This window comes from Lutra lutra, chromosome 12 (genome assembly GCF_902655055.1).
Source record: "Lutra lutra chromosome 12, mLutLut1.2, whole genome shotgun sequence".
In the NCBI taxonomy this organism is placed as follows: domain Eukaryota; kingdom Metazoa; phylum Chordata; class Mammalia; order Carnivora; family Mustelidae; genus Lutra; species Lutra lutra.
In genome coordinates, this window is record NC_062289.1 from 27,813,640 (window position 1) to 27,927,175 (window position 113,536).

Consider the following 113,536-nt stretch of genomic DNA (forward strand, 5'->3'; position numbering starts at 1 on the left):
GAGCGGAGAGGTTAAATGACTTTTGTCTGCAGACCCACTAGCTAGTCAGGGCACAGCAGGACTCACAGCCAGATGGCTGGTGTCCAGAGCCCAGCTTCCTCAGCACTGGATCACAGTCCCTTTAGAACCTTCTGTGGCACTAGCCACCCCCTCACCCTCCATGTTCCCTTCCAACTCATGTGTGCTCACAGGCCACCACTGCACTGAAGGTTTCTGCCTACATGACACTACCTCCAGGAAGCTCTCTCAAATGCCCACCCCCGTGTGCCCAGGTCCTGGTTAGGGCAGTGGTTCCTCTACTTTGCTGCACATTGGAAACACCTGGGGATCTTTTTAAAAACTTATGCTTCCTGGCTCCCTCTCCCAGACATTGTGGTTAATTGGCAGGGGTGCCCCCAGATGACTCTGAAATGCATAGAAGTCTGGTACCCACTGGCAATCCTTCCCCAATTGGGGGTGCACCAGCACTGACTCTGGATTTCTGATTTTATACGCCTGGGCTAAGGCCCCAAGACTGCCTTTTTTTTTTTTTAATTGAAGATTTTATTTATTTATTTATTTGACAGAGAGAGAGACACAGCGAGAGAGGGAGCACAAGCAGGGGGAATGGAAGAGGGAGAAGCAGGCTTTCCGCTTAGCAGGGAGCCTGATGCAGGGCTTGATCCCAGAGACCTTGAGATCATGACCTGAGCCAAAGGCAGATGCTTAATGGCTGAGCCACACAGGCACCCCAGCTGAGACTGCCTCTCTAACAAGTTTTCAGCTTCTGCTGCTGCTGCCGGCCTGGGGACCATAATTGGAGAGCTGCTGAGCTAAGGAGTCCTCCGGGTACCCATGCACTCCCAGAGGGCACAGCGCTAATCACCGCCCACGCCCTTGTCACATCTGTTGTAATCATCTGTGTGCTTCTCGGCCACCTCTGCCAGGCCTAGAGATTTCTGCTCGGTTATCTTCGGTAACCTGGGCCAACACATGTTGGACGAGGGAGTCCATGAGACACCAGGCAGGCTTAGCATGGCGATCGCAATCTGTAGCAATCCTTGTCTCTGTATGGAAAAGGAGCTGTAACTGTAAGCCAAGCTGTCCTTTTACTGAGCACGGAGGGTGGAGTCCAGGCCACAGAGGGAGAAAGGGCAGAGCTGCGATTCCATGAGGCAGCCTGGCTCCCAGGCCCACACCTTTAACCACTGTACTTCGAGATCCTATCCTAGGTGACCCCAAATCTAACCCCCCCAGCCCCACTCCCCAGGCTTAGTTCCCAGTGGGTTTCAGAGTACAGGTCTCCATCTATTGGTGGGTGTGAGCAGTATTTTTTAAATGACCAAATCTCGGACAGAACTGAACAACCTAGAAATAGATCAGAGTGCACCCATGCAGTAAGGATTTTAAGTATTGCTTAGCAAGATAAACATGTGCAAACCAGTACAGATGTAAAAATGTATGTCCAGCTGTGGGTCATGGTCAAAACAGTATGCCAAGCCCTCCCTTAAAGAGCCTTCACCAGATCTCTGGGAAGCCGGCAGTTCTCCACTGAGCTGGAGACGGAGAAGAGCTAGGCTGCCCCCTGCTGGGAAATTCAGGAATTGCACCAGGAGCCGGAAAACTGCCCCTTGGTAAGAGGGGGTCTGGCCCTGCCTGGGTGTGTGGGGTGGGGGGAAGGCAGTAGCAAATTCCTCATGACCGGTCAAAATACAAAATAATTTTTTTGATGAAATACGAATTCATTTTACTCCAAAATAAACACAGACCTCGTGGCAAGGGACGGTGTGGGTTGACGGACTGACCAGCACCCCAGAAGGAAGTGGTGGAGGACCACCAAACGTTTCGCTAATCATTCCGAGCACCCAGACGAGAATTGTTAAGACTCGCATTTTTTTCCTGGTTGCAGAAGCAGGGGGACTTCACTGTCCTCACCGTACAGGTGGGAACACAGAGGCCGAAGTTCACAAGGCTGACAGGGGAACACGTTCCGGCAGCCAGGCCTCCTGACCTCTAAGCCCGCCCTCTGGAGACAGGAGGGGGTTGGGTGGGTTGTGATCCTTTTCCCACTGGGGCCTCTTGTTCATTCACCTCTAGCCTTGCTCTGCCCTTCACTTCTCTCTACACGGTTCCCGGAAGAGCTGATACCCTGCAAGGCGAGAGTAGATCTCAGAGAGTGGGGGCGGCGGGGGGGGGGTTAGACCGAGCAGCTGCGGTGGGTTTGGGCATGAATCGTCACACCCGGGAGGATGAAGCTGTTGTCTTCCAGAAGGCGCACTTCCATGCGTTTTAACCATGACCACCTTCTTCTGGAGGCTGAACCTAAGAGGAAGCTCTCTTGTCTACTCTGCACCTCGACAGTTTGGGCGGAGCCACAGGGCTGAGGAACTCAGGAGGGCTGAGCAAATCGGGGGAGAAGGATGGGAAGAGGAAAAGCAAGGTGTTCACACAAGGGCTTGAGGGTGAGCGCGGCACGGCCCAGACCAGTCACAAACCGAGCGTTTGGTGTGAGGGGGTTCTGCAAAAGGACAGAAAGGTTTCACCTCCGAGTTTGACTCTGTGGCAGAACAGAGAGCACAGGCAGACCCAGGAACCAGGAGGCAGAGGGGACCCCAAAACCCAAACCCAAGTCCGTGAACCTGTCACGAGAGAACTCTGGATCTCCACAGGCATTCCGCAGAGAAGGAGAGTGTCAGCTGGCGTCTCAGGGGAGACGCTCACACCGGATGCACGCTACAGCCCCTGCACTCTGGAGTATGGTAGCACAGATGCCCAGAGGCCCTGTCTTCCATCAGTCATCCCCGTCCCTAGGTCCCTCGGGTCCTTGATCATCGCGTACACAGGATGTTTGGTCTTTCTGGGATCTTTTCAAACTCATCCTCCTCTCTACTGTTCCTGCTCGCTAGTCCCAGCAGCCCTTCCTGTCCTTCGCCTCCGAGCTCCTGGGAAGGCTCTGTTCTTGTCCTCACTACCTGCCTTCCACTCGTGCCTCCCTCCATACCAAACTGACTTCGGCCCCTCGTGGCTGGCAGAACTGCCTGGGTGAAGGTCTTTGTTGATGAACTAGGCAGGTGGTTATGGGTTCCTTCTTCCCTGGACCGCCAGCAGCACGGACCTGTCTGGCCCTCTGGCCCCGTGAGACTCTGGCTGTCACAGCAGCGCTCTCTCCCGGTTTTCTTCCTTGCCACTTGGGCTGCTCCTTTGCAATCTTCTTAGGACAGTTTCTTACCCTCGGCACTGTTGACATTTGGGGCTGAGTCATTCTTTGTTATAGGGATCCGCCCTGTGCCTTGTAGGATGTTTCCATGCACCAGACGCCAGGAGCAACATCGCACCCCCTCGACCCCTAACCGTCCTCCATTGTGACCACCAAAAATGTCCTCAGGCTGCCTGCCTTCTGTTTCCCAGATGCCTCTTCAGCCTGTCAGATGTAGAGTGACCTCAGACTCCGTCTTCTTGTCTTAGTTTGGATTCTCCCAGAAGCCAAGCCTGAGATGAGGACTGGGTGCAGGCGGTTTAATCGGGAGGTGGTCTCGGGAAACAGGAAAAAACAAAGGAGGAGAAGCCAATGTAAGGTCCAACATCAAAGTCAGAGCTGTGAGCAGTGAGGGCTCACTTCCCCTGGAATCTGGGCTTTCAGCCCCTGGCCAGGGCACCTGAAAGGGGCGGGAGGTGGGGGGACGGACATCTAGCCTGTGGCTCTCACACTTTGTTGTTGAGAGCTGTCCCAGGGAATTAACTCCCCAAACTTCTGGGCTGTGTTGAGCCATGCAAGCCAAACAGACCTCTATGGTTTTGAGGAAGGTGCTAGAATAGACTTGAGAATGACGCATTCTGTGCTTCAATGGGGGGTGCTGTCAACAGGAGCAAAAGTCACCAGCAATGTCTACCATGGCTGCAGCTGAAATCAGAGGGCGACCAAGATGCAGGGCACCCAAAATGATCTACCCCAGTCCTCACCTAGCGCCACTCCAACCCACCTGTGTCTCCCATGAAGTCCATTCCATCCCCGATGGGATCAAGGTGGTGGGCAGCCATAATCTAGTGAAAATAGTGTGTACGGGAGAGTCAGTGGGATGCACCCCAACCCACTCACTGGTGTGTAAGTCAAGGCTGAAACTGCTGATGGTTACTTTCCTTCTGCATGCACCACTTGTTCTAGATGTTTCTGTCAGCTAGTCGAGGTTGTCGCCTGACAGGGTGACTCAGACCCACAACCCTGAGTGCTCTGAGCCCTCAGCAGGAATGGCCTCATCTGGCCATGGCTGTTGCAAGGGGCCCTTCTCTGACATCACCCAGCCTGGAAGCCCTGCCCCCCAGGACCCTCTCATCCGGTGCGAGTGCAGCACAGAGAGTGGCGGAGAGAGGGACCAACCTGCCCTCCACCTGGGACTCCTGGACCCGTGTATTCCCGCAAGTGGGGACACAGCACCATCAACCGGCTGTATTCTGGTGACTGTGCCTGACCTCAGTGTCATCCTCGAGCTGGGACCTTAGTTGAGTTTCGCAAACCGTCCCATCACTCTAGTCGGTCCTGTGATTTTGGTTGTACCCGACCAGCCGATCCCACTGTCCTGCGCCCACGGTTGCACTTCTTTCGTCATAAAATGGGCCTCTGGATCTGAGGTGATGAGTCATCACATGTAAATAAATCAGGCTGTCTGTAAATGCTCCGATTAACACCAGAGTAAGCATCAATCCCCAGAAGGAGGATTAGCGCTCTTTCCGGGAGGGGGTGCGTGGGGGGTGGGAGGGGCGCAAGGTAATCAACTTCTGGCAAGCAGCTGGCCAGTCAAGGGCTCGGGGCCTCTGTGCCCACAGATCAGGCAGCAGTGGCAGTGTCCAGATGGCCTTTGAGAGGGAGCCGGGGCTTTTGGGCCCCTGCCTAGTCTCCGTCCGTCACCATGGCCACCCTGTGCATGAGCTCATCACACAAGCCTGGGCAAGGCTGAAGACAAGGCCGACCCCCACATGGCACCATGCTGTCCAGCTGATTGTCGAGAGGGCGTCCTCTGTGGTGGGTGCACTCTGCCCAGCATGAGCATGACCACAAAGACCCACAAGCTCTGTGTCCACGCCCATAGAACAATACACACGCCCCTACCCCAGACTTCCCTGCTCCCTCTTCTCAGCATTTGCTTTTCAGGCACCTGACCCACCAACCCAACTACTGGCCACCGCACAAGATGCATGTCCTTATAAAACACACACTTCTCCTTCTGAACCGCACTGAATGACCAGTGTAGGCTCCACTCACCACTGTCTTTCAGGGCTACCCTGCCTGGGCTTTAGTGAAAACTGCAGTCTGCTTTGGGCTAACACCAGCACGCTGAACCAGGCCTAGGACCTTTCTTCCTCCACCAGCTCATCACAAGAAAATGCTTGGCACGAACAGAGAATCATCAGTGCTGGGGCGGGGGGCAGGGGCAGGCGCACCTCGGAGGTCTGGGGAAGAAGCTATGTGGCAAGTCTGTTTGTGTGGCTTACATGGGCCCCCTGGCCCTGCTGACACCCGATTCTAGATGTTGCCACTTCCATCTTAGAGTCGACTTAATTTATAAGAAGAATGGTACAAACCCCGCTCATGATGGGAACTCCAAGGTCTTGGCCAACTGATGTCCTGTAGTTAGGGCCCAAGAGCATGCTGGGAGCTGCTTTTCAAATGGGGAATAGAAAGCACAGTCCTCCTCCTGAACCTGGAGAGTCCATGATACCCCTCTCCTGGGGCTTGCCAGACTCCGTGCTCCCTCCTTGCCCACCACGGACACCTCCGGCACTTGCTGGGTCCACAGAAAGCAGCTTGCCTGGCAGCCAAGCTTGCTGCAAAGCCCTTCCTTGCTCCAAGTCACTTGATGAATGGACTGGATTAATATTTCCAGATATGCTACTTTCGTGTCCCAAAAACCAAAAGAAGTCCACCAAGTGCTCTGTCTCCTTTGTAATAGCAGAGGGTACAAAGGGCAGTAACTTGTCCTCATCTTAGAGGAGGGTGACATGAGACTCCCCAAAGCCTCTGCTACATACTCCACACTTGACCCCTTCCTGCATTTCCTCCTCAGTGGGTACAATAACCTGGGAGTCCCTCCCTTCCTCTTTCTTCCTCACTCACATGCTCTGCACTCCGAACCCTCTGTCACCAAGTCCTGAAGATTCTCTCTTATGTTGATTTCTTCAGTCAGAACTCTCCTCCGTTCTCCTTCCCACCACCGTGGTGCAGCCTTCTTCATTTATCTGCTCAATTCCCACAGAAGCTTCCTGATTCAACCCCCCATTTCCAATCTCAAGGCTCTTCTAGTTCATTCACCCATTTTACCACAAGGGAGGGCTGTTTTCTTTCCACCCCTCCTCACAACACCTTAACGCTCCCATCGCTTCAGGGATACACCTAGATCGCACTGCCTTTCACTGTAGGCGGGCTGAGGGTGAGGCACATGTTCCACTAGGGGAGGCCGGCCCCCAGAGTGTCTGTGGGGTGTTAACGAGGCATTCAAGGTCCTTCCCCACAAGGCTCCAAACTAGATCTCTGGCTTCCTCCCCACCACTCACCCCATTTCTCCCAACTGGCAGCGACTCTACTGAGCCAAACTTGCTCTTTCTCACCTTCATGCTTCACCTAAGCTTTGGGCCTGGCACGAAACCCACCACACCCTCCACTCTCTACTTCCTCAGACCCCACAGTCCCTGGCCTGCCGCGAACTTCGCTCGGCCGCCACCTTCTGCAGGCGCTCTTTCCCTATTTGTTCATTCCGCCCCAGCGCTGGCCTAGGCAGCCTTCCTTCGGTTCCCACCGCACAGAGCTCTGTCTCAGCGCCTGTCAGGCTTTGTGACAATGATTTGTTACACCAGACAGAGCAAAGCTACTTGAGAACGAGGACTGGCTTTCCAGTCACCTCGTGTCTCTGGGGACTGGCGCGTGCCCAGCGTAAAGCGAGCATTTACTAAGTGTTTGTGGAACCAGTGAAATTGGCGTGGTACGGGAGCAGCAAACCAGCAGCTTACAGGCTAAGTCAGACCTGCAGGCAAGTTCTCCTTGGCCTACACACCTCCTGGCTGAGTGAGGTCAACTAGGACTAATCCAGGTTACAGGGCTGATGACACGGAATTGGCCTCTGTACCCTTTGGCTGACTGCCTGGCCCACCAGACAGGCACTCCGGCACTGCACCAGACCAAGAACGCAAGTGACCACAGCCCCCTCGGGTGCACTGTCCCTTATAGCAGAGGCTCGCCCGCAGCTTCAGAGGCTCAGCAACGTGAACAGAATAAGGATCGGAGCAGGCACCCCCGGCTCCTTGCTTTTTATCCACCCAGAAGGACAGGGGTGAGGGCAGGGGTGGTGGGAGAGCCGGGGGCGGCACGAGTCCACCTTACTTTTATTTCTTCCTGTACCAACAGATCTACTCAGGTTGTGCCTTCAGCAGGTCTGACCATGGCCACACAAGAAGAACATACACAAACCAGAAATTGGCATTTTTAAAATCCCGATTCCCTTTGTCTTGAAAAAAATCCACAGACCTGGCAACATCAAGCCTGCACTCTCTCATGCCAAGCGATGCAGCCTTGCCCTTAGACAAGGCGCGCTTCTCTCTGCGCCTGGCCACACCCCCACCGGCCTGGCCCACCGACTGCTTCCAGCCCTGCTTGGTTACCATTTGAGTCTGTAACTTCTAAAGGGCTTCGAATCATCCTCTGCTATTTTACGATACTTTTGGATTGCCCCTCCCCACTCCCCCCATCCCGTGGTAGGCTGTGAGTATCCTCCGTTCATGGATGAAGAGGCTGGGATCCAGACAGATGGCTGACAGTAGGCTGTCACACAGCCTGTGAGCAGTGAAGGCAGGACTCAAATCCAGACCTTGGGACTTTTTTTCCCCACCCCATGCCTGTTACACAGACACAAACTGTTGCTTGCCTTCTCAAAAGTACTTGACTTGTTTCAAGAATATTGCAAGGATCTAATGTTGCTGCTAGGAAATTATTAGCAGCCCACCGCCTAGTTTTATTTGATCTACATGCTTCCTGGTTGAGCTAGCCAAATGACTGAAGCAGGGCTGGCACGGCTTGGCCTTCACTCACTCACCCCTCAGGACAAGCCCGTAAGGCGAGTACCATTATCCCCACTTTATGTGTGGCACTGAGAGGTCTGATGAATTCAAGACAGATCATCTTAGATGGGTTCTATCAGTTGTTAAAGTGACAACATCCTTCAACTGCAGCTGGCCGGCTGCCCCTGCCTTGAGCCACCTGTCTTCCCCACTGCCCTAGGCACTTTGTCAGGATCTGCAGGTTACCTGTGACGGGGCGAGTCCCACACCTGCCAGCAGCCTGTGGCAGTCCTACTTCTGGTGCTGACTGGCTCGTGCCTATGCCGACAAGATTTGGACGATTTCATTAGAGGGGGAGGTTCACATCTGCAATGTCACAAACTAAGGTACTCTGTCAAGGGCCCAAAAAGCTGATCGGGAGAATTTTAGTCATCCACTTTGGGGTGTGGGAGCCTATAAATGGATGAAAGAGAACAGGTACTACCCAGCACAGCCTAAAAGCCAAGGTCCCAACACGTTTTCCACCTCAAACCCTCTAGGGAACACTAGACTTGCAGCCGGAACAGTGACAGTGGCTTGGAACCTGTCACAACCACGCGGGATGGGGACCGCTTTGGCAAAATCTCGCAGGGCAGCAGCAGGTACACAGAGTGAAAAACCGCCCCGAGGCCGCCCACTGCGTCTCACTGCCCAAAGATGTGGTGAGGGTCCCTCTGGCAGGCTGTTGGCTATCAGACATGGTGCCCGAAGGTGGCTGCAGACTTTACGGGCCAGGGGCTGGGGGCACGCACTCACAGAGGGGAAGAGTTGGTTTCTGTCACAATAACCTTCACCCCCAGTGGCAAATCTGATCTGCACAGAAACCTCCGCACTTTCCAACTCTTCAGAGGATGGATCCCCTCCTAAAGCTCATCTCGGCGGGCAGGGCAGTCTGTACTAAGGGAGTTGGCCTGCTTGCCTTCACTTCCTGTCACACTGGGCTCCTGCATCCCTTCTCATCGCTGGGTTGTGACTGACCTAAACCCTGTTTCTGCAGAATGTGTGGCACCCATTCACACCGCTTAAAAAAAGACATTAACCACTTAAAAAGTGTGGCCCTCTCGATTCCAAACGATTGGGTATTTTTTCAATTAACAGACATATTGAAATACACATACCATAAAATTCACCCTTTTAAAGTGTAACAATTCAGTGGTTTTTAATATATTCAGAGTGGCGTGCCATCACCACTTTGGAGTTTCAGAGTATTTTCTTCACCTACCCAAAGAGAGGCTTCTTACCCATTAGCAATCACTCCCTATTTCCACTTCCCCTCCAGCCCCTGACAACCACTAACCTACTTTGTTTCTGTAATTTGTCCATTCTGGACATTTCCCATAGATGAAAGAGTATGTGGGGCTGTTGCAACTGGCTTCTTTCATTTAGTATGCCTTCCAGGTTCACCCATGCTCTACCATGTATCTGCACCTCATTCCTACCTCCAGCTGGATACCCAACTACAGCTAGATCACACGCCGCTCACCCCCTCACTGGCTGATGGCCACTCACGTTGTCGCCACCTTCTAGCTACTATGACTAAGGCTGCCATTAACAGTTGGGTCCAAGTTTTTGTGTGAACCTAGGTTTCCATTTCTTTCGGGATTATACTTAGGATAGGAGTGGCTGAGTCGTATGGTAACAGCCAAACCGTTTTCCAAAGTGGCTGCACCACCTCCTATTCCTATCATCAACTTACAAGGCTCCGGGCTTCTCTGCTTCCTCACCGACACGTTGTCTTTTGGCTTCTAGCTATGCTAGTAGTGGTGAAGCGCTAGTTCACTGTGGCTTGGAGGTGCATTTCCCTGACGATCAATGATGTTTAACAACTTTTCATGTGTTACTGACCAAATGTGTATCTCCCTTACATACATCCATTCAGATCTCTTGTCCATTAATTGTTTTGCCTTTTTATTATTGGCTTGGAAGAGCTCCTTATTTATTCTAGATACAAGTCCCTCATCAAAGGTTGCAAATAGTCTCTCCCACTCAGTGAACTGTCTTTTCACTTTCTTGATGGTGTCCTATGAAGCACAAAATTCATTCTGATGAAGTCCAACTTGCCAGTTTTATTTTTTGTTGTGGTTTGTGGTTTTGGTGACACGCACAACAACTGCTGAGGGGGAAAAAGTGTTGAGGACATCTAAAAAGAATCAGCTTCAGATCTTATCCATGCCTGCTAATATCATCTGGGAAGTCATTAAGGAGCTTTTTTGTTCTTTCCTATTTGAAACAGAAAAGAATTTTAATTTTAGGGGCACCGGGGTGGCCCAGTGGGTTAAGCCTCTGCCTTTGGCTCAGGTCATGATCTCAGGGTCCTGGGATTGAGCCCCGCATGGGGCTCTCTGCTCAGCAGGGAGCTTGCTTCCCCCTCTCTCTCTGCCTGCCTCTCTGCCTACTTGTGATCTCTCTGTCAAATAAGTAAATAAAAAATCTTTAAAAATTTTTTATTATGAAATATTTAAGATACATAAAAAAGAACAAATAACAACATACATCTGTGTCCCCACTAACCAACTTAAGAAGTTTCACCCATAAAGTTGAAGTCTCTGTGTCCCCTCCCACCCTACATCCCCCTCTGGAGGCAACCATTACCCTGATCTTGGTGTTTATTATTCTCACGAACTTCTTTATAGTCTTCCTACACATGTGTATGTAACCTTTATCAATATATAGTGTTTTGTTCTTTTAAGCTTCATATCAATTGTATCACGTAACACATAATCTGAAGCTTTCTTTTTCTACACTGAGATTGATCTATGTTGATAAAACTGCTTTAAGTCTATGAATACAGATCTAGTTCATTAATTTCCACAGTGGCTAAACACAGTATAAATACACTAACCATCCTATAAACATCCATGTTGAAACAGACAAGAACTGGAGAAAATGACACCAAATATTTCTGAGCACATGAACTGATTCTCTAGAACCATGGCTTTCCATATCTTGTTAACGGCAACCCATAGTGAAAAAAAAAAACGTGCTTGTATCTTGACCCTCTGCACACACACACATATCCGTGTGCGGTGTGTATCAGCATATAACAAGTTTCATGTAACAATACTGTTTTCTGCTGTGTTGTTCTATTCCCTTAAATAGATAAAGAAAAGATGGTTTACAGACACTTGAACTGAGTTCATGACTTCCCTATATAGGCTACCCCCAAAGTTTAAAACCTGCTCAAGGGTATTATCCTAAGGTGTGGAATTTGTGGGTCATGAGACGCCTTAGTTAGCTCAGGACACCACAGCAAAATATTAAAGAGTGGGTGGCTCTTAGACAATAGAGATCATTTTCTCACAGTTCTGGAGGCTGGACATCCAAGACCAGGGTGACAGCATGGCTGGATTCAGGTTAAGAGCCCTCTTCCTGGGATACAGACAGCCTCCTTCTTACTCTGTCCTCACAGGTGAAGCTCAGGTCTCCTCCTCTTCTTAGAACACTAATCCAGGCGCCTGGGTGTCTCACCTGGTTAAGCGGCTGCCTTCAGCTCAGGTCATGATCCTGAAGTCCTGGAATCAAGTCCCACATTGGGCTCTCTGCTCAGCAGGGAGTCTGCTTCTCCCTCTGAGCCTCCCCTTCACGTGTGCTTGCTCGCTCTCTCGCTCTCTCTTTCTCTCTCTCTCTCAAATAAATACATAATAAAAACTTTAAAGAACACTGATCCTATCACGGGGACTCCCATGTTATCTAAACATAATTACTGCCCAAGGCCCTCCTCCAAATACCATCAGACTGGGGAGTAAGGCTGCAACATATAAACTGGGGGTAGGGTCGGGCGGGGGCGGTGGGGAGACACATTCAGCCCATATATGAGGCATACACATATTCAGCTTTACTAGACAATTTCACTGTTTTCCAAAGTAGTTGTAGCAAATTATCCTCACACAAAAAGACAAGCAAGTTGCCACTGTTCTGCGTCCTGGTTGGATTTAATGTATTCCCGATCCTGCGTGTGTGAAATGGCATCCTGTAAAGTTAAGTATGCGTTTCCATAATTAGTAGTGAGCCCCACCATGCATCTTTCCTATGTTTACTGGCCATCTGTAGTTTCCTGTTCCACAAACTATGAGACAGGGAATCTATCTATGGAAAAAGTTTCCATAGTCACTCCAGAGCCTGCAGGGATGCATACTCAAGCGCCTGGCTCTGATGTTTAAATCTTTGACCACTTACCTAAGAGAAAAGGGAACCAATCAAACATTACTTTCTCAGGAAGACTTCCAATTCTTCTCAGGCCAGAGCAAAGCAGAATCAGCAGCAAAAAGAATGAAGGAAAACCAGGTGCAGAAAAGAGGTTTTGTTTTTCTTAAAGCTAAGAAGTCCCAATTTGGACCACAGAAAAAAATCTGTTCTTGCAAAGTCTAGCCATGCAAATCTGGAAAAGTTGTTATTCTTCTGTTCTCAGTCTTCCAATCTGCAAAATTAGGATAACAATCTGTACCACTTCTTACTCCCATGTGGACATTTTGAAATAAACATTCTTTCAAAACTTTGAAAATAAAGAGATTGTCGAAATTCAAGGTTCTGTAAGTGTTAATCATCCAATGCCTTCCAAAAGCCTAAGTAAAAGGACAGAACTGTAGCCCTTTGAACAGCTCTCCTGGAGTGAGTTGCTCTCCTGAATTCTTGCCTGAAAAAGCCCAACGGCTTTGCAAAACAACAAATGACCCGCTAAAAGAACACAGCCCTTTCAGTGTCAAGAAAGAGATCTAAGAAATTCTTCATTTTACAAGTATAGAAATTTACTCCCTTAGGTGGTCAGATGGTCTTACGAGGGTCTCCTAGTCTCTGGTTCCAGCTTTGTATACACTAGCCACCATACCCTCCCCTCTGGCATAAGACCCCTGGTGCTCCAGGTCCATCCAAGGTCCATGCTAACGTCAGACTTGCTCGCTTCAGACCCCATCACAGGTGTGAGGGCTCAAAAGCTAACAGTACTTCACCCTTCCACTCTTAGGATGGAGTCATCACGGAAAGGAAACAGAAATGACTCCTCTTGGGTGTCATTTACCAAAGCACGAAGGAAAAAGCTGGTATCATATAGATTTTTCACCAAAGAATAAGAAGCAAGATGGATATAATTTACAAGCAAAGAGTATTCCCAACCAGCAGGCCAGATTCTCTGAGGTCACATGGGTTGCTGCTGCCACACCTCCCTTCTGAGGTCTGACTTCACTGTCAGCACTCACGCTGACCCTTCACTCACCCATCCCACCAAATGGGAATCTCAGGGCTAGGCTGAAACAGAGAAACAGTGACTCCTCATCATACAAACGGATCCCTGCCTAAAGCCACCTCCGTCTACAAGGCCTGCACCTGTGCAGAGATGTGCCATGGCAGCCCTGAGCCGAACAGTGCCACAGCCTCTGGAGCAAATGGGTGCTCTTTCTGCAGCTCTGGGATCCGCACAATCATCCTCTGCATCTTTGTCCAAGCTCACTGTCCCTTCCGGTATTTTCTACGGCTTTCTTCTGCTCCAAGCAGATTCTCCCAGCCAAAGCTCTACTGTAGTCCAGGAACTTCCCAGCCTCTGTGACTCAGTGCTCTCAAACATGGAGTCAAGGAAGTAAAGAAAATCATACCTACCAATGACTAGGAAGACCACTCCTTCCTAGATGAGTAATAGAGTTAAAACAACCAAACTTAGGGGCACCTGGGTGGCTCAGTCAGTGAAGCGTCTGTCTTCTGCTCAGGTCATTATCCCAGGGCCCTCGGATCGAGTCTTGCATCGGGCTCCCTGCCAAGAGCCCGCTTCTCCCTCTGCCACTCCCCACATTTGTGCACACTCTCTCTGTGTTAAATAAATAAAATCTTTAAACACAAACACACACACACACACAATCAAACCTAAAAGAGATTCACTGTACTTCAGATGCAAAACTGGAGCCAAAGAGCTATTTATGTATTTGGTCAAGATTTATCTACAATTTTTCTCAGGAGTAAAGTTATAAATAGCTGTCATCTACCGTGAAAAACACACCAATAAGGAAAGGCGAGGCCAAAAGCCAGCCAAGCATACAAGCACAGGAGGAGGAAGGTAGAATGAGATTAAGAACTAGCCACAAATTATTTTACTAACTCATTCTACAAAAGCAGCAGCCAAGGGCAAAAGGGATCAAAAGCAAGGCCTGAAATCCCAAGAAGAGTCTCTCACAGGCACTAATATGTCAAGGTTTCAGATACAAGGTAGTACAATAGAACTGTTTCAGAATGCTAAAAACATGGTTCCCAACTGTTAACGGTGTACTTCCTCATTAACAGACCCCTTTACAGTGCAAGTAGAACTAAGAATTCCTGAGGAACATGAGGAGATCCAGGAGTGGTATTTTAGTAAAGATAGTCTCATTATCCCCAGTTCCTTGTTCCCTTTTACATGAAGGTAAGTGAAAAAGGTCATGGGATATTAATATGGTAGTTCCTATAATTTTTATAGCCAAATAAAACCCCGGAAAATAGAACCAAATTAAAGGAGAAGTTCTTCAGACTGCTTTGAAATCCTCTATATTTGATTCGATGTTCAACCACGTGCAAAGTGCATGCAGTTGGGCATCTGGTGCTGGTTCCTGGGAAGTAACTGTCCACTGAGTTTTCTGCCCAGGAGCAAAGGCACCTAGCACTAGGAAGCTCTGGGCTCTCTCTGAAACCTCACTGGTCCCAGCTGGGAAGGGAGGCAGGGCTACAGGAAAGCCAGTGCAGAGCTACTTTTACCCAGATCTAACACACCAACGGCCACATGCAAAACATCTTGGGAGGAGGATACAGCTGTTGCTTGGAAAAAGTTGGCATACCAGTAAGATCTGTTAACAAAATATAATCCACTTTCACATCCAAAAGCTAACTCAGAAGCTGCTCCAGGCACCATCTAATTAACTGAAGCAGATAGAAAAAAAATCCTCAGAAATTATCATTGTTTAAATACACTCTATTTTATTTTGTCTTAAAATAGTTTAACCTTTATGCTACAGACTTGTTTCAAAAAACAGAAAATCTTATCTTGCACCAAAAAATATATATATAACACTCTGTTTTATTATTTTTTTCTCCAAAGACCATTAAATACTAAATGGAAACAAAAACTAAATAATGAATGTAAAGAAGAACCAAATTTTGTTTTAAAAACTAGAGTTGCACATTTTAAAACATTAATTCTAAGCAATGATTTGTCGTCACTGCATCAAGTCCACGCTCACACTCCAGCAACAGCAGACCTGTTAACCACCAAGTGCATTGGTTCCTAGCCATACAATGGCTAACATTTCATTTTCATGGTAAGAGGAGCAAAAGGCTTCATAGGACCTTTGTACTCTTTAAAAAACAAAACAAAACAACAACAAAAATATTTCCTAGTTATCCAGTGATTTTTCTTTTAAGATCACTACCCTTTAAAATTTGTTAAAAGAATAAGAAGTATGTAGTGTTTTAAATAAAATGAAAAATACAACAGCATTGGACTAAAATACGTGATTATTTTAAACAAACAGTGCACAATCTGAGGAAGTTTGGTTAGGGCGCAATCATTTTTATATGTACATGGAAGTCACATCATACACATACTGGAAAACAGAAATTAGGGGCTCCTTGCATTTAAAAAAAAAAGTTTAAACTAAAAGACAAAATTGTGTCCCAGCTCTTTCAAAAACCTTGTGACACAGTATAAAAAGCAGGCAACAAATTCATTTTTAAGTTACCTATGGTGCTAATCTGCTAAAAGTAACAGTGAACAACTGACTAACTTAGCAAATCAGACGGTTCATATTCACAATTGAGAATAATAAAAGCAGGGTTTATGCAATGCTCAACTGTAATGACCACCGGAGACCATTCCGTCCGGCCCCTTCCATCAGAATGAAAGAGCAGCTGCCGGTGAGCAGCGCGTATGTGTTCTAGGGCAGCCACGGTGGCGCGGTAGCCAGTTCCTGCTCTGTGGTTTCAAACTGGAGGGCAGGGAGGGACTTAACTGAACTCGTGCCACAATCAAATCTGTGACCCAAGTGCACCACTTTAGCAGAGAGATTATGAACAATGTTCTGTGAAGCCTAAAGAAGTATTTATGCTACCAAATGCAACACTTGGGTTAACAACAATCACTTTAAAAGAAATTTCAAATGTCACAGGAGTTGTTTCCCACAGAATTTTATCAGTAAAATACCTTGCCAGAAACCACACCCCAACTCTTCTGGGTCTGGCAATGAAAGAAGAGTTGAAACAGAGTCTCTCTATAGTTAGTAGGTGGAAAAATCCCAACCCTGTAGGGGAAAACAGCTGACTGTCTCTACCATCCCTTCCCCTCCCCCTTTTGCATATTGATTTCTAAATCCCTATTCTGGTGCATCAAGTCAGGTAGTCAGGATGCTGGAACGGGGGCAGGTGTGGGAACGGTGCAACCTGGTATAAGAGTGAAAGGCCACAGAAGAGCCTGGTTATGACTCTGCTCTCTGCCCCCAATCCACAGTGCACACAGCACACCAGAATTCCCTTTAGCGGATGACTCTTAGGGGCTAAAGAAAGTCTGTCATGGGAAATCACCGGCTGTGTGGAACTGGACAAAACACACTATTAACATAAGAACAGGTAATGCGAAAACATTCTTTAAAATGGGGCTCTGCCCTGATGCTGGGGAAAAAGTAAACTGCAAAAACTTCAAGTCATATAATCCACTCTATTCTTTTCCCAATGATTTTCCTGGAAAACACAGACCAGAAATTGTACATTTCTGCTTTGTCTAGCATTTTAATTCAAGTCAAAAACAATGTGTAACAGCAAAATTCAATAAATTAATCCTAAAGTAAAATATGAAGGTCCAAGGATACACCAGTAGTGACTCTGCAGAAGGTCCTATTCGCTCTGGCCTCTGGATCTTTGGTTTTTGTCTAGAATTGTGGCCACGTGAGAGACTTGATATATGAGGTGCTAAAACTGGAGGTTCATGATCTTTTAAAAGCCTGGTCTATTAAAAGTAGATTGACGGGAAAATAAAAAGTTGATGAATAACAGAGGCCAGATCAAATGAGATGTTATCAGAGAAGATCAAAGAACACATGTTTCCATCCACTCCCATGGAAAAGGTACATGGACGAACTAAAGCAGCAGAAGAAGGATAAAGGACTAAATGAGTCTTTAAAAGAAGAAGAAGAGGAAGAAGAGGAGGAGGAGGCCAGGCAGGTGGAGCCAGGCAGACTCTGACGCATGCGCACACAGGGGTGTCCCCATTTGTCTTGGTGGCCCCACCGTACCTACCCTGCATAGTGCCTTATGCAGGACAGACATTGGGACATGTGTGTCCATTGAATGACATCTAAAATGGTAGTTCTCATGCTCTTATAAGGAAGGGCCACCAAGGCATTTGTGGAGGGAAGCAAAGGGCTACAGCAATGTTATATGGCAAATATGGAAACAAACAAACAAAGAAAGCAAACAAAAACCACGGAAAAACAAAAGATGAGGTCTTCTAAGCCAAAAGTACTTCACTCCTCCCTGTGCACAGTACATAGTGTTCTAACTAGGTACTAGGTATTGCTTGTAAAAGAATTCACTAGTAACTACAACATGTTATAGGAAAAAAGGTAGTAACTAATGCCACAGAACTCCAACACTGGCATTTCCTAAATTCCCTGAAGCTCCTACTACCCTTTGCTTAGTTAGAGACTGTAAAACCTACAGTGTCATTTATGTGCTTTGCATCTGGTTTCTTACGGTGCAGTTTGATTTTTCCACTTTTAGATGGTAGAGGAGAAAAATACCCAAATACAGCATCAGGTCTATTTCAGCTCAAGTGTTAAAACAATTGTTGTACCTCCTCTCTGTAGAGACCAGCTGTGAAAGAAGGCACAGTCTTCTCAGACTTGTAAGTGCCCACAGTCTTAGAGGTGAACACAACTTTTCATATTCTACCTAAGTAGTAGGTTTCTGTGTTCTCCCATTATTTGAACAAACCAGGGAAAAAAAGCTGATGGAGAGAGATTTTCCTACTGATCTCTCAATACTCTCCTCACATGCCCAGAAAACCTCATGGTGGGTATCTATCTGAAATGCCTCTGCCCCAAAAGCAGACATTTTCCAAAGAGTTATGAATTATTGCAACTAGGAGACCAACTAAGTCACCTTAGCAGTATTTATAAACACAAAGGGCCATATCAATTATTTGTGTTGTGGGAAGTCAGCCAGGAGCAAAGTCAGGAAAGAAGGCAGAAGACTTAAGCTAAAAGAAAAGTAATACTTCTGTCTTCTATTTTTAAGGACAGGTTTTCAAATGCACATGCCCTACTAGGTGCCAAGAAGGACCTGACTAAATGTGTGCAAATGCCCTAAGGTAGGAGTGCCAATGGGTGGGCTGACAGTGGTCAAGTCTAGATATTAATTTTATTACACAGAAAAATAAATACAAGATTCAAAAACTGAAATCCATTTCACTTAGTAATTAAAATATTATTCTAGGAGGAAGAGTTTCCTAAGATCAAAAGTCACCAAGTAAAATGAAGCTGTCTAATAAATTCATCATTCTCATATTCCTACTGAGGGTAAGAAGAACTTCTTTTCTCTGTGCTAGGTTATTTTCCTAAGTGACTTCTTTTAATTAAAAAAAAAAAAAAAGTGTGGGGGGCAATTTTCCATGAGTTTCGATTATACAAATGCCACAAACAGCTTCTGAGGCTGAAGCTATGACAATGAACTTCCATGTCACAAAGAGGAGGAGGAGGAAGTAGAAGGGAACAGTGCAGAGGAAACACAGTGACATTGTATTACAGTAGGTATTTACGTCTGCTATCCTCATCCAAGGTAAGATCAACAACTTCCGCAGGTGAAGCCCAAGTCTGCTGGGGAGTCACAGCAGTCCATGACTGTGTTTGCCGGGTGCTGACATACTGCGTGCCAGAACCGTGCTTCCATGAGGAGACACTCTGAATCACACCTCCTCGAGGATGAACACACCTGCAATTGAGATGAAAAGCATAAGCATGGTTAATCCCACCACAAGAAAAATAGAAGGGAATATGGCTCTAGCAGCACTGACTGATACTTTCACAAACATAAGCCTACTGCATGAGCTCATGAAACTCACAGCCAATATCCCTCTTTTCTTCCTTCCTCTAGTGTCTCCCTCCTCTCTCAATTTAGCCTTAAAACAGACAAGAGTCTTATCTCAGAAACTCCTGAGTTATGTCTAGATTTGTTACTGAAATGGACAGACAACATAATGTTTCTCTCAACACAATTAAGCTTCTGGGGTCTTCAGGACAGGGCAGAATATAAATCCAGAGCAAGATTAAAATACCTAAACAACCTTAGTCTAACCAAATGAAAACAGGAGGAAATACAGGTACAAGCTATTCTACCAAATAAGTTCTGTGCCATACTGGGAATAATACCTTCCAAGACAGTAGCGGTACTACCCCTTTACAGACTGGATTTCTGGAAGTCTGTAAGTACTATGTCATGCATAAAGGATCAATTTCCCTTATCCTGAAGGTCACAACAGAACACCTGACTCATGCATCTGAACTGCCTATGTGTTTTAGTTGAGGGAAAATAACAAGGCTGAAGTGCTCAGTTAAGGTCCTCTAAAAGTATTTTATCAGAGGGACAGAACTGCCTTGGTGATAAATCTCACCAAGAGTTCAACGGAAGGAAACTAATTCTGAAACATTGACATAATGAATTCCACATTCCAATCAAATGATAGAACTGTGAGCCTCCCGATGAATCACTGAGTGATTCTGGATTCGGATGAGAGGAAGGTAGGCCGCTCAGGCTTTCGCTGCTACTTTTGTCCTCACTCCTAAATAACTGACCAGATTCTATGTGAAAGTGGCAGCTGGCAGGATTCTAGTCACATAAACTATTATAGTGGGTCTTGAGTAGCCGCTCTAACAGGCTGCGTACAATGAGTGGTGCTGGATCACTGGAGAATTCCAGCTTTGACCCACTGCTACCTACACTACCAGACGCAAAAGAACATTAGGGTAACAATGGGCAAGATTTAGTTGAAAAACTGCTGAAGGACTCTTAAGATCCTGCAAAGACTCCTTGCTCCTACAAAGGCAGCCTGAAAATTACTCCCTTACCAAGAGAGGTGCCAAAAAACAGATCCCCCAGGGCCAGAGCAAGGGGCAGAAAGCAGATTTGTTACCATACCAGAAGCCCATTATCTGTACAGAACGGGCTAAGTTGTTATTAACCCAGAGGCTACTATGTTTTCAAAGATTAGTGAGTGAAAAGCACTAAAATGTGAGACATAAAGTCCAAAGGCTAATCCAGATCTGTCTGATCCATTAAGTATACTCAGATGAAGTGATCTTGTAATCACAGAAAATGTCAGCCAAAGGAGTCCATTCAGCATTTACAGAAATGGTTCTGATGACTGATGGCACTAGCATACTGAGTTTCTTAAGCAGTCTCATCTCATTAGACTATCCCAACAAATGTCGAAGTTACTATCCACACTCAACCAAAAGGGAAACTGAGGATTATAGTGATTACATGATTTGCCCAGGGTCACAGTGCTTGAAAGTGGTGGGCCACGGAGCTTCAAGCCAGGTCTGATCCTGAGTCCTGGCTTTTCACATCGGGTTGTTGCTTTACAAATGTGTGTATGAAATTAGGTAAGGCAAACACGGTGAGTACAAAGCAGAGTGCAAAAATAGGCCCAGATTAACAATTTAAAAATACAAAAGTTCTTCAAAAATTCAAAAGCTCATCTGTATAAGTACTAATTAAAGGAGGCTAGAACTTAGCAGAATTCAGAGAATGAATGGCTACAGAGAGAATCAGTGTAATCTTTGGCAGAATTCCCAGAAATATCTCCAAAATAAAAGAGTTATTTAGTCCCAACTGTTACTCTGCACTGCTCCCTAAGTAATCGTACAAGGGAGTAGCTTAAAAAGGATCTGATCCAGGGGCTCCGGGGTGGCTCAGTCGGTTAAGCATCTGACTCTTGGTTTCAGCTCAGGGCATGATCTCAGGGTTGTGAAACTGAGCCCAGGGTCGCGCTCCGATTTCAGAGAGAAGTCTGCTTGAGAGTTTCTCTCTCCCTCTGCCTTTCCCACCCCATGCTTACTTTTGCTCTCTTGAGTGCATTCTCTCACTAAAATAAATAAATGAATCCTTAAAAAATAAAAGGGACTGGATCCATACTGTTCATTTTACTGAAGAGAAAACCAAAGACAAAAGACAACTGCCCAGGGTCTTAAGCAAGTTAAGCACCGAACCCCAAAAAAAGGTCTCCATCAGGGAGTTCATTTTCCACTAAGTACGCCTTCCTCAGACTGCACCTAACGCAGTATACTCCGTCTGATTATAAGGAGCATGGCCCCTGGGAATCACTCAATAAACAGCAAAGCAGATTCTAGAATACACTCAAAGAGTAGGAGAGTGAGAGGTGTAAAGACAATATATACCACTGTGGAATGATGGACACAGAGAGGAGAATAAGGAGGTGAGGCACTTCTTCAACTATCTGAATTAGATCGCTTCTGTAGTTATGTTACAAATGATTCCAGTTACTGGAAACCAATTCAGACTACTTTATTTTTTAATTTTTGTATTTATTTGACACAGAGAGAGAGATCACAAGTAGGTGGAGAGGCAGGCAGAGGGAGAGGGGGAAGCAGTCTCCCTGCTGAGCAGAGAGCCCGATTCAGGGCTCGATTCCCAGGACCCCTGAGATCATGACCTGAGCCGAAGGCAAAGGCTTTAACCCACTGAACCACCCAGGCGCTCCAACTCCGACTACTTTAAGCAAAAAAGCAAATTTGATGGAAAGACACTCAAGCACCTCAAACAACCTAAGGATGATGGAATAACTAGTCTCATTCATTTGACTCAAGCCCCAACCCTCTCAGTCTGTTTCTCTCATTTCAAAATTTTAGATTCTCTGGATTATGTGATGATCCCATCTTCTGTCAAAAGCTTTCTGGGCTCCTCTTTAGCTGCAATGGAAGGTCAATTCCCAAAGAATGGAGAATCACCATGGGAGAAGGTGACTACTCCACCATGTGCAGAGATCTTGAGAACAAGTTTTAGATTTTTTTTTTTTATTCGACAGACAGAGATCACAAGTAGGCAGAGAGAGGGGAAGGGAAATGGGCTCCCCGCTGAGCAGAGAGCCCGATGCGGGGCTCGATCCCAGGACCCTGAGATCATGACCTGAGCTGAAGGCAGAGGCTTTAAACCACTGAGCCATCCAGGCACCCCTGGAGAGAAGTTTTAGATGATCATTACTACACCACAAGTACAGCTTCGGTTACCAAATGGTATAAACTGCCTTTTAAATGTTCAAGCAAGTGCTAGGCTATCTGTCAGGAATATTAAAGAGTACTCTAAGACAACTTCTAAGGTTAGTGTTGACTTTAAGATTTTGAATAATATAGGCAAAACTCTCCTTTTAGAAGTCAGGCTAGTGGTCACAGGGAGGCACAACGGTGGGAAGGTTGTAAATGGAAGATGGCACAGGAGGGACTTCTGTTTCTTGATCAGAGCACTAGTTACCGGTGTAGGCAGTTTGCAAAAACTAAAGTGTACACTTACGACTTTCCTGTGTGTATTATAAGCCAGTAAAACATTCAAGAAATCTGTGATTTAATGACCTCAATCATCTTGAACAAAATGGTAGCTAAGAGATGGATGAGGCCTGAACAAGGCTTTTACCACATCCTTTTTAAGTACAGGGCAAAAAGACTCAAGCTGATAAACAAAAGAGTGCTGGAAAAACCTTTCCACTGTTTTATAAGATGGTATACGTTATAGATCAACTTATACCAGATAGAGAGGGAAAAAAATTCAGGAGGAAAAGGCACCAGTACAATTGTTATCAGCCCTATAGAGAAGGATGTAAGAGGCTCAAATTTCTGGTAAGGCTACAAACATAAAATACAGCTTCATGGATTACCACAAATCCCTTTTCTGTATGATGAAAGACCTGACGTGGAAACACACACAGCTGTTTTTTAACTGCTCCAATCCAATTCTAGTGCGGATATAGGCTATGCTTTCACAAAGCCATTCGATCTGTGTATGATGGGCAACAGGCACAAAACATAACCTAAAGTCATATTTTGAGTACTATATCCAAGAAAATGCTTAGGACTCCCCCCTCCCCCCAAAAAAACCTAGTTTATAAATAATAAGTTTTGACAGAATAATTTCCTGCTCTTCATATACTGAAACCAATAAAGGAGAGACTTCACAGTGGAAAAGAAAAAACACAGAAAGAGGGCAGGCTCTGATGGTCAGCTTTTGATACAGTTAAGTTACTATCCTAAGAAAACAACATTAAACATTAATCATTTTTGCTCTCATTTACAAAGCATGAACGCGACCTCTTAGATAACATTCCTACTTATTTTTCCTAACTGAAGATGAAATGAATCCTTGGCTTCAGGGAAATGCCTATCTGTACAGCTCTCTTGTTTTTTTAAGGTTAATGTTTGCAACTGGTTCTAGGAAGCAGTCAGTCTTAAATGCAGAAGGCTTCTAGCATCAGTTCTTCTGTTGAGGGAGGGATGAACCAACATTAAGACAAATGACCACAGGACCAAAGACTACAGTGAAATGAGTTAAGGGTTTGATTATTCCTCAAAGCTTCATAGGACAGGTACCAAAGAAACTGTTCAACAGTTCCATAACAGAAAGGTCTGTTCTACATGCACTCATCTTCTTAGGGCAATTACCAATGAGGCTAGTAGAAGAAAAGGAAAAAGGACCAAGGACAAAGAAAAATACTGGCAGAGGGCCAGAAATTAAAACTTCTGACAAAATTAAAGGACCAGAGGAACTAGAGTGCTGGAAAAGTCTCTATCTCATTGGCAAAGAACATCTTGTAAAAATGGACTGTCTCAAAATTAACATTTAGAAATGATAACATTTAGGTAACAATAGGAGTTAATCACAGCAACACAAAACAGCCATAAAAGATGCATTCAAACCATTAGTTCAGAAGGCATGCTTTCTAGTCTATGACTAGAAGAAACACAGAAACTAAAAGAACATTTCAAAATCTACATTTAAAGAGCCGGGAAAGATATTAACGTGCAAGAAAAGAAAAACTGTTTAAAAAAAAAAAAAAAAAAAAAAGACACATCGTAAGTAGAACTACTGAGTCCATGTGAAACAAAATGCTTCCAAAATGGAAAAATGGCAATGCAACTCAAGTCAGAGCAACCACAATCCCAAAGAGAATAACTCAAGAACCGAGTCTGAGTTTTTCAAAACTCTCAGAAAGCCCACAGCAAGGTAGAATGTCAAAAGAAAAAAAAAGAAAGGGACAACTAAATCCAAACAAGACATCTATGCATGCAAATCAAATTAGAAAAGATGTGGATCAAAACCTAAAACCTTTTTTCCAAGCGATAACCCTGCCAGAAGCCCATCAATACTTCATAACTGCAACCCTAGACCTGTAAAAGAAATAAATTGCGGATGAGATACAGGAACCAAAGCGGTAACTCTGAAGCAGCCAACAAGAAAGCTTCTCCCCACACCTGCTTCTCAGATTTTTAATTTCAAATGTTTGAAAGATTGTCAGGCTGCCTCTAAAAAAAAGTACTGGAAAAATGTTCAGAAAGACACAGAAGAGCCAGCGAGACTCTATTCAGTCCTAGGCAGAAAAAGCAAAATAAAGGACCCCTCAGAATGACACAGGAGTCAGTTCAAAATACTCCAACAAAACTTGCCAACTGTACATTCTATCAGATGAGCAGTATTCACCATCACTGAGATTTCATAATCAGTTTGTCATTTTTAAGAGAGCATTTCCACCGGATTCAACCCAAAGGATCAGAATAAAACACATACTGATGATTCAGAGCCTGCAAGGAAAAACTCCTTGAAAGTAACATTATGGCATGTTATTTACAATGTAGGCAGTCACTTGACTTAGTTCAAGAGTGGAACAGACAAGTCTATAGAGTAAAATAACAATATGGATAAAAGACCTATTAAGTATGGAGACCAGTGTACTAACATGTGGGGGTAAGTGAGTGTGTGTGTGTGGGGGGTAAGAACTTACTATTTAAATTTCCAAGTTTCAACGGAAATATAAGGATAATTTTAACTCCAAATACCAAAATACTGGTAGAAAAAAAGAAGCTAAAGAGTTTATGATGGAAGAAAAGTTGAACAAAGAAGCCAAGAAGAAAGGTGGCTCACTTTGTAACACTTGTAGGCAGAAGTAAACAGTGAAGAAGGGAGATGTGATAGAAGTTAATAGAGAACGGGGCCAAGTAATATGTCTCAGGGACAAAGAGATCAGGTAAGCAACACAGGTTATTACCTGTTCTTTGCTACTTCAGTAGGAACACATGACTAACAGTGAATTAAAACATGAAATGTAACTCAAGAGGAAGTTGGTGAATAGATAATGTGTTCCTGGGAAAATCGAAAATAATTTACCTCTATCTATTTGTTAATAGGCAAGACAAGGTTTATAGTAGGGATTTAAAAGGATAATCTTCTGTATTTTAAGGAACAACGGTGAAATAAATAATGGCAAATACATGCTAAAGTAAAGGAAAAAATCAAAAGCTCTACCCTGTCATCTGAGGGATAAGTCAGCATGCAGGAACAGGTGAAAAAAGAGAACAGGAAAAAGTTCTGATTAAGGCAAAGAAAAAAGGAAAAAGAAGGAGATTAAGGAAAGAATGAAGAATGAAAACTCTTTCCCACCAGAACATGGGAAACAACCATTAAAAACAGGAAAGGACGGGGCACCTGGGTGGCTCAGTGGGTTAAGGCCTCTGCCTTCGGCTCAGGTCATGATCCCAGGGTCCCGGGATCGAGCCCCGCATCGGGCTCTCTGCTCGGCGGGGAGCCTGCTTCCCCCGTCTCTCTGCCTGCCTCTCTGCCTACTTGTGATCTCTGTCTGTCAAATAAATAAAATCTTTAAAAAAAAAAAAAAAACAGGAAAGGAAAAAGGAAGCAGCCATGCAGACATACTTACGGCATAAACACAGGACAGAAGAAGAAGTGTTTAGGTCTGATAACATCTGAGAACTGGCCATTTTGGGGGAGAAGACATGCTAAACAATGACTTAACTCTACATCCTTAACGTCCCAACAGGTATGACCTGAAAAATGCTCTCAGAAACTAGGATCGGGGCGCCTAGGTGGCTCAGTCAGTCGAGCATTGCCTTTGGCTCAGGTCGTGATCCCAGGGTCCTGGGATGGAGCCCCACATCGGGGTCCCTGCTCAGTGAGGAGTCTGCTTCTCCTCTCCACCCTGCTCCTGCTCTCTCTCCCTATCTCTGTCTCATTCTCAGATAAATACATAAAATCTTTAAAAAAAAAAGAAAGAAAAAAAAAAAAGGAAAGGAAATTAGGATTAGTTCTCATGAAGACAAATGTAGCCTCAATTTACACACATATGTATGTATTTTGCCTGCATTCTCCACTCCTAAGCTGGCCTTTTATATACATGACAGAATAAATCCTGGTGAATGTTTTATTTCTAACCAAAGAGTAAAATCAGATCTAAAAGCCAGGTAATGGGGCACCTGGGTGGCTCAGTGAGTTAAAGCCTCTGCCTTCAGCTCAGGTCATGGTCCCAGGGTCCTGGGATCAAGCCCCGTATTGGGCTCCCTGCTCAGTCGGTAGCCTGCTTCCTCCTCTCTCTCTCTTTCTGCCTGCCTCTCTGCCTACTTGTGATCTCTGTCAAATAAATAAATAAAATCTTTAAAAAGAAAAATAAGTAAAATAAAAGCCAGGTAACATAGATATTCTGTCAATACCTACTTGGGACAATCAGGAAATCATAATAAACTCTTGTAGCCCAGGAGAAAAACTGTTTGCTAATATAGAATACACATTTTTTAAAGTCTAAATTTTTGTTCTTTATGCATATGTGTGTTAAATGTTCCTCAGGGGTACCTCTGAGAGAGCTATAACTAATTCTCAGGAACAGTATCTTAAAGGAAGAGTCAGTACATTTTCCCTACAAAGGAGTAGGTGGTAAATATCTTGGGCTTTGAGGGCTCTAAGGCAGCTGCTGAAATTTACCGACACTGTCAATGGAGCCACAGACAATATGCACATGAACAATATGGCTCCACTCCTATAAAATTTTATTTATGGATAAATGTGTTTTATTTGAATTTCTTTTCATATAATTTCCACATGTCACAAAACATTCTTCTTCTTTTTATCCCCCCTCCTCTGACCCTTAACCATTTATAAATGTAAACCAGTCTTAGCTCAATGTCCATATAAAAACAGGCAGCAGAACAGATTTAACCTATGGGCTACCGTTTGCTCATGAAGAATGATAAATTTCAAAAATTTTCATAATGCTACACAAAATTGATGTCTTCTGGCTTTTTTTAATACTAAAACAGGACTGCTTGAGTCACATGAACATCACTAGAAATCTATTACATTAGGAACAAATTGAAGTAACTCAAGTTTTAAAGAAAGACAAGGAGAGTTGCTTTAGGAAACAAGCAATAGAGGTATGATGTCTGATGTATATTTCCCAATTGCTTGCTCCCAATATATTTCCAGATAAAGTGAACGGCAAGAAAATATGAATGATAGGGGAGAAAGTAGGGTGATACTTATGCCATAAGAGAAAAATCTGTCAAGCTAACTAGACATTTGCTAAAAATAGAGAGGAAAATGAGTTCTAGTTCACATACCTGTATGGTTGAGAAGTTCTTGATAAAACAATATGCAACACATACTGAAGCTCATATCATGTCTAATCAAAAGGCATTTTTTAAGCCAAAGGAAGCTGAGAGATAGTTCCCACCGTTCATGCCAGCCATGCCATGAGGACTACCATTTTCTTCTCACTTGGCTTCAGGTTAAAATCAAATTCACATTTAAAATATCAGAATGCGGGATGCCTGGGTGGCTCAGTGGGTTAAGCCTCTGCCTTTGGCTCAGGTCATGATCTCAGAGTCCTCGGATTGAGCCCTGCATTGGGGGAGGGGGGGTCATCTTTGCGCAGCAGGGAGCCTGCTTCCCCCTCCCTCTCTGCCTACTTGGGATCTGTCAAACAAATAAATAAAATCTTTAAAAAAAAAAAAAAATCAGAATGCAGGGTGCCTGGGTGGCTCAGTTAGGCGTCTGCCTTTGGCTCAGGTCACGATCCCAGGGTCCAGGGATTGAGCCCCACATCAGGCTCCCTCCTCAGCAGAGCCTACTTCTCTCTCTCCCTCTGCCTACTCATGCTATCTCTCTGTTAGATAAATAAATAAAATCTTTTAAAAAAATAAATAAATGAATAAAATATCAGAATGCTCCACTTAACATCCTACCTTGCATGTTCCTGAACTCCCACAATCTCCACTTCACTATCTGAAGAGGCAATATTAATTTCTTCATTGAGAGGTGCATTGCCAGCTGATGTCTTGTCACTTGCTAGGAATCCTGGATCCAAATGACCTGAGAGAGAAGGGGGAAAAAATAAGCTCTACAGTTTGACTTCTCACAAGCAGCATAAACAACTCACTGACAGATTTCCCATCAAGGTTTAATCACAGAAACAGAACTGCTGTATGAGAGAGCTCACCAGAGCAGAACTGTCAAGTCTCTTGCTCTCTATTCCTTAGGAAGAAAAAAAACACAAAAAACAAACTTCAAGTACTTTAGTAAATAGGTATATATAAACCATGATAATACTCTATTATATTTTATTCCACAATGCTTTTTGCATTTAACTTCTGCTTTTAAATAACCTGTGTAACAGGTTTGTCACCACCTAGAGGGCAATGGGGTTCTCTACCGCTTAACGGTGAATTTTAATAGAACAAAATTCTAAACCAGAAATGTTCGAAGGCATAAATGGAATAAATAACAGAAATTCTCATTAATATCATATTTGTACTAGAATGCTTTATGAAGGATTTAACAATTTTATTTAAATTTTTAACAAAATTTTAACAGTCTTTCTCAAAAGGAATGTAGAGTTGACAAAATCTAAACTCAAAACCACATCTAAAAGGAAAGACTAGAGGCAGATCACAGTTTTTGCTTTGAGCAACTGAAACAGAACCTGCACGTTGCCGACAGTTCTTATTAGACAGGAAGAAACCACATACTGTGGGAAAAACACAACAATTTGTGGCACTGGGGCATGTAAGAACTTTTTCCCCAGGGGCTTCACAAAGCATCTATTACATGGTGCAGTAAAACACACTCTCCAACTCACCAAAAACATGAGCTTCAAGGAACTCTCTCTCAGTAAAGGCTAAGAGCACAGCAGCAAAGTACACAGCAATATAAACAATTCTAACAAGAGTTAAAATAATTCAGCCTATGTACCCAGCTCTTAACTGTTCTGGCTTTTATGAAATTTAGAATATCTAGGAAGTTGCAACAGGTACAAATTTTCAATATTCAATTAGAGGGTATTTTATTTAAATATATTGTCATCTGATACATTATGTCTCCACATTAAAAAAAAAATCCTTGGTGACACCTCATATAAACTAAACCACAATCAGTAAGATTTTACACATACAACTCTCCCTTCCCCCTCCCTCACCCCTTCACATCACTCACTCCAATGTTTGTCACTCAGAAACCTTGTACTTTCATATTCCTGCGAACTTTTAGTATAACCCTTTTGGAAAGTTACAGACAGTCCCAAAGCAAAAGACTTCTAATTTTTATACCCTCTGACCCTGTAGTCCCATCTCTGAGAATTTAGCCTAAGGGAAAAAACTTTAAATAAGCAAAATGCAATGATGTCCAAAGACAGTGACTACCACAGAAACTTGAAGAAGTATATGGATAACACACAAAGTGTCACACAGGACACTATCAAAATACTTTGGTGCTGGGTGAAAGCTGGTAAAAAGCAATCAAGCTTGAATACAACTGTGGGTCTTTTTTTTTTTTAAACAATTCTTTTTTTTCTTTAGTTGACTATGATGCATATGAGAAAACAGAAGACCACAAAGCTTAAAATGGCTTCCAGATATAACTGGAGTTCGAGATTATATTACAGTCTGCAAGGGCTTAACTTTCTGTATTAAAGACAGCAGAAATAGGATTCTAAAAATTGGCAGTGGGTAAACAACTTTGAATCCTACAAGCATATGAAAGGAGGCATTCACCAGACAAAACCTAGTTTTGTTAAATCTGGGGTGCTTGCTTAAATGAGGAGTATATATAGTTAAGTCTTGATTTGGTAAACTCAGGTTCTTGCTCTGACCCCAATACTTTGCCTGTGGCCAAGTGCTTTGTCCAATTTCTAGTTCAATGTTGAAGTTACAACTATTATCACACACACTGTTCCTACTGCAGTGCTAGGAAGGACTATAAATTGATAGTCTTTTTTCAAACCTTCAACTTGTCCATATTCAATCCTTTGAGCAGCCTTGCTTTGTGCAACTGTAACAATTTACCTCATCTATTTGTTCCTAAATAAATAAGTACTTGTTTATGAGAGGCTATGCACTAGGTGCTAGGAATATTACAGAGAACAAAGACAGGACATATATAATATCTACCCTCAATGAGCTCACGATACATTCAGGGATCATAAAAAGCAGTCCATTATACTATGGCTTGAAAATTGCTCTGTTATAGGGACACCTGGGTGGCTCAGTCGGTTAGGCAGCTGCCTTTGGCTCGGGTCATGATCCTGAGAGTCCTGGGATCAAGTCCCATATCGGACTTCCTGCTCAGTGGGGAGCCTGCTTCTCTCTCTCTCCTTCCCTCTGCCCCTCCCTCTGCGCATGCTCCTTCTCACATTCTCTGTCTCAAATGAATAAATAAAATCTTTTTTTAAAAAAACTGCTGTTATAGAAGGTGTGTATTTAAAGACACAGAAAAGGGAAATTTCCCAGACTTGGGAATAATTAAGGATGCAGAGGTCTTAGGGAAGAGTAGGTACAGGTGAGGGAAGTAGCAATAAGGAACACTGTGTTGCCCTGTAGGGTATAAGAGTTCAGCGAAATGTGGCGTAATGTAGTAAAAACAGTAATGGGTAATAAAACTGGCAAAGTCAGCAGAACTCAGATGGTAAAGAGTCTGGACTTGACTTTGAGAGGTAGGAAACCACTGGAGAATTTAAGCAGTGACATGATCTGGTTTTCCATTATAAAAAATTTCCTTTTGGAGTATACAAATGGAACTACTATCAGGGAAGGGAATATGAGAGGCAAGAAAACCAGTTAGACTGCTATAGTTTTCTAGGTAAGAAATGACTACGGCTGAACAGTAAAGGAACAAAAGAGGGGGGATACTCCGTATACGTATATATACAGAAGGGCTAGTAATGCTGGGAATCAGGCAAATCAACAAATTTAGTAAAAAAAAAATAATAGCTAGGTTTCTGCTTTAGGTAACTGGATAGAGTCACAGCACCCTTCAGAGCACCAATGAACAGACGAGGGTGGTTGCTCAGGACATGACCATGGCGGGCCTCTCAGATGTCCAACAGGCAGCTGGGGGTACTGTTCTAAAGCTCAGGTCAGAGGTCTAGGGAGGAAATAGAGTCCTCGGCAGTAGGTGGGAAGGTAAAAGGCAGCAGAGGAGCGAAGGGGGCCTAAAACAGAAGCCTGACAAATGCCAGTAATTAAGGATGGGCAGATGAAGGGGAGCTCACCAAGTAAGAGGTAGGAAGAGAATCTTAAAATACGAAGCCAGGACACCATGGAATGAGCATTTCTAGGAAGAGGTGCTTATCAGTGCCCACCAGAGAGGTCCGATGAGGAGCGGGACTAGATACAGTCCACTGGGATCAGCAGTAAGATGACCGCACAGATGCCTTGGCAAGAAGAGCCTCAGAGGAGTGACAGGGCTAAAGCCAACGCAGCAAAGCAAGCTGAAGAATACGGGCAGGGAACGAAGTACAGACGCATTTTAAACAGTTTGGCTATGAAGAAAAAGGCAATACGACAGTACTGAGAAAGGAAAATGGGCTTGAGGGAGAGAGGTGTGTGTGTATGAAGAACTTTAAAAGATGGGAGAAACCCAGCCATATCTGGAAAAAAGGCAGAGAAGAAACAGGCGTGATGGCAGAAGGCTGAGGCGATGTTCATCTGTGAAGAATGCGGCAAGGCCACGTGCAGTGCACAGGTGTGGGTGGGTAGCGGGGTGGGGGTTCAGAAACGTGAAGTAGCCACTATGAAGACAGAACTGCCTAAGGAAGGAGAGGATCTGCCGGGCAGCACTGAGAGCCAGGTGAGGCTGCAGATCAGGAGGCTAACTCAACCCTCAATTCTGCCTAGCGGAATTTGATTTTCTCCAGCTATGCTAAGCAGAGTGATCCAGGTTCCAAGTGTGCGCCCAGGGATCAGACTTTGCCAGCTAGGTCCAACAGGAAAGCCGGCTCTACAGGAGCTGGGGATATGGCCCAGGAGAGCTGGGCTTGAACATGCTGGAGCAGGGAAGAAGAGACACCCGCAAGGGGCTGGGAAAGGGTTGGGTGATGGTCAGTGAGGCAGAAGAACAGTATAAGGGAAGTAACAGCATGAGAGTGTACAGGAGCTCCTGTGGAAAAGGAGAAAGCAATAGGAACAGGTAGGAGGAAAACCAATCATTATGAGAAGTAAAACACTGTAATTCCATCCTCCTGGCCACCCACAAACACAAGCCTCTGGGACCCAGCCACTGCTCTCCCGTCTCGTCCTCCGCTCCAGTGTTACTCTCCTCTGCTCTAGCCACCCACGTCTTACCTTCCTACAACTTTTCCACTGCCCCCTGGAATGTCAGATCCACGGAAAACTGCACTGAACTTTTCACCTCCCTGTGGAAACCTGAATCTCTGGAAAATGCCACCTACCCTGCAGTCCTCGGAAGCTGCTCCTAAACCTCAGTTGGGGGACCAGAATCACTTACAAATATGGCCCTCCATCCTCATGCACACCAGCAGCAGCCGCCCCCCTTCTAGAGCACTTCCAAGTACTAACTACGGGACAGTTTCACCCCTCCATGGAACATTCCTGGCACTGGGCTTAGTTTCTCTCCTTCAAGTCCTGCTACCATGATTCCTTATTACTCTATGAGTGCTCATTATTTATGGGGACATAAATACTCCCTAAGGAGCTGAGCCTCAAGAGGCACTTAACACTCCCTGTAGTAGACTCATAGCAAGGGACTCAGCCCTTACCATCCTAAAAATACACAAGATAACTGAATTAAACCAAACTAAAAAGGCAGATTGTAGGAATCATGGTTGCTATAACTAAACTATTCCTCCTTGACTTCTCGTATCTTTTAAACAGTAATTAGGAAAACATGACAAGACTATGACACCATTAGCTCTTAGTATCTCTGTGCCCAGTTCTATCTCCATTCTATCTCCATAGTTCTAATTTTTTTTATTTTTTTGAGGGCAGCCTGCAGTTCTAATTTATAATTCCAACTTATGAAATGTTCTCAGTCAACAGTATTTCTGAATAACCAATCTTCACTGATTAGGCTCCTTATCCTGACCCTGTCACCTACAGAACCTCATTTCAGATCTGGAAATATCACTTTGCCTTTCTTTGTTTAAAGAAAGGGGAAGAAGAAAAAAATAATAAAGAGGAAGAAATAAAAAGTTACTATGCTACTTTTGCTCACAATTTTACTATCATATCTTAAGAAAAATAAGGTAACTACCATCAATATTTATGATTCTTCTAACTTTAGTCATCCATTATGGATCCAGACACTAATAATTTACATACCACCTTCACATTATTATATCAATTCAAACCATTTTGATAGCACGATTTGGACCATAAAAATTGTAATCCCACGCTGCTGGCATTTACAGAACTTGTGTGATGTTCTAAAACTGCTCACTTAAAATCAGGGTCTGCTCATGTAGCCAGTGTCTTTACTCTTTAGTCTAAAAATCAGTATAAAATGAAATAAGGGACACTGAGGTTAAGTGATGGGGACTAAAGACAAATTTCCCGGTGAATGTTAACTCTAGACCATTGGTTGTGAGAGTTTTGCCACATTTCTTGTCAGAGCCATCGGATAAAATGTGCCACTCAGATAACAAGTCAGCTACAACCCCACCAATTTTATGGGACGCCATGTTCTCTAAGAGACACCAAGGCTTTCTCCATGAGCCAGGAACATATTCCCTCTTCAGTCTATTTCAGAGCCCGAGCAATTAGTCCTTTTCTCTCAAGATAACCCTTTCAGTATGTCATACATTCCTTCGGGGGCTCCTGTGCACAGCTTCACATTCTCTGGCCTTTGTGCCATCCTCCACTGTCATCCCTCCAACCCATGACCTCACAGGAATCCAATGACACAGCAATGGCCAAAGCATACACAAAACTGAGTCTCAAAGATGCTCTGGATTTTTCAAATACTGTCAGTGGCAATAATCTTTCCTGTTCCAGGGCAAGAATAAGCCCTGCAGAAAAAGTGTAAATACCACAATTACCATATAGTAAACTGAAAATAAATCAGAGGACTTATATTTAACTATTGGGGCAGCTGGCTGTCTCTGTGTAGCTCTTTGGAAAGATAACTTCTTTCACTCTCTAAGAACATTCTAAATTTTTGTCCTCCCACTGAACACCTTTTCAATACACAAGTCAGAAAGAAAAGAGCATAAAAAAGTAAACTAAATTATCATGGCACATTTTCTTTTTGTCTTCAAAAGAAATAATGTAGCTACTTTTTAAATCATAAATCTACTGGGTAAGAACTAGTCCAAAGCCGATTTGCACCACATTAAAGGAAATTATTACATATAGGATGTCAGCAATGTTTTAGGCATAAAAAAGTGTAATATCTCAATTCATTATTCATTTAGCTTGAAAACAAGTGAATTATGACCTTGTATTTAGTTTTTTCAGTAAGAATGTGAAAAACAACTTTACAAAGGAGGGGAAGGGAAGGTCAGAAAACTAAAAACCTTATAGTTCATAAGAATCAGGCAAAAACAAGCGAAACCTGACCAAATTTGATCTCCTTCACAGAACTGATACAGACTTCAAAGTGCTATTAATAGAAACATGGCCATTCTGGTCTGATTATAAAAAGCCCTAGGCGAAGAACAGGAAAACCAAGATTTGTTTCTCCGCCCTATAACTAGCGTTCTAGACAAATCAAGATCATCACCCCTATTTTAAGGATGGGAACATGCTCACAGGCTACCTTCTTGACAAGAAGACTGATGGAAAAAACGTGTTTCTCATAAGTTTTAATTTCCTGGAGTGGTAGAGAGACACTATAAATAAATTTAGTTTACCACAATTATAAGCCTTCCTTACCAAAAGTACTTCAGATTCCTGCTTGTCTTAGCCTCATCCACATTTATGTTTACAGTGAGCTACGACTAGCAATAAGTAAAAATTAAGTCATAATCCTATTTACTGATACAGTTTCCTCAAGATGTCCAACACAAGAATTACCCGGGGGTGATTAATAAAAACAGATTTTTCAGACCCCATGCCACATCTACTTACAGAATCCTCAGGGAGAAATTTAGGATTCCGAATTTTTATAAGCACCCTAGGTAATTCTTATGCTCAGGCCAAGTATAGGAAATTCCTATGGTGAGAGCAACTCATTCCAGGACAGAACAGTAAATCAGAAATTCACTGATTAGGTCCATTAATCACTTCCTTACTCAGCCCACTTCAGCATAAATACATTAACATAACACTGGCCAGCATTCCTGAGGTCTTACTTTGTGCTGTATTCTGTACAGTATAGACATTATTTCACCTAACGGGAAGAACAACCTTTTGGGATGGATACTAGTTTTACCCTGGTTTGCAGACAGGAAAAACTGAGGCTTTATGTAATTTACAGAGTTCAGACAGTATGTAAGTGGCTGCTGGCTCAAACCAGGATTTGCTGGCAGCAGGCTACCATCTACCACACTGTCCATCCTAGCAACAAGAAAGGAAAAGCAGAGGCACCTGGATGGCTCAGCAGTTAAGCATCTGCCTTCAGATCAGGATCCCAGGGTCCTAGGATCAACCCTGCCTGCATGAGGCTCCCTGCTTAGTGGAAAGCCTGCTTCTCCCTCTCCCTCTGCTGCTCCCCGCCCCTCGCCCCCTACCACCCCCCACCGCTTATGCTCTGTCTCCCTCTCTGTTAAATAAATAAATAAAATCTTTAAAAAAAAAAAAAAAAGGGAGAAGTAAACACATGGCAAGAGTTAAAATGGAAAGCTTAAGTCTTTTGCTGACCAGTCGCTTTCCAATTTCAATTCTTTTCCTTGGTTAAAACTAAAACTGAAGTGTAAAAACTCTTTTCCATAAACAAACATCATTTAGGGCACCTGGGTGGCTAGTGGGTTAAGCGTCAGCCTTTGGTTCAGGTCATGATCCCAGCATCCTGGTATAGAGCCCCACATCAAGATCCCTGCTCAGGGGCACCTGGGTGGCTCAGTGGGTTAAAGCCTCTGCCTTCAGGTCAGGTCATGGTCCCAGGGTCCTGGGATCGAGCCTCGCATGGGGCTCTCTGCTCGGCAGGGAGCCTGCTTCCTCCTCTCTCTGCCTGCCTCTCTGCCTGCTTGTGATCTCTGTCTGTCAAATAAATAAATAAAATCTTTAAAAAAAAAAAAAAGATCCCTGCTCAGCTAGGAGTCTGCCTTTCTCTCTCCCACCCCCGTTTTCCTTGCTCATTCTCTCTTTCTCTCTCAAATAAATAAAATCTTAAAAAAAAAAAAATTTCATTGTCTAATTGCCTGGAAAAACAGGCAAGGTACTCGGCAAGGTACTCTATCTCCAAAGAATACTTACAGCACCCTAAATGGAGTGGAGCTGCACATCCGGTCTGAGATATTGCTCTTGATTAACCCCTGAATAGTCTGTTCAGTGATCGGGTTCTTACTTTGTTGGGAGAGAGAGTAGAACAACTCAAGATTAACCATTAGAACAGTTATCTTAAGGGGCGCTTGGGTGGCTCAGTCAGTTAAACATCTGCCTTTGGCTCAGGTCCTAATCCAAACACATCAGACTCCCTGCTCAGTGGGGAGCCTGCCTCTCCTTCTCCCTCTGCAGCTCCCCCGACTCATTCTCTCCTCCTCTCCTCCTCTCTCCCCCTGAAATAAATAAAATCTGAAAAATAAAATAAATCTTTTAAAAAATTTATCTTAAACACAAACCGTAAGAATGACCATCTCATTGATGCTACTAGTTCAAATCTCTAAACTATAAACTGGCAAGCAAGCATGAATTCTGTTAACATTTTGTGGCACTGAAAGTATATTCAAAATTTGTGAGATGGGCTCCCACTAAGACAATTAAATCAAGACCAGAGTGTATTAAATTTTATTACTCATATACCTGCACTGTCAGATTTAGAAAAAAAGACTTTAAGCCAATATATGGCTTCATAAGAAACTGAGTTGAGGATATGCTGAACAGTGATGATATCTGAAAAGCTACACACAATACATAACCCAATACACACATATGTTCTCTCTATATTATATCCTAGAGAAATTAATCACATACATGTACCAAGAGACATGTACAATAAATGTTAATGGTGGCATCATCTGGAATAGCATCCTAAATGTCCAATAAAGAGAACGAGTCAATCAACTGCAATATAGTCATAGAGTGAATACTAAATAGCAGTGAAAAATGAATGAACTAGAGCTACACTTAACAAGAACAAAACACAAGGTGTTGAAAAAAGCAGTTACAAATCATTACCTTCAGTATCATATCAATTAGTATTAAAACATGCTTGTTTACAGGTACATAACAAATGCAGTAAAAATATAAAGAAACACACAGGAATACCAAACATCAAATACCCAATTCAAGACAGCTTTGGAATGAAGAGGAGAAAAGGGGAACAGAGTTGAAGCCATGGGTGTTTTCCTTACATATTTTGTAATGTTTCATTTCTTAAGAATGGTGGTTCTTAAGAAGGTACCTGAGTAATATATTCTTTAAAAATTTGTGTGACTGAAATTTAAAAAAAAAAAAATCAAAAATAGAATTAAGTACACAAAGGCTAGTGATGTTTTAAACAATCAAGCTAACAATTACTTGAGTCTTAAAATGTGATACTATCCCCAACACTGGTAACTTTAAGGATACTTTAAAACCCCATAACTTTGCACTATTAGATTGAATTATCTGAAACTGCTGGGTTTGTTATAGGTCAAAAAGTCAAATATTAACAATTTCATATGGCTCAAACTAATATTAAAATTCTTCACATGAAAAACAAAACAAAAAGTAATCATTCATGTTTACCCCCAAGACTTTACTACACAGTGATCTACATTTAACAGCAAGACTAAAAAACAGGGAAATAAAAGGGAAGTAGAATGCATCACTAGTCAACAGGAAGAAAATGAAGATAACCTACCTACCCAGTGTATAGAACAAATCGTGTAACTTAGAAATACACATTGCATAAAATGTGGTCAAACTACTCTCCTTTGATATAAAACATTACTGCCTAATTTTTAAAAGTACTTATACATATTAATAAATCCTTAAAAGATCCTTGTTGGGGGGGCGCCTGGGTGGCTCAGTGGGTTAAAGCCTCTGTCTTCTGCTCAGGTCATGATCCCAGGGTCCTGCTCTGCAGGGAGCCTGCTTCCTCCCCTCTCTCTGCCTACTTGTGATCTCTGCCAAATAAATAAATAAAATCTTAAAAATAAAAAAAAAAAGATCCTTGTTGGGCAAAGCAAGTACTTATACATATAAAAATTGAAGTCCAGAGGAGAAACACCTTGACCAAGGTGAAATAGGCAGTTAGCAGTCAAAACATACTTAAAACTAAAGTCAGGTCCTGCTCCAAAATTAACTACAATCAATTAAGCAGAAACTCAACAAGTAAGAGTCTTTCATTTTGTTCCAATCAAACATTGTGGAAGAATTAAGGGCAATGATCTGTGGAGCTCTGTCTCCTTTTCTATTTCTTAGCAATTTCAATATAAAAAGTTCTAAACCCATTATTATTTTTACAAAACCCATAAACATAGTATTTTAGGTAGTGATTAAATTATAAGAGTAGCTCATAAAAGCCAATGCAATTTATAATTTAACTAGGAAACTATAACCCTTCTGTAATACTAATGTAAGAAAATACACACTAGGGGCGCCTGGGTGGCTCAGTGGGTTGAGCCTCTGCCTTCGGCTCAGGTCATGATCCCAGGGTCCTGGGATCGAGACCCGCATCGGGCTCTCTGCTCAGCAGGAAGCCTGCTTCCCTTCCTCTCTCTCTGCCTGCCTCTCTGCCTACTTGTGATCTCTCTCTGTCAAATAAATAAAATCTTAAAAAAAAAAAAAAAGAAAAAAAGAAAATACACACTAAAGTAGTCTCTCAATCCCCTCCCCCTCTCTTCTCAAACTTAAGTACTAGGACTTTAAGAAAAAGGTTTAAGTGAGAAAGAATGCTGGAAAAGTGTTGAGGAACACAATTATGGAGACTTGGAGGCAGTGGGCAATGTTTTCAAAAGAAATACTTTTTTTTTTTTTTTTTAGTGAATAAGTATCACTCTTCAGAATCATCAGAGAGCCCAGATAAATTATGCAAGACAGGGAGGGAGATTTTCCTGAGATACCAGAAGCAGAAACTGAAAGAAAAGGGTTGGAAGAGATGAACTTGAGAGCTACCGTATAGGAAGTGACAGGGACAGGAACACCCAGAGCAGAAAAAACAGTACAGCCCTGCGCAGCAGCCCCTAGGGGCAGATTAATCAGCTCCCTCCCCAAACTGCAAGGTAAGGTCAGGTACAGAATAAGTGAAGGAAGCCTCTGGAGAAGAGGGGTGGGGCGGAGTATGAAGGCCTTCTGGGTGGTTTTTAACATATGTGAAGCATTTTTATCCCAAGAAATAGGTCTATTGCAATCTACCTATGCCTACCATTATTTCTCATTTTTGCTTCCTTCACATTAGGTAAGATGAATGACATGCCACCCACATCTCCTTTTCAGTTATAAATGGCACCCTGGACAGTCACAGTCATCTAATGCCAGATGTCTAGTTGGCCTGCTCTCAGCGGCAGGGTCTCTACAAGGAAAACAGCTGCTGGGACACATGCACAGTACACCATTAGCGAGGGGGAGGGGAGGAAGACCAACCTGCCTCCGCATTCAGCTCCTCTAGAAGCCCGCTGGTCCTCCAGGTAGCTCCTGTGTCCTGGCCTCCTACAGAATTACTGTGCTCTTGAACTACTGCAGCCGCCAATAAATTGTCCACATTTACCACTTCTGGGTCAGAGTTGGTGTCAGACATATCATAATGAGCTACAACTGGAGGTCCATCTAGGGAGGAAAGAAAATGTATACTTGTATCTAACTTCCGGGGTGAAAAATACTTCTGCAACTAAGATGCAGTTGCCTTTATCTACTTATTCTATCTGGTCAGAAAAGCTGCACTTTATATATCTAGTATTTTGTACATGAGGTGAAAGTGGAAGAGATAACCCAAGCTTATAAAGATGAGGGACATGTTTGAAAAGGAGAAAAGGAGCGTTATGAAGAACGGAGGACAACAGCATACTGAAAAATACATTGAGTTCTTGTCTTAATTCTAAAGAGCAAAAGATTATGAAAAAGGGGAAGACTCCACAGAGTAAAACTGATTTTTTTAAAGGAAAAAAAAAACTGATGCAAACTATTTAAACTCAATTTATAGTTTTTAAGAGAATGAATCTAGTTCTTTCTCTTAATAGCTGATAGTTAAAAGTCACTAATAGGTTCAGAGAAGAAAATCAAATACGTATTTTCCTATTCTAGAGAAATAAGGCTAACAATAAGAGCTCTACTTGACTATGTCCAGTAAAGCCCTTTACAAATATCAGGGATGTTACACATTTTACAACATTCCACAAAAAAGACAATACTCACAAAATCCACATTCAGGATTTTGCTTTGGATGTCTTGTTAGGGATATTTAAATTTTCATTTCCCTGAGAAAGACAACTAGCTCACACTCCAAGCAATGATATTCAACCTTATGGGTTATTTTAGAGACGATATGAAAGTTCTTACTGGCTAATAAGAGATCCCTTTACCTCCAAATCACCCTAACAAGCTGAAAAAGGCAGCAGAGTCCAGAGTAATTAAACTGCAGTGATTCATGCTAAAATAACTCAATATTCATGCTTGTAGAGCAGATACATGCTTTAAAATGCTAATGCTACCTTTTTTCTAATGCAACCCCAAAAAAGCAAAAATACAAATTTCATTCAATTATGAAACACATCCCTTACTCCTATCTCCATTTTAGAAGCAGCATAAATAAAGGAATGCAATTTCTCCCCCAACAGCTATTTATGAAGTGCAGGCAAATTATGTATGTCTATTAAGATTTTTTAAGATCAAGACTATTTAACATTAAGCACACCTATTTTATGAAACATATGCCAATGAATCATTAAAATAGAACACAATGAAGGATTAGTTTTAACACAAACATCCATTGTGTAAATAGTCACTGAACAAAAGATGGAACACATTTGGGGTATTTATCCCTTAAAGCAAAGCTATCAAATCACAGGTTTATGTAGCAACATTCTTAAAATAAAAAATGACCAAATAAAAGCAAATGAGTTGTTAAGAGCCACTGTATAAAGAACAGACATGTCACAATATGAAATTCTGACGATCATGACAATTTCAGTTGACTACTTAAAAATAATTTCCAATTCTCCCAAAAGGGTAAATCAAGTTCATAGAATTCAAGAGTGTGGCCTCAGTATCAGTTGGTAATAGATTTTAGCTCAAATAGCAAAAAACTGGTTGAAGTTTGATATTTTTCTTTTCTAAAAAAGAAAAGAAAGCTCTATCATTTATGGAGTTCTCGTCAGAGTTCAAAATGATTATTATGGAATCAAGATACTGTGGATGTCCAAATATTTGGGTGCAGAAGATATGAGGGTCAAGTACAATATTGACTATTTGACCAAATGTTCTATTTTTAAAAGGGCTTTAGGTAAGTGTTGTTTTTACAAAAAATTAGTGCTTTATTTTAAAATTTGAACACTACTACCATTCACAACCTCCTGCTCACACATTCCCCCCTCCCACAACCACCAAATTGAGGCATGAGGTCAACAGTCAAGTCAAAATTGTACCACTCCTACATGTAGAATCATGCAAAGAGTATAGTTGTATATGTACATGCAGAGTTAACATCACCTACCCAATGCAATAACTTGTCTGAAAGTCTTCATCAGTAGGAAATACAAGCATAAACTTGTTATCTGGCTTCATTCTTGCATCTTCCATATTTCCAAACAGCACACCTTATAGCTTAGTTTAAATTTAGCATTCATCATAAACAAAGACAGTAATATTTTCATATTTTAATTACACTTAAAAGTTAAAATAAATTATCAGTGTCGTTTCTTATTTCCAGTGTATCCAAAATGATGACAATACTATACAAACTTTAAGAAAGGAATGGTTGCCTTTTTATCCTTCTTCCAACACCAAACCACAATTAAGAATCTTGTGTTCCAAGGTCATCTTACACTTATCATTAGCAAATCAAGATTAAATAAGGCATGTTAAAGCACTTAGCACCAGGGCTTGGACTTGAACCCTTAAGTATTAGCTAACTGACAGTGATAATTTGTGATATTCTTTTAAAAGTGATTCTTGCTACACAGCAGAATTAAGAGACAGGTAAGATCCTATGGTAATTTTATCTACCTTTTAAAAGAAAGGCAGGAAAAAGCCACTGAGGAGGAGCTAGGAAAATTCAGAATATTAAAAACAGAAGCAACAACTATGCTCCCAATTTGACTCTAACAATTCACTACAGGATGGAATAAAGGAGGAGATACTGTCCTCCTTCCCACTTGATTATTCTTATATGCTGGTAAAACAAATGCACTGCTACTAAGATTATTTTCCCTTTCAAAAGTATCAAAATAGTCCCCTTCAAGTAGTTACACAGGGAAACAGTTCCAATTTAAAATTTAATCATTAATATAAGCACATTCCATGTTAACAATATTTAAGGATTAGCCAAACTGCACAATCTCCCATCTGCTACCTTGAAGTTTGTCACAATCTTAAAACATAAATTTATAATAAGAACTTATTAGCTTTTCTATAATCATTAAAAGCATATCTCACAAAAAGGTAAATTTAATACAATTAACTAATAATTATTTGGTCTGTGGTTAAAGTGCTGTTTCTCCCCACTGAAATATTTTGAAATTTTTGCTGGTCATTACAATTATAAGGCAAGAAAAAATAATGTTAAGCAATCCACGGCCTTTCTAAGAATATTGTTTTACCCGTTTTATGCTGGAAATAGGTTTGTACCCTCTCACTGACCTCCTAGCTGTAAACACCATTCTAACTTTTCAAATAATAAAATACAGATGTGTCTGTGTCATCACACATTCCTGATACAGTGAAGTTTACACTTTTATGGACCTTAAACCTTCATACTGTTGCCATCGGGTGTTTAATTTCATGAATTTGTTTTCTCAAATATGTTCTTTTTTAAAAATATGTTCTTTTAAACCTCACTGAAAGAATCTGAATCAAAAATAAAAAGAGGCAGAGTGCCTGGGTAGCTCAATGAGTTAAACCTCTGCCTTTGGCTCAGGTCATGGTCTCAGAGTCCTGAGATCAAGCCCTACATCAGGCTCTCTGCTCAGCAGGAAGCCTGCTTCCCCCTCTCTCTCTGCCTACTTGTGCTCTCTCTGTTAAATAAATAAAATTAATCTTTTTTAAAAAATTAAATAAGTAAATAAATAGAGGCAAAGCAAACCCAACATCCTTTACTATGTTTATCCCTGACAAACCCCTTTTCAAATTTGACAACCAAAAGCACAGAATTTTAAAATTATGTAAGGTAATACATAATTTACCATTCTTGTTTTACAGATGACAGACTTAAGTCCTACTTAGATGGGACCAGAATCAATTATATTATAGTTGTTCATTGTTGAGGGAACTGGGAATATACAGGAGACTGACAATGGCACAGGAAACACATAGATCTTTAGAAGCAAATATATAGGTTAAAAGTCCTGCCTATTACTACTAAGCTATAAGACTCAGTTTCTTCACACGGTTATGGTAAGAGTTAAAGATGACATAACAGAGTAATACTGGTCCATTGCCCCATCCTTCCATTATAATTAGCACCTGCCCTACTTTATTATTTGTTTGCTTATCTTTACATGCAAATTCTGCCCTACAGAGCCTGCAAACAAGCAGCTTTGAGAAAACATCACTGCCTAGATTGGTGCCTCGTTCTGGTCATAGATTAACCCAATCTAAGGCAAGCTGGTATAGCCACCATGGAAAACAGTATGGAGGTTCCTCAAAAAGTTGAAAATGGAGCTACCCTATGACCCAGCAATCACACTACTGGGTATTTACCCTAAAGATACAAATGTAGTGATCCAAAGGGGGACGTGCACCCGAATGTTTATAGCAGCAATGTCCACAATAGCCAAACTATGGAAAGAACCTAGATGTCCATCAACAGATGAATGGATAAAGAAGACTTGTATATATATACAATGCAATTACTATGCAGCCATCAAGAGGAATGAAATCTTGCCATTTGCAATGACATGGATGGAACTAGAGGGTTTTATGCTAAGCGAAGTAAGTCAATCAGAGAAAGACAATTACCATATGCTCTCTCTGATATGAAGGGGTTGTAGGGGGTAGGAAGGGAAAAAAATGAAACAAGATGGGATCGGGAGGGAGACAAACCATAAGGGACTCAATCTCACAGAACAAACTGACGGTTGCTGGGGGGTAGGTAGGGAGACAGGGTAGGGTTGCTGGGTTACGGACATTGGAGAGAGTATATGCTATGGTGAGTGCTGTGAAATGTGTAAGCCTGATGATTCACAGACATGTACCCGTGGGGCAAATAATACACTGTATGTTTAAAAGAAAAATTAACCCAACCTGTGAAGTAAATGCTTTGCTAAGATTACTGAGATCACCACAAATGGAGCTTTTGTACATTTATATTTGTCTGAAGTGTCATGTCAGCTTGGGTGTATTCATATGAAAGTGTTTCAAAGCCAAACAGTTCATTTTTGGATTACTTTATATTTTGCACCATCCTTGCCTACAGAGCCCTCTCACTAACACAAGTGTTGTCAGTCTCCCAGTATGAGGTCTGATTAGATCTAGGAGACAGGAATTCCTCTTGTATCCCAGACATCCTAGAATGCCAATTCTCCTTCTCTACAGGTTAAGTGTTAGGCCCAAGGAAAGGTGGGGCAATGGCCCAACAGATGTTTTGCCCCTTCAACTCCCATTTCTATGACTATTAGTAATATATAGTAAAGCCCAGAGAAAATTCCTTCTGTTGTCCGTATTATAGCCAATCTCCTGTACCCCTCATGAGGAGAGGAAAAATCTATCTTGTTACTGCCTAATGATCCCATACAAGCTCTACTGCCCTAGTCATTAAAGGGCCTAGGCCCAGTGCCATTATCTACAACATCAAGACAATGATGGCAATCACACTTGGCCTCAAACCAGATAGTCAGTTTCAAAACAGTTACACCAGAAAGACTTAGAAATTACCTACTCAAGGGGTCTAAGAAGGGAGAGTATGTATGTGTGGTGGCCAGGTGAGGGAATGAGGTGTGGGGGAATAAGGTGTGGATAAGAGGAATCGAGGGAAAGGGGAAACCTCAAGAAGGAATTTGCATGTTAGCAAAACCTACTCAAGAAAAAAGGCTTTTTCATTACATACCAAAATACTTACCAAAGTGAAAATTTGTATTTGCAAATAAGAAAAAATACTTGAGAATACTTATGCTATATTTTTATTACTATCTCTCTCTCTCACACACACACACACACACCCCAATTTGAAGAAACAGAAAGCAATCATTTTCAAAGCAGCTCTTGGAAAAAGACAAATAATTACATCTACCAGAAAAAAACAAAAATCTATTTAGAAAAGTGCTATCTCTAGAAAAACAACTTTAAATACAAAAAACCGTGTGTGTATATATTTTCTGCAGAATACTATCAAAAGCTATTTCGGTGAAAAGAAAAAAGAGAGAACAGGGCTAAATGGAAATGCAATATGCAATATGCACTGAAAATTTATGTTTAGGCAGTAAGTAATTTCTACTTTTTAAATTTTTACTTGTTTTTTAACTAATCTCTACACCCAAAGTGGGGCTCGAACTTAAACTCCAAGATCAAGAGTCACATATTCCACCAATGGAGCCACCAGGCACCTGGCATTAAGTCATTTTCCAAATAAAACTGAATCAATGTCTATTTTGTGCTTTTTCCACTATACTCATCCCAATTATTAAAATTTTTGAGATTATAAAGTTTGCAAGGTGGGAATAAAGTTTTAAACATTATGTCTGTCCTTATATCATACTGGTCAATGACAGGTCACTTTGTCACCCAGAAAAGTTACCTATGATACTGATTAAGAGTTAACTCTGGGGGCGCCTGGGTGGCTCAGTGGGTTGAGGCCTCTGCCTTCAGCTCAGGTCGTGATCTCAGAGTCCTGGGATTGAGCCCCGCATCGGGCTCTCTGCTCAGCGGGGAGCCTGCTTCCTCCTCTCTTTCTCTCTCTCTGCCTGCCTCTCAGACTACTTGTAATCTCTACCAAATGAATAAATAAAATCTTTAAAAAAAAAAAAGTTAATTCTGAAAGGACTAAAGAGATAAAAGCAAATATTGAAGATTATCAGAGTTGTTAGAAAGCTGATCGCAAGAAAGAAAATTTCATTTTAACATTTCACCCTTTAACATTTTAACCATTTCACCATTTAACATTTCATGAGATAAGTCAGGTAATATGTATCTGGATATTCAAAAAAAGACCCTAAAAATACAGAAAACAGGGCACCTGAAGAGGTCACCATCTTTCAATTTTTCTGCCTATTTCAGAAACAAACAACAACCTACTGCTTTAATATTCAGATCTCCAGGGAACAAAACTGAAATATCTGTACTACGTACATGAAGGACATAAAAATTAGGTATGATTTTAGCCACATCTCCATGTCTATCCTCCCTGCTAAAGATACCTTCACTCCTTTCTGATTACTTCTCAAAGTAGTCTACATTCTGCTATTTTCCAAATACTCCTCAATTTTTAGGAGGCTAACTTAACAGGACATGCAAAGAAAAAGAATCTCAACTTTTGTATTAACATTGGAATTTGTTATTACCTTTCTCAATACACCAATTACAAAAAAACCTGAAAATTATCTCAAAAACATTATTCTAACTACAAATTAATACCATCATTACATTATGGAAAAGCAAGTTTCTTGACTTCCAAACACCTAATGTGAATTAACTGGTAGAGAATCACTAATATAACCAATGCTGTCCTCAACATAGCAACAAGAAGCATTTCTTTTTTAAAACTTTTATTTATCTAGATTAGTTATTACATTTCAAATGCAGTTAGGTAAAAGATATAAAGAAAATGCAATAAAATAAAAATCAGTTATTTGATAACATTCTCCCCAAATCTTAAAGTTATAAGATTTCATTACCAAAGAATATATTTCCTCATAGATTATTATTCCTTCAATTTTTAGGATGTCTTCTACTTCATGTTGAGGTAAATTTAACATAAGGTTAAGATCTATTCAATGCTAGAAACTAATTGTTTTCAATCCCACTAACTTTCCTAAAATTCAGAGAAATTAAAAATAAAAACCAAGAAAAAAAGAAGTATAGAAACTCAAGTTATTCATGTTGTGAAGAATTCGTGCTAGACAAATTAAGAAGACAAGTTTCTTATCTGTACAATGATTATGGACACAAACCATTTTTAGAAAGGATCTGAGAATTTTCCTTCAAGAACATTTTTTACTGAACAGAAAAAGAATTTCAAGTTTAATAAATTTGCTGAAAGAGTTCTGATGCTGTATTTTCTAACATGTGACATTCCAGAAGATCTTTTTCATTTTCTCCATCACTGTATCATTTAAATACAAACAGGAGAGAGGGAAATCAGTATAAACTAAAGAAAGGTAACAGGTACACTTACTTTAAAAGGTCACCATCCTTAAGATGCTTATAATCTGTTATTCTAAACAAAAAACAGCAAGAAATCTGTTTGCCATCTTTCCTATGACTTCCACATAGCTGTACCATTAGGCAAATTCAGCTAGACATTAAAAATGAAAATTATCAGCAATACCAACTTGGGTGATTGCTCAAGAAAAAGATCCACTATGGCACTTCTTTTATTAACAAGCAGATTTAATTCATTTTAAATTATTTCATTTCTAATATTCTGACTTGCATACAAATTTTAAGTAATAAACCTCAGGTAAATTGAGATATACCTAGACCCAGAGACCTGGATCTCTGCTGGTAAATCTGTAACAGTAGAGAATGACAAAAGCAATGAAGCAAAATTATTTTTTTACTCAGTCTGCTAGTGAAACAAGAGGCCAAAAACCTTGACAATGAAAAGAATATCCATAAAGTAACACTTTTCTCCAATTTAATCACGCTAACTAAGCTTATATGTGGGCAACTCTTTTTCTTACATACAAGTAAGAAGCAATGAATGGATATTAATGATGTAAATCCAATAAAATCCCTATAAGACTATTACATAGTTATCTGTCTCCAACAACTTGTCAAATAGAACAGAAATTATTTCAGAATTCTGAATGGGCATATGTGTACACACACATGCACAGACACACACATCCTTAAGATGACTCTCATTCCTCTTATTCAGTAACAAACAGGCTTTTTCTTTTGGAGCCCCAAAATGACAGAATCCTTTATTCTAATTCTAAGTTAAAAAGAACACTTCATGCAAAACATTACATCATAAGATTTTAATTTCACTGTGTTGTGTTATAAATTAAAATTTTATTTGGGCTTTGATTACACTCATTTTTAATAATGTGTACAAAATACACATCAATACAATTAAGAGAGTTATTATTATCTAACAAATGGCTCGAATAACCAGATCGTTCTAATCTGCTGGTTAAATATTCTTAAAATGATTAAAAATCTAATGTTTTAGAACACTGAATTAGTAAAAACTAGGCAGGAAGTAGTCTGTAGACAGAGCTTCCGAAAACACATTTACCTTTACTGAGGGGATATGCCCCTTTTTAAAGATCATCACCTAATTCCATATGTACACGTTAGAGAAATGACATGCTCAAATATGGGACTTTATTCTTTAATAAAAAGCATTTCAACCACGTCTATGTTTTAGAGGTTGAAAGAAGTTTCTTCCCAGCAGTAGCCCTTTATATACTACAAAAAGGTCGGAACAGGATACATCTCTTACCCTTTGTAAAATTCTAGGAAAATTAAGGGAATTCAAGAGAAGTTAGGGAGGACCACTAGGCACTTCTAAAACAATACCTACATAAAATGCCACACATGATCCAAAAGTCTTTCCCATTTCTTATTTGTAGTCCCTGTAGTACAACAGTCCCCTTTAGCCGTGGTTTCACTTCCATGGTCTCAGTTAAATTAGTCAACAGTGGTCCAGAAGCAGATGATCCGCCTTCCGACAAATGGTCAGAAGGTCAACAGCAGCCTAACACTACATCATAGCGCATGTGTCGTTCACCTCCCTTCCTCTCATCACCCCATTGTATCACCTCAAATCATCACAAGAAGGGGGAGTATAGTACAATGAGAGATTCTCAGATTACATTTACATACCTTCTATTATAATATATTGTTAGAACTGTTCTATTTCATTACTGTTGTTAATCTCTTACTGTGCCTAGTTAATAAATTAAACTTTATCATAGGTATGTCTGTATAGGAAAAAACAATGTATGTAGAGTTGGTACTACACGTGGTTTCTTTCAGGCATCCACGTGGGTCTTGGGACATAAGCCCCATGGATGAGAGGGTATAAATTTAGGGATGGAGACTTTGACTCGCTAAAGGAGAATTCAATAATCCACAACAGCAATCATATAAAAATAAGTATTAAAACTACTTCAATACTTGATACTTCTTTAAATATACAGAATATAAAATCAAACTTTTTAAAAATAGGTATTTTTAAATTGTGCAATCTGGACAAGGTGTAATCATTTTAAAGCACAACTCATATAAAAACTTACTGTTTTTCAAAACAATATTCCCTAAGAGAGCAACACATTTTCAAGGCACTGTGAGAAACTGAAAATCAGGATAAAATTTGCATGTATGTTTCTGCTTCAAAATTATTCTTAAACACTCCAAACCACAAAGTGTCCAATTTTACTTTAGAATAAATTTTAGTATTTTGGAATATATTCTATGAATGAAATCAATATATCTTGGTGGTCCTTTTCTTTCTACCAAAACCTTTTTTCACCTCTTTACCCAAAATTATGTAGAAAGGCTTCCCAAAATTACTGTTTGACACCTTCCCAAATATCTAAAACCTTGTCCTACCTAGAATGTCAATTAAAACCTATATTTGATAATTCTATTCCACTGAAATTTTTTCATTTTTCTCTTAAATGCAAAAATATATCTGTAGCCTTTTTGTTCATTATCTAGTACCAAAAACTAGAATATATCCAATCAGTACTAGGAATAATTTGTGTTATTCTTAAAAGATGAATTCATATTTTCTATTTTAAAAATAAAAAACAGCAGTACATGCTTAATATATCAAATATTAAATCATGAAACAAAAAAAGAAACCTGCTAAGAGCTTAAAGCAGTTTACACATGCATAGAAAAAAAGTCACATTAACATGCTGAAATTAACTTCATTTTCTTAAGTAGGTTCCATGCCCAATGTGGGGTATGAAGTCATGACTCAGATCAAGAGTTGCATGCTCTACCAGAGCCAGCTAGGCGCCCCCTAAATTAACATTTTTTATGCCTAAAAGTCCATATCTAGTAAAATCTGTGATCCCAGTAAGAAACTGAAGACAGAACAAACTTCCCTGAAAATATCTCAAATTCAAGTAAAGATTACACATGACTTAAAATCTAGTCAGTCATCCCAAACTAGTATGTTCTTCCTGAAATAAACTAAAAAAAGAAAAACACTAGCTGAAGTCATTTACAAATGTTGCATGATCATTTCAAAGAAATCTGTTATAATAAACTCATACAGTTTATGGTAAAAATTCATACTAACATTATGTAAGAGCTTAGCTGATGTTAAATTTATTGCAAGTTGCACTGGTGTTCAAACCTTACCCCTATTTGTCAAATACCAAGTTCAGGAAATCCGACAGTCATTACACAATAAAGAAGAGACTTCCAGTCTTTTTCATCAATTCCTAGCACACATTCTTCAAAAAAGAATGGAGCATATTAACAAGCCTCCCCCAAAGTTAACTCCCAACTCTCATCCATCAGTTTCTAAAAAGAAAAAAAAAAAAAAAAAAAAAAATCACCCAGTTTATTTTTCAAATAATAAAAACTAGAAAAGAAATAAAGTGACTTGTTCTATTACAGTTAATTTAGAAGTAACAAATATTTGGATAAAGAACTAAACAGAAAATGTACTGACAATTTTCTGAGTAAAGTTATTGATAAATTATTAAAGGTCTTCATTGTTATGTAAACCACCCATCCTTCTCTTACAAAACAGAGAATTACAGTTCTCCCAAAGTTGCAACTTCATTAAATGTTAAAATATTACCCTTTTTCATATTGAGAAGTTACAAGTTACAAATTTGAAGGGAAAGACTAATAAATTTTTATTGTAAGTAAATCAAATATAAAGCAAAATCTTAAAAAAAGTGTTAGCAAGGTTACATATTCCTATTAAAAAATTTCATCCTAATTTAGCAGTTTCTCACAATAGTCTTACCAACCCAGAAAAGATAAAATATCAATGTTTCCCAATCCCAGGCTACACATAAAAACAGCTATCATGTTGTAAGACTTTCAATCCTGTGATGTTTTCTCCCCTTTGACATACTCTATGGGCCCTTTAACATGCCAAAGGACCATTTATTTTCTGTCTAGGGATTAAAAACAAAATTAAATCGGTAGTACATTAGCTAATATACTTAGTCACTAGTAACTGAAAAAACCCATTCAATATACACCCTTAACAGAGTGAACATTTCATCTGTTTCCTCTAGAATTACCCTTTACATCAGGGTACCAGACAATTTCACCAAATGTTGTCTGCCAGGTTACTCAGGCACTGAGCTTTAAGTTAATGCCGAAGATAAAAATTCATCTATGTAGCAATGAAAAATTCTCATGCATATAATCATATTCCATTCTATTCTGCTTTCTCTACAATATCTTGCATAGTAGGTAGAGTATACATTTCCTCAAAAGTTAATTCATTTTTCCTACATACATATGTTACTGAAAGTTATAATTTATTAAAGACAAGCAACAGATGCATTCATTAAATGACATACGGAAGAATGATATAAAAATGTTCATGCAGTACATTCATCATTTATGATCTTCAGAGTGGGATTAATTATATGATTTCCTCCGCTGAAAATAGAAGGGAGTCAACAGTGTTTTTAGAGAATAAATGCTAAGAGAGTCTCAAGGAATTAATCACTTAACTATTTGGATTCACTAACATTCCCTATCTTATATCTTATTTATATTTTTGGCACAAAAAAGCATAAAGATGAAGATTGCTCCTATTATCATCTAAATATGGTTCTATGTTCCAATGAAATGTAACGAAACACAAGCTAAAATTTATCCAACTCTGCTGTTTTGAATATCTAATTTTTTAAAAAGAAACTGTTTACTATCATAATTTTTAAAACACCATCAAAAGAAACTTACAATAGGCAAAACTATATTCCTTCTTATACAATCTAAAAACCAGATAGTAAACACAACTGAATTTGTGACAGATTCAAAGGCTGTTCTGTAATATTGCCATTTTTGGCAAAGTTAACTGGAAAACTGTTAAAAGTCTTCGGGAATTCTGTACTGTCAACATTTCGACAAGTCACACAAGAACCAAAGGGCTGCTGTGGTAGTTCTTGGAAATCAGGCATCTGCATATAAGCACCTGACTGGGTGAGAGGGGAAATTCTTTGGCCAACTAGTTGCATTTTAAGTTCCCTGGGTTCCATAGCTGCTTGTTCTCTTCGCCAGTGTCAAGGTGAGTTAACTTTTCCATCCACACGTGAAACTTCTCCTCTGTCTGCCTCTGCATCTCGGAAAAACAGCTCATGGCCTCTTCCAGGACACTGCCTATGCAGTGCCTATCATTCACAGCACCCCTGTCAAGTAATCCTGGCATTTCCCTGGGCGCTCCTTCAGATCCCCCAGCACGACTGAAGTCAGCTTTAAAGACATTGAGGCCATCTGATAAAACATCATTATTCAGAAAATTGTATTTTTTATTAAGACATGCCTATTTAGGAAAATGGCTTAAGCATTACTAAAGAGTCATGTAAAGCACTGATAAGCGAGCACTTAAATTAACAAAAGTAAAGTAACTCCAAGAAAAATTAAGTAACATAACACTACCATTTTTCACAGCTTCAATATTATTCGCCCAGCAACCCGTATTGTGTTACTATACAACTAATTATTAATCTGTAAGTGATTTTCAACCTTTGCTGAACATAAAAACCTGGAGTGGTTTAACAAATATCAAAACCTAGGGCTCCTAGGCACTGAAGGTCACTTTGTTTTAAGCTCCCCAGGTGATATTTTCACTGCTTTAACTTTAAAATTCTAAAAGCAGTTTTCACAGCTGATCCATAATAAATCAGTATACAATTAATTCTCAACTGACTGATTCATATCAAAAGCTCTTATATTAAGTTAAAAAATATTCTTTATGGGAAACTATGTAAAGGATATATACAATCCATGTATATGCCTCTGGGTCAGCTTTTTACAAACCCAGGTCTATGCAAGTGCTAAAAGGTATGCCTTTATTTAAAACAAAACAAAAAAAAAAGGTTTTGTGGTTAAGTTTAGAATATGCTACGAATCATATCCTCTTCCTCTGCAGAGCACATTAATGGCTCTGAGTTGTCCTGCAGTAAAGAAACCTATTTCAACATGGTCCAGCACTTTCCAAATGTGTGAACAGTGTACAGCTATTAATACACAGTAGGAAGTCATCTCATGGGATTCCAGTTCAGGATCTGTTCCTCTAAACATTGTTTTATCCTTAAACTAGGATTTAACCTTGAATTAGGATTTAACCTTGAGCTAGGTGATTATCTTTGATTTGGATTGGACTGGGTCTCCAGTAAAACTAATAATGCCAACCTCTTTTCTTTAGGAAACTATTTAAAAAATGTTGCCTCATCAGACCACTCCTGACTCCAGTACTTTCTAAACTAGCCTTTCTACCCCATTCCTAGTCAATCTTTATCTCTTATATCCTGCTTTATTATTATCCATGATGTATATTCCTGATAGCATCCATCTCCTCAAAAAAAGAGTAAGTTCCATGAGAGCAGAGACTTTTCATTCACTGTTGCACTCACGTGCTACATAGTAGGTGCTCCAATATTTGCTGAATAAATGAGTGATGGAAATCAATCAACCCTGGCCTTAGCCCTTCTACCTATACAAAGAAGTCTTACAAAGAACAGCCACATGAAATGCTCTATTGTATTTATTCCACGGTACTTCTGAAAATACGGTTTACTTTATCTCATAGTCGCTTTTTATGAAGACGCAAAAGAAAAATCACCCAGGTCTCAGTTTTAAGAATAGTAGTGTTGGGGTGCCTGGGTGGCTCAGTCGGTTAAGCGTCTGCCTTCGGCTTGGGTTATGATCCTGGAGTCCTGGGATTAATCCCCACATCAGACTCCCTGCCTCAACAAGGAACCTGCTTCTCCCTCTTCCTCTCCTTCTGCCTGCTGCTCCCCCTGCTTGTACTCTCTCTGTGTGTCAAATAAATAAATAAAATCTTAAAAAAAAAAAAAAAAGACTAGCAGTGTTTCTCCTAGATAATGAGAATTGTTTAATCAGTCATGCCACCTCTTTTCAATGCCTAAATGGCTATGAAACAAATTTTTGGCCCAATTCTACTTAGCAAATAGAGTAAGTTTATTATTCTTTGATATTATTACTTTTCCCCTGACTACTCCATCCTTTGTCCTCATGTTTAAAAAAAATATATGTATCTTGTTCATACAAAAATTTTCTCAAGAACATACCTTTCCCCAAATTTGTGTTTGGCTTATGGAAACACTAAGTGAAATTTAAAGAATATTAAACTTTCTTTAAGCACTTTATCCCCATTACAAGTGCTGGATAAACTTAAGTGTATAGGATAGGTAATTAAGAGGACTACTTTGATCTGTTTCAGATTCTGGTGCTACTCTTTTTCAGCAAACACTGAAAAATGGCTGAATTCAGAAAATGGTGTAAGAATACTTATGCTAGGGATACTGAGATAAGTTGCAGCCTCACAGAGATGACTACATCTCTATGTAGTAATAAACACTGATCAATAAGACATTTTAAAGTATTAAAATCAAGGACCAATTAACTATACATTTGTCAAGACCCACAGAATGTACACCAAGAGTGAACCCTAATATTAACTATGGACTCTGAGTGATAACATAGTCAATGCAGGTTCATCACTATCTTTGGTGGGGGTGCTGATAGTGGGGGAGTTTGTACATATGTCGGGGCAGAAAATATTTGGGAAGTCTCTGTACCTTCTGCTCAATTTTGTTTCAATCCTAAAGCTGCTCTAAAAAATAGTCTATTAAAAAAAAAAAAAAACCCAGTGGGGGGCTCCTGGGTAGCTCAGTGGGTTAAGCCTGTCTTTGGCTCAGGTCATGGTCTCACAGTCCCTGGGATCAAGCCCCACATGGGGCTCTCTGCTGGGCGGGGAGCCTACGTCCCCATCTCTCTCTGTCAAATGAATAAATTAAAACCTTCAAACAAAACAAAACAACAAAACCAGGGGCCATATTCTCACCTTAAACACATGCATGTCCTTTTATTAATGCTAAGATAATCCTACTTTGCAAAAAAGACTTATTGAAAGCAAAGCTTACACTTTTGCTTGTACACAAAGTTAATATAGGCACTCAACTTTGGGAAGTTAGGAAAAGCAGGCCGAAAATAATACCTTAGTGCTTTAACGTAAGAGATTGACCAAAAAATACCCACCAGTAAGACTGTGAAGCTTCCAAATTTGAAGTAATATTATCCAGACATTGTACCACAGAGAAAACCACATTTAAACAATGCATGCTTTGAAAATAATCCCTTAACTGAAGTAAAAGAAAAGAATGCTTATGCTTGTTAAATAATACAAAACTGTGCTGTGGTTTTTATAACTAATATGATTTTTAAAAACTGGGCTCCATTGTTCATAACTTGATGCCTATTAGCAGTAACAGAACTGAATCAGACTACTAGTTTCACAATGATTTTTAGCTATGGGAGACTTAAAACATCACCACTTAACTGACTAGTAGCTCTCAGCCCTGGCGGTTCACGGTAATCACCTGGGGAGCTTTAAAAATGCATGATCTCACATGTAGGTAAAATGTAAAATAAGGGAACTCATACAGTATATATTGTGGATGAATGGGGAGATGGGTAAAAGTGATCAAAGGGTACAAACTTCCAATTATAGGATGAATAAGTTCTTGGGATGTAACGTACAGCATGGTGATTGCAATTAACAATGTACTGTATATCTGAAAGCTGCTGAGAGCAGATCTTAAATGTTCTCAACACACCTATGTGAAGTGACAGATACGTGCACTAAGCCTACTGCAGTAATCATTCTGCAATATACACATATACCAAATTGCCACATTGTACACCTCCAACTTACATAATGTTATGTTTCAACTGTATCTCAAAAAAGCTGGGAAAAAATGCTGATGCCTTGGGTGAGACCCAGAGATCCTGATTGAATTGGTCTGGAGTGGGGCCTGGGCATCATTAGTTTTAAATGCTCCCAAGTGACTCTAACCTACAGTCAGATTGAAAACTGCACAGATTTTACCTGCCTTGATTGCATTTACTAAGCTGAAAATAGGCAGTTTCCACCTGATTACTATGTCTCAGTGTTTTGTTATCAGCGAGTCTCCTAAAATACAGTAAGAATACAAGAGGCTTAAAATGGGAAGGTGGAGCTTTTAGCCACTTGATATTCAATCCAGGAAAAAATCTGTAAGGACTGCTGATCTTGATATTCAATCCAGGAAAAAATTTGTAAGGACTGCTGATGGGGGCTTCGGGTCTTCACCCTTGAGTTCCCACTGCTTAATATAAAAATTTTTCAAGTAATTCAATCCCCAACAGGCTAAGAACACTCACCAATGAGTAAGAAAAACAAATGTTGCAGGAGGAAAATGTGCAAAGAATGTGAATAGAATGTTTACCAAAATAACAAATGGCCAAACATGATTTTTCAGCTTCACTAGTGATCAAAGAAATGCAAATTAACACTAAGATACAATTCTTCCATCAAATCTGCAAGACTTTTTAAAAATATAAATGTTCAACAGTAAGAATATAATGCGACGAACACAAACTCCTGGATGCAATAAACTTAATATATTCTAAAAAGCAGTTTGTGTCAAGAGCCTTAAAGTATTCATAGCCTTTTCTCATAATAGCAAAAACTAAAAACAGCCCAAAGGCCCAACACTGGGGATTTATCTTACAGTCAGCTAAATAATTCAAAATCCACACATTTTAGGGAGAATATTGTGTTTTGTTAAAATGTTCAAAACGCAATGTTAAGAGGAAAGGAAGACAGAAGTATACATAGGGTGTTGAATTTTGTTACATATTATAAAAGGCAACATATTCAAATGTTAACAAAAGCAGAATTGTGGGTGATTTTAATCTTCTACTTCACATTTTTCTGTTTTCAAAATTTTCTACAAAGCATTTACCACTTAAAAAAATTCTTTTTCATTTTCAAACAAGAATTAGTGATGAAGCATAGTAAGTCTCTGCCTCAGAAACACTGTGAGCTAAGATAATAGCTTATCAGGATGCATTTCAGGGCATAAATGTGTATGGTGAATAAGGGATACCGAGATCCTGGCTTCAGCGGGACTGACCTGGCCACATGGACTGAGAATTACATGATCTTGGACAGCTGTCCTCAACAGCCTCCCTGACATTCTCCGAAATAGAGATTTTCTAAATGCAAAATTAGATTTTCTAAATGCAAACCCACCAAGAAAATTGACCCTTACCTAACAAAGGTGGGTACTATTTTTGGAACCTCAGTCTGAAGAGGCATTTGTATGATGGACTTTTTTTTTTTTAAAGATTTTATTTATTTATTTGTCAGAGAGAGAGAGAGAGAGCAAGCACAGGCAGACAGAGTGGCAGGCAGAGGCAGAGGGAGAAGCAGGCTCCCGACAGAGCAAGGAGCCTGATGTGGGACTCGATCCCAGGACGCTGGGATCATGACCTGAGCCGAAGGCAGCGGCTTAACCAACTGAGCCACCCAGGCGTCCCATGTATGATGGACTTTTAAAGCACACAAAAGCAGGTCATCACAGCCAAGACAAGATGAAGCTACCCTCAGGTTTACTCTAAGCTAAATATTTATCAAAAACAACAGTTATGGGTGCCTGGGTGCCTCATTCAGTGAAGCGTCTGCCTTCGGCTCAGGTCATGATTCTTGGGGTCCCGGGATCAAGCCGTGTCAAGCTCCCTGCTCAGTGGGGAGTATGCATCTCCCTTTGCTCCCCCACTCCTGCTCTCTCGCTGGCTGTCTCAAATAAGTAAAATCTTAAAAAAAAAAAAAAAAAAAGAGTTATTGGAAAAAACTTTTCCCTGCTCCCCATGTACACTGATGGACCTAAGTAAGTCTCTTCGGAAAACTAATTTCTTTACCTGAATGAAGTCCGATGTCCATCATTCATATTCACTAAAATCAAAATTCCCTGCAAGAGCAGACTTGACAGAACTAGTTTCAACTCAAAGTGATTTTACAGAGAAATGATGTCCGACTATCCAACTATAAAACTGCAAAGAGTGATTAAAAGTACAAAAAGATCATCTATAAAGATAAATGAGATATTTGATTAAAAACCTTGAATACTCAAGACCACTACAAAGTATTTTCACATGAATATTCACTACAAAATACTCTACTTTGCTCACCTCTAAGTCCCCCAAGTGCAAGAGCTGTCAGAATTATCTTGACAAGATCTCTCCGAACACTTTCGTAAAACTGCAATACAGCCTCAAAAACTTCAAGGAGAGAATGATTTAGCATGGATAATAAGCTGCCTGTCAGTTAACTGTTAACTAAAAAAAAGCAATCTTCATAAACATTTGTTTCCAGATATCAAACTCAATTAAACATGATCGTGCACTATAAAATACAGAAGTCTCCGCCATTTTCACTCTTTAAAAGAAAATGCATTTAAAAAAAAAAAAATGAAAAAAGAAAAAAAAGAAAATGCATTAATTGTAAATTTGGTGTAAAAGAACTTTAAGCCTAATTCCTTCAACATTTATGCCGCTAATAAAGTTTATAAATGAAGCATTTTCTGAATTACTAAATCAGTGGTACCTTGATGAAAAAGGATAGCAAGAATCTGTCTTAACTTTTCTTCTTGATATCCATTCTGTGTAAACAGCTTGATTCAAACGTCAACATCCAAGAGATTCTGTCAGGCACACTGAGTTTAAGTTCACCTGAATGTCTACGTTCAAGTCAGTCATAATTTATCCAAGTCAGTCATAATTTATCCAACCTTTACAATTTATACAACTTTTCAGCAATTGCCCTTGCTATTAGGTTGAGTGTATCCCCTTCCCTGAACTCCTAATGTGACTCAGGAAACTGATATATACATAATTATTACATTAGAAACGCACAATGTCATAATTTTTTAGGAGTAGCAATATGGACATTTGAAAGGAACCTCCTAATACTTAAACTTCAGCTGCTTCATCTTTGCTGCTTTATATACCCGCTCACATGAAGAGCACCTCCTGAACCTGTGCAGTGCGCATGGTCCAGGAGGTCAGATAAAGTGGCCCAGCACCTAACCTACCGTTTGATTCTCCAGGATTACCTTAGAAAACCCTACAAACTTTCAAAAGCCACAACCTTACTAAATGCTGTGAGCAAAAGAAATTAAATCACAGACTCAGATAACTTACTTTGGTCTTTTGGTTTGTATACAATTCAGAATAGACAAGAAACAGACCACCAGGGTTTTAGAAGTTTTAAACACTGGTGAAAGTAGTCAAATAGCAAGGAAGCTTGGATAATACAAACAAAGCACACCTAACCTATGTAACCCAAACAGGACAGCGCCCATGAACACATTTCTCATGCCACCTCTATAACAGGGTCTATTCTGTTCACCCACCTTCTTTTCCCTTTCCATAAGGAGGCAAAATACTAGAGTGGTTACCTAAAACTCTGTTTAGTGAGTGAAATTAAGCACTGTATCATCATGATCTTGATTAACAAATCAGAACACAGGATAAGAATGCATAAACAATTTTACAGGTGCTAATCAAGCTTTCTAAAAAATATTAAATGAAAAACTGAAACATACTTAGAATGTGTCTGAGAATGACCCCAAAGTCTGCTTCTCTCAAGCATTCAACTGATGAACTTCAAATAAACCCCCTCTCCAGCAATTTTAACACAAGGAACTACCAAAGGAGTTCAAGAGATACTAAAACAGTAAGCATTTCTAATTGTTAAAAACTCCTATTTAATGCAATATATGGATGAGACTTTTATTATTGTAAGATGAACACCTACAGGATCATTCTTGTTACTGAGTTTATGTAAGTTTGGTTGGCTATAGTCTCAATTAACCAATATGATTTTTCTTGAAATATTCTTTGTATATCAGCAATGTGCTGTCTTCATGTATAGAAACAAACTTTTCAGAAAAATAAGAGGAAAGAACAGTTACCCATAAAATTTTAAAAAACAAAACCTCCCCTTCTTTAATGTAGCAATAAACAATGCTGTCATTATCTATTAAATGCCATGTACTTTATAAAATGTTCTAATCATAAGAGTCTCTTCAATAATGAGAATTCACCAATTAAGAACCATTCAGACCTCAGCATTCTTGCACCCTGAAATCTCAAGAATGCCTCTGTAGTACACAGTACTAGTCATGATAATATAGAAAAAGCAGATATGTCAAACATGTAATAAATTACACACCCTTACACCAGTGAGAGCTAGAATAAGGAGATTTCTATCAAACTTCTTAAAGTAAAGAGAAAATACTGCAAAAAAGCATTCTTTCCAATGCAAGTGACAACTCAGAATGGAAAAATGTGCAACAAGGATAAATATCTCATCATGCACTGACCTGGGGAAAAGCTCATAAAACTACTGTTTTAGGAGGAACAGCTACTAGAAAACTTTAACAGAAGATGGAACATGTCATTTCAGACACATAAGCTCAAGTACAGTGGCTATATAATAAAGCAAAGTGCCTATTCCTGAGGAGAATTTACTTAGTAATAATGCTGAACAGTGAGTATTAAATCTAAGCAGTGCTAAAAAGGCAATGATGGGAGTTCAGGTAATGTGTTACAGAGAAAGAGACTTATGAGAAATTCCATTACTTAAAAATAATCTTGTCCCTATCATTAACCATTTAAGTATTTTTTGCTGACGTGCTAAAGTGCACTGGAAACCTCAGAATAGGTTTTTTGAATTGGCCATGTCTTGTTAATACACTGCAGTCTTCAAATTTACACAGAGCTGCAGGTCCTAGATTTTTTCAAGTGTCACTCATCTAACTGAGCCTGACAGCTTAGAAATGCCATCGGTTGCTCTACAGTCAGTTTAAAAAACATCCTCTACCTGGTATCTCTGCAGTGATTGTCTTGCTGCTCCCTGAAACCTCTTCATCATCATCTGATGAGCTCGTGCTTGAGTCACAAGTCAGGTCACTATCACTGGTACTACTGTCCTGCAACAGGTTGTACTTCTTCCGTGCAGCAGCCTCCCTTTTCTGCCTCAGTAGCCTGATTCTCTCCTTGTGCTTTTGGCTCCGATGACCTTTAACCTTGGCGACTCGGCCATTCTGTTTGTCACTGGATTGCCGGTTTTTCTTGGCAGCCATGGTAGATGTTTCACTTTCAGATCGGGAACGCCGAGACTTGCGCCCAACTGTGGCACCAGACACTCCAGAAGGGTCTCCTTCCACCGCTGTTTCTGCCTGAGAGGGTTCATTCTCTTCTGCTGAAGACAAAGTGTCTGAATCAGCCAGGTGACCACTAGAGGAAGGAGAAAGCATGCAGTGATTAGAGGAGTCACTCTCATAAACTCGGCCAGTGGTCGGCTTGTCACTCTCTGTGGATGCTAACTGAGACTCAGAAGAGTCCCTTCTCAGTTCCATCAATAAGCAGGGCATTGAAGACAGAACGGTAGAATCCACTACCCCATCTTTCTGAACTTGAGATTCCAGTTCTACAGATCCATCTTCTTCCTTAGTTGTCTCTTGTTCAGATGTTTTTGGCTGGACTTCAGACTCAATGAGTTCTTCGACTTTTCCCACTGCCTCCTCCATCTTCATTTCAGACTTTCAAGTTAAATCATGGAGCAGAGTCTAGGAAACTAGGTCAAAGATGCAACAGGAAAGCAACCTGTACAAAAACACACAAAATCAATAAACAGAAATGGTAGATTATTTATCTATACAACATGCCTACTTAAATGAGTAGCAAAAGTTACCCTTAGCCAGGCCTTTAAAATCTGTCATCTGCTTAACAGTCAAATCCGAAGGACTTAGTACTATCAAAATACTAGCATACACAACTACTAAAAATGGCATAATATTAATCCTCAATTACTGAATTTGCAAGCCCAGCAAGGAACCAAACAAGGCTTTTCCATTTTAAAACTTTACTTAAGATATTCAAGAAAGGATCCTCAAAACTCTGATACAGTTAAATGTGTATATTCTGACTTTAACATCAATGAAAAAGAATGCTTCAAAAAAACTAGTCTCAGGGGAACCTGGGTGGCTCAGTGGGTTAAGCCTCTGCCTTCGGCTCAGGTCATGGTCTCAGGGTCCTGGGATTGAGCCCTGCATCGGGCTCTTTGCTCAGCAGGGAGCCTGCTTCCCCTTCTCTTTCTGCTGGCCTCTCTGCCTACTTGTGATCTCTCTCTGTGTGAAATAAATAAATAAAATCTTTAAAAAAAAAAAAAACTAGTCTCAGAAAAAGTTAGCTAGAATGATTACTTTTATACTCAAATCCTCAAAGAGAGGAAGTTATAGTGGAGTAACATCAAATGTACACATGTTAAAAAAAAATTTCAATTACATGCATTTGGCAAATGAGCACCCAAAGTAACTGTATGCATCAAACCTCTGTACTATTCCTCTCAGAAGAAGCTGCTCTATATGCGTATGAAGAGGCCAGGTCTCACTACGCTGTTTCCTCACAGTCCTTCCTAGTTCCCACATACCTCTCATCAGGCTGAATGTGAGCCTAGTGTTTCAACATGTTTTGTTTCATAAACAGCAGCCATTAAATACAGACCAACTACTTTGTGAACCCAGAAAGCCTAGTATACTCTAGTCTATGAATGACTTAAGGAGTTTAAAACACCCTACATACATTCTCCGCCTTATATGCTAACTTTTTTTTTTGGTAATATTTTATTTATTTGAGAGAGAAAGCATGAGTGGGAAGAGGGGCAGAGGAGGGAGAGGGAAAAGGAGAAAATCTCAAGCAGACTCTTCCCTGACCTCAGGGCTGGATCCCAAGACCCTGAGATCATGACCTGAGTGGAAACCAAAAGTTGGATTTCAACTGACTGGGCCACCTGGATGCCCCTATATGCTAACTTGAGAACCTAACATCCTTCCCGTACTGAGTGTGCTACAACTCTACTTAATCATGGAGAAACAGGACACAATCTTTAAACACAAGAGTTGTAACCTATACAGAGCAAACTTCATTAACTGGTGGTCTGGTTTTAAAAGGATGGTGCTAAGAATGTGCAAAACAAGTAAGTATCTCACTCTGTACAGGTAATGTTACAGAAGGCAATTATGATGTCCCAATGGTGACAGATACAAACACTGACCTAGATAGTGTGCTAATTAGGTGCCGTAAGACATCTTCATTTCGCTCTATCAACTCTACTAACAGTTTAATATACGGTAGACAGCAACCAGAAGATACTCAGAATATCTTTTCCTTGATCTAACATACCAAGCCTACTTTTTACTTACTATAAACATGAATATTCTATGTTCCTATTTTTTTTCATGGCCTTGTTCTCAGCTGCTGATGAAACAGACATTCTGATGAAGGTTCCTCAACACATTCATGAAAACCAGAACATCTGCAGCCACTGAAACATTCATTAATGTAAAACAATCCCATATGTAGCCTATTTCATAAGCATATTTGCATCATTACTAATTTTTGAATTAAATGAAAATGAGCATAAATGTTATCCAAACACAATTCCAAAAGGAATGTAACACCTCTGAAAGCCAACAGAGGGAGTGAAAGTTAAACCAGGAAACTGCCAGTGTCATAACTAAAGCATGGTGGCAATACAAACAGGAAATAAAATATTCAGATATGAACTACCTCAAATATGAGGAATGGATCAAGATTTTCTTTTTTTTTTTTTTAAAGATTTTATTTATTTATTTGACAGAGAGAAATCACAAGTAGGCAGAGAGGCAGGCAGAGAGAGAGGAGGAAGCAGGCTCCCTGCTGAGCAGAAAGCCCGATGTGGGGCTTGAACCCAGGACCTGGGATCATGACCTGAGCTGAAGGCAGCAGCTTAACCCACTGAGCCACCCAGGCGCCCCAAGATTTTCTAACTAAATAAAAGTGAGAGTTGACTCTTCTGTAGAGAATGATGTTATATATTCCAGAATAAAAAAATTTTTTACAACTGAAATATTTTAGAAATATACTCAAATGAAATTAATGTCAGAAATAAATAAAGCATAAGAATGAAAAGTCTCAAATTAATTTTTGAAAGCAGGAGACCCTGGACCTTTTTGAAGTACATAATATAACATCAGGTGGAAAAGTGAATATGTTAATATGACCATAAAACTCCTATGTGTTGCCTGGGTGGCTCAGTTGTTAAGTGTCTGCCTTTGGCTCAAGTCATGATCTCGGGGTCCTAGGATCAAGCCCCACATCGGGCTCCCTGCTCATCAGAAAGCTGGCTTCTCCCTCTCCCACTCCTCCTGCTTGTGTTCCCTCTCTTGCCGTCTCTCTCTCTGTCAAATACATAAATAAAATCTTAAAAAAAAAAACCAAAAACTCCTGTTTGTTCAGTAAATAAATTGTGTGGGTAGGACAAATAAATCCAGACTGTTTTTCTTTGTAAGAAAACATCAAATTATCATTGTCTTTCAATATGACAACTCAATTATCTTTCATTTCAAGATCCTTATATTTAAGAGTTCATTGACAAGAGTTTATGACTTCTGCTGCCTAAAAAAAGCAATTTTAATCACAAACACTAGCATCAACCATGAATAGGACACCAGTTAGCTAACAGTGACATGTCCATACAATGTGGCCATAAAGGATGAAAAGGCTCTTTAATACACTAATATGGAGCAATTTTCAATACATAATGTTAAATGAATAAAAAAGGTACATTATACCATTTGTGTAAATAAAGAATAGAATTATACTTATGAGTTTGTCAGCATATGTACAGAATCTCTAGGAGGATACTCAAGAAAACAGATAACAGCAGCTACTTTGGCAAGGAAAGAAAGCGAATGAGAGAACAGGAGTCAAAAGACCTTTGTTTTGTTTTTACCTCTTGATTCTACTATCACGTGCAAGTATGCAAGTATTACCTATTCAAAACCCCACTCAAACATAAAAGTCTACTGAAAAGTCTTCTGAATAAAAGGGGAGTTGCTCCTTTCTGCTCATGACAGCAACCACTGTTCAGGTCAAATTTAGTCAGTGAAGTCTATTAGAGTCTCCCCCCGTAGCAGAATTTTGTCGTAATTCATAAAACACAAAGGAAAGAAAAAGTCACAGGAAGTGAAAATACAAGCTCTGACAAAATTCTCTGCAGCAGAATAAAAATAAAGTGACCTAAACACAGTGGGGAAAGATGTCATGTGTACAAAGTAATCTTCCCCAACAACCAGAGTATTTACTGCATATACTGGTTTTGGTCCAGAAAAATACATGGATATTCTTGGTAGCTGGCAATAGAAAAAGATAAAACTGGGGCGCCTGGGTGGCTCAGTGGGTTAAAGCCTCTGCCTTCAGCTCAGGTCATGATTCCAGGGTCCTGGGACTGAGCCCCACATCGGGCTCTCTGCTCAGCAGGGAGCCTGCTTCCCTTCCTCTCTCTCTGCCTGCCTCTCTGCCTACTTGTGATCTGTCAAATAAATAAATAAAATCTTAAAAAAAAAAGAAAGAAAGAAAGAAAAGAAAAAGATAAAACTATCAAATAATAGTTGCATCTTATAAATGGGATAAAAGGCTCTCAACCACCTGGTATAATAGTAAATTCACAATGAAATAGTAAATAAGCATTTAAGTAAATGAAATAGTAAATACAGCATTTATTTCCTTAGAACAGCATTTTCCACCATGCTGTTCTTCCCTCCAGTCTAACAGCAGTCCCCTTCTACGTGGATATACATTCATCAACTTCTCACACTCAAATGCACCATCCATCCATCCACTTACTCATTCATTTGAAAGAATGCTGCTTCTACTTACCACCTCAACCTCACATCTCCTCCAGAAACCATTCTCTTCTTTCACAACCTCATTAAGAGAGCTGTCTAAATTCCCAGCCTCCATTTCCTTGCCTCTCATACTCTTCCAACCCAATCCCATCTGACATCTGCTTTTATTAAACCTGTAGAACAGCAGAACATTAATGACCCTGGTATATCTAAAGCCAACAAACAGCTTGGCCCTCATCTTAACGTCTAAGCAGCATTCTATGCTTAACCACTCCCCTCTTCTCCTTAAGCTAATGTTTTTCTTTGGTTTCCAAGGTTTCCTTTCTTCTGGTTGCTCCTTCTCAGCCTACTTTATAACAGACTTACTCTACCCAAACCTCCAGTGTTACTCCTAGGACTAGGTCCTTTTCACACCCATCAAAGTAACCCTTTTCTTCTTTTTTTTTTTTTTAAGGATTTTATTTATTTATTTGACAGACAGAGATCACAAGTAGGCCAAGAGGCAGGCAGAGAGATGGTGTGAGGAAAGCAGGCTCCCTGCTGAGCAGAAAGCCTGATGCGGGGCTAGATCCCAGGACCCTGAGATCATGACCTGAGCTGAAGGCAGAGGCTTAATCCCCTGAGCCACCCAGGCGCCCCCAAAGTAACCCTCTTCTACATCCAGTTTCCAATACCATCCCTATACTGGTAATTCTCTCCATCTCAGCTCTTCTCCAAGCTCTATCCAGTCTACCCAAACAGCCAACCGACATCTGCATTTAGACTTCACAAAAGTATCACAACCTCTTCATGTCCAAAACCAAATTAGTCATCTCTGAATTACCCCACTATGGTCGTTCTCTAACTTTCCCTAGCTCATAAAAACAGCACCACTAGGGTCACCGGGGTGGCACAGATGAACACCCGACTCTTGGTGACGTCAGGTCCTACTCAGGATTATGAGGTTGAGCCCCACATCAGGCTCCCTGCTGAGCGCAAGATCTGCTGAAGAGTCTCTTCCCTCTGCCTCCTCCGCCCTGCGTCCACGCTTGCACATATGCTTTCTCCCTATCTATAAAATAAACAAATAAATCTTTTAAAAAAATAACACCACTATTACTTCAGTTGCTCATGTCATAAACCTGAGGGTTACCCTTGACAATGCCTTCTCCTTTATTCATTACATCCCATCATTCACTAATTCCTATCAGTCCTACCTCATATTTCCAGCCTAGTATTCTCCATCTCCACTGTCAACCACTCTAAACACAATCTCCATAATTTATTTTTCAATGGAACAATCAATAATCATCTCCTCTCTATGTTCAGTGTTACTCCTGCCCACCAACCTGCTCTAGAAAGAACAGAACAACATTTTTACAAGGCAAATATAACGTGTATATAGGAAGAGCTTTTTGTAGATTCCACATAAAGTATTTTATAAATGTCTTACAAGAGCAAGGGAATAACCAAGAGGAGAGTAGTTCAAGGCAACCTGAGTTCTGAGGAGTTTCCTTCTTCCCTTTAAAAAGGATTATATGCAGTAATTTTAAAAATTAGGCTGTCAGTGGTGCCTGGGTGGCACAGTCAGTTAAGCATCGTTGTTTTGGTTTGGGCTCAGGTCATGATCTCATAGGTTGTAAGACTGAGCCCTGAGCCCAAATGGGAGCCTGCTTGAAGGGTCTTTCCCTCTGTCCTTCCCCCTACTCACTCTCCCAAGGGCTTGCGCTCTTTTGCTTTCTCCAAAATAAATAAATTAATCTTTTTTAAAAAATAAAAATAAAGGGGTGCCTGAGTGGCTCAATCAGTAAAGCGTCTGCCTTCACCTCAGGTCATGATCCCAGCGTCCTGGGATTGAGCCCGCACCAGGCTCCCTGCTCAGTGGGGAGTTTACTTCTCCCTCTCTCTCCCCACTCCTCTACCTCCCCACTTGTGTACACACATACACTCTCTCACATAAATGAAGTCTTTAAGAAAATAAATAAATTGAAAACAGGCTGTCAGTTCTGGAGAGTCAAAATGCAGCATTTATTAGTCCTGTATTCACTAAGAAACTAAGATAACAAAAGATGAGGACAGGTAGGAGAGCCAAACCATGGAAAGAAAGCAATACACTGCCCTTCTGAGACAGAGAAGTGGAAAGTATTAAGGGAAACGAAGTGGAAAGTACAAAGTATAAGGCTAAATGTGAAAATCTGGAGGGAGTTTCTCTCATATCAGACCTCATTCTGGTCAGCAAAAACTTAATACAAGGTGAAAAGAGCAAGTTTGGATGTTTGTGAAAATGGAAAAGGATTCTAACACTCGCTACAGACAATGTGAGGAGAATAAAACTGCTAAGCATAATAATTTATATAGCGTCAAAAAAAAATAATTTGCAATACTAAATTTCCACGCTAGGTAGGGATCATTAACACAAACTTAGGGGAGAAGGTAGTGTGCGATTGCTCTTCCCTGCTCAAAACCTCTGCCCACATCTCCAGTTTCATCTTAGGCCACTCACACCCTAACTCCTTCCGGATACAAAGAATAAACAGCTTTTCCAGATCTCTGGCCTTTCACACTCATTTTGAGCCTTCCCCCTGGCTGGCTATTCTTCACAGATATCAGAATAAGTATCATTTCCTTGGGTTAGCCTTTGGTACCTTACTAATAGGTTCCCTGTTATATACAGATTACACACCTATTTTCTTCCATAGCACTTTGCATAATTATAGTTAACTGTATTAATGTTTACTGTCCATCTACCATACACAGGGACTTATAAAGGTTTAGAGAAATAAGAAATTGTATAAATGAAAAAAATCACATAATCCCCCAATCTATTTATCTCTATGATTAACAGGCAAAACAGACCTTAGGACAGAATTTGTCAAGACAAAAAGTGTCATCCTAATTTTCAGGCCGAATGAATGATAAACATAATGGGAATATATGGAAGTTCCCTCTTACTACAAATTTTTCAAGGAAGTGAAAAGCAAGGTCATCATTAGGAGTGAGGATGAATGAGGTGGTGGTGAGCTGATCAGAAAACAAGGTGTGAAAAAGTATTATGAAAGTGAAGACACTAGAGTAGTACAGTATATTATTTTCAGACAGTAATAAGGGCCCACTTTAAGGGCTGTAGCATGAACTTCAAGTGAGACTGGCACACACAGCTATGTTTTTCTCCTCTGAAATTCAGCTGTGTAAGTCCAAGCACAGAGGAGGAAGAAGTTGGTTTAACCAGAATTCTAGTTTTACCAAGCAAGTAGATCAGTGCAAAAAAGAGTGTATACAAGGAAATGACTGTAATGATCACAGTCAGAAAGGAGAGGGCAGTGAAAACATCCAATGGAATGAACATCCCAGTGGAGTCAAGGTACTATAGTGAACTGCGTAAAGAAGGTGGTAGTACAGGAGTACTGTGAATGAAACAGATTACAGAAGGGTTGCATTTATTGGTAACTGGTGAGATCTAAAATAGTGCCGCTCAAAGTGGTGTTCTTAAAGGACTGTCTGCAGTGAGAGAAGTACAGAAATTAAGAAAACTGACTAGAGACTTACAGCAATTTGATACTATCATGACAACCAAACAGCATTTCAATTTCCTAGTAATTTACTGTATTTTTTTTAAAAGACTTTATTTATTTATTGATGAAAGACAAAGGGAGAAGGAGGCTCGATCCCAGGACCCCGGTATCATGGCCTGAGCCAAAGGCAGATACTTAACCCACTGAGCCACCCAGGCACCTTAATTAATTGTATTTTACCCAAAAAATCCACCAGTGATGGATTGGAAGTAAAAATATACTGGTCTTGGGGCACCTGTGTAGCTCAATAGGTTAAGTGCCTGCCTTTGGCTCATGATCTCAGGTTCCTGGGATCGAACCCCATGCCAGGCTCCCTGCTCAGGGGAGAGTCTGCTTCTCCCTCTCTCCCTTCCCCATCACATCCCCCACTCCCTGGCTCACGTGCACACACAAGTTCTCTCCCTCTCTAATAAATAAATAAGATCTTTAAAAATAATAATAATAATATATATATGTGTGTGTGTGTGTGTGTGTGTGTGTGTGTGTGTGTGTATACACACACATACATACTAGTTCATCACAACAAATAGTTTGAGAAGCATTGGTTAGAGTAGGACTGTGGAAATACCTGGCTGAGGTAGAGTACAAAATCATTATGAGAGAGTTCACAGAACTGAGTGGGCAATGTCAGAAGGATCATCTGTATATACTAAAATCAGGAAGAATTAAGACAAAAGTAATAATGGACAAAATCACACTAAGCAAGGAACAAAAATCACCACTGTCAGTGGTCAAAAGAGGACAGCAATATGGGGATTAATGAAGAGGAAAATTACCTGCAAAGTGGCAGTGAGGAACAAGGAAATCCAGGCAGAGCTGGTAAGGACTGCAGGAGAAAAAAAAAAAGCACAGGTACCCCTTTCAAGATGAAGCTGTACCCTCAGTGGAAAGCCACAGTGTTACTAGTGCAAGAAGGTAAAGGAGAAGTTCAGAGACGAAGTTAAGAATATTGGTGATTTTGCTGATGATGAACCAAAGTAGAAAAGAGGTGGAGAAGAAGGGGAGGGCAAACAACAGGGAATGTGCAGTGCTTTCTGAAATGCAAGAAATAAGGGGGTGACTTAGGAGTTTGGAGCTTCCTGTGGTTACATTTGTGAGACAAAAACTTATGTAAAGCACTCAGATATTTTTTCATTCTATATATTTAAAAAATTTTAGTGTTAGTCATGACTCAGTCAATTGATCTCACAACCCAATAGGTGGTGACCTAAAAGCTTGAAAAACACTGTCTAGAGAAACCATGTGTCATAGCAGCACTGTTTCTGTGATAGACAAAACAAAAACAGAACATCTGCTGACAAACAGTGGAATGGAAAAACAAGTTGTGGTACACTGCTACAATAAAGAAGCATATAGCAGTGAACACAAAAGACAACTACATCAACATGGATAAAACAATAAAAACAATGGTAAGTAAAAACAAAACAAAAAAAAAACAAATTGCAAAAACAAAAACAAAAAAACCCTGTGTCATTCAGTGTATATAAAGTTCAAATCAACACAATATGAAATGACATAATATATATGGATACTCAGTTGTGTTTTAAAACTACTTTAAAAAGCTCAGGAATGGGGGCACCTGGGTGGTTCAGTAGGTTAAAGCCTCTGCCTTCGGCTCAGGTCATGATCTCAGGGTGCTGGGATTGAGCCCCACATCAGGTTCTCTGCTTGGCAGGGAGCCTGCTTCCCCTTCTCTCTCTACTTGCCTCTCTGCCTATTTATGATCTCTATCAAATAAATAAACAAAATATTTTTTAAAGATTTTATTATTTATTTGACAAATACAGATCACAAAAAACACAGCAACCCTTTCAAAGGGAAAAACAATTAGAATCTAAAGCTGCTGCAATATATTATCTAAAGTGTCCAGTTTTCAATAAAAAATTAAGAGACCTTTGAAGAAATAGGAAACATGACTCATACACAGGAGATAAAAAGCAGTCACTAGAAAAACAATGTCCTCAGATGATGGACTTCACAAAGACATCAAAAGAGCTATTTCTTTTTTAATATTTTATTTATTTATTTGTCAGAGAGAAAGAGAGAGGGCGTGCATGCGCGAGCGCTGGCAGAGGGAGGGGCAGAGGGAGAAGGAGGCTCCCTGCTGAGCAAAGAGCCAAATATGGGGCTTGTTCCCAGGACCCTGAGATCATGACCTGAGCTGAAGGCAGAGACTTAACCCACCGAGCCACCCAGGCGTCCCAAAGGAGCTATTTTAAACATGTTCCAAATACTAAAGGCAAATACATTTTTTTTAAAGATTTTATTTATTTATTTGACAGAGAGAGAGATCACAAGCAGGTAGAGAGGCAGGCAGAGAGAGAGAGGGAGGGAAGCAGGCTCCCCGCTGAGCAGAGAGCCCGATGCGGGGCTCGATCCCAGAACCCTGAGATCACGACCCGAGCCGAAGGCAGAGGCTTAATCCACTGAGCCACCCAGGTGCCCTGGCAAATACATTTTAAAAATTAAAGTATGATAAAATGAATCAACAAGAAGAGAATCTCAATAAGGAAACACATTCTTAACAGAGGAACAAACGGACATTCTGCAGTTAGAAAGTATAAAAATTGAAAAGAAATTTCACAAAAATGGCTCAACAACAGATTCAAGATGGCAAATAGAGAAATCAGCGAACAAAATAAGTCAACAAAAACTGTGCAATCTGAAGGATAGAGAGAAAAAGATTACAGACGGGGCGCCTGGGTGGCTCAGTGGGTTGGGCCGCTGCCTTCGGCTCAGGTCATGATCCCAGGTCCTGGGTTCGAGCCCTGCATCGGGCTTTCTGCTCAGCAGGGAGCCTGCTTCCTCCTCTCTCTCTGCCTGCCTCTCTGCCTACTTGTGATTTCTCTCTGTCAAATAAATAAATAAAATCTTTAAAAAAAAAAAAAAAAAGAAACATGAATAGGGCCTCTGACACACAAGGGACAATTATCAAGAATACCAACATGTATATAATATGAATCCTAGAAAGAAATGAGGTAGAACAAATACTTGAAAAAATAATGGCCCCAAACATCCTCTAAACTGATGAAAAACATCAATCCACACATATCCAAGAAGTTCAACAAATCTCAAAGGAGACCTCAATAAAAGCCAGATACATCATAGTCAAACAAGTGAAAGACAATTAGAAAAATCCTGAAAGCAGTAAAAGAAAATTCATCTTATACAAGAAAACCACATTAGATTAGAAGTTGATTTCTCATTTTGAAACACTAGAGACCCAAAGGGAGAATGACATTCAAAGTACTGAGGGGAAAAAATAAGAATTCTATATCCAACAAAAATATTCTTTCAAAACAAAGACAAAAGGGGAACCTTATTGGCTTAGTCAGAAGATCATGTGACTCTTGACCTTGAGGTGGCAAGTTTGAGCCCCGTGTTGGGCACAGATATTACTTTAATTTTTTTTTTTTTAAACTGGGGGGTGCCTGGCTGGCTCAATGGGAAGACCATGTGCCTCTTGATCTCAGGGTCATGGGTCCGAGCCCAACACTGGGTGGAGGGATTGTAAAAAATAATATAATATAATATAATATAATATGACATATTAAAATAAAGTAAAATAAAATAAAAATACTAAAAATAAAGAAAATGTAAAGGAAAAGAATTCCTAGATAAGCAGACTAAGAAATTTCATTGGTAGCAGACCTGCTTTAAAAGAAATAATAAAGGAAATTCTTAGGCTGAAAGGAAAGAATCTGTGACTCAAATCCACAAAATGAAATGCAGACAAAAAGTGGTAAATATGTATGTTAACATAGAAGATCCTATAAATGATTCTTATTTCTTCTCTCACCTTCTTTTAAAAAATAAATGGCTGTAAAAAGCAGTAATTATAACACTGTAATGTGAGATTTATAATACACACAGATGTCATATATGTAAAAGTAATACTTTAAAAAGGAGAGAGGAGGGGCGCCTGGGTGGCTCAGTGGGTTAAAGCCGCTGCCTTCGGCTCAGGTCATGATCCCAGGGTCCTGGGATCGAGCCCCACATCGGGCTCTCTGCTCAGCAGGGAGCCTGCTTCCCTTCCTTTCTCTCTGTCTGCCTCTCTGCCTACTTGTGATCTGTCTGTCAAATAAATAAATAAAATCTTTAAAAAAAAAAAAAAAGGAAAAAAAAAAAAAGGAGAGAGGAGATGGAGCTCTTCCCTACTGGTGCAATGTTTCTATATTTTACTGGAATTAAGTAAACATTAATTTGAAGATTGTGATAAATGAAGATATAGGTATAATCCCTAGAGCAACAATTTAAAAAAAAATAGAAAGATACAGTTAAAAAACTAACCCCTGCAAAAAAGACGTTAAAGAAGGTACAGAGGTACAACAACAAATGAGACATTATAAAAAATAAAATAACAGGGGCGCCTGGGTGGCTCAGTCACTGTCTGCCTTCTACTCAGGTCATGATCCCAGGATTCTGTGATAGAGCCCTGCATCGGGCTCCCTACTCAGCAGGTAGCCTGCTTCTCCCTCTCCCACTCCTCCTGCTTGTGCTCCATCTCTCACTGTGTCTCTCTCTGTCAAATAAATAAAATCTTTAAAATAAATAAAATAAAATGGCAAATGTAAACCCAACCATATTATAACTGTATTAAATATAAATGACCTAAATATTCCAAACAAAAAGCAAAATATTGTCAGAATGGATAAAAAAGATCCAACTGTAAAAAAAAAAAAACAGAAACAAAAACAACAACAAAAAGATCCAATTTTATATAGTCTAAGAAACATACCTTAGGTTCAAGGATACAATAGGTTGAGAGAAAAAGATATATTACACAAAGAGCAACTACAGGAGAGCTAAAATATTTATATCAACATCAGACAATAAGTATTACTAGAGACAAAGAAGGACATTTCATAATGACTCAAAGATTAATATATCAGTGAAATACAAAAATCAAAATATATGAATCAAAAGCTAACAAAATGAAAAGGAGAGAGAGAATTCAACACCCATAGTTGCAGATTTCCAGCCCTCACTGTAAAGACAGAAAGTCAAGAAGAATTTAGAAGACTTGAACATTATCAACCAATTCAATCCATATGACAATATGGAACACCCCACCCCTGGGTGGTTGCTGGCATTTACAACTGGGTACAGGGTAACCCCAAATTCAGATGTGAACTACTGGAGGGTGCCTGACTGGCTCAGTTGGTTATGTGTCCGACTTGGCTCAGGTCATGATCTCAGGGTTGTAAGACTGAACCCCACATATGGTTCTGCACTGGACGTGGGATCTGCTTAAGATTCTCTTTCTCCCTCTACCACTACCACCATTTTTTCTCTCTCCCTCTCAAAACAAAACAAAACAAAACAAAACAAAAGTGATATGAACTACTGGAAAATTAAAAAGAGAAATAATCAACTTTAATATGAACTACATAATGCTTAGGAACATATGTCTCAAAGAAAAAAACACAGAAATACAGATCTGGACATTATCAATGTAAACACAGGTGGCAGATGACTGTATCAGCTAATCCAGGGAGAAAGCATAAAATGTAAACAAAGGAGAAACTCTAAACAGATTATTTTTTTTAAAGATTTTATTTATTTATTTGACAGAGAGAGAGAGAGAACACAAGCAGGCAGACAGGCAGGCAGAGAGGGGGGGGGAAGCAGGCTCCCCACTGAGCAGAGCCCAATTCGGGGCTCGATCCCAGGACCCTGAGACCATGACCTGAGCCGGAGGCAGAGGCTTAACCCACTGAGCCACTCAGGCGCCCCAGATTTTTTTTTTTTTAATGTGAATCAGGGGTGCCTGGGTGGCTCAGTGGGTTAAAGCCTCTGCCTTCAGCTCAGGTCATGATCTCAGGATCCTGGGATCGAGCCCTGCATTGTGCTCTCTGTTCAGTGGGGAGCCTGCTTCCTCCTCTCTCTCTGCCTGCCTCTTTGCCTGCTTGTGATCTTTCTGTGTGTCAAATAAATAAATAAAATCTTTAAAAAAATAATAATAATAAATAAATGAATAAATGTGAATCTGTTGCTTTAGTGTATAAGCTGATAGGTAAAACAATTATCCTTGGAGGAAAAAAAATGAAAGTATCAATAAACACACAGAACAAAGTCTTCCTTCTCACAACATATTCTTAGATGATTAACAACTTCTTATGAACTTAGAATTGTGAGAATGGACCATGATTGATGGGGTCCTTTTTTTTTTTTTTAAAGATTTTATTTATTTATTTGACAGGGAGAGAGAGATCACAAGTAGGCAGAGAGGCAGGCAGAGAGAGAGGGGGTAAGCAGGCTCCCTGCTGAGCAGAGAGCCCGATGCGGGGCTCAATCCCAGGACCCCAAGATCATGACCTGAGCTGAAAGAAGAGGTTTAACCCACTGAGCCACCCAAGCGCCCTGAATGATGGGGTCTTATCTAAGGCCAACCACTATCGGAAACCCTCCTGAGAGTTTTGACATAGCACTGTATATAAAATCATTAAGCACTCAACATAAGAAAGGTTTGCCTTATTTTATACTGTTCAATTTTACTCCTAATGAGCAACTAAGCATGCTTTAAACACCATTATAATGACACAAAATGAATGAATAAACTGAAACTATATTGTCCTTCCTAATGTGACAAATGCAAACTCAAGCCATTTACTGTTACAAGTTTACTGTTGCTACAGGCACTGTTCCGTTGAAACCACAAGTCGACACAAGCACAGCCCATTAAGTGAAACTGCTTCTAGGAAAGATTTTGCTCTACAGTCATGTAAAATGGGGCGTTCTAATAGCACTCCTACATCTGTTTAGTTCGTATCACCACCCTAGATGTATAAGAAATATAAGCAGCTAATGCTTCAAACAATCTATATGAACCCATTAACTTACACTGCTTCTCCACATGTACAGTTATTCATGAATTCCAACATTGCTCTTATACAAAACAATGCACTAAATATGGCTTTCTATTTAGACAAAAAAGCAGCTTTAAAGAGGGCCAGTGTTTTAACAAAATAACAATGCTTCCAACCACTAAAGCAGAAGATATATTTCCTCTGTCACAAAACTTTAAGTTAAAAAAAAATCCATACAAGTGACCCTATTTCCTTGCAATAAAGTGGGATTGTTCCAAACAGGAAACCTTCTACTGTTTTATCTAATCTAGTGTCAAATACCAAGTGATAGGGCTTACACAAACCACCCCAGGAGAACACTGTTTCAAACAGAATTTATAACATAGTTTTTTTCTCAAGATTTAGTCTACCTTGGTTTTTCATTTTGTCTAAAATTGATACTTAAAAAAAAAAAAAATCTGCCTGTATCTGTGACCATAAACTACCTAATATAAAAACAACTACAAGCAACATTAAAACCTTTAATGTAAGTTTGCTCTTATCCTCAATACTTAAATTCCTTACCTACTTCCCTCCCCAAAAAAATCTATACCCACAAAATTTCAAAGATACTAAGTAGGTTTCAGAGGCCACTAAAACACAAATTTGGATACAAGTTTTCTGGTTTTTAATTTTTTCTTTTTTTATTTTGAAGATTTTATTTATTTGACAGAGACCATAAGTAGGCAGAGAGGCAGGCAGAGAGAGAGGGGAAAGCAGGTTCCCTACTGAACAGAGAGCCCAATGCAGGGCTCTATCCCAGGACCCTGGGATCATGACTTGAGCCAAAGGCTGAGGCTTAACCCACTGAGCCACTCAGGTGCCCCATGTTTTCTGCTCTTTAATCAAAATAGATTCTGTTGTTGTTGTTCAGTTGTTGTTTTAAAGAAATAATGAAAATATTACCAAAGAGAGGTACACATATCATTCATTATTTTTACAAAATGAACATACCCATGTAACAACCACACAGATACAGAACATTTTCCAAATCCCAGAAACCTCCCCCATGCTATCTCTAGTCATTACCTGCCCTCTCCCAAGAGTAACCATTTCTCAAACTTTATCACCACAGATCAACGTTGTCTATTCTTAACCTTCAAGATGTTAGAAACAAATGGGGAAATAGTCTATATTCATGGATTGGAAGACTCATTACTGTTGAGACGTCAATTTTTCCCAACCTGATCCGATGATTCAGTGTATTCCCAATCAAAACCCCAAGCTACCTTATACTGACACATAGATCCTAAAGTTTATATGGAAAGGCAGAAGATCCAGAATAGTCAACACAATACTAAAGATTGAAGGACTGACATTACCCAACTTCAAGACTTACTATAAAAGCTACAGTAATGAAGACAGTGTAATATTAGCCAAAGAACAGGTAACAAAGATCAATGGAACAGAATATAGTGAGCCCAGATGTAGATGCACGCAAACACACTTAACTGACCACTGACAAAAGAACAAGAAAAACAATTCAGTGGATAAAGTCTATTAAACAAATGGAACAATTGGGCATTCTCAGGGAAAACAACTGTCTAGACAGAGGCCTTACACCTTTCACAAAAATTAACTCAAAATGGATGAGAGACATAAACGTAAAATGCAAAACTAAAAAACTTATAGTGGGAACCTGGAGAAAATTAAGGTGAACTTAGGTTGGGCAATGAATTGTTAAACATAACACCAAAAACACAACCCATAAAAAAGACTTTATTATAATTAAAAATTTCTGCTCTGCAAAGACACTGCCAAGAAAACAAAAAGTTTGAGGGGTGCCTGGGTGGCTCAGTGGGTTAAGCCTTTGCTTTCAGCTCATGTCATGATCTTGGGGTCCTGGGAACCAGCCCCGCATTGGGCTCTCTGCTCAGCGGGGAGCCTCCTTTTCCCTCTCTCTCTGCCTGCCTGTCTGCTTATAATCTCTCTCTCTCTGTGTCAAATAAACAAATAAAATGTAAAAACAAAAAAAAACAAAACAAAACAAAACAAAAAAAAAAACAAGAAGTTTAAAATGTATGTCCAAGTCTCACCTTTAAAAAAAACAAAAACAGGGGTGCCTGGGTGGCTCAGTGGGTTGAGCCTCTGCCTTCGGCTCAGGTCGTGGTCTCAGGGTCCTGGGATCAAGCCCCGCATCGGGCTCTCTGCTCAGCGGGGTACCTGCTTCTCCCTCTCTCTCTGCCTGCCTCTCTGCCTACTTGTGATCTCTCTCTTGTATTTAAAAACAAAACAAAACAAAACAAAACAAAAAAAACCTAGTTGAGAACCTCTTTAAAAAAAAACACAAAACTTCTCTTTTTAAAGATTTTATTTATTTTTGAAAGAGAGAATGAGCATGGTGAGGCACAGAGAGAGAGAACCTAAAGTAGACACCTCACTGAGCATGGAGCCCAATGTAAGGCTCAATCTCACAACCATGAGATCATGACCTGAGCCAAAACCAAGAGTGGGATGCTTAACTGACTGAGCCACCCAAGCACTCCAAAAAGCACACATCTTTCTTCTTCTTTCACATCAGCTATCAAACTTTAAGATCTATCAGCGTCTCTAATTCCTTACCTTCTACTGTTTAAGCCAATGTAATCTAATCTCTGTTCCCATCATTCCACTTAACGCTTGCTAAAACTACCTTTATATCAAGTCACTAAATCCAGGAGACATTTTGGGGCACCTGGGTGGTTCAGTCTTTAAGCATCTACCTTTGGCTCAGGTCATGATCCCACAGTTCCAGGATTGAGCCCTCCATTGGGGATCCCTGCTCAGCAGGAAGCCTGATTCTCCCTCTCCCACTCCCCCTTGGTTGTGTTCCCTTTCTTGCTGCCTGTCAAATAAATAAATAAGATCTGTAAAAATATATAAATAAAAGTAAAATAAAAAATAAATTTTTAAAAATGTAAAAATATATATAATTAATTAATTAAATCTTTTTTTTTTTAAATCCAGGAGACATTTTTAGTCTTCATTCCTTACCTCTCAGCAGTATCTGACACTGTTAACCACTCCCTCCTTGAAAATCCCTTTCCATGGACTTCTATCCATCACACTACTCTGGTTTTTCCTTCTTCCTCTCCAACTCAACCAACTTATATATCCTTTATTGACTTATTCTCATCTCTCTAAATTTAGTTATGTTTTTAAAGAATTTTTGTCCCCATTTAATCTGCCATGTTTCATCCCACTGAATTCTCAGCCCACGTAAGATCATTTAAGTACCACTTCATTAGAAATGGGAAGGCCATGGAGAGAAGCCAGGATGCGTTCAACCAAATATTCCATCATCTGTCATCTGGCTTGATGAGGCACACTTCCAATGTGAGGTGTCAGAGCAATGTTCTTCAACTTCAACAACAGATTATCTATTGGAAGGGGCCCTGAGTATGTCATGTCCAAAGTTGCCGCTTTAATAATCCCTGTCTGAGGTGTTTCCACCAGGTCATCTTGATGGACTAACAGACATTTTCCAGTTTTTAAAGGATATTGAATCAACAACCAGATGAAGAGACACAGAGGGAAAGTATGTAGAACTTCCATACCCTCCCCAGGCATACCACTCTCCCCAACTTCCTAGTGTTCAACAACCCAGAAGCTCCAAATTTAGTTCTTCATGGCCCAATCTTAGACCCTTCTCTTATTGCACTTCTAGGTGGTATCATCCACACCCTTAACTCCCAAATTCTCACCTTTAGCCTGCAGGGTTTTTCCAAAGATCCCCAAATCCTGATGAGCAACTGCATCCTTGACATTCAATTTAAATTATCTCAAAGAGAGGCACCTGGGTGGCTCAGTTGTTAAGCATCTGCCTTCAGCTTAGGTCATGATCCCAGTGTCCTGAGATCAAGCCGTGCAATGGGGTCACTGCTCTGCAGGATGCCGGCTTCTCCCCACTCCCACTCCCCACTGTCTGATCTCCCCTCTCGATGTCTCTTTCTCTCTGTCAAATAAATAAATAAAATCTTTTAAAAAATTTAATAATCTCAAAGATACTGCAAATTTAATGTTAAAAAATATATCCAAACTTGCCTCTCCTTTACCAAGCAACTAATGTACAATTAACTCTGTCTCATTACCAAACCCAAAAACATACCCCCAAATCTCATTCCTTCACCAAGTCCTATCAACTTAGCCATCCAATACAATCTTCACAAACATTTTCACATCTCTACTGCCTCGTTGAAGCTATCGTGACCCACTGCCTGATCTATTATAATAATCATAGTGGTTTTCCCACACCCACTCCTGATTACAAGTACAGCCAGAATTGTTATTGTTTAAAAATTAAAAACTGGGGTACCTGGGGGGCATAGTTGGTTAAGCATCTGACTCCTGGTTTCAGTTCAGGTCATGATCTCAGGGTTGTGAGACAGAGCCCTGTGTGGGGCTCCAAGCACAGCAGGCATCTGCTTCAAATTCTCTCCCTCTCCCTCAATCCTCCCCTTCCCCCACCCCCCTGCATGTCCTCTCTCAAATAAATAAATCATCAAAAAATTAAAATCTGGGGCGCCTGGGTGGCTCAGTGGGTTAAAGCCTCTGCCTTCGGCTCAGGTCATGATCCCAGGGTCCTGGGATGGAGCCCTGCATCAGGCTCTCCACTCAGCGGGGAGCCTGCTTCTCCCTCTCCCTCTGCCTGCCTCTCTGCCTACTTGCGATCTCTGTCTGTCAAATAAGTAAATAAAATCTTTAAAATACATATATATATATATATATATATAAAAAGTAAAATCTGTTCTTAAAAAAATTTTAAATCTGATCTTATTAAATCTCTGGTCAAATTCTTCATAATACTAAAACTACTTTTAAAAGAAAAACTAGGACAGAAGATATTTAATTCAACTAATATGTATCAAATGCCTATTATGTCAAGTAACATGCTAGGTTTGGGATTACAAAAACATGAATAAATCCCAGTACTCAAACTGAGGTGTGATCAAATACAAATTTGTAGGTTGAAAATCTACTATTTGTTTCAGAGCAGATAAAGACAGTAAGAAGTTCGCACAAATGAACTGAGTGAGTCCATTCAAGTAGGGCAAAATTAGGTAAGTACTACAAAAGAAGTACAAGAACTCCAGACCTTCACAAGCTCAGAACTAGAAAAAGTATCCACGAAGGGGTTAATTTAACTGCACTTGGAAAGGTAAGAATGATTTTAATAAACAAAAGCAAGAGTTAAAAGGGCTACTATAGAATCTTAAAACCTGTAACAAAAGAGACATAAGAAAAATCAAAAGCAACAAGAAAGGTCAGAGGTACTGGACTCAAAACCCACGATGAGGGGTGCCTGGGTGCTCAGTGGGTTAAAGCCTCTGCCTTCGGCTCAGGTCATGATCCCAGGGTTCTGGGATGGAGCCCCGCATCGGCATCGGGCTCTCTGCTCAGCGGGGAGCCTGCTTCCCCTTCTCTCTGCCTACTTGTGATTTCTGTCTGTCAAATAAATAAAATCTTTAAAAACAAAACAAAACAAAACAAAAAAACCCCACGATGGGATTTCAAAGTTTCACACGAGGTAACTTGGAACTGATTAGATTAAGATGAGGGGTCTACTTTAGCAAAGACAATAATCCTGCATAACCAAAACTGCTCTCAGTCTCTTTTCATCAATGTTACTCTCAGCACTCATACAAAAAGGTAGTAGCACTAACACTAGACAGTGGTAGCAATAAGATATGGTGACCTAACACATTTCAAACAAGAAAACAAAAGTTCATAAAAACATCAGTCCTGACACTAGAAAAGAAAGGGAATTTGAAGTGCTAGGTGTCCACTGACAAATTATTCATGTTCTCTAAGCCTAATTACCTTGTTTGTAAAACTTCAGTCCCTGGTAAGATGAAATGAGTTACACAATCAAAGTACCTAATATGTAAAAACCACAAAGTCAAATTTCAAGAAACTGTATTTTTTTAGCCGTTCTATTCTCTTCTTCCTCTTCACTTCAAACCCCTCACAGAGGGCGCCTGGGTGGCTCAGTTGGTTAAGCGACTGCCTTCAGCTCAGGTCATGATCCTGGAGTCCCGGGATCGAGTCCCGCATCAGGCTCCCAGCTCCACGGGACGCCTGCTTCTCCCTCTGACCTTCTCCTCGCTCATGCTCTCTCTCACTGTCTCTCTCTTCTCTCAAATAAATAAATAAAATGTTAAAAAAAAAAAAAAAACCCTCACAGAGCTAACACGTCACTTCTCCATTCATTCATGTATGCAGCATTCATGCATTCAGCACATATTTACTGAGTACCCAGCATCAGCTACTGTGCCAGGCACTAAGAAATAAACAGTACCTTCCTAACAGTACTTGCAGTCTAAAGAAGAGACAACTGTGGGCGCCTGGGTGGCTCAGTTGGTTGAGCAACCTGCCTTGGACTCAGGTCATGATCCTGGAGTCCTGGGATCAAGGCCCATATCGGGCTCCCTGTTCAGCAGGGGGTCTGCTTCTCCCTCTGACCTCTCCCCTCTCATCTTCTCTCATTCTCTCTCTCAAATAAATAAATAAAATCTTAAAAAAAAAAAAAAGGAAGACAACTGAATAATCACATGATTGAATAATCACACAAACAAATACAAAATTTACTACTGTGGTAAGTATTACAGAGAGAAGATATACTGGCACCACAAAGCGAGAAAAGGAAGAGGAATGTAACATAGCCTAAAAGATATAGGAAGGCTTCCCTGAAAAGTAAATAGGAACCCATTGTTTTAAAGAGGGGAAGGAGACATAGATTTAAGCGGGTTTGTACTTCAAAAAGAGCAATCTGGCAGCACAGCAGAGACAGGATGGAAAAGAAGACAAATAAATGTCAACAGAACAATTCTAAAGCAAGGCAAAAAATTACAGTAGCTCTAGACTGATGGTACTGTCAACAGAGAGATGTGGATGGATAGGAGGTTACAGGGTACATATGTAGAGTGAGAAAGGCGTTGAGGATAAGTCTTTGGTTTCTGGATTCTGCAACTAGTCTGACAGTAGAACCAATCACTAAGGGAACATGAAAGGATTTGTGTAGTGAATGGAGGGGAAAAGGACATCAAGAGTTTGGTTTTAGGCTTAGGGATTTTAAAGTGCCTTTGAGACATTCGAAGAAATGTTAGAGAAGCACTAAGTATTTAATATTCAGGTCTAAAACTCAGCAGAGACTGGGGTTGGATTTTCCTGCCAATAACATTAAAGTATTCTTGGCATTCCTAAGACCAAATAAAACAATGAATCAGAAAGATAATTCAAATCTTGGGGGCACCTGGTGGCTCAGTCGATTAAGCGTCTGCCTTCGACTCAGGTCATGATCCCAGGGTCCTGGGATAAAGCCCCATGCCTGCTTTTCCCTCTTCCTGCCACTCTCCCTGCTTGTTCATTCTCTCTGATAACTAAATATTTTTTTAAAAAAAGAAAAATTTAAATCTTTGAGAATCAGTTACTATTGTCTCTATTTGTCTGCACCTGACTCTCACTTTCTGTAAAAGTAACTACATGAAAAAGAAAAGCAACAAATAGAGAAAGAAAAAAGTAATTTAGGTAGGAGTGAGAAACCTGGGTTCTAACCTAAGCTCTGCCGCTAACTGTGTAACCTAACATGAGGCTCTAACTCCTTTCTTCAGTTCCTTATCTGTAAAACTTAAAAAGTTGAGTAGAGGGGGCACCTGGGTGGCTCAGATGGTTAAACCTCTGCCTTCAGCTCAGGTCATGATCTCCAGGTCCTGGGTCTGAGCCCCGAGTCGGGCTCCCAGCTCAGTGGGGAGTCTGCTTCTCCCCTCCCTCCTCTCCCCTTGCTTCTTTCTCTCTCTCTAATGAATAATTCTTTTTTAACTCTTTAAAAAAAAAAGTTGAGTAGGGAACGGAAATACAGATTTTGCAAGTTAAGAGAAACAAAACATGTGTACATATGGAACAATGTAAGAATACTTTAAAAAGTCAAAAGCATCATAAACACATATTGCTCAAGACACTATTTCGATACATAGCATGTATGTAGGAAAGACAAGCAGTTGTTTCAGTAGTATTTTAGTGCTAATCTTTTATTTTAATGAAAGTGCTAATTTTTCATTTTAGTAAAAATAACTGTAAATAATCCACCCTTTGGGATGACTGCATAGAACTGTTTGATGCCCAAGGATATACTACATCTGTATATATACATATAAATAATAACATTACTAAAATCAAATGCTCGTAGGGTGTCTTGAGTGTCTCGGTTAAGCTTCTGGCTCCAGCTCAGGTCGTGATCTCAGGGCCCTAGGGTTGAGCCCCAGGCTCAGCCGGGAGTCTGCTTATCTCTCTGCCCCTCCCCCTGCTTGTATGCACACACTCCTACTCTCTGGCAAATAAATAGTATTTTTTAAAAAGTAAAATAAAATAGGGTAGCCTGGGTGGCTCAAGCCATGATCCTGGGGTCCTGCGATGGAGTCCCACATCAGGCTCCCCGCTCACCAGAGAGCCTGCTTCTCCTTCTCCCTCTGCTGCTCCCCCTGCTTGTGCTCTCACTTTGTCAAATAAGTAAAAATCTTCAAAACAAAAAATAAAACAAAGCAATCTTTAACCTCCAGAAAATCAGCTAAGCATTTAAAAGTATAACTCACCCCCAACAAGGCGAATTCTATAAGGCAAATACCATCACCCTATTTTACAGATAGGGGCAAAGTTAAAGAATTTGCACAAAGTCAATACTGGAGTCAGGATTTTCACAGAAGCAATTCCAAAGTCCAAGTTCTTTATCACTCATCACTGCACAGTATATCCCACCTAGCACCATTCCTTAAAATAAGGAGCTGCTCAATAAATATCTGCTATTAATAATCCTCAATCCTATTTTTTCATAATTATGTGGTAGTTTTGTTAAGCCAATGTACAGGGCTTTTGGAGTTAGAGAAATCGAGATTACAAGGACGGGTTTATATAGAAAATTTGCAGATTTTGAAAAACTTAAATACAACCCGTACCTGGTGCTTCCTCCCCACAAAAAATGTTAGGATAAAATAAAGGGAGAGCAAAACCCACAAGACTTACAGTAAAGTGACTATTTTTTATCTGGCACATGTATGACTTTGGACAAGTTATGTAACTTCTCTGAGCCTATTTTTCAGTTACAAAATGACACTACAGTACTAACCTCAGAACTTTTTTTTTTTTTTTTTTTAAGATTTATTCAGTGGGAAAGGGAGAGTCTCAAGCAGACCCCCTGCTGAGCATAGAGCCAGGCATGGGGCTCATTCTCACCACACAGGATCATGACCTAAGCCAAAACCAAGAGTCAGACACTTTTAACAGACTGAGCCACCCAGGCACCCTCCGCAAAATGTTACTATGAGTATTAATTTCACTAGTGTGTGAGAAAATATTTCTTAAACCATTGAATGCTAGATTAACCATGGAGAAACATTTAATTTGCATTTTATAGTTTTTAAAACAGACCTGCTCGTGTCTTAGCCTAAGAGAAAAATTTCTTCTATCACTTGGCATCTTTTGAAAAACTAATAATTAATTCTTATACCAGTGTGGGGGGCAGGGAGACATAAATATTTGCTATTGATAATAGTAATAAAGTCAACAAAAAAAGTGCCTTCAATATCGTGATTTTCAGTCAAAAGTGCTAAAGGATATACAGCCAAAAATTAGAAGCCACCAAGATGTCCTATAGCAGGTGACCATTCAAGTAAATTGTGGTACATACAGACAATGGAATATTATTCAATGCTATAAAGAAATGAACTATGGGGCACCCATGTGGCCCAGGAGGTTAAGGGTCCAGTCTGACTTTTGATTTTGGCTCAGATCGTGACCTCAGGATAGTGAGATGGAGCACCTTATCAAGCTCCCAGCTCAGCGGAGCATCTACTTGAGATTCTCTCCCTTTCTCTCTGCCCCTCCCCCTGCCTGTGCATGCTTTCTCCCTCTCTAAAATAAATAAATCTTTTTTTAAAAAATGAGCCATTAAGCCATAAAAAAGACATGGAAAAAAAACTTAAATGCATTATTACTAAGTAAAAGAAGCCAATGTGAAAGGCTACATACTCTATAATTCAAACTATTTGACATTCTTGAAAAGGCAAGACTATGGAGAAGAGACACTAAAAAGCTCAGTGGTTGCCAGAAGCTTGGAGGAGGGAAAAATGAGAAGGTGGAGCACACAGGATTTTTACGGCATGAAACTACTCTGTATAGTATTACAGTGGTGGATATACATTGTAAATTTGTCCAAACCCAAAAACTGTACAACACCACGAATGAGCTCTAATGTTAACTACGGACTCTGGGTGATGATGTGTCAATGCAGGTCCCTCAGTTGTTAGAAATGTACCACTCTGATGGGGCACGTTGATAATGTGTGGGAACAAGAGGTATATGGAAAAATCTCTGTATCTTCCACTCGATTTGGCTGTAAACAAACTACCAAAAAAGAAAAATAAAGCCTATTAAGACAAATACACCATCAAAAAAAAACCCCACAGTTGCCAAGGAGAAATGGAGAAGGGAGAGGAGTAACAGGTGAAGCAAAGGAGATCTCCAGGGCAGTGAAACCATTCTGCTGGATACCATAATGACGGACAGCATTTGTCAAAATCCACAGAACTGTTATTCCGTGTTATGGTATCTCTGTTCTTCAACACAAAAAGTGAGACCTAAAATAAACTTGGACTTTTGTAACGTATCAGTATTAGCTCATAGTTGTTAACAAATGCACCAACAATAGGGAAACTGAAGAGGAACTCTCTGTACTTTCTCTCAATTTTTCAGCAAACCTAAAACTGCTCTAAAATATAAAGTCTATTAATTTTTTTTTAAATGCTGAGGAAATTGTAAGCTTGGAGCTACTGGGAAGCCAACTTTGCCCTCATGAGAATAAAGCCTGACTGAAAATGAAGCCCACAAAGAAAAGCAGTAGAGAGCCAGTAAACAAACAGGAAAAATAGTGCCCAGATGTCAAGTGAGTTCCTAGCTCCAACTAGGTTAGAGGCCAGCTGCACACAGGACTTATCAAAATTAAAGGAACCTATTAAATCTCATTTTTGCTTTTTAAAAAGTGCATATGATGCTACAATATACATATTAGTCATCTTTTGCATACCATTTTTATAAGAGCTAGAGTCACTGCTCACAGAAAACCATCAAAGTTAACGGATTTACTTGTAGACTTCACCGAAAAGTTGACATGAGAGCAATGTGCATTGCCTTGGCCTTTGCTTCTCAGCATCAGAAAACTAGTGCCTGTAAGCACTACTGCTGAGGACTATTAGATACAGCATAAAACTCAACCATGAATCAGCCAAGATCTCAAGGTTTTAAAAACGTTCAAGGGTTATTTTATTTTCAAAAATTTATTTATTGGGGCAACTGGGTGGCTCAGTCGGTTAACGGTCTACTTCGGCTCAGGTCATGATCCCTGATTCCCAGGATCAAGCCCCACATTGGGCTCCCTGCTCAGTGGGGTATCAGCTTCTCCCCCTGCCCTCACGCTGCTCGTGCTCTCTCCCTCTCTGGCTTTCTCAAATAAAAAAAATATTTAAATATTTAATACAAATATTTTAAATATTAAATTTTAATATTTAAAATGAGTAAATAAAGATTTATTAATTTGTGAGAGAGTACATGCATACATGGGGGAGGAACAGAGGGAGAGAATCCCAAGCAGACTTCCTGCTGAACGGAAAGCCCAACTCAATGTGCGATCTCTCCACCCATGAGATTTGATCATGACCTGAGCTGAAATTATAGGAGTTGGATGCCCAACTGACAGAGCCTCCCACGTACCCCTCAAGGAATATTTTAAAAAGCAAAAAAAGATATAGGCGATTTCAACTGAAAAGTCTACTAAAAGAATGTTTCTGTTGCTATTTTTAAAAACAAACTGATGACTGTTTTATTGCATATTTGCAGGCTCTTTACAAAGCTACAATTTAAAAAGATACACACAGTAAGTGGTCTGTCCACACTGACAACTATCTAAACAATTCCATTTAGGTTTCCAGAACATTTTAATTATTTTTATTAATTATTGTTCATAGTTAACCTGAAATATATAATCCTCATTTCTAAGAAAAGAATATGTAGGTCAATGGCCAAGATATATTTAGATAGACTTAGATAGATATATTTAGAACACTTTCTGAATTTCCAACCTGTTTCTTAACCTAAGACACACAAGTAGCCTCCTTTAACCAAAATGAAAATTGTGAACATCTGGATCTTTACAAAAGATCATTTAGGTTATACATTTTAAAGATACAGTTTTCATCAGACTCCTTTAAAATAAGTTTTCCTAACGTATTTGAGGTTTGATATTTAAAATTCAGGCTTTGCCCATGAATATACAAGAATAACTCCTCTGTGTGAATCAAGGCACATCTACACTGTACACCAAAAAAGGTAAACAAGACTGCTCCTTGCTTAGACCTACAGTTTCTTCAGAAAGGCTACAAGGCATGTATTGCTTAAGTCTCACTTCTGCATCATTTTGCTCCATTAGGCTCCAAATTCTTCAACATGCTAAGATCTTTTCTGATTCAGGAGATTTTGCCCTTGCTGTTCCCACTACGAGGAAAGGTAGTCGCTATTTTGAAATCTGGCTTGCTCTTGTATTTAAGATCTCAATTGAAACCCACCTTTAAAAGGCCTTCCTTAAATACTCTAAAACACCTCCTCTCTCACCCATATCCCCATTATTCTCTATTTTTTTTTAAAAGGAGACTAAAATTACCTTGCTCATTTGTGTTTACAGTTTATTGTCTGTCTGCTTCACAGGATATAAGATATAAGAGGGCAGGGAATTTGTCGCATTGATCACTGTATCTGCAGCATTTAGAAAAATACCCAAACCTGCCAGACACTTAATATTTGTTGAACAACACATATTTATACAGTATTTATGAAGCAAAAGATATTTTGCTAGGGCCTGTGGATATCATTTTTTAAAAATAAGTTTCATTTAAATAGAATCTTAAGGACATTTTGCTATTTCAAACACTGACTTTTAAAATCTCTTATTTTTTTAATAATTTCCCAACCATTTAAAAATTTTAAGGACAAACTCTGCTACAAGTGTAGTTACCCTTTACTTCAGCACTAACTTTATCTATAAATAAGCTACATATTAGCTTAACACATGCCTTTCAGATATATACAATAATGAAAAAGGCAATTTTTTTTTCAATAGTAGCTATAGGAAATACAAATGACATGCGGTTTTTTTTTTAATATTTTTATTTATTTATTTGAGAGAGAGACAGTGAGAGAGCGCATGAGCAAGGAGAAGGTCAGAAGGAGAAGCAGACTCCCCGTGAGCTGGGAGCCCGATGTGGGACTCGATCCTGGGACTCCAGGGTCATGATCTGAGCTGAAGGCAGTCGCTCAACCAACTGAGCCACCCAGGTGCCCATGACATGAGATTTTTTCCTTGCTTCAATCTATGGTTCAATTAATATAAGCTATTAATGTTTAAATTCTAAGCTACTTCATTATTCAGTTTCACCCACAATTATACAAGAATACATGTTTTGTGGGGCACCTGGCTGGTTCAGCTGGAAAAATGGGCAACTCTTTTTTTCTTTCTTTTCAAGATATTACTTTTTGACAGAGAGGGGGGCACTCAAAAAGGGGGAGCGGCAAGCAGAGGGAGGAGAAGCAGGCTCCCCACTAAGCAAGGAACCTAATGCAGCACTTGATCCCCGAACCCTGGATCATGATCTGAGCCAAAGGCATCTGCCATCCTGGGACTCCAGGGTCATGATCTGAGCTGAAGGCAGTCGCTTAACCAACTGAGCCACCCAGGTGCCCCGAGTGTTCAACTCTTGATCTTGGGATCATGGGTTCAAGTTGCACGTTGGCAGTGGAGATTACTTTAAAAAAAAAAAAAAAAAACTTGAACCAAAAAAAAAATCTTTTGTATAAATCAAAATATATCTGCATTTTACACTTAAGAAGGTAAACAAGGATACTCCTTTGATAACTTTCCCTAAAAACAAATATCCATTGTTTTTATTCACTTTATAGAAACCACACAACCACCACCTCTTTGATATCTTTATATCTGAAAAAAGCAGTGTACTTTTCCATACTGCACTTACTTAAAACCATGCCCAAGGCATACCATACAATTTAATCAATAAAAGGAAAAACTATGCCAGGGTACTTGGGTGGCTCAGTGGGTTAAGCCTTTGCCTTCAGCTCAGGTCATGATCTCAGGGTCCTGGGATCAAGCCCTGCATCAGTATCTTTGCTCAGCAGGGAGTCTGCTTCTCCCTCTGTGGGCTCCCTCTCTCTCTATTAAATAAAAATAAAATCTTTAAAAAAAACAAAAAGTAAAAACTATGCCATATAAAGGAGGGAAGGAGTTATTAAGCAAGGGAAGTGCAGTCCAAATAGCCTCACAGCAGTCTAAGCAAATTTTTTTAAGTTATTTTTTTAATTGGTTTAGCTTTGAAATCCAAAAATTGTTAGCTGGCTTATAGTTTAAATATTCAGCTACATGTGTTTGTTCAGGTTTTTGTTTGTTTGGGGGTTTTTTAGGACTTTTTATTTTTGGGGACAAACAAGTGGCTCAGTTGGTTAAGCATCAAACTCTTGATTTCAGCTCAGGTCATGATCTCAGGGTTGTGAGATCAAGACCCACATGGGGTTCCACACCATGCAAGGAGCCTGCTTAAGGTTTTCTCTCTCCTTCTCCCTCTGTCCCTTCTCCCCTTTAAAAAAAAAAAGAAGAAAAAGAAGAAGAAGAAGAAGAAGAAGAAGGAGAAGAAGAAGAAGAAGCTGTTCTATTAAAAAAAATTTTTTTTCGAGTATAATCTCTATACCCAACATGGGGCTCTAACTTATAGAGTTCTGAGATCAAGTCACATGCTCTACTGACTGAGCCAGCCAGGCACCCCTCAACTATGCATTTATTACTGAATCTATGATTCAAAAATGATGAACTCTCCTAGCAATAAAATTAAAAGCAACTGGACTGCTTCTACACTACTATAAAAACACTTCTTATATGAATGGACCTTAAAAACAAAAGAAATCATGAGACCACCGCCAACAATGCAGCTTAACTCTGAGAGAGTAGAAATTTCTGCCTCCAAGAGTTATTTGCATATGTTCTTGCATAGCTAGCATCTTCTACTGACTCACTTGCAGTAGTAATAACTTTCCTAATAATTGGGACCAAGGTTAAAAAAAAATTCCATGACAATTATGGGTCTTTAAAAACCACTTTCTAAGTTCTTTACCTAACTTTGCCTACCCTATACCCAAAAACTTAAAAGAAAAGGCCCAAGTTAAGGTGTTTTTAAGTTTTGCATGGTTTTCCTTTTTAAAATACAAACATGAACCGAAGACAGAGACCAAGAGACAAATTGCAACCCAAGAAGATAAAACTAGAATGAAGCAGGGCTTTCAAACAGTTTTGTAAGCCTACTTCCTGCTGGTGTGGGCAACTGTCAAAGATTATGAAGTGACTCTACAGTGTCAGACAAGCTGGATACAGATAATATGACAAGCTAAGGGTGGGAGAGAATCACAGTATAAATAATCATCCAAAAAAAATTAGCACCTAATAAATTACCTGATTTTTCTGACTGTAGCACACAACACATACACTGCTATGAGGGTGATTTTTAAAGCAAACACACACACAGCAATGACAGAAAATTTAAGCCCAAGAAATTAAGAGTTAACCTTAAACATGGGGGAGGAGAGAAACCACACAATATGAAGAAAGTAATAAAAAGAAACCAGTCACTTATGCAAATGTTTTTACTCACCCCTCCAGCCCCATTATATTGCAATCTCCTCTGAAAACAGGGATTAAGTTGTTTTCAGTTCATTCATAGTTCCTAATACTTAATGGTCTTTTCCCCTATACACAATATTTAAATCTTTGTTAAACTGAACTGAATCATTTTTAAAAATCACCATGACCACTAATGAAACCCCTTGTTTGCTTAATAGAACTATCAATTTGTATATAAAAATATTTTCCATTACATAAAGTCAACATGACTTCTGACAATGTAACTCTCCTTTCCACTTTTTAAAACCTAAGAGAGGGCACCTGGGTGGCTCAGTCATTAAGCGTCTGCCTTCAGCTCAGGGGACGATCCCAGAGTCCTGGGATCCAGCCCCTCATTGGGCTCCCCACTCAGCAGGAGACCTGTTTCTCCCTCTCCCGTTTCCTCTGGTTGTGTTCCCTCTCTTGCTGTCTCTGTCAAATAAATAAATAAAATCTTAAAAAAAAAAAAAACTAACACAAAAACGGACACCACTGCTAATAACCTGGTATTCTTCCTTAATTAGAATACTATATATAAATGTTTATGAACTTATGCATAAAGATGCAAAAACTAGATACAACTAAACTAAATTTCTTAGGCAACATAACACAAATAAGGTAAAAGTAGAATTATCTTACTAAAAATCAAAACAAAGCCCCCAGTTCTAGGAAGAGAATCCACTATGTCTTTAACAGTGATGTTGCCAAATCTTTTCAAATAGAAAAATCAACCTTTTTTCTAATTTTTATATACGCACACTTCTTTTTTTTTTTTTTTAATTTTTTTTAAGATTTTATTTCTTTTGAGATAGGGCACATGAGCACGACTGGGAGTGAGGGACAGAGGGAGAAACAGACTTCCCCACTGAGCAGGGAGCCTGATGCAGGACTCCATCCCAGGACCCTGGAATCATGACCTGAGCCAACTGCAGATGCTTAACTGACTGAGCCACCCAGGCGCCCACTAACCTACTTTAATAACAACAGTACTCTTACCTTAGTAAGCACCAATATCTCAAAACAAATTTTGCTCCCAAAGGACTTCTTTTGATTACTTGTTGTATCTGGGGTTAGTTTTTTTCACTAGGAAGTTGTAGGTAGCATGGATGATATGTACAGTCCAGGAACCAAAGATCAGGACTGAAATAAAACCACCACAATATAATGATGTAACGGAAACAGCCCTCTTCTCCACAGCAACTCATCCCTTCCCTTAGCTCTCAAAAGGAAGAAGCTGAAGAGGCTATAAACAAGGTACAGTATAAAAGCCTCAGAAATGAGAATGATGAAAGACATTCAGAGTGAGGAATTAGGAGTAATTAAGTGCAGCTCAGCAATGAGTGTCAACAGCTGCTAACACCACAGAGAACCAAACATTATGTGCCTCCTGATACAACTACTCAACATGATCTAACAAGGTATATTTTTGCCCCTTCAAAGAAAAAGGAAAGAAACAATATACATTACAGGGGTGCTTGGGTGGCTCAGTTGGTTAAGTGTCTGCCTTGGGGCTGGGTCATGATCCCAAGGTCCTGTGATGGAGCCCCACGTCGGCTTCCCTGCTCAGTGAGGAGTCTGCTTCTCCCTCTCCCACTCCCCCTGCTTGTGTGCGCGCTCCTGCTCTTGCACTCTCTGTCAAATAAATAAAATCTTAAAATACACACACACACACACACACAGAGTATAAAAACTGAATCTGATCAAGCCTCTAAACCTAATACCAAATAACAAGAGACCGAGGGACAGAGGAACATGTTTAAAACCATCATAGGAATGTAACTGACAAATTCAAATGGGGAAAACTGTTTCTTCAAGTTATTTGCCAGGGGAAAAAATGTAGGGAGAACCTTTAGATTACCAAACAATACACAGACCTTTTTGACTCAGTCTGAATAAGTATAAAAATACATTTATGAGACAATGGAGCAATGTGAACACTAAATATCATATGATAGTAAGAAATTATTGCTAATTATCTTCAGTGTGGTAATAGTTATTTGGGTTTTTTCCTTCATGAGTGAAGTTGACTAAGAAACTGAAGTGCTAAAAAACTGGAGTACAGAAAAGAAACACTAGAAATTAATGCAGCTGAATGGATTTGGCCCACCTAGACTGAAATATAAATTGTGAGACTGCAAACATGGGAAGAAAGGAGCTCTGCTTGCTTGCCAGCCAACCTTCCTCCACTGATACAACCTCTATAAATAGGCCAAGAGTGATAATGGCTGCTCAAATCACTTCATGTTGCAGATACCACCACTACTGACATGCAACTGGCCCAGCCCCAGGCTGTGAATAAACCAGCATCAAGAGCCAAGGAAGTTACCACATGCAAAGAATGCACCATGGCTAATAGGAGACCCTCTAAGTACTCAAAAGCACTATCAGTGTAAATCAAGAATACTTTAAACACACGTTCCAGATTTCCTCCAAGATCTCTGCTCTGGCAATTTCTATCTCCCTCAAAATACAGTACACATAAAGATGGGATAAAGATGGGTCATCATATGCCAGGACCTGAGGTCCCCTAGATAAATGGTGCCAAAAACTTAACATAGCAATTATTTGATGGACTGTAGTGGAATAAAGTAATGGGAAACCCTTGATAAAGCGCTGATGTAAGAATAAATGATGCTCCTATGCTAGGTTAAAACTAGGGCAGACAGAATACCACGTAAAATCTTAACCACATGAGGTTTTTGTTCTTAATACAGAAAGGAAAACAGTCCTGTTTTCCCAGAGTTTTAGTCCACACCCAATTTCCCTATCCCCAACAATACCTTTCTCTAATTATAAGGCACCTAGCAAAATGCTGACTCAGAACATCATAAAAGTTGTTTGTTTTTTTCTTTAAACCAGACAATTCAGTATAAAATAACTTCTGGACACTTCAGTATCTTGTTTCCCAAATGTTTATCATGCTAATGAAAACTTAAAATTCTAGATTACCTAAGCACAAACCTAGTTTATCCAAATTCTTAGGAATGACTACTATAAACTTTTAAAGATTTAATTTTGCTGCTCTTGGAACAATCAAAACTAATTTACTAATACATGGACTTGAATTCCAGGCAGAGGAAAAAGTATTTTGTAAATGAACTGGCAGTACAAAAAAGAACACTCAAGTCTCCAGTCATTTTCTTTCACATTTAGAGACCTATTTAGGAAAAACGTCATTCTCCAATACCGTATTTAAAATGATTTTATAAAAGAAAAGACTAACTCCATCCTACACTTCGCTATATGTTTTTCTGCTATAGCCTACTTTTCTTCACATTTTAGGACAGGAAAGAAACTTAAAGGTCATCTGGCTCACTAGATTTTGAGTACCTTATGCAGAAATTTTCTTTCATCTTTCTACCCATCCCCAACTGGCACCTAAGTACTCAATAAATGGGCTTCTGATTTAAAAAGGTATAAACACCCCCACAAACAAGCACGGCAGTTAGGTGGTAGGTATCTACTTTTAACTAATCTTAACTAGAAAATACCCATCCAGGTTGTTTCAAAGTTGAATCAAGTCAAATTAGTAACTTAGGGTTTATACCATCTATCTTTTGGCTATTAAGTGACAGAATCGGAGGTCCCTGTTTTGAATGAAGACATGAGAGAGAACAGAAACAAAACTTAAAATGAACACTATAAAGCCACAAATCCTAAACAAGACAATCATCAAATCTGAGTCATACTGGTTTTGTTATTTTTAAACCACGTTTAGTATTATCATCTGTTACTAATGTGTTATGAAAAGTATGTTTAATATATACAACACACATTTCCTTCCTTAGCCCAGAAATACAGATGGAATATAAAATACTTTTTAGTTTCACCCTGCTCCTTCCTTTTACCACAAGGACTTGTAGGTTGAGTGTGAAAACTGACTGAACATCAATCCCACTTGTGCTGAGAGGCTGCCCACACAGAAGCAGAAAACACTGTTTATTTCCCCTACCATGAGCCCTGAAAGAGTAAGAAAGGTAGATACAACTTAAAGATAAACCCTAAAAAAAAGATAAACCCTAAAAGGATTTAGAAAAGTTTCATGACAACAATCAAATTTATATTTAAAACTGGAATTTAAAACCTAAAGAAAAGTAACTATCAAATTAGTCTGACAAATAAGAATCAAACCCAAAATAAAAAAGAAAACCAGGGGCGCCTGGGTGGCTCAGTGGGTTAAGCCGCTGCCTTCGGCTCAGGTCATGATCTCGGGGTCCTGGGATCGAGTCCCGCGTCGGGCTCTCTGCTCGGCGGGGAGCCTGCTTCCCTCTCTCTCTCTCTCTCTCTCTGCCTGCCTCTCTGTCTACTTGTGATCTCTCTCTGTCAAATAAATAAATAAAATCTTTAAAAAAAAAAAAAAGAAAACCAGTGGAGCACCTGGATGGCTCAGTTGACTGAGTGTCTAACTCTTGATTTCAGCTCAGGTCATGATCTCAGGGTCCTGGGTCCTGGAACTGAGCTCAGCATAAGGCTCCACACTGAGTATAGAACCTGCTTAAAATTCTCTCTCCTCTTCTCCCTCTGCTCCTCTCCACTCACTCACTCGCTTCTCACTCTAAAATAATAATAATAGGGGCACCTGGGTGGCTCAGTGGGTTAGGCCTCTGCCTTCGGCTTAGGTCACGATCACAGAGTCCTGGGATCGAGTCCTGCATCCGGCTCTCTGCTCAGCGGAGAACCTGCTTCCCCCTCTCTCTGCCTGCCTCTCTGCCTACTTGTGATTTCTCTCTCTGTGTGTCAAAATAAATGAATAAAATCTTTAAATAATAATAATAATAAAATTAAACCAGTAACATTTCTACTCATTGAACATAAGGATGAAGAAAATTTTTCAAAAGAAATGCCTATCATATCCTTCATATTCCACCTGAGCTTTTTTCCCCTAAAAGGAAAAAAAACACTTTAGCAGACTAAGGTACCTTCACAACCTATCCCTTTGTGAACTCAAGGCACTGGCCACATTTAACCAGTCAACACTGATACTCATGACTCTGGGTAAGCAGTTACCTAGGCTGGAATGCCCACCTGGAAACTCATCTTAAACTCAGGTTTAAATGTTTAAGTTCTTTTAGCATTAGGACCTTGTCAGTCCTTTTCACCAGTATATCTCTAGCAACTAGAGCATTACCGACACACAGTAGGCAATCAATACATTAGTGTTGTAAGAATAAAGAGGTTCTACCTGAATGTGTTCTCCTCTGTTTGCTCAAAGTTTTCAGCAGCTCTTCCCCAATCATTAATATGTTTATTTCATTTTTACTACAGCTAAGAAAATTTATTTGGCCCCAGATTCTTTCCTAAAATAATACAGAATACCATAATCAGTATGGTTCAAAAGAAAACACATTAATAGCACATTTTGAGGGGCATCTGGCTGGCTCAATCCATAGCGCATACGACTCTTGATCTCAGGATTGTGCGTCTGAACCCCTCATTAGGTGTAGTATTTACTTAAAAAATAAAAATTTTGTAAAAGTAGCGGGCTGCCTGGGTGGCTCAGTTGGTTAAGCAACTGCCTTCGGTTCAGATCATGATCCCAGAGTCCCAGGATCGAGTCCCACACTGGGCTCCCAGCTCCATGGGGAGTCTGCTTCTCCCTCTGACCTTCTCTCCTCTCATTCTCTCTCTCACTCTCTCTTTCTCTCAAATTAAAAAAAAAAAAAATTTAAGTAGCACATTTTTGGGATGCCTGGGTGGCTCAATCGGTTAAGTGTTTGCCTTTAGCTCAGGTCCTAGGATCCAGCCTGGCATGGGCTTCCTGCCCAGCTGGGAGTCAGCTTCTCCCTCTGCCCCTCCTGCTGCTCGCGGTGTGGGCGCACACACACTCGCGTTCTCTCTCTCCCTCTCTCTGTCAAATAAATAAATTTTTTAAAGGTAGAACATTTTTAATGTTTTACAGGAAGGTCTAAGATGATTCACCAAAATTACACAGGGTTTGAGTCTCTAATATATACCAGTACCAAACTTTAAAAGAAAGATAAAACATGGGCGCCTGGGTGGCTCAGTGGGTTAAGCCGCTGCCTTCGGCTCAGGTCATGATCTCAGGGTCCTGGGATCGAGTCCCACATCGGGCTCTCTGCTCAGCAGGAAGCCTGCTTCCCTCTCTCTCTCTCTCTCTCTCTCTCTGCCTGCCTCTCCGTCTACTTGTGATCTCTCTCTGTCAAATAAATAAATAAAATCTTTAAAAAAATAAAAAAATAAAAGAAAGATAAAACAAAAACAAAACCATTCTAACTGCATATACATCGAGTTTACTCATGTAGATGTCAGAACAAAACTCTTAAGATTGAAGATCCCAGCAAAACAACTCCTTGAATAATGAGTTTACAAGTTACACAAGCCTGGAGAAGTTACTAGTCCTATAGTAACGAGACTTAAGGTGCCAATCAATGTCACTTACAAAATAAAATCTTTGAAGGACATATACTAAGCACTCAGTTCCAAAAGAACTGCATTAAATTAAAATTTAAGCTGAATTTATTTTTAATATGCAGATCTCGGATTAATCACAAAGAGTACAAGACAAAGAGTATTAGGACACTTTCATAAATGCACTTAAGAGTAAATATAAACTAAATTAGTGAGTAATATAACAACTACACTGTGAACTTAATATGAAGCTAGCACTGAGGAAAGTCTCCAGCTCCACTCCTTTTTCACAAAACAATGTCAGAAAAATTTTTTTCGTTAAGAAATCATTTAGCTGGGGGCGCCTGGGTGGGCTCAATGGGTTAAAGCCTCTGCCTTGGGCTCAGGTCATGATCCCAGCATCCTGGGATCAAGCCCCGCATCAGGCTCTCTGCTCGGCGGGGAGCCTGCTTCCCCCTCTCTCTCTGCCTGCCTCTCTGCCTACTTGTGATCTCTCTCTCTCTCTCTCAAATAAATAAACAAAATCTTTAAAGAAATTAAAAAAAAAAACAAAAAGAAAGAAATCACTTAGCTGACGCTTTAGGTATAATTACCTTGAAGTTTCTCTCAGCCTTTCATATTGCACACACCTATACTGAAGCTTTTTTTTAAAGATTTAATTTATTCATTTGACAGGGAAAGACACGAGAGAGGGAACACAACCAGGGGGAGTGGGAGAAGGAGAAGCAAGCTTCCCGCGGAAGAGGGAGCCCAATATGGGGCTCGATCCATCAGGACCTGAGCCAAAGGCAGACGTTTAACAACTGAGCCACCCAGGCACCCCACTTATTTTGAAGTTTGTATCTACAAAATGTTATTATGAAAAATAAACATGGTTTGAAGTTTTAAGAGTACAGTGATACTGAAAGGCACTCTGATTTAAAAATGGCTAAAAATGGGGTGCCTGGGTGGCTCGGTGAGTTAAAGCCTCTGCCTTCAGCTCAGGTCATGATTCCAGGGTTCTGGGATCAAGCCCCGCATTGGGCTCTCTGCTCAGCAGGGAGCCTGCTTCCTCCTCTCTCTCTGCCTGCCTCTCTGCCTACTTGTGATCTCTGTCAAATAAATAAATAAAATCTTTTTTTAAAAATGGCTAAAAATATTTTTATTTCTCAATGGAACTGCATGAAATTTCAATAAGATTCTCTTTTTTTTTTACGATTTTATTTATTTCCTTGATAGAGAGAAATCACAAGTAGGCAGAGAGGCAAGCAGAGAGAGAGAGAGAGGAGGAAGCAGGCTCCCTGCAGAGCAGAGAGCCCGACGCGGGGCTCAATCCCAGGACCCTGAGATCATGACCTGAGCTGAAGGCAGAGGCTTAACCCACTGAGCCACCCAGGCGCCCCTCAATAAGATTCTTTTTAAAGCAGCTTAGGTCATTGCAGTAAATTCCATCTTAGTTTCCTAAATTAAAACTTAACTCAATTTTATATTTACTGAGCACCTACTGTGCATAAAGCACTAAATGAAGCATCGTATTGGCCCGATTAGACAGCCAAAATATTACACTTCCCACTAACAAACGGTTAGCGTTGTGACTCCTCAGGACATCAGGTAATAACTATCAATTGTAAGCCTCTAAAAATGCTTGTTAAACCAAAAGGCAATGCTCTTACTGGAGAAATCCAGATTGCCTGCATCAGCAAAACTACATTAGAAAGTTAATAGCCTCCATCCTTAAAATATCCCAGGAGAAGAAAGGAAGTGATTCAAACTGTTAGCATGTGCCCAACGACACTACACAATAATAGCCTAAGCAAAACTGCCAGATGTATTTGTAATTAAGAGGTCCAACCTTGACAAAGCATCATTAGTGGGATTTTCATCCTACTGGGTGGATGGATTCAGAAAGCAAAAGCTCAGTCAAGAAATGAAAAGCACATCTAAGCATAAACTGCTCAGGCGGTTCAATCTGGAAGAACAAGTAGAGAGAGAGGTTCATTCGTTCAACCTGCGAGCCTCTATTCTGCGACAGTGGAGAGGAGGTTCATTCGTTCAACCTGCGAGCCTCTATTCTGCGACAGTGGAGAGGAGGACTTACAAGAGAGAATGAATGACCTGCGGTTTCTCGTGGGAGCTGCGGCCCCAACAATAAGCTGAGGTCGGTGCTGTAAGAAATAAGTTACAAAGCATGGAGTGCTACTGGGGAGAAGTGAAAACTCCCCGGGAAGAGTCAAAGAAGACAATGATCTTTAACTTGAGACCCGTCAGTTTACATCTGCGCCTATTTTCTACATGGAGTTGACAAACTCTCCAGAAGAGGTCAATTTTGGAGGCTGACACATCCCTCCCATCGACTGGCGGCGTCTGCCGACCGAAGGTGGTGGAAGCACCGAGAGGCAGGCGGCGCCAGCCAAAGGAAGCCTTTTCTCCCTCCTCCTAGGCCCCGGCAACCGCGGCACTGGGGCGGCCGCCCGGGCTCCCGGGAGCAGTAGCAGGTGTCGGCGCCAGATCCCGGCTCGCGGAGCTGGCAGAGTTGGCAGGGCTGCTGCCGCCGCTTCTCCCGCGGGCTGGAGTGCCGGAAAGTTGCATGAAGACAACTCCAGGGCCGAAAAGCCGCTCTCCCGCGCGGCCCGCGGGCAGCGGCACCACCAGCCTCCTCTCAGCCCCCAGAGAGAGGGACCCGCGGCCCGGGTTAGGGGAGAGGGAGCTCAGCCCGCCAGTTCGCCCGGGCCGGGAGGACCTGAGGGTCACCGGCGGGCGGACGAACAAGGCGTCCAGCGATTCCGCTCTTGTCGGGGCCCCCACCCGGGCCGTGCCTCCCGCCAAGTCCGGGCGCGAACACTCTGCGCCCGCCGGCCGGGCCCGTCACGACCCCGCAGCCCCGGCGCCGCAGAGCTACACCCGCGGCCCGTACCCCTCCGACCCAACCCGACCCCTCCCGAGGACGCAGCCGGGCCCCAGCCCTGCGCACCTTCCCGGCTAACCTGAGCTCCGCGGCAGCTCTGCACCTCCTCGCCCGCTCCGCGCGCCCCGTCGGGGCACGGACCGACCCCCCGGCCGGGACTCCCCCGGCCGCGGTGACTCGGGACGCGACGGCCACCGCCGCCTTCTCCTCTTCAGCAAAAGCCCCAGCGGCGAGCAGAGGGTCGCGGTCAAAGCCCCGCCGAAGCTAAAGCGAATTTCGCCACCTCCACAGCCTTCACCACCAAGTCCCCTCACTCGTCCGCGCCGCCCGGAGAAAATGTCACCAGAGGCCGTTCCGCTCGGCGCCTCACTTCCGCCCGGAACCACAGAGCCCGCACGGGTCGGCTAGAGCGGCCGCTGCGGCGGCAGCCTCCAGGGACTGGAGCGGGAAGCCAAGGGAAAGCCAGAGAGCGCCATCTAGCGTAAAGGAATCCGCGCTCCTCCCGCTGCAGAGCGCCTGGCGCGCGGGCACCAGCTTCCCGGGCTTCTTTCCCGCGCTCATCCATCTAATCAGGGAGTTCCCTTCCAGAAACACCCTTCCCAGAGGACTGGAAATCAGTCAGTGCAAGCCAAGGACAATGCCCTAAGAGAAGGACAATACTTCCTTTTCCGCGCGCTTCTCAGTACTCACCCCTTCTGAACGCTTCCCGAATGAAGCTCGTAGTGTCCGAATCCTTGAGTGACTCCAGCAAGGAGTCCGCTCTCTTCTCTCCCCACTTTTTAGCGGATGTCGACAGCTCGGCTCGAGGAGACTCCGCTGTGCTTGTCTTGCGGCGGCATCAGCATCCCGTTCAAGTTTCTGGTCGGTTACCTTGCAGGCCTGGCCGATAGACCGCCACCTGCTGGTGAGACAGGGTCCGCCGGGAGAGCCCGCTCCGCCCCTCCGCGCGTTGCAGACGCCCCAAATTCCACCTCTGCAGAGTCACTCCTCTCTTTTGCACTTCACCCTGAGAAGCGGGACGCGCCCGGGTGCTCTGAGTTCGCGAGGCCCTTCCTTCAGGTCTGTGATGGAAAGGAACGTGCTGTACGCAGGACCTGGAGGAAAGGTGAAGTGGGCGCCGGCCACCTGGCCCGTACAGGGCTCAGAGGGCACGGAGAACAAAAATGCAACTTGAGGTCTAGCTGGTGCTCCCAAAGTCAGGGTTTTGAGAAGTAAATGAATAAATAAATAAGAGCCTGAGGAGAAAATGTAAGAGGTCTTTACTTTTTCAGGAGCCGTGCTGGCACCTGTGGTAACACTACCCAAGAGGAGGTTATGGAAGTCACAGCACTGGCCCCATGTCCACCTTCACGTCAGTCTCCCCTTCATACCAGGTGCTTCAGCTGCCCCAGTTCACTCATTTATGCTGACTGCCCACAAGCATGGGAGTTTTCCATCCACGATTAAACAAATACATTGATAAAATAATTTTATATTACTAGCCAACTTTTTTTGAATGTCCACTGTGTGCCAGGCACTGTAGCATGGGTTTATTTTTTTTTTAAGATTTTATTTATTTATTTGACAGAGAGAGATCACAAGTAGACAGAGAGGCAGGCAGAGAGAGAGAGAGAGGGAAGCAGGCTCCCTGCTGAGCAGAGAGCCCGATGCGGGACTCCATCCCAGGACCCTGAGATCATGACCCAAGCCTAAGGCAGCGGCCCAACCCACTGAGCCACCCAGGCGCCCTGTAGCATGGATTTAAATGGATTTATTCATTTAATTGCCACAACAACCCTATAAGCTTAGTACCATTACCAGCCCCAGGTGACAAAAATGGAAACTGAGGCCGGGAATGGTTAAAGTGACCCACCCAAGGTCACACATCAGGAGTGGCAGGATAGGACTCCAGCACAAACAGTCCAGCTCTAAGCCTTGCTCTCCCAACCTCTACCACCACCCATCTCTTTGAAACTCACTGAAATTACACCACATGCCCGATACACATTTTGTCTATGTATATTTCACTCACTTGTTCATCCCTTTGTTCACTTTTTTCCGTGCTACCGTAGTCCTCAAGGAATTTGAGAAGTTGAGTAGTGATAAGAGCCCAGGTTCTTTCAGTACAAAAAGAGAAAATTTCACTGTGAAGATCACACCTGTCAGTCTTGAAGTGAAAGAGTAAATGTGGATTAATACCTTGGTTTTAAAACTACTCCTTGACAATATTATCTCATCAGTGCTGTAGAGATATGGAATGGTCTCCCAGAATCTCAAGTGCAGGGCGTGCTCAGCTCTCTAAGCTCCTGAAATCCCATCTCTGTGCAGCAAGCCTGGCCCAGCCTCCCTTCCCCCTCCATCTACATCACTAGCAACCCCCTCCGCCCCATTGTCACCACCAGAAATTGAACTTGATCCTTATGTTCGGAGACACCGTCCCACAAACATTTCCATCCCTTAGCCTATCTGCAGTGTTATGACTGAATCAGAGCTGTAGTTCTCCTCCCAACGTCCATCCTAAGTCTTGGAGGCCAAGGCCAGGCCTGTCTGAATCACTCTTCTGGGATCATTGCTTATACCTGATGCACCACCAGCACTGAGGCTGGGCCTGAAGCAGGTGCCTGTTAGAAATGGTGACCTGAACAGTAGCATCAGAGTGTGGCTGGCCTGTGACTTGCTTTGACTATAGCCCCTTCCCTCTTGACCAAGCTGGTTACTTCTGCCATTTCTTCCTGTAAGGTGGACATTACTATTAGGGCCATTCTTTAGATGAGGAAAATGGGAGATTGGAGAGACAGAACCCTTATCTGTGGCTCTGGGCTCCACTCTTTCTTCTAGATTGCTAAGAACCAGGCTACCCCTCCCTCAGGGTAACCACCCAGCCCTCTACCCTCCAACCCCAGCATGACCAGCATTCACTACAATCTCCCAGTATACACTGTAAGGGGAACTGTTGAAAGTCTGCCCTGCGCTGTCCACATAACCTCAGACAAGTCACTGCCTCCAGAATTAACACTACCTGCTTGGCCTCAGAGCATTATTCCACGGAATTAACTTATGCCCTCCACGCGGAAGGCCATCCAGAACATTCTAAGGATTCCAGGTAGCAGAGGGTCACATGGTTATCAGCCCTAGGGGCTCTGGAATATGACAGAGCTGAATTTGGATACAGTTCTGCTTCCCTCTAGCAGTGACCCCCTGGGCAGTTCAGTAACCCTGCCAAGCACAAGGGTCCTCACCAGTTTACTGCATCACACTCCTGACACCACCTTGCAGCCTTTTGTAAGGGCTAAGAGTGAGGTGACTTTTGTATGTAAAGCTGTCAGCAGGATTCTTGACTCAGAGAGAACACTCCACAAACAGGGCCCTTGTTCTGCTGGTAACAGTCTGGACAGGCACCTCCCAGAGGCACCCAGACTCACTGGTTAAGTACAGTGATGCTGCCAACTCAGCTCCCAAGTTCACGTGGAACCAGAACGGACCAGGGCAGAAGAGGCCACGAGAGTGGAGCCATTTGTGGCCAAGGGTCGCTGGGAGGGGATGCCTCCTCTCAGCTCCCCCATTCCCTAGGGTGGCTGAGTGAGGCTTCTCTGTCTTGGGCTCCCCAACCCTCTTTCCAACCAGCGATACCCCCTTCTATATGGAAAGTCTATAGCTTGTATTAAAACGTGGAAATAAGGGCACCTGGGTGGCTCAGTGCGTTAAGCCTCTGCCTTCAGCTCAGGTCATGATCTCAGGGTCCTGGGATCAAGCCCCGCATCAGGCTTTCTGCTCAGCAGGGAGCCTGCTTCCTACCCACCCCCTCCCTGCCTCTTTGCCTACTTGTGATCTCTCTCCCTCTGTCAAATAAATAAATAAAATCCTTAGGAAAAAAAAAAGTGGAAATAAATGCAACAGGCAGTTTAAAATTTCTCAAAATTAGTGTGTGTTGTCCTCTCATTTTTCAATGTAAGGAGCTCTGTATGACTCAGGACCTGACCTTGTGTGACCTCCAGGGTTCAAGGAGCAAGAGGTTCCTCAGACACGCCATCAGACCAGCACACCACTGCCCACCTCAGGAAGTTTGTTCCCTTCATAACATCTGCCCTCCTGTGTACCTGTTGTATGCATTCTTCCTCCTCACCCACCTGACTCACCAGGGAGAGCCTCAGGGCCCTCTTCTGTGGCAGATGCAAGTCCATGGGTGTGAATGGAGGAAGTCCACCGAGCATCTAGCCAGGGAGACATGGAGGCCTGAAGGGATGTCAAGACAAGGAAGTGGTGCCAGATGCCAAGTGCATGAGAGGCTAGGAGGAGGTAGGCCTGCAGTTGAGGGTGGTGAGGGATGCCTGAGGGAAGGCCTGACCACTGCTACAAAGGAAGAAGAGAGCCAGTACCTTGAGGGCAAAGGTCAGGCCTCCTTCTTCTGAGCTCCCTTGGTGTCCAGCACAGAGAATGGCAGAAAGAGCAAGCCAATAATTGTGACTGAGAGAAAATATGCAGAGAAGCTGATCTTGGTGGGGAAAGGGGTAAGAGGTGGAAAAGCCCCTGGGATGTTGGGAGGACAACGACCCTAGCGCCACGCTGCCAGTGACTGGACAGCAGAGGTGTGAGGAGAGGGACGGTCAGAGGGGAGGTGGGGGGCTGCAGGTGAGTCTGGGCTGAGTTCCTTCAGCGCTAACAGGGAAGCAGGTGTCTCCCCCTCTGCTGAGTGTTATTATCAAGACCTCAGACAGCAGATCCTCCCTGCCCAAGAACAACCTGGCAAGGAATCGACCCCACACTGACCCCGGGGCAGCGAGAGCCAGAAAGACTCAGTCTGGTTCCTGTTGAAGTAGAAGGAAGGAAAACATTAAGAAAGAAGGTAAGGGCCCACAGCCCTAGGGACCTTCCTTGTTGGGAGCGGGTAGGACAGTTCCGAAGACATACTGGGATTGGAAAGAAAAGACTCTTGGGGGGGAAAGGGGTAAGAGGCGGAAAAGCCCCTGGGATGTTGGGAGGACAACGACCCTCGGGATGGAAACAGGAGACAATGTCGAAGCTCACAGGGAGGCCATGGAAACACCAGCCTTATGGACAAGGTCCTGAGTCCCTCACCCTCCTCTTTCCAGCTCTGAAAACTATGCTATATAAGCAAGAACAACATCAGGGGACCTGTGGCATGATTAAAACTGTGTGGTCTTTGTCCTCAGTTCCTGGCACAGAGCTCCTAAAAGCCTTGGAATTTCCTAAGTGATAAGAGTGCCTTTTGTCATTCTTAGGAAAGTCCTTTCAACCCCACCTGAGTTTATGCTAATGAGGGTTCTCCGGGTGGGCCCGCAGGCAGCTTCATGATGCGGGCCAACCTCCCCTCCTGAGGAGAGTGTTGGAAAGTTCGGCCTACCCCCACTCTGAGCTGGGGAGAAAGGCGGGAGATTGAGTTCAGTCACCCATGGTCACTGATTTAATTAATCGTGCCTACTTCATGAAACCCCATAAAAACCCCTGAATAGTAGGGTTCACAGAGAGCGCATGCAGGCGAGCACACTGAGATGTTGGGAAGGTGGGGCTCTCAGGGAGGGCATGGAAGCTGTGGTCAATCCCCATCCCCCCTTCCACCATGTTTCTTTTCCATTGGCAATTCCTGAGTTGTAGCCTTTGAAGCAAGCCAGTAATCACAGGTAAAGCACTCTCCTGAGTTCTGTGAGGTGTTCTAGTGAACTACTGGGAGAGTCACAGGAACCCCAAATCCTGGGTCTGCCAGGCTTAAGTGTGGGTAGCCTGGGAACTCCTGTTGCTCCTGGCATCTGAGGTGGGGGCGCTTGTGGGTCTTTACAAACTCAGGGAAGTTCGTGTCAGAATTGAGGTGAATTGTTAAGACCCCCAAAAATCTTTGACTGAAAATTAACATACTTGGTTTTAAATACATGTTATGTTAAGCAAGACCAGTCCTAACAAATCTCTTCTCAGACTCCTCACCTCCCTTCCCTGCAGAGTCTCCATGTTTTCGCTGGCGGTCAGTGCTGCCAGCACCCAGCACCCGTGGAAGTAGAGTGCTTTGATGTTTGCCTCTCCCAGTGGTACTGAAACATAAAGAAATGCCTCTGAGGAGGAATTCACCTTTTCTGGGGATATTTCAGGTACCAAATCCTGTGTAGAGATGGTCCCAATGTTCTTCATTTGCACTAAGTAGGTGCCTCTTCTATGTGTATCTCAGGAGAGCTCACCCAAGTCTGTACAAATGCCCTTCAGTTTTACTTAAAAGTCATCCATTGAAAGCCCACCCACTGAAAGCAAGGCACACTGTGTTGGGACCTTGACACGTGGTATCTTGTTCATCCTCCCCAGTCAGCAAGGACAGGTAGGTTTTACAGAAGAGGAAACTGAGGCCCAGAGAAGACAGCGTGCCTGACCAAGGTCACAGGAGCTGAAAGGGCAGAGCCAGGATTCCTGGAAAAGAACACCTCTCACCTCCTTCCAGAGCACGGCTGTCCGTCCAGTAACAGGGCTCCATCTAGAAACAAATTACAGTAGTTCACAGATGGGACACAACATGCCCAAAGCAGAGGAAGGACATGTGGGAGGAAGAAATGAATTCACAAGAGCAAGAAGGACTTTGTACCAAGAGGAAACTTTCAGCCAGGGCCTTGGAGAAAGCAGGGTTTCTAAGGACAGAGATGGAGAGAAAGGTATGCCAGGCAAAGTCTGGCTTGAGGAAAGTCTAGGCTCCCAACATACAGGGCACACCAGACAATGTGGAACAGGTGTATTTCTGGCACAAGTGATGTATGGAGTGTTGTGGTTTGTGCCCTCCTACCCCACCCCTCCAGTTTTGTTTTAAACTTTTTGCTGATGAATGTCAACAACACAAGTGTGTTCAGAGCTTACCAAGGACCTTTCATAAGTATGATTTCATTAGCTCTTCTCAACAGCTGGGAAAGATAGTAAGAGCAGGCATTGGTACCATTTTGCAGAGAGGGGCGCCTGAGTGGCTCAGTTGGTTAAGCACCTGCCTTTGGCTCAGGTCATGATCCTGGGGTCCTGGGATCCAGCAAGGAGCCTGCTTCTCCCTCTGCCCCTCCCCCTGTTCATGCTCACGTGCTCTCTCTCTTTCTTTCTCAAATAAATAAATAAAATCTTTTTTAAAAAAATAGCATTTTACAGAGATTATATGACTGACACAAGGAGGTACTGAATAAATGCTTACTGGATAAACAAATGAATGAATGAATGGATTTGCCCAAGCTCACCAGCACTGAACAGGAAAGTCAGAGCCAAACCCAGCTCTGCTGCACTTAAATCCCAGACTCTTCACTACCGTACATATCTGGGGGACTTAGCAATGCCATTGCGGGTGCGTGCGTGTGTGTGCTGGGGGGTGGGAATTAGACTCATTATTGTGTTTTATAATGTGCTGATCATTTGAAAAAGCCTCCAGCCCGAGAACAATACAAGCTTTCATTAAAGTCCTTCAATAGACTGACAGCAGCAACAATAACCTAAAATGAAATGAAGCAGAGTATCTCATGTGACCCCTCTCTTGAGGAATCCGTGCAAAGGCACCAGGCTTTGGGAAACAGGATGCCCCCCCACCCTGGGAAAAAGACAAAGCAGAGATTTCCAGAACCTGTGTGGGGGCAGTAGACTGGGAGGGCCCTCCCCAGCCAGGCCAGCAAGCACTAGGCGACTTCCAAAGGCCTCCCTCCTCTAGAGTTACTGTCATTTACTGAAAACCATGAGTAACCAGCAGGTCTGGGAGGGAGGCCTTAGAGATCACCCTTTTAGTTTGCAGAAAAATCTGTTTTTGTTCGGCTAATTTTGTTTGTTCAGAGAAATGTGTCCCTTAAAGCACTCAGTAGAGCTGCTCTGGCATTTTCATCCTGCTTGTGGTTTTTGCTGTAAGTCCTTCAAGTTACCAGAAGGGCAAAAGAGCAGTGGGTGGGGAAGCCTCACGGAGTGATGTGTGTGTGCAAAGCTGGCTCTGTTCAGACACGCGTGTACTGTGGGTCAGTCTGGGGGATGTATGAGGTGTCTAGGCAGGCCCTGCCTGCAGAGAACTAAGGTCTTGTTCGTGGGATGTACACGTTGACCTTACCTAAGGCAAGCCATAAAATCAGTATCTCTTTGGTGTGTCTGTGCTCACTACAGCTAGGACCCTCCTTGACCCAGTCAGTGTTGTTGCCATCACCACTCAAGGCCCCAGGACTTTAGCCTTCTTTGCCTGTCTTCCCCACCTTTGACAACCAAAACATCCTGCCCTAGGACTCGATCTCAAAGGCTTCTCATCTCCACGTCTTAATAACAATTAATTAAGGAACCCAATTCTTACTAGAGTGATAGCTGACTAATGCATGACCTCTCCCAGGTGATGGCATTTTGTCCAACTAACATAAGTGCTTCTCTAGAAGCCATCAAGGAATGACATAAAAGATAGGAATTTCAGACAACAAGACAAGTCAGCTGGGAGGAGGGAGATATTTTTGGTTAGCCAGTTTTTTCAGAATTCTCAAATCATAGCAATCTGACAGCCTAGGAGGACCAGTCTGACACTCATTCATCTATACATTCTTACTAGGCCCCAACCCCAGCTGTTTTGTAGTTCTAGGGTACTGGGAACCAAGAAGCTCTAGAATTTACAAGTAAAGAAGACAAGAATAACTCAAAGGAAAAGAATATTAAGAAGACAGTTGAGAGGGGCGCCTGGGTGGCTCAGCTGGTTAAGCGTCTGCCTTCAGCTCAGGTCATGATCCCGGGGTCCTGGGATGGAGCCCTGCATCGGGCTCTCTGCTTAGGGAGCCTGCTTCTCCCTCTCCCTCTGCTGCTCCCCCTGCTTGTACTCTCGTGCTCTCACTCTGTCAAATAAATTAATAAATAAAATCTTTAAGAAAAAAAAAGACAGGCGAGAGATCAATCTGGGCTATTGATTATTAGTAGAATGATAATACATCAGAGAAGGAAAGGTCAGTGCTGTGTAGAAAGAGTCCTACTGTATGGTGGGAAGAGCCTGGGTCTACAGTGTAGGTAGAATACAGATATGAAATGTCCCAGGCCTTTCTAAACTTCAGAAGTTTCAAGAGCCTCTCCCAGATCTGCTCAACACTGAAGGTTTGGAGTAGGGGTGACCACCATGCCCCAAATTGGATTTCCCATTGCCACAAGGACTGCAGGAGGCTTGCTCCATTCTGGCAAGTCACGATCCTTTTGTATAATCATATGCCATCAATCTGCCTCTTGGGAGAGGTATGTTTTCAGCCAGAACACCTGAGTCGATGTTGTTGAACCGGAAGAGCCAGAAACACTAAGGAGACAGTTTGTCTTCCTGGAAGGCCCAAAAGAGGTTGCTCCTGGCTGCCAGGGGTGGGGATGTCCAGTCATTGCCAAGGCTCCCCTGTACCTGCTGAAGTCCCATAGCAGATAAGGAGATGACAATGAGGGCTCACTCCAGCCAGTTCCAGAGCTCTGCAGAGGGTCCACAGCTGCTCCCATGATGCCTCTGTTGGGCATGTAGCTCTCCCCCAAACAGGGACTGTCTGTGTTCATCTTGTCCTCCCGTCCCCATCACCAGCCCTCTTTCCCTTCCTCTCTCTCCATTCTTTGGCTGCATCTTCTGCTTTCACCCTCTGCTCTTGCATTGTGCCCCCCAATCCCTGGGTGCTAATGTCTCCTACCCTGGGCCTTCCCTCCTGGGGCAGATAGTCCACACTAGAGGAATCTGGAAGAAGGAATCAGTAGCCCAGAGGGGGACACTCAGCCAGCAGAGGCCAGAGCTGATGGATAAATGTCGCATCTTCCTTCCCTCAGGTGGACAATTCTGTGGTCCCTTCTGCAGTGCCCCTCCGAGACAGCCAGCCGGACCATGGAGACACTCCATCTCCAGCGAGACCGGTGTGGGAGCATTCACCAGAATGGCTCTCCCTTCTTCCTCATGCCAATATTCCTAGTCCCTTCTTTCTGTTCCCAAGCAGCTTCCCCAATCAATCACCTCTATGTCAGCTCTTGTCTCAGACTCTGTTTTGGGGGGCATCCCAAAGCCAAACCCAAGCTCTCCTTCCTCTCTTCTGTCCCCCCAACTCAGTTCCCACTCGGCCTCCGCTCTTCTCTTTGCTGGTCTGCTCTCCTCCTCTCAACATCCATTCTCCTCCCCGGTCCACCTCAGAGACAGATGCTATGTCCTTGGACCGAGTGTGGGTGAGGAAGTCAGACGTTCTTTCCCACACCCTCCCATGGAAGCTTTGGCTCTGCACCAAGGTAGGGGGCGGGCAGCAGGGACGAGAGAGGGGCTAAAGATGGGAGAGAGATGTTTGTGGTTTCTAAGAGGTCCTAACTGCAATAGAGGTGACTAGCTGGGCCCAAGAGAGACAGTTCTATCGATCTCATGGCATTCTTGGGCACCTTGCTCCCAGTGGCCCAGTGCTGGCTAGAGGGATCCTTCCTGTCCCATACAGCCTCACCCCCAGCCCCTACCCACTTGGAGTCATTTCCCAGTGGAGTTTCTTCTTGGCCTCCCTAGGTGCCTCTTCCTCCCAAGCATGGGACTTGACCTTGAGCAGCACTTCTTCTCTCCAACCTCACTGAAGGAAGGATACAATTTTCCTTACTGGGACCTTTAGTCTCCGGAAGGGAACATCCAATGGCTGAAGGATTCGCCTTCTGGGGCTTCCCCAGGCTGCTGAGAGGATGAATCACCATACAATCTTGAGAATGATAAAACTCTCCCCAAATTACCACACTCCAAACAATAGTTGAGGGAACGAGGGGCTAAATTCTGGACCAGTTCAGGCCTTGGCAAATTTCTTGGTCAGAAGAGGGGGAAAGGGAGAAGCATTTCAGGACTTAGAGGATCCAGAATTCATTTCTGGTGGATGATAATCTAGTCCTCCCAACTCAAATATGCAAGAAACATCACTTTCTTTATGTCTTAGAGATCAATTTAATTTCTACTCCAAGGTCCCTACATGGCAGGAAAGACCATGTCAGTCATAGCTGAATTTTTTTTCCTTAAGCTTTTATTTCTTTATTTGAGAGAGGGAGAGCACAGTTGGAGAATGAGTGGGAGAAACAGACTCCCCACTGAACAGAGAGCTCAACATGGGGCTCAATCCCAGGACCCTAGGATCATGACCCAAGCCAAGGCAGATGCATAATGGACTGAACCACCCAGGTGCCCCAAGTCATTGCTGAATTTTCATTTCCCTTCCCCACTTAGGACTCTAGATCTCAAGGTGGGGTGAGGTCTTGTTGTCCACCCATGCAAATACATTATTTGCCAAAGCCTGGTGATGGGTGGCAGCTGGCTTTTTTTTCACGTCCTTTCAGGGAGCAGAAATCTTTGCTCCCATGCCATTAAAGGAGGACTGGCCGCCTCCATCATGGAGGGCTGTGCAAGGGTGAGGGCACCCACACCTCTCTCCCCTTCTAGGCCTACATGACTTCTTCTCTCTCAAAAGTCATCTCCCCACTTTATCCCTCACACTTCCCCCACAGCACGCGCGCGTGCGCACACACACACACACACACGAAATCCAATGAGTTTAGATTTTTTTCAAAGGACAGGAAGTTATTGAACTCAGGCTCTTCTGCTTTACACCAAGCCCAAATGGAGGAATTACCAACAGGCCAGTCCACTTGAAATGGAAGTGGGGGTGGAAAACTATGAGAAACATACAGACTAATATGTCAAAGTGTCATCCTGCCACTCACTCATACTCCAGCACTTTATGGACACCT

The 113,536-nt window shown here is 41.5% G+C and overlaps 1 protein-coding gene across 6 annotated transcripts; it reads right to left on the reverse strand.

Annotated features, from left to right (window-relative positions):
* Positions 1 to 14,970: 14,970 nt before the first annotated feature.
* Positions 14,971 to 102,694, reverse strand: ARK2N (arkadia (RNF111) N-terminal like PKA signaling regulator 2N). 6 transcript variants are annotated; one of them, XM_047697197.1, is made up of 6 exons: positions 101,952 to 102,085; positions 61,636 to 62,420; positions 40,023 to 40,205; positions 28,311 to 28,437; positions 24,394 to 24,455; positions 18,859 to 18,993 (listed from the first exon to the last, which is right to left on the reverse strand). In XM_047697197.1, exons 2-5 carry the CDS (start codon positions 62,348 to 62,350, stop codon positions 24,428 to 24,430), a joined length of 1,053 nt encoding a protein of 350 aa, XP_047553153.1. In that variant the 5' UTR covers positions 62,351 to 62,420; positions 101,952 to 102,085; the 3' UTR covers positions 18,859 to 18,993; positions 24,394 to 24,427. The 6 variants fall into 6 exon arrangements, with proteins under 6 accessions (XP_047553152.1, XP_047553151.1, XP_047553155.1 ...); XM_047697198.1 differs by having other exon boundaries at positions 18,874 to 18,993; positions 24,387 to 24,455; XM_047697196.1 differs by lacking the exons at positions 24,394 to 24,455; positions 101,952 to 102,085 and adding an exon at positions 102,563 to 102,694 and having other exon boundaries at positions 14,971 to 18,993.
* Positions 102,695 to 113,536: the final 10,842 nt, after the last annotated feature.

Coding starts and splice junctions, on each gene's coding strand:
- ARK2N (XM_047697196.1), bottom strand. CDS start 62,350: ATGAAGATGGAGGAGGCAGTGGGAAAAGTCGAAGAACTCATTGAGTCT. Junction 40,206..61,635: donor AATCACTGCAGAGATACCAG/GTAGAGGATGTT, acceptor TTTCCTCCCTAG/ATGGACCTCCAGTTGTAGCT. Junction 18,994..28,310: donor GGAGTTCAGGAACATGCAAG/GTAGGATGTTAA, acceptor TCTCAATTGCAG/GTGTGTTCATCCTCGAGGAG.